The sequence below is a fragment of the Chionomys nivalis genome, chromosome 20 (assembly GCF_950005125.1).
Source record: "Chionomys nivalis chromosome 20, mChiNiv1.1, whole genome shotgun sequence".
Classification (NCBI taxonomy): Eukaryota; Metazoa; Chordata; class Mammalia; order Rodentia; family Cricetidae; genus Chionomys; species Chionomys nivalis.
Genome location: NC_080105.1, coordinates 7,103,484 through 7,247,662, shown reverse-complemented (window position 1 = coordinate 7,247,662; position 144,179 = coordinate 7,103,484). Strand labels below are relative to the sequence as shown.

Here is a 144,179-nt window from a genome sequence, read left to right as displayed (position 1 = left end):
CCTTAATTCTTGCTTAATACCTATTTTGTTATATGTAATTTTACTATGTTAAAGTTAAAACCTTCCTTTTTTAATTAAACAGAAAAGGGGAGGTGATGTGGGATTTTCTTCTGTGTGCTGTGATTACCATTGATAAATAAAGGAACTGCTTTGGGCCTATAACAGAGCTAGGTGGGGAAAACTAAGCCGAATTCTGGGAGAAAGGAGGTGGAGTCAGAGAGAAGCCATGGAGCCACCAGAGGTAGATGCTGGGAACCTTACCTGGAAAGTCACAGCCCCATGGCAATATACAGATTAATAAAAATGGGTTAAATTAATATAAGAGTTATCCAATAAGAAGCTAGAGCTAGAGGACCAAACAGTGATTTAATTAATACAATTTCTGTGTGATTATTTCAGGTCTAAACTAGTCGGGCGACTGAAAACCAACAAGCAGCTTTCTCCAACAGCTGGGGACACAGGTTCTGATCTTACCTCCAGTAACATGACAAACTTGGGGATGAACATCTGGTATCTTTGTATGGCTCCCTTCCTCTTCCAGTTGGGGTGGGGTTGTTTGGCTTACATTTCCAAGTTATAGAGAAATCAGTCCAGGGATACCAGAGTAGGGATTCAAGCAGCTAGTCTTACCACATCCATAGTCAAGATCAAAGAGATAATTTGTATCTTTATTGCTCAGGTATTTGTTTATCTCTTACAGATTGGAATCTTCTGCCTTGGGGTTAGTGTTGCCCACAATGGGCTGATCTCTATATATCAGTTAACATTTAAGACAATTCCCTGTAGACATCCACACAGGCCAACCTGTTCTACAGAATTCCTCATTAGGACTCTTACTTGGGCAGCACAAATTGGACTTGGTGGGCTTTAAATAAAAAGAAAGGACACATGAAGAGCAACTAGTGAAGTAGCGTGAATCTGGGAGGATCCTGGAGAGAGATGAATAAAATAAAAGTGTGTTTTATGAAAGTTTTTATTGTTCTCTTTTTTTCCTTTTTATTTATTTATTAAAGATTTCTGCCTCCTCCCCACCACCACCTCCCATTTCCCTCCCCCTCCCCCAATAAAGTTCCCCTCCCTCGTCTGCCCTAAGAGCAATCAGGGTTCCCTGCCCTGTGGGAAGTCCAAAGACCATCCACCTCCATGGTGCATGATCAGCACACCACGGACTGCATCCTAAGAGAAAACCAACCTTTCCTCTCCCAGAAACTAGCAATTACAAACAACTCTCTAGCTAGGGTAGGATTTTGTGCCTACCTCTCTGGAGTACCATGACAGAATTTCATCTGGCTTGGGCTTATGTAGGGCTTGTTCATGTGATCTCAGATACTACGAATCCGTGCATGCAACTGGTGTGTCCAGTAAAGACTTTCATTGCCACAGATGAATGGATAATAAAAATATGGATATTTATGCAATGGAATTTTCTTTATTCAATTACTGAGAATTACCTTTTGGAATTGTTGGACAGTGAAACCTGACAGACCCTCAAATATTACAAGCTATTAATATTGCTCTTGATTAACCTCCTGTACTTGATTTTTTGATTAATTATTATGTGGGGAGGCTCAGCTCTCTGTGATCTGTGCCACCACTGTACAAGGGGTCCTAAGAGAAAGGAGCAGACTGAGAAAGTCATGAAGAACAAACCAATAAGCAACATTCCTCCATGGCCTCTGCATTCTCCTGCCTCCAGCTTCCTGCCCTGTTTGAGTTCCTGCCCTAACCTGCCTCAGGAATGAACTGTGGGAACTCTACAGAACTATAATGTAAACTATGCAGAATGATGAGCTGTAAGAAATCCCTTCCTTCCTCAGTGACTTTTGGCTATAGTGTGTTATCACAGACATAGAAAACCTAACTGAAGGAGAGAGTTTGGAAAGCCAGTTTTATTTGTGTGAAGCCCAAGATAAGTTGACCATGCTCTAGTTGTAGGCTATACATCCAGAAATATATAGGTAGCAAAAATTGAAATTGACACATGTAAAAATGAAACAACAACAAAAAAAGGAGAACACAAAGTTGTGTGACTAAGGAAGAGGGTAGATCTGGGAGATGTTGGGAGCAGGGGTGAACATTATCAAGGAGGCTTATACGAAATTCTCCAGGGTTGATAGGATGCTTTGTGGAATATGTAGTCGGTGCTACTCTTCAGAATGCTTCTTCTTTTGCCTTCTCCTTCTTCACTATGGCATTAAAGTTGCTCAAAATTCTGTCTTAAGCAAAAAAAAAAAAAAAAAAAAAAAAAAAAAAAAAAAAAAGGACTCTTACTAAGTGATTCTAGGTTGTGTCCAGCTGACCATTTAAAGCTATCAGTACAATACTGAATGGGCATCTAGGATCAAGGCAAAGAACCCACATGTATTCAAAGTCAGAAGGCATACAAGATAAACCCTGTATGTTCTAACTATGTCTCTAATTGTCTGAGCATTCCTTTGTATTCCCTTCCAGGAACCATGACCATGCTTGTCCACCCAGAATCCAGAAACGCACTCTGAGCAGAATCAGTTCAGACCATCATCCTAAGTCCTTCCTGTTTCTGGCTCTCTTGGTGCCTCCTTCACTTCTGGCTGCCAACCTCCCTTTTTCTTTCCTCTTCAGTTCTTTATCACACATCACTTCTCTTTCCCATAATCCGTTGCACCTAGATTCTGAACCTCCACTTGTGTCTTCATTTTGCCAACTCACAGTCACCCAAACAAACCTCCTTTCCTCTCATGGCCACGATGCTCAGTCACCAAGACTAACCCGATTGCAGTGTTTTTTAGTCTCTCAGGCTGACCCACATCTGTTTCCAAAGAGGAAGAAGCCTATGTCCTTTTCTATGGCTGCACAGACACCCTCTGGAAAGCCACCATGAGCATTTAGAGATCTGGGGCACAGGCTGGACAGAAGCCCTGGTTTCAGAGGCAGTTTAAGTGTGGCAGCCTCTCTCTTCTACTTATGTAAGTCCCTTTCTACTGATATTTGCAAAGTTTTTAAACTAGAAATTCAACAAATAATTGCATGGAATCCTCATGTTTCCTTAGGCCCCTTCAAGCATGGACCCTTTAGAGTCCCAAAGACCTCCCCTAGGGTTGCTATACTGTGAGTTTTAGTTCCTTCTCTTTGGGGACAAAGGGTGCCCTGAAAGAAGTCAAGGAAGTTCCCTCACTTCCCTATCTCAGGGAAATGAAAACTTCCAGATGGGGAAGGGCAGAAATAATATCCCTTGATGCTGCAAGAATTCTTCCTGTGACTCTAGAACTATCACAGCCACAGAAGTATACCATGCACTCCTGAACCCTGGCAGCCTGCATGTGTTCCCCTCTCCTATCCTGTCCTCACTGTGCCTAAGGTACTAGGCTGGCATTTTATCTACATTCCAAAACATTCCCGGCCTTTGCTACTTGTTGCATGAATTTAGTTTCCTTAGGAACAAGCATGGCATAATACAAGATCATATGGTTTCAAATTATTTTTCCTAATTATTTATAAACGTACATTGTTTTTCATGGTTACTCATCTTGAAAGAGAATAGTGACATTTATTGTTGTTAGCAACTGATCCACATAGAGACTGGATACTTGATATGCCTAGTAAGAAGTTTCCTTCTGGTATCTATAAACTGCAGCAATTTCACATTTAGATATTTCTCCATTGATAGGACGGGGGCAAAGGACATGAAAAAGCCAGGTTGGTGAGTCTGACTATAAAACTATAAAGAGATTTAAAAATAACGAAAAGGTTCTTTGTGGCTTTTTGTCACTTGTAATTCTGTTTTTTGACATTTAGATACCCAGCTTAAAAATACATATGGTGCCTTAGTCTAATGTTTCTATCACTTATAATTATTTTTATAATTGGCTTGTCACCAACTCAACACTTTTTAGTTGATTTTATCTCTTTAACACTAGCACTATTGTCAAACAAAGGGCATAAAAGGAAAATTTCTACTCTATGTAGTTTATTAGTGTGTCTAAATTTCTTCACAAAAGGATAGACTTAAATTTCAAATAAAAAATGTCATTTTTCAAGGCTGAAGAGATAGTTAAATCCATGGAATGCTTGCTTTACAGGCTTGTGGACCTGAGTTTGATCCCCAAGACCCATATAAAAAAGCCAAGCGTGGTGCTATCTGCTAGCCCTGGGGAGGTAGAGACAGACAGAACCCTGGGGCTAGCTGGCCAACCTGCCTAGTCTACTGTGCAAGTTCCTGTCTCAAAAAAAAATAAGATGGACAGCTCCCAAAGAATGACATATAAGGTTGTCTTCTGGCCTCCATACACATGTATGCATGCACTTCCATATACACAGACACACATGAACACGTGAACAAGGCTGTCCCTCAGCACATGTCCATGAAAATTCTATGTACCAAGAGTCAATATCTAGGAACATATTGAAAGAAAGGCAAATTTTGCATATTATTAACCTCCTTCATCTTTCCACACCGCTGACAATTTGGTTTTTATGCCAGGGTAAGGATGAGGTTGGTAAAATTGATATTTTTCCGATTCTTTGAAGAAAAATGTGCACCAAAACAGTCTTGTTATAAGGTCCCCACGCTCCTCTCCCACCATGGGAGAATTCTTAGTTCTGTAAAACCTTGGATAGAGAGAAAACAGAATTTCTCAGGACTCAAACATCCCCCCTAAACTGCATCCTTGCTAGTGGCTTGCCACAGAGTGCCAGTCTTAAGCAGTGACTTACCAAGCTGGAGTCTGCTAGCTCCTCACAGAAGTTCCTCTCTGGGTTTCAGCTTGTGCCTGGAATTTAAAATGCAAAATGTTCGTGAACGGTTGTTTATCCTGGCAGACTCCACAACACAGTGAAAGCCCAGTCCATTCTGTCTCTGAAATCTTCACGTTCTTTTCTTCTCTGTCTTCCTCCTCTTCTGCACACCTAGTCATGGGTGAAAAAAACACAGTCCTGGTGCGCTTGTCAAGCAAACTGCAGGAAACATAATCAAGCAAGCAGAAATCACCATCCACGAAAGGATTCAGAACTCCCTTTCTTTCTTTCTCCAGATAGATGGAGCTGACTCTATTTACTCTCTGCTCATATAAATTTATCAATAGAGTAAGTTTTTCAAGCCAGAAGTTTTAAGTGCAGAAAGAGACATCTCTACAGAAAGAGAAAGAGGATTCCCAAGCTAGCCAGAGGGTAATAGGACCCTTTGGCTCCGACAGCTAAAGCACACTACAGGAAGTGCTCGGGTTAGCTAAAGTTAGACAAACAGTGGCCTCTTATGGAGTTCCCGATGTCACACTGATTGCAAACGGTGTGGTAAATTGCAATTTATTTTGACAGTCATTCTGGTTATAATGCACGGTGTGAGAGCTGCAGTCGAAAAACCCTCCTTAACTATTTCATTTCTACAAATCAGGTCAAGTGATCCTCCCAGCTCTCATCCCCCTCCTCCTCTTTGATACTTTGAAGATGCAAGCATGGTCTAAGGTTCATCTATTAAGACTTTACAACCAGCGTGGGTGGTTTTGTTTTCCAAATGCTGTTCGCTTCCTGTGTGGAGAGATAAGCAGGTAATGTCACTGTGTTTGCCTTGACAGTCTCAGCGCGGGGGACAATATCTCCTGACTGGGGGAAATCCTCCATCTCTATATAGAGCAGTTGTGCTTATTCAGTACCTGAGAGATCCGGCAGGTATCTCAGAGAGTCATGGACACTGGCTAGCAAGAAATTTGGGCACTGCCTCCGACAGAAGGACACTGGCTAGCAAGGCATTTGGGCACTGCCTCTGACAGGAGCCATGGACACTGGCTAGCAAGGAATTTGGGCACTGCCTCCAACAGGAGCCATGGACACTGGCTAGCAAGGAATTTGGGCACTGCCTCTGTTACCTGTGCTCATGATTTCCTTTCATATGTGACCGTCGCCAGGGAGACAGGCACCGTGAGGCATAGAGAAGGTCTCCTAGCAACAGTCCCCCAAAGAAAAGCAAAGAGCTGCTTCTTCACTCTGTCTAGATTTGGTTATTTCAGGGGTTTCCTGGAGGTGCTGCATTGGGAAGGAGGGCACTGAAAACAGAGAACAAGGTTAATCTGGGTGGGGAGAAGAATAAAAATTTGAGGAAAATCTCCTGAAGTTTCGCTAAAGCGAAAGGAAAGCTGCCTGGAAAGGAAGGCTCCACTCGGCGGGGGCTCATCTGTCAGCGACAGTTACCGTGGTGTGTACTTCACGCAAGGCCACACGAGTCCAGCTCCGTAGTTCCTCAGATGAGGGCTGGCTTTGTGTTCTGTTAGTGGCTCACCCACCAGGAAAAATTGTCATGAATGAATATCAATATTCTAAGATAGTCACGATTTTGACCTTCACCTATTATTTTTCCCAAGGCACACATGTGAGTTTATTTCTTAGAAACATTATGTTCCATTAAATATAAACTCACTAAATTCATTTCCCAGAGATATTTTGTAGTGGCCCTGGATGGATGATTTTGGTTTTATTCAGTAATGCATCTGCCTTAGAGTGTTTTGCAGTCCTGAAGGCAATGAGAGGAATTCTAGCAGAGTTCTCCCAGAGGTTAGCACCCCCTGAAGTATTTTGTGAGGTATTGTTTGCAACTAGGACATAACTGTCTTCTTATCTGCTTCCGGAGTTGATTCTGTGTTTATCTGAGCTGTAGACAGCTCCCAAAGGTCAGCCTGCCTCTGATGAGGACTCTGGTCCTGGGCTGGTTAGGACTGTGGCTCCCTCTGCTCTCGCTGCAATTGTCTTCAGTAGCTGTGTTCCCTTCTCCTATGAAGGCCTCCTCTCCTTTGCATTTCTCAGAAACCAGTCCATCCTACTTCGGCTTCTTAAGGCCAGTGCAGAATCAATGCACACTCTTTGCTCATCATGCATGTTAGCTTTGAAACATTGCACACCTAAAGACTTCGAACACTAACAATTTTATATATTATAAAAATATAGCAGTTATATTTTCTCATTACAAAAGCTATATGAAGACTCATCATGAGAAGTTTGGAGTTTTCTTAAATGTACAAAATAATGTAAATGAGTCATATAAAGCTCCTTCTAACCAGATTTTGCTTCATTCACATAACTATTATGAATAGTTATTTATTTTTATTAGTTCTTTAAGAACTCCATACATTGTACTTTGATCATATTTACATCTTCCTCAACCCTTCGCAGATCCATCCCACTTTCCTGCTCACCTGACTTTATGTCATTAAAAAATAAACTAAGAAATAAAAAGCCATGGAGTTCAATTTAGGCTGCCTATATACTCTTGGATGTTTGGTTTCCTACTGGAGCATGGTAGACTTCCCCCAGGACACATCCTTAAAGAAAAACTGGTCCTTCCTTTTCCTGTAGCTACCGGATGCCAATAGTGCCTCACTGGGAGGGGGGACTTGATGTCCACCCTCTTTCCATGATATTAGGTAGTTTTACACCATTATACTATGAGCATTTACACTTCATAGTTTTCAAACACGGTTTTTAGTTCAATCTAATATTCCTAATTTGTTAAACTCTTCCCCCATTATACAGTATTCAGATATTTCCCAATTTCTGGCAAGTATAGATAATGTTATTGAAAATATCATCTTTCTTGCCATTTTAAAATTGCTTTTTTTAAATTATGAGTGATGGGTTTATGCAATAGTCCTGTGCATGCACCAGGTTTCTATACCCTCTGCATGGGAGTGATCTCATCTCCACAGTCTTCTTCCTGAGAGACCCAGAAAGAGTACATAATTTACCTGCATCCACCTACTTATTAAAAATGTGGAATTCTTTCTTTTTACCACTTCCTTCATGTTGAAGGAGCTGAGGGCTGCATTCATGCCGCCCCGGCTCCCAGCCGCCTGGCTAGCTTATGCCCCTAAATAACAACACACAAGTTGTATTTTTTAAAACACTGTTTGGCCCATTATATCTAGCCTCTTTTAGGCTAATTTCCATGTACTAATTTAGCCCATTTTTAATAATCTGTGTAGCACCCCAAGGTGCGCTTACCGGGAAGATTCTAGCCTACGTCCATACTGGGTCGGAGCGTCTGTCCTGGGGAGCAGCTGTATTGGCATCTAAGCTCACTTTCTCTTTCTCCCAGCATTCTGTTCTGTTTACTCCACCCACCTATGTTTTAACCTATGAGGGCCAAGCAGTTTATTAATTAACCAATGACCGAGACACAATCACTCCTGACAACACCACTCTACTCCCGAGAGAACGTTAAGCACCAAAAACACTGCACTGGGAGCTTGTCTTCTTGTCAAAACTGGCCTTTGGGTTAAAAATGCCCATACCTCAACTACTGACAAAGATACAAAATATCCAAAAGTAAATAAAACAAAATTGTCTTATCTTGCCAAGACAGGGTAGGATAGTTCTTAAAAAGTTTCTTGCCTTTAATAATGGTATGTCAGTTATGTTAGGCCTTAGCCAAAGTTGGTTGACTCAACATTACAAACGAGACTTTGGGTGATTGCCCAGGTAGTCAGTTGTCTCTGTCAATTGTTACACATTTTAGCCATCTCTCGTTTGTTAAGTAATATTAATTCCTTTCTCAGATCTTTGACGGAGTTAAAGATTAGATAATTGTAGTTACTCTCTACATTATTTATACTCTTTAAAATAAAATGTTTAGTATATTTATTATTTGTTCCTATTGTATATAGTTGTATTTGGTTTGGCTCTGTCTTAGTTAGACAAAAGGGGGAGATGTAGGGGAGACCCAGCCAATCACCTTGCTTGTAGGGCGGGGTCCCCCGAGGATATTTTTACTTATAAAGATTGTGGGTGTGCTTCCCCCCTTCCCTTCTGCTTCCTGTTTTCCACTGGAACTTCGGTTTGTGAGTCTTTCCATAATTAAAGCTAAATATTTTATTATATTTTCCATCTGCCATTCATTTACGCCACTACACCTTCACCCCTTCTTAAATGTTGTTCTCTAATTCCCTTAATTCAGTTTTATACTAAATTCTACTACTACATTCCAGACTCTTCCTTGATGTCACACCAGAAAGTCACCCAGCTGGCCTCTAGGACTTGCTTTCTCGTCTTCCCTGATCACCGCAACAGATCCATCTGGGATTGGTTCACTCCATGTTTCAAAACACTGGTGACTTCTCTGTGCGGTTTTCCATGAAGCATCATCGCCTGCGCTGGCACTGGGAGTGCTGCATCTCCCAGTGTTTCTAATTTGTGTCTCTGCGGTCCATCTGCCTGAACTCCCATCCTATGTTTCTGCCTTGCTCTTATCCCCTTCGTATTCCAAAGTGATTTCCTTGCTTGATCTTCTAAACTTTGCTCGATCCTCGGGGGCATAGTTCATGCCTATCTATTCTGTGAAACAGAGGAGCTTCTGTGACATTCAAAATTGTGCAACTTGAGTGCAGATCTCTACCATTCTTGCTGGGGAATCAGGGGGTAAAGAAGAAGTTCCACCAAGCTTACTTATGCATATGCAAATAATAATGCCCTATGCACACTCGTAAGAGCCTGTGAATAGCTAAATGGATGTTACAACGTTTTGATAAGTTTCTAATGTTATGGAGATGAGACAGATATTGTCTACTACATTCATTAATGTCTGTAACTCTGAGCCATTTCAATATCCCGGTCTATGTCACACACTGTAGCCCTTAAGAGCACTGGTGTTCTCGTGATCTTCACAATATGAATTTTGTCTGTCTCATCATATTCTCTGATGTCGTACGTGTGTTCATCATTTTTCTTCCTCAGTGTGAGTTTCTAGGTGCAGTACAGCGTGGTACCTTATTTTATGCTTATAAACCCCAGAGCCCCATGCCATACATCACCCTAGTGATTACCAGACTAATCTAGATATGTTCTAGGTGGGGTCACATTGGGATTTAAATATAAATAGAGAAGCTTGTGATCCCAGCTCTCTGGAAAGCTCTAGGAATAGAAAACCCTTGCTCTTTGGGGATTTTTTAAAGATTAGCTTCCTCCACTTTGTGAAAGTTACATACCAAAGTATTTTCTCCACTGAAATCTATCTCTTAGAAATATTTCCTAAATTTTATAGCAATTCTTTCTAGACTACACTTACTGAAGTCAGAGGGAAGAATCAAGTGTGTCCTGTAGATATTTAGGAATAAAACTATACCTTTGCTTGTCTCCATCAGAAACAACAGGAGAGCCAGTGATATCTTGTTAAAGACTGTGTTGTGAAAACCTGTCTTGAAATTATTTATTTAATCTTAAAGTCAACTTTTAGTTTTATCTAGTTAGTAGAGTCCCAAAGAACATTCCCACCTATTAGGTTAATCCCCAAAATGTCAGTTATAAGGTTAAGGTTAGATTTAGTGAACAACCAAGGGGCTAAGGCTAGAGTTAGACTTCATGCTCCTTTTAGGTTCAAAGTAGGACTATGCTTAGATTTGTCATTAGTGTTGGGTGTCAGAATTCACTTTACGATGAAAGTGAATTTTAGTATTAGATTTAAAGCTAGGATTCGTGATAAAGTTGCCATTGATGTTATGGCTAGGTTTATCCTGTGGCTGAGTTAGGCTATCTTTATATTCCCAAACACAAAGGATAATCTCACTAAAAGATATCCTGAAATTTTTCATTATTCTGTATGGTAAAGACTTATATTTTCCTCCAATTTTTTAGGGCGACTGATAGAAGCATTACTGGAGGAGCAGCTTCATTGTGTAGTGTTCCTCAGATTAGCTGCAACTGTCAGCCTTAAAGCTCCCTCACAGTGGAAGACAAGCAATGCTTTCGTGTAGGCATTCGCAGTCTAAAGGTCAGCTGCTGGATCATGTTAAGTCTGAATTTCTCCCCCCTAACATCTCCAAGCACCCAGCATAGAATCTGACACCATTAGAAGTGCTATGATCTGGAGGGCACCAACCTTGTAAAATACTTCCAAAATACAAAATATGTACATCTTTGAAGCCCTAGTTAGTCATGAAGTTCCATAGAGAAAAAAAAATTTCCAAGTTGGCAGATGTTTCTCTTTTATGTATTTCTAGTCTGTACTTCTTTTTCAAACTGTGAACTACAGCGTCCAGTGGCTGAATGATGTCCTTGCCCAATCTAGATGGCCCCGAATAATGTACTCACAGTTTAGGTGGCACATAAACATCAACAGTCCCCTATGGACCCTACAGACATCCCCTAATACACTCTTTCTCTTTTCCATTCTACTTGAATACAGCACCATCCCCGAGAATTCTAAGCCAGCACCCTGATTCAGCTCCTGTTTCACTGCCTACTATGATGTCTCTTAATGAAAATCCCTCAGGTCTCCCTTCCACTTCCTCCCTTTTGCTCTCAAGTTGCCCTTTAGGGCCTCTTGCCTAAACCATTTGCAAGAAACTCTTAGCATAGCTGTCAAGCCATTGCCCTACCGTCCAGCTCTTCCTTGCCTACTCCACGGTCACCAAACCAAGACGTTTTATTATGATAAACGCTAGCTGAAAGTCTCTCTCAGTCTCCCTTTTAGAGGCTTCTATGGTACTCACCCTTCCATTTCTCTAGAGTTTTCCAGTTCTCTTGGTTCCCAGTGGACACTGAATGTCAAGATTGTACTTACCACATGTTAGGACCTTCAAGCCCTGGCGTGCATGGTCATGTACTCGAAGTTGAGGAGAGTGCATTCATCCATACACTACCACTTCACTGACCAGCACTTGGGTGTGCCCAGGAGTGATCACAAAACTTCTACTGAGAGAAAAGCCCATGAAGAACTCTGAAACTCTCAGAGATCCTCTTTGTGTATTAGTGTGTCCGGTCCCAAAATAAAACTTGTGCTGTGTAAGGTTTCTTTAAAAAGAACACCCTGCCTCTCAGCAGGAAGTTACAGATTAATAAACAGCTGACAGAAGAAACTAAATGAATCACCAGAATGCCATCACTTACTCTTCACCAGACTGGGGAGATGGAGCATGAGGCTAGAAGGCTCATTTCTCATTGACAGATTTGCAAAAGATGTTCCAAAGCTTGGGGGTATCAGGACAACCACTAACTTCCCACATCATGGTGCAACAGAACCAAACACACACAAAAAAAGAGAAACAACTATAACAAAAGTGAATCTGGGCGGATGCGCGAATACAGAAGGACCACATCAGCTTTCGTAACTCCCGCCCATGAAGAAGCTGATGATCCAGGCACCATCTTCAAATGGCCAGAGCGTCCTCACCTGACAACGACGAAACTTTAGGTTGTCAGCATCTTGCCATCTGGGGAGCAGAGAAAGGAAGGCCCTGGGAGATGCTGCTAACTTCCTTTAGCTTTAACTCCTATGTGGCCTCATTGTGTCTTTGCTTCTTCCTGGAACAGAGAGCAGAGAGGGTTTAAAGAAAACAGATTTTCAAAGGAAGAATAAGAATGAAACAGCCCATGAGGAGTGTGCATGATGCCAAAGGCTTTCAGTTCAAACCACACGAGCACCAGGCGGCCAGTTACACAGACAACTTACTGTTACCTTGTTGGTTGGCAAGGCAAGCACACTTGTCTGGTGACTACCCTCATTTTGTCTCTTTGATGACAAACTGTGTAGTAGGGATTTCCAGGAAAAAGACCACAAATGAGCCATTACACTGCATTCTGTGCAGAACCTGTTGTTCAGTTTTTCGTTACTGGACTGAGTCTTGGTGCAGCTGAGCCAGAAAGCATCCATTAGCTCCCCTTCCTCTGCTGACTCTGTAAAAATCGTGCTGGAAGAAAGCAATTCAGTGAGTGACCTATGTGGAAACCTGGGAAGCTTTCGCTCAGATGAAATTGAAATAAGATGTGCCAATAGCTCAGGGCTGTATTGATGTGATGTCGTGGAACTACTCCTCCATGTGAGTCTGTTCTCAGCTTGTTTTGGAATGCCTTCCTGACAGGTAGGAAGATTTGACTGTCATTTTTCCCCCAGAGACCGAGTTTCTCTGTAGCTTAGAAGCCTGTCCTGGAACTAGCTCTTGTAGACCAGGCTGGACTTGAACTCACAGAGATCCACCTGCCTCTGCCTCCTGAGTGCTGGGATTAAAGTGGTGTACCACCATGGCCTGTCATGACTGTTATTCTTATGATTCTGACATGAATTCTGAGGATGGGGAAGATCTGCCACAACAGAGTGACAATGAGACACAATATACCTGTCCTACAATAGAGTGACAAGGAGACACAATGTACCTGTCCTACAATAGAGTGACAAGGAGACACAATGTACCTGTCCCACAACAGAGTGACAATGAGACACAATGTACCTGTCCTATGACAGAGTGACAAGGAGACACAATGTACCCATCCTATGACAGAGTGACAAGGAGACAAAATGTACCTGTCCCACAACAAAGGGACAATGAGACACAATGTACCCATCCTATGACAGAGTGACAAGGAGACACAATGTATCTGTCCCACAACAAAGGGACAATGAGACACAATGTACCTGTCCTACAACAGAGAGACAATGAGACACAATGTACCTGTCCTACAACAGAGTGACAATGAGACACAATGCACCTGTCCCACAACTGAGTGACAATGAGACACAATGCACCTGTCCCACAACAGAGTGACAATGAGACACAATGTACCTGTCCTTCTTAGCACTGTGACAGAGCTCAGAGACCACTGAGAGGAAAGAGTCTTCTGAGGACTGTCCTTTATTGGATCGGGCAGTGGACATGTCTTTGGGGTACCAGCATACTGGGGGCAACACCATACCTGGGCAGGTGCTGCTGGGCTGTTTAAGAAATCATGAGCCTGAGAGAGCTGGAGAACAAGCCAGCAAATAATCAAGGTGCCTGCCTCGTGTTCCCACCCCGACCTTCCTGTGAGAGGCTGGGACCTGAAAGTGTAAAGAACTCCCCTCCCCCATCCAGGTTGCTTCTGGCCATAGTGTTTCATCACAGAAATAGAAGAAAACTCAAATAGTACCTCAGTGCATTTCTTCTGCCATTGAAAACATCTTAGTGGGAGATGCAGAGATGTGCCAGGAGTGGAGCACTTGCTTGCTCTGGTAGAGAACGTGGCTTTGATTCCTAGCACCCGATGATGGTCCACCACCTGGAACTTCAGTTTGAGGGCATCCGACACTCTTGTCTCCTCGGTCGCTGCTGTGCAGTGCTCATACAGATGGGTAGGTACATACACAAGAACACAAAAGTTAAAAAAAAACACATTTTGGTTGGACATAATGTTTTATATCTGTAATTTCAGCACTTTGGAGAGAAAGGCAGGAGGATTGCTACAACTTGAGGCCGGTCCAATCTGTATAGCAAGATCCAGGCCAGACAGAGCTAAATTTAAAGAAATATTTCTTGAGTGATTTATACTTAGAAATATATATTTATGGATCAGGAAATATATTTAGGGATGTGTATATATATATTCAGGGAAGGATAGATGATAGATAGATAGATAGATAGATAGATAGATAGATAGATAGATAGATAGATAGATAGATAGATAGATATGTGTGTGTGTGTGTGTGTGTGTATGATGTACCTCTGATCTCTCTGAGAATTTTATCATGAATGGGTGTTGGATTTTGTTGAATTTTTTCCAACATCTAACAAGATAATCATATATGTTATTTTTCAGTTTATTTATAAGGTGTATTACATTAATAGATTTTTTTGTATGTTGAACCATCCCTTCATCTCTGAGATGAAACTTTCTTGGTCACAGTGGATGATTTTTTTGATGTGTTCTTGGTTTTAGTTTACCAGTATTTTATTGAGAATTTTTGCATCATTGTTCATGAGTAAGACTGGTCTGTAATTCTTTTTCTTGATTGAGTCTCTGAGTCCTCCATACAGGGCAAAACCCTGGGCCATTTCCCCATATGCCCCCACTTCTCTAGCCAGCAAGCAAGTGAGTTTCCTGTAAGTAAGCTTCTCCAATACTCCCATCCCATCTATTGGACCCTGAAAGCTACAAGTCTTATTCTACCCTCCTGGGTCTGGTCAATGGAACATCTTAGGGCAAGAAACTTTACAATGAGGTGATCTCAAGTAATCACACATGCACTGAATCTAACATGTCAGCATTTGCAAATTGCATTTGGTGTCCCAGATTTTTTGGGTTGAATTATGTCTCCAAAATATTATCCTATGTAAGTCCTAACTTCTGTAATATCTGAGTGTCACCTTATTTGGGAATAGCATGTCTGCAGACACTATCAAAGTGATGTTCTACTAAACTTGCCCTCATCCAAGGAGTTAGTGCCTTTTTAAAAAATGGACAACTATGAACAATTAAACAAAAGTTAGATGGGGACAGAGAGTAGAATGATGGGACTTCAAGCCAAAGAATGCCCAGGCATGCCTTGCCAGTAACCTACAGAAACCAGGAGACACACAAGAAGCAAGGTAAGTTTACTACCTAGAGCCTTCAGAGTCACCGTGCCTGCTGATTCCTTCATCCTGGGACTCTCAGCTCCAGAATCATGAGAGAAGAAAATTCCTTTATTTTAAGCTATTGTAAGACTATATTTTGTTTAGAAGCACCAAGTATATAGTATATTGTATCTCACAGGATTATCAGTGAGTTGAATGTCAATGTCTTTAATAATATCCTCTTCACTGGCCAGACAGGGTCTCTCTCTCACACACACACACAGACACACACACACACCTGCAATGTACCAATGCAATTTACATATGCTGGCATGTTAAACTGAGTGTGTATGGGCCAGCAGCCAATATCAAATTAAATGGAGAGAAACTCAAAGCAATTCCACTAAAATCAGAAACAAGACAAGGCTTTCCACTCTGTTCATATCTTTTCAACATAGTTCTTGAAGTTCTGGCTAGAGAAATAAGAAAACAAAAGGAGGTGACCAGTGGCGGCGGAAGCAGCCCTGGACAGGGAACTCTGAAGTTCCTCATCCCCTCCCTATACTCCCCGGGCTCCCTGCAGGGGCTATACCCCCCCATACTGCCTCTCTCTTCTTGTCCCACCCAGCTTGCATCCAGAACCCTTCTTCCTTCTGTCCCCTTTCCTCTTTGGACACATAACACCATCCAGCTCAGTCTGTCTGGCGCTGGGGGCAAACCCTCAGGGCAAGTAGGCAGGCGAGACCTCCTTTGTCTCACTGGCCCGCCTGCACCAACCAAGGTAGGCGCTTTGTTTACGAACTACCCAACCTGCACGGAGATCTGATCTCGGCACCAGGAGAGACAGCAGGGCGGTGAGTTTGTGACCAGTGGCGGCGGAAGCAGCCCTGGACAGGGAACTCTGAAGTTCCTCATCCCCCTCCCTATACTCCCCGGGCTCCCTGCAGAGGCTCTACCCCCCCACACTGCCTCTCTCTTCTTGTCCCACCCAGCTTGCATCCAGAACCCTTCTTCCTTCTGTCCCCTTTCCTCTTTGGGCACATAACACCATCCAGCTCAGTCTGTCTGGCGCTGGGGGCAAACCCTCAGGGCAAGTAGGCAGGCGAGACCTCCTTTGTCTCACTGGCCCGCCTGCACCAACCAAGGTAGGCGCTTTGTTTACGAACTACCCAACCTGCACGGAGATCTGATCTCGGCACCAGGAGAGACAGCGGGGCGGTGAGTTTGTGACCAGTGGCGGCGGAAGCAGCCCTGGACAGGGAACTCTGAAGTTCCTCATCCCCTCCCTATACTCCCCGGGCTCCCTGCAGAGGCTCTACCCCCCCACACTGCCTCTCTCTTCTTGTCCCACCCAGCTTGCATCCAGAACCCTTCTTCCTTCTGTCCCCTTTCCTCTTTGGGCACATAACACCATCCAGCTCAGTCTGTCTGGCGCTGGGGGCAAACCCTCAGGGCAAGTAGGCAGGCGAGACCTCCTTTGTCTCACTGGCCCGCCTGCACCAACCAAGGTAGGCGCTTTGTTTACGAACTACCCAACCTGCACGGAGATCTGATCTCGGCACCAGGAGAGACAGCGGGGCGGTGAGTTTGTGACCAGTGGCGGCGGAAGCAGCCCTGGACAGGGAACTCTGAAGTTCCTCATCCCCTCCCTATACTCCCCGGGCTCCCTGCAGGGGCTCTACCCCCCCATACTGCCTCTCTCTTCTTGTCCCACCCAGCTTGCATCCAGAACCCTTCTTCCTTCTGTCCCCTTTCCTCTTTGGACACATAACACCATCCAGCTCAGTCTGTCTGGCGCTGGGGGCAAACCCTCAGGGCAAGTAGGCAGGCGAGACCTCCTTTGTCTCACTGGCCCGCCTGCACCAACCAAGGTAGGCGCTTTGTTTACGAACTACCCAACCTGCACGGAGATCTGATCTCGGCACCAGGAGAGACAGCAGGGCGGTGAGTTTGTGACCAGTGGCGGCGGAAGCAGCCCTGGACAGGGAACTCTGAAGTTCCTCATCCCCTCCCTATACTCCCCGGGCTCCCTGCAGGGGCTCTACCCCCCCATACTGCCTCTCTCTTCTTGTCCCACCCAGCTTGCATCCAGAACCCTTCTTCCTTCTGTCCCCTTTCCTCTTTGGACACATAACACCATCCAGCTCAGTCTGTCTGTCGCTGGGGGCAAACCCTCAGGGCAAGTAGGCAGGCGAGACCTCCTTTGTCTCACTGGCCTGCCTGCAACAAGCAAGGAGAGACATCACTATAACACCAGGAGACTAGCACTGCAGAGAGCCATCACTTGGAAGGTACATCAGTAGGCAAGGAGACCTGATCCGGTAAAAGAAGATCCAGAGGGGAGCATTCAGAGAAAGAGATGGGCAGGCGCCAATGCAAGAATTCACCTAACAATCTGAAAAACTATATGAAACCACCAGAACCCAGCGACCTCCCAACAGGTGGACATGAACACCTTAATCATGAAGAAGTAGATAAAATTGACTTTATGAAAGTGATTGACGCCCTTAAACAACATGTAAAAAATGCCCTTATAGAAATGGATGAGAAGTATAACAGAAAGTTTGAAGAATTGAGTAAATCAGTGAATGATACCCTAGGAAACCAAGGAAAAACAATCAAACAGATAATGGAAACAGTTCAAGACTTAAAAACTGAAATGGAGGCAAAGAAGAAAACACAAACAGAAGGTCAGCTGGACAGGGAAAATCTAGGTAAACGAATAGAGACTACAGAAGCAAGCATAACCAACAGAATACAAGAGATAGAAGAAAGAATCTCAGATTCTAAAGATACCATAGAGAAAATAAACACGCTGATCAAAGAAAACAGCAAGGCCAACAAATTCTCATCACAAAACATTCAGGAAATATGGGACACAATAAAAAGACCAAACCTAAGAATAATAGGAATAGAAGAAGGAGAAGAAGCGCAGCTCAACGGTCCAGAAAATATATTTAATAAAATTATAGAAGAAAACTTTCCCAACCTAAAGAAAGATATACCTATGAAGATTCAAGAAGCATACAGAACACCGAATAGGCTGGATCAAAAAAAAACATCCTCTCGCCATATAATAATCAAAACACAAAGCATACAGAATAAAGAAAGAATACTAAGAGCAGCAAAGGAAAAAGGCCAAGTTACTTATAAAGGTAAACCTATCAGACTTACACCTGACTTCTCTATGGAAACCATGAAAGCCAGAAGGTCCTGGATAGATGTACTGCAGAAACTAAGAGACCATGGATGCAAGCCCAGACTACTATACCCAGCCAAGCTTTCGTTCACTATAAATGGAGAAAACAAAATTTTCCAGGATAAAAACAAATTTAAACAATACGTAGCCACAAATCCAGCCTTACAGAAAGTAATAGAAGGAAAATCACTAACCAAGGAGTCCAACAATGACCACAATATCTCAGACAACTAGAGACCCTTCACCAGCGCAACACAAAGAAGGGGAACACACAAAATTTCCAACTTAAAAAATGACCGGAGTTAACAACCACTGGTCATTAATATCACTTAATGTCAATGGACTCAACTCTCCTATAAAAAGGCACAGACTAAGAGATTGGATACGAAAACAGGATCCAACATTCTGCTGTTTACAAGAAACACACCTCAACCACAAAGACAGGCACCTACTCAGAATAAAGGGTTGGGATAAGGCTTATCAAGTAAATGGACCTAAGAAACAAGCAGGGGTGGCCATACTAATTTCTAACAAAGTTGACTTCAAACTTAAATCAATCAGGAGAGATGGAGAGGGACATTTTCTACTCATAACAGGAACAATTCATCAGGATGAAGTCTCAATCCTGAATATCTATGCCCCTAATATAAAAGCACCCACGTACGTAAAAGAAACATTGTTAAAACTCAAGGCAGCCATCAAACCGCACACATTAATAGTAGGAGACTTTAATACTCCTCTCTCACCAATGGACAGGTCAAGTAGACAGAAACCTAACAGAGAAATAAGAGAATTAATGGAGGTAATGAATCAAATGGACTTAACAGACATCTATAGAATATTCCACCCAAATAGGAAAGAATATACCTTCTTCTCTGCAGCTCATGGAACCTTCTCAAAAATCGACCACATACTCGGTAACAAAGCAAACATCCACAGTTACAAAAAAATATTAATAACCACCTGTATCTTATCAGATCACCATGGATTAAAGCTAGAATTCTGCAACAATGCTACCCCCAGAAAGCCTACAAACTCATGGAAACTGAATAGTCAACTACTGAACCATTCCTGGATTAAGGAAGAAATAAAGAAAGAAATTAAACTCTTCCTTGAAGACAATGAAAATAAAGAAACAACATACTCAAACCTATGGGACACTATGAAAGCAGTTCTGAGAGGAAAGTTCATAGCACTAACTGCCCACTTAAAGAAAACAGAGAAAGCACACATTGGAGACTTAACAGCCCACCTGAAAGCTCTAGAAAAAAAAGAAGCAGACTCACCTAGAAGGGGTAGAAGACTGGAAATAATCAAACTGAGGGCTGAAATCAACAAAATAGAGACACAGAAAACAATTGAAAGAATCAATGAATCAAAAAGCTGGTTCCTGGAGAAAATCAACAAGATTGATAAACCCCTATCCAAACTAATCAAACGGCAGAGAGAGAATTTGCAAATTAATAAGATCAGAAATGAAAAGGGGGACATAACCACAGACACAGAGGAAATTCAGAGAATCATTAGATCTTACTACAAAGGCCTGTATGCCACAAAACTGGAAAATGTAAAAGAAATGGACGCTTTTTTAGATAAATACCATTTACCAAAGTTAAACCAGGACCAGGTGAACAACCTAAATAGACCGGCTAGTCGTGAAGAATTAGAAGCTGTTATCAAAAACCTCCCTTCCAAAAAAAGTCCAGGACCAGATGGTTTCAATGCAGAATTCTACCAGAACTTCCAAGAAGACCTAATACCTATTCTCCTTAATGTATTTCACAATATAGAAACAGAAGAGTCATTGCCAAATTCCTTTTATGAAGCTACAGTAACTCTGATACCAAAACCACACAAAGACACAACCAAGAAAGAGAATTACAGGCCAATCTCACTCATGAACATCGACGCAAAAATCCTCAACAAAATTCTGGCAAACCGAATCCAAGAACACATTAGAAAAATTATCCATTATGATCAAGTAGGCTTCATACCAGAGATGCAGGGCTGGTTTAACATACGCAAATCTATCAATGTAATCCATCATATAAATAAACTGAAAGAAAAAAACCATATGATCGTTTCATTAGATGCTGAAAAAGCATTTGACAAAATTCAACATCCCTTTATGATAAAAGTCTTGGAGAGATTAGGGATACAAGGGTCATACCTAAATATAATTAAAGCTATATACAGCAAGCCGACAGCTAATATCAAATTAAATGGAGAGAAACTTAAAGCCATCCCACTAAAATCAGGAACACGCCAAGGCTGTCCACTCTCTCCATACCTCTTCAATATAGTTCTCGAAGTTTTAGCAATAGCAATAAGACAACATAAGGGGATAAAGGGGATTCAAATTGGAAAGGAAGAAGTTAAACTTGCATTATTTGCAGATGATATGATAGTGTACATGAGCGACCCCAAAAACTCCTCCAAAGAACTCCTACAGCTGATAAACGCCTTTAGTAATGTGGCAGGATACAAGATCAACTCCAAAAAATCAGTCGCCCTCTTATACACAAAGGATCTGGAAGCAGAGAGAGAAATAAGAGAATCATCACCTTTCACGATAGCCACAAACAGCATAAAATATCTTGGGGTAACTCTAACCAAGGAAGTGAAAGATCTATTTGACAAAAACTTTAAGGCATTGAAGAAAGAAATTGAAGAGGATACCAGAAAATGGAAGGATCTCCCTTGCTCTTGGATTGGGAGAATCAACATAGTAAAAATGGCAATTCTACCAAGGGCAATTTATAGATTCAATGCAATCCCCATTAAAATCCCATCAAAATTCTTCACAGATCTTGAAAGGACAATAATCAACTTTATATGGAGAAACAAAAAACCCAGGATAGCCAAAACAATCTTATACAATAAAGGAACTTCTGGAGGCATTACCATCCCTGACTTCAAACTCTATTACAGAGCTACAGTAATGAAAACAGCGTGGTACTGGCATAAAAACAGAGAAGTCGACCAATGGAATCGTATAGAAGACCCGGATTTTAACCCACAAACCTATGAACAACTGATATTTGATAAAGGAGCTAAAAGTATACAATGGAAGAAAGAAAGCATCTTCAACAAATGGTGCTGGCACAATTGGATGTCAACCTGTAGAAGAATGAAAATAGACCCATATCTATCACCATGCACAAAACTCAAGTCCAAATGGATCAAAGACCTCAATATCAATCTGAACACACTGAACCTGATAGAAGAGAAAATGGGAAGTACCCTACAACATATGGGCACTGGAGATCGCTTCCTATGTATAACCCCAGCAGCACAGACATTAAGGACAACATTGAATAAATGGGACCTCCTGAAACTGAGAAGCTTCTGTAAAGCAAAGGACACTGTCATTAAGACAAAAAGGCAGCCTACTGACTGGGAGAAGATCTTCACCAACCCCGCAACAGACAAAGGTCTGATCTCCAAAATATATAAAGAACTCAAGAAACTAGACTTTAAAAGGATAATTAACCCAATTAAAAAATGGGGCACTGAACTGAACAGAGAATTCTCAACAGAAGAAGTTAAAATGGCCAAAAGATACTTAAGGTCATGCTCAACCTCCTTAGCGATCAGAGAAATGCAAATCAAAACAACTTTGAGATATCATCTTACACCTGTCAGAATGGCTAAAATCAAAAACACCAAGGATAGCCTTTGCTGGAGAGGTTGTGGAGAAAGGGGTACCCTCATCCATTGCTGGTGGGACTGCAAACTTGTGCAACCACTTTGGAAATCAGTGTGGCGGTTTCTCAGAAAAATTGGGATCAACCTACCCCTGGACCCAGCAATACCACTCTTGGGAATATACCCAAGAGATGCCCTATCATATGACAAAAGCATTTGTCCAACTATGTTCATAGCAGCATTATTTGTAATAGCCAGAACCTGGAAGCAACCTAGATGCCCTTCAATGGAAGAATGGATGAAGAAAGTGTGGAATATATACACATTAGAGTACTACTCTGCGGTAAAAAACAATGACTTCTCGAATTTTGCATGCAAATGGATGGAAATAGAAAATACGATCCTTAGTGAGGTAACCCAGACCCAAAAAGAAGAACATGGGATGTACTCACTCATAATTGGTTTCTAGCCATGGATAGGGGCCACTGAGTCTATAATTTGTGATCCTAAAGAAGCTAAACAAGAGGGTAAACCCAAGGGAAAACATATAGATATCCTCCCAGCTATGGGAAATAGTCATGACTGATGGGCAAAAAATTGGAATCTTGGGGGTGGGGTGGGATGGGGATGAGGGGTGATGGGGAGAGAAAAGTGTGAAGGAGAGGATGAGGGGAACTGGGGGAATCGGGGTGAATGGGGATAAAGAAAGGTTGGATGGGGGAGCAGGGAAACTCATACCTTAGGTAAGGGAGCCACCTAAGGGGTGACAAGAGACTTGAACTTGGAATGGCTACCAGATGCCCAGGGCAATGTCCCCAGTTAGTTCATTGGGGCACCTGAAGATAGGGAACCTGAAATGAACCTATCCTATAATCTTACTGATGAATATCTTGCATATCGCCATAGAACCTTCATCTAGCGATGGATGGAGATAGAGCCAGAGACCCACACTGGAGCACCGGACTGAGCTCCCAAGGTTATAATGAGGAGCAGAAGGAGAGAGAACATGAACAAGGAAGTCAGGACCATGAGGGGTGCACCCACCCACTGAGACAGTGGGGCCGATCTATTGGGAGCTCACCAAGGTCAGCTGGCCTGCTACTGAAAAAAACATGGGATAAAACCGGACTCTCGGAATGTGGCGGACAATGAGAGCTGACGAGAGGCCAAGGAGAATGGCATAGGAACTTTCATCTGGCGATGGATCGAGAGAGAGACAGAGACCCAATTTGGATCAACCATCTGAGCTCTTAAGGTCCAAATGAAGAGCAGAAGGAGGGAGAACATGAGCAAGGAAATCAGGACCACGAGGCGTGCACCCACCCACAGTGACAGTGTAACTGATCTATTGGGAGCTCTCCAAGGCCAGCTGGACTGGGACTGAATAAGCATGGGTTGAAACTGGACTCTCTGAACATGGCGGACAATGAAGGCTGATGAGAAGCCAAGGACAATGGCACTAGGTTTCGATCCTAATACATGAACTGGCTTTGTGGGAGCTTAGCCTGTTTTGATGCTCACCTTCCTGGGCCTGGATGGAAGTGGGAGGACCTTGGTCTTCCTGTAGGGCAGGGAATTTGGACTGCTCTTCAGTAGCGAGAGGGAGGGGGAATGGACTGGGGGGAGGAGAAGAGGAGTGGGGATAGGGGAGGGGAGAGGGGGGAGGGGGCAATGTGTGGGAGGAGGGGAGGGAAATGGGAAACGGGGAGCAGTTGGAAATTTTAATTAAAAAAGAATAAAAAAAATATATAATAAAAAAAAAAAAAAAAAAGAAAACAAAAGGAAATAAAGGGGATTCAAATTGTAAAGGAAGAAGTCAAACTTAGCTATTTGCAGATGATATGATAGTATACATAAGTGACCCAAAAACTCTACTAGAGAACTCCTACAGCTAATAAATACCTTCAACAATGCCACAAGATACAAGATCAACTAAAAAAAAATCAGTAACCTTCCTATGTACGAATGATAAAGAAGTTGAGAAAGAAATCAGAGAAACATCACCATCACAAAACACAAATAACATAAAATATCTTGGGGTAACACTAACCAAAGAAGTGAAAGACCTGTTTGACAAGAACGGTAAGTCTTTGAATAAACAAATTGAAGAAGATACCAGAACATGAAAAGATCGCCAATGCTCTTGGATAGGTAGGATCAACAAAATAAAAATGGCAATCCTACCAAAAGCAATCTATAGATTCAATGCAATCCCATCAAAATCCCAACACAATTCTTCACAGACCTTGAAAAAATAATACCGAACTTTATATGAAAAACACGGGATAGCCAAAAACAATCTGTGCAATAAAGAAACTTCCAAAGTCATCACCATCCTGACATCAAGCTCTGTTATAGAGCTACAGTAATGAATACAGCATGGTATTGGCATAAATAGACAGGTTGACCAATGGAATTATATTGAAGAACCAGATATTAATCCACACACCTATGAACACCTGACTTTTGACAATCTAAAATTATACAATGGAAAAAAGAAAGCATCTTCAACAAGTGGTGCTGACATTACTAGAAATAAACATGTAGAAGAATGCAAATAGACCCATATCTATCCCCTTGTACAAAACTCAAGTCCAAATGGATAAAAGACCTCAGTGTAAATCTAACCACACTGAACCTGATAGAAGAGAAAGTGGAAATAGCCTTCAATGCATGGGCACAGGAGACCACCGCCTATATATAACACCAGTTGACCAGGCACTGAGAGCAGCAATAAATAAATGGGGCCTTCTGAAATTGAGAAGCTTCTGTAAAGCAAAGGACACAGTCAATAAGACAAAAAGGCAGCCAACTGAGTGGGAAAAAAATCTTCACCAACCCTACATCAGACAGAAGACTGATGTCCAAAATATATAAGGCACTAAAAAAATTAGACATTAAAATTCCAAATAATCCAATTAAAAATGGGGTACGAAACTAAACAGAGCATTTTAAACAGAAGTATCTCAAATGACCGAAAGACACTTAATAAAATGTTCAATAGTCTTAGTCATCAAAGAAATGCAAATCAAAACAACTCTGAGATATCATCTCACACCAGTCAGAATGGCTAAGATCAAAACCACCAATGATTAGCTTATTCTGGGGAGGGTGTGGAGTAAGGGAAAAACTCCTCCATTACTGGTGAAAGTGCAAACTTATACTACCACTTTGGAAATTAGTTTGGCAGTTTCTAGAAAACTGGGGATCAACCTACCTCAGGACACAGCAATACTATTCGGGCATATACTCTAAAGATGCTCAAGCATACCACAAGGACATTTGTTCAACTCTCTTCATAGCAGCATTATTTGTCATAGCCAGGACGTGAAAAGAGATTAAATGTTCCTCAAAAGTAGAATGTATATAAAAAAATGTGGCACATTTACACATTAGAGTACTACTTAGCAGTTAAAAAAAATGACATCTTGAAATTTACATGCAAATGGGTGAACTAGAAAAAACTGTTCTGAGTGAGGTAACCAAGATACAAAAAGATGAACATGGTATGTCCTTACTCATGAGTGGATCCAAGCTGTAAAGCAAAGGATATTGAGCCCATAGTTCATGCTCCTAGAGAAGCTAAGTAACAAGGTGAACCCTAAGAAAAGCATACATAGATCCACCTGGAAAGGGGAAATAGACAAGATCACCTGACTAAATTGGGAGCATAGGGATGTGGGGGGGAAGAGAGGACAGAAGGCGAAGAGGAGGAGAGAAGGGGAGGGGGAGGAGACCTTGAGGGAATGGAATAGTCGAGATGGAGGAAGGACAGAGATGAGAGCAAAGAAAGAGATATTTCAATTGAGGGAGCCATTATGGGACTAACAAGAAAACATGACACTAGAGAAATTCCCAGGAATCCACAAGGATGACCCCAGGTAAGACCCTAAGCAATAGAGCGAACTGGCATGGCCCTGTAATCACACTGATGAATATCTTAAATATCACCTCAGAACCTTCATCCAGCAACGGATGGAAACAGAGGCAGAGACCTGCAGTGGAGCACTGGGCTGAGCTGCCAAAGTCCAGTTGAAGACTGGGAGGAGTGAGAATATTAGCGAAGAGGTCAAAACCATGATGGGAACACCCACTGAAACAGTTTATCTGAGCTAATGAGAGCTCACCAACTCTAGGCAGACAGGGAAAGAACCAGCTTATGTTCAAACTAATCCCACTGAATGTGGGTGACAGTCGTATGGCTAGGGAAGACTGTGGGGCCACTGGACGTAGCACCAGGATTTATCCATACTGCTTATACTGGCTTTCTGGGTGCCCATTCTCTTTAGATGGATACCTTGCTCAGCCTAGATATAGTAGGGAGGGGCTTGGACCTTCCCCAAAGCATTGTGCTTACCCTCTCTGAAGAGTTGATGGGGGGCAGTGGGAGAGAGTTGGAGGGAATGGGAGGAGGGAAGGGAGTGGGAACAAGATTTGGTATGTAAAATGAAAAAAAGATTGTTTCTTTTAACAAGAAAAGAAAAAATAAACCGAATATTCACAAAAATGTTGAGCTCAGCAGCGTTTAGATGTTAGTCAGAAAATAATGATGTTTACCCACAACTGTTATCTGTGTTGGTAAGTTCGGGCTGGTTGTAGTCATTGGCTTACTTCCTTGAAAGACTCTGTGAATGATTCTGTAAAGTATCCCACTCCTTTCCTCTGTGTTGCTTTCTATGTCTATCAATGAGAGAGAAGAGAGAGAGAGAGAGAGACAGAGAGAGAGACAGAGAGAGAGACAGAGAGAGACAGAGACAGAGACAGAGAGAGAGAGAGGCAGGGAGAGCAGTAAGAGGGACAGTCACACACAGGGACAGACACACACACAGGGGCAGACTCATGAGACAGACTTCTCTAGACAGGCACAGATTCAGATTCATGCAACAGAGGGCAGAGGACACAGTGAGCATTGAGCAGAGAATCCAAATCTAGATGTGCTCTTGGTTAAATGATTCTAAGGGAACGGGCTCCTATTTCTTTCCTTATGTAACACTGATGCACTGATAGTGACTCAGAGTTAGTTGTTGGTGTGTTTAATCCACTCAATGGACCCTAGGAGAGAACCTCTATTGTTTGGTTTTAATGACATAGTACCAACTTGCCTTCTAAATACTTAACATTTATAACTGTATATTGGAGCATCTATCCTCCCTCATCAGAGACACATATCTATGCAGTGAGCTGTGGTGAATGCAGACTCACAGCTGGTCAAGATACAGAGGATACATATGTCTAGTGTTCAGACCTCAACACAATAGCTATATCACACCCTCCAAGATTCAGGGACTACTTTTGAACACGGAGGCAGAGGTTGTAGATAAATACTGCGAAATGGTGTACACTACACAATGACTGCATTCATGTGATTATCTTCACAAGACCTCCATAAACCTGGACCATCATTTCATCATGCAGTGAGTTACTATGGCCAATTAATAGGTTATGGGAGAAGGAGTGTCGTAAAATTAAAAGAAAAGAAATTGCAAGTAAGTACCACACTTTAACTCTATTACTGAAGGACAACATCGTTGCTTGGCTGGCATTTTTATACATGTTTGAGTATGTAATCCTCAACAAGGTTGGTTTTTGACTTGCAAATCCGTGAAATTTATTGATGCCTGTTATGTTCAAAGGAACCTCCAAGTCTCAAAGCTCTAAAAGCAGTCCACAGATCCAGAATTGAGTTCAGCCTGGACTACTGGAGGATTTCTGCAGGGTATATAAAAAGCCAGCATTCCCCAGGAAGTTGTGAAGCTGTCTCCCCCTCTACCACAAGGAGTCACTTTCACTTGTGACCAGCTGGAAGGACAAGTGGCTCCCTGTGCTCCCCATTAGCACAGCACAGCTCACACTGGCCTCCAGGCTCCCATAGTATCACAGGTACCTGCTACACAATTCAGAATGTAAAAGCCATTCTCACTTTCTATCCTATTAAACTACTTCCTGTTCACAGACTTCATTCCCCTTATAACCCTGCTCTCTCTCTCTCTCTCTCTCTCTCTCTCTCTCTCTCTTCTTCTTCTTCTTCTTCTTCTTCTTCTTCTTCTTCTTTCTCCTCCTCCTCCTCCTCCTCCTCCTCTTCTTCTTCTTCTTCTTCCTCTTCCTCTCCCTTCTTCTTCTCCTCTCCCTCCTGCATCCCTCTCTCAGTGTGTCTTTCACCCTCCATATTTCCACCTCCATCCATGTCTCTCCCACCTGTCTTCTCTCTCTCTCTCTCTCTCTCTCTCTCTCTCTCTCTCTCTCTCTCTCTCTCTCTCTCCTCTGATCTCTCACAGTCAGTTCCAATCTACTGACCATGTTCAGTCTACTACTTTTTCTGCTCTGAGCTCTTCCTGATGCCTCAAGTTGATCTCTCTCTGTCTCTCTCTGTCTCTCTGTCTCTCTGTCTCTCTCTCTCTTTCTCTCTCTCTGTCTCTTTCTCTCTCTCAATAAAACTTTCCCATTACCTTACCATGGAGTAGTCACAGTTTCAGTTTATCTAATGCCAAGAAACAGTTTAAAACTTTTGCATAGTATATTTTAATTGAAAACTATTAACAATTGTCTGCAGAGTTTAATAAGTACAGTGTCCTCTTTTAAAAATATATTTTCCTTTAAAATTTCTATATGTTTTTTATTTCTTTCTAATACAGATATTGAGGGAGAGATCTGGTAATCCATTCTCATCATCTTAGTCCATGTAACCCAATATGGTCAGAACTGCCATATCTGGGCTGCCCATGCATGTCAGCATTGCCCATTTCAGTTTCAATATACGTATTAACTTGATTGCTTCAAGTTACTGTTGATCAACTGCAGCAGCAACTAGAAAGAAAAGCAAGAATATTAGCAGTGTCACCAGGAACGTTGGTGGCATCATCAGGATGGTGATGGGCAGCATCGTCAGTGTCATCATTGGAGGCATCTTATATAGGATCATCAAATCCTTGTGTCTAAGTAGGTGTGTGAACTGGAAGTTCTTTTTGTTGTTTGTTTCCTCGTGTGCTGCTTGTGTTAGAGTGACTGTTTCCAAGATGTTGTTATCCTCACAAGTCAGTGTATGACCACAGAAAGGCAGACACTGACTAGTATTTAACAATTGTGTATCTGTGTAGATGCTTAGCCACTCAGAAACACAAAGTTATCACTGGGAGAGAAAACAATTCTCATTCTAGAATAGGAGGCAACCATGAGCCAACTATCATGACTTAGTCAGTTTTGGTGGACTTAACTGACTTTATGTGCTATGTTTTCAATATATATGGGAATAAAAGAATTAGTTGTTTTCTGGTACCAGGTAAAGCCTATACAGCCCTATACGAAGCATGAAGTTTATTAATCATAAGTATTAGCACCAAAGAGAATTAGTTTTCGAGGACAAAATCTATTTTAAACCACTGTTTGAGGGCTGACTTACCCTGATCATCATTCTTTCTACTGAAAGCTTCTTGGTAATATTCTGCAGACCACCAATGTAGAATTTAGTGTCTCAACATGTCATCAGTCAACAACAATGGGAAGGGCAGAAACCTCAGTATCAAGTGGGAGAGTCAGTTAAGCCTTGAGAGTCTTGTCCATGCCACTGTTAACTGCATACTCAGCGTAGCGTTCAGTAGCCTTCAGTGCAGCAATTCTATGCTCAAACGAGCTAAAATGGGGTATATATATATACCCTGACTCCATTACTTCAACCTTTAAAGAAATATTGAGAAATTACTTCTCATTAAATTGCTTACAATTTTATTCATTTTAACACTTGTCTGTTAATGTCGCAGTTTTGATTTCAGTCCCCAAATCTTTATTGCTCAGTCTAATTTTAACATTACAGCCACTGATATCCTGTGACCTCTACTTCCTCTCTTTGAGTAAAAGGCCCCGGATTTTCAGAAACCCCAAAAGGGGACCTGCTCAACTTTTGCCTTTCTTCCTCTGCTTTTTGCTACCCAACATCACCATCCTCTGTATAACAGGAAGACATAAAAAGAAGAGGACAGAAGGTGTCCTCTCCAAATGTTGTGACCTGGATTTTAGATCCCAGCTGCTTAATGGAATATGACAATGAGGAGCATCAGCAACGAAAGGAAACTCTCCCTTCTGCACTGCAATAGTCTTTTTCCAGAGCCTTTCCCAGTTGTTCATTGGGACCCTGGGGAAAATCAGTGAAGGTGACCTGAACATGCATGAACAAAGGTGAATGAACAAAGCATGCCTCTACCACGGCAGAGGGGAGTTGCTGAGCTGCAAGCAAGGATTCTGGAGACACCTGCCCTCCTCTCACTCCTTAATCAAGACCTGTTGCCTGTGTGAGCAGTGGCCTATTCCAGCACCACTATGGTGATTTGAATGAAACAAAATCCAATACATTTAAACATTTGAATGCTTGGTCCCCATTGAATGGAAGTATTTTGAAAAGATTAGAAGGTGTAAATTTATTGGAAGACGTGTGTCAATGGGGGTGGGCATGCATGCGTGCATGTGCGCACGTGCGTGTTTGTGTGTGCTATTCTGTTGTGTGTGTGAAGAGCAGAGAACAACTTTCAGGCACTGGCTCCCCCTTCCCTGGATGAAGCAGGGTCTCTCACTGTTTTGCTGCTCAGTGTGTTCCAGTGTGACTGGCTTGTGGGTTTCAGAGCTGTTCTATGCTCTCAGCCTCCAACTGGATTTGGGGGTGCTGGAATTACATATGTCAGACACTTTCAACTTATAGTGCTTCCTGGGATGCACCTTGGGTCATTAGGTTTACAAGGCAAGTTTTCTAATTTTCTGAGCTGTGTTGCTGACCCATATATGTATTTGGGTTTATTTATTAACAGTTCAGAATGAAAATTATAAAGAGAAAACCATAATCAACATCCCCTCCTTGGCATGTAAACTTTCTTTTTCTCCAAAGCCAAGCATCATCTGGTAACATGTCTGTCATTGTAAACCTTGTTTGACTGTACCTCTTTACGCAGACTTCTGTTTGGTAATTTGTTAGCATGTGGTGGAGGACTGATTTTATACCTCAGGTCTGCGACTTTATACTGCAATTATAGGGGAAGTCCTGTGCTAGCTGGTTTTCAGTGCATTTAGCAGAAAAGTGATATCTCTTTCATTTCAGACACATGAATTGTTTCTTTGAAGAATGGAAGCTACAGCCCTTTGGCTTAGAAACTCTGGCATGTCTAATATTCTTTTGCAACTAGTGATATTGGAGTTTATATTCTAATCATTTGCTTATCAAAGATATTGTTTCCTTTCACGTGCTTCTCCATCATCATAGTTAACTACTCCATAGTCATTATACTGAAAACCTTTATCATTTTCTTTCTGTATCACCATGAAAAATCCATATTAGTTTAAAATTCTCCTTCTGGTATAAAGTGTGTTAACTTCCTGGGCTGTTGCTCTTACAGTCCAGTCACTTTCACTTGAATCTCAGAAGATGACTGGCCAGTGGATTTCTGTGATGAAGAATATAAGAAAGATGCAAGAACATTTTCAAGGCTAGGTCTTTTTGTTGGAACAATCCACAGTCTTGAAAAGATAGCCATCTAGAGCATCTCCTATCTCACAGTAAAATACTGTGCTTTCCAACATGGTGGGAATCACCTGCATGGATACTGCTCTCCTCAGGATGATAATAAATTCAGACTTTCCAAACTGTTCACAAAGCATCTCCTTTAAGTGTTTTCTGATGTACTTTTTAGGGTGCTTACACTGCCGTGCACTCTGCTCACCTATTGTCACCTCATCTGCGTTCACAGAAGGCCCTGATCGCAGAGAAGCACACTCAACATTGGAGTTCTTCTCCACTTCTCGTTTCTGAGTTGTTTTCCACAGCTGAGAAAATGGAGGGTTACTCTGATTCACACTCATGGGCTCTGTGTTTTGCTGCACTTGTTTTCAAAATGCTTTTTTTTTCTTTACATTTTACAAGATATGGGCACATAAAAAATAAGAAACTACATAATATTTAACAGAATTTTTTTATATATTTAGCTACTCAAAAAATCACTGACTATCAGTAGTAAATGTAAATAATTTAAAGCTTAGCATAGACTGAGAGAGAAACTTGATCCAACCAACCTAACCTACTCAGTGTTGACTTGAATGAACATCTTATTTCATTTGTATTTTGTTAACATATTTGTTAATTCTTTCAAAAGTGAATGACATGGTTTTAACCCTGACAAAGTACTCCTCGTGTAAAACATACTACCTCATTCAATCTAAAAATCTTAAGCCTTGACAGTGAATGCAAGCCTTTTGTGTGAAATTCCATAATTGGCAACAGACAAACTTTAGTAAAAATAATAAAGAATAAAACACCAATTAAACTAAAAGCAAAACAAATGGACACACTATAGATTATATATGTTGCAGGGTTATATATAAACCTGTTGGGTCTATCTGCATAGAGTGCAGGCTTTCATGGTCTAGTTCCAGTGAACACATTGCATACAACTTTCATGATAATACTGACCTGACATGTGGAAATGAACAATTCTGGTCTGATGGGAATGGGTCCTACAGGGTCAGATTTTTGAAAGCCTGCTCCACGGTTGTCGGCATACTTTTGGTAAAGTATTCAGAGGGGTGGCCTTGTTGGAGGAGGCGTGTCACTTGACATGAGGGACATGTACAAAGTTGGGTCCTGTTGTCTAAACACTCTGCAGCAGTGCAGACATGGGCTTACGGATGTGTGTTTGTCCTTAAACAAAATATACTGATTTTTTAAATTAGATTTACCTCACATCTTGTTTTTTTCTTAGAGACATGGGGTAGAGCGTCTTCCTTGGGGCAAACATTAGTTTTATATTTTTCAAGAACTTCACGAGTTCCCACTTTTAAATCTTTTTTCATGACTTCCGTAAGATGTACATACTGCAGTGCACCATGTTCATGTTCTACTTTTTTCACTGTCTTGGTAGCAGGTTGCTCTGAGTATAGGGACTTGCTGTCATATTTCTTCTTTAGTTTTTGTTCTGTAGATATTTTCTGAATAAGAGGAGGTGGATTGTTTTCAAAATGACTCTGACATTACATATTACAGTGTTTGGATGAAGAAAAAGTTAAATATATTCATGCATGTTTTGCTACTTACGGCATCACTAGCTATCCCCTGTGACCTCAGAGGATCCCTAAGGCACAGAATGTACCAAAAGTTTAGTGAACTGCTTCCCGGCTGGACAGCCCAGTCCCGAGGCCCTAGGATGCTCCCCCATCTGCCACAACTTCACTAGCAGGCCAACAGGAAAGTTTCCTGCAGGTAGGCTGCTCCAAATCCCCCATCAATCAGACAGACCCTGCCATCTAAACATCCCACTGGACACCCAAACCCATCCATCTCCTGTGAACTCAGAGGATCTCTGAGGCACAGAATGCAGCTGCACAGAGCAGACCAAGAGGTGAATGACCAGCTCCCTGCTGGTCAGTCAGTCTCTAGGTCCTAGAACCCAGGGCTAAACCCTGGACCCCTCTTCCACCTACCTCAACTTCCCTAGGAGGCCAGCAGGCAAGTCACCTGCAGGCATGCTGGTCCAACAGCCACCATTCATCAGACCCTGTACTCTTCAAGTCCCACTCCACTGCCAAACTCACCCATTCCCAGAGAACTCAGCTGCATCCTGAGATACAGAAAGCAACTGCATGGAGCCAGTCAAAAGCAGCTCCCTAAGACACAGAGAGCAACTTCAATGATCAGTCAAGAAAGGATCCCTGAGACACAGACACCAACTGTAAGGACTGGAGCAAGAGGCAAGCACACTGCCAGCACCAACTGGAAGGAGAAATGGGTAGACACCAATACAAGAATACATTCAACAACCTAAAACACAACATGGTAACACCAGATCGCAGTGGTCGCATGATAGGAAGACCTGAACATCCTAGCTCAGAAAAGGCAGAAGAAAACGACATTAAATATAACTTTATGAAGATGATAGAAACCCTTAAAGAGGGGAGCATAGAAAAATGTAGAGCTTAATAACAATCAATAAGAAAAGTAAAATAAAATTCAAGGTGATTACCCTTAGCTGTTTTCTTCCTTTAAAGATATGAGGTAGTTCTTTCTTCATACATGTATTGTATTTATATTTTTCAAGAATTTCACGAAAATTTTCTTTTAAATCTTCTTTGATGAGATCCTTTAGAGGCATGCAGTGGGAATCATTCTGGCCATCCACACTTTCCTCATCTGTTTCCACCAAGGGCTTTCCTGAACGTGAAGGGGCACTGTCATGGGCTCCTTTATAGGTTTTCTTTTTTTTGTGTTCTGGAGCAGTTCTCTGCAGGAGGGAAGGTGAAGGGTTCATTTGCTTGGTTTCCTAGCAGAATTTTTCTTATCTCTAGGTGCTTATTTTTAAAATTATCTTTACAAGTCACAAGTTGTAAACCCTGAGAAAGTAAAAAGTGTTCAATACTTAACAGTTAAACTTCCTCACATATGCCCATTTTGTGTCAAATCACTAGGAACTGAAAATGAATTACTTTCTCCTAGAACTGACTATAAATCATGAAGCCATGATTTTTGTCATTGTTGATTGAAATATTTATGTCATGATGTGTCACATATCCACAAACACGAATTAGATAAGATGTAACATGTAAAAACAAGTCTCACAACTAAAGGTTTGACCTTGCGTGAATATTTCCTCAGAGAACTTGCAATACTACTACCCAAGAGTGTTTAATAAACAATAATTCTCTTCCTCAAATTAATAATTAATATATTTCAAATTAATGATTTTCTATCTTAAACTATACATGTAAATGGAAGAAAATGATTCTTTTTAAAAAATATTTATTTGTTTATCATGTATACAATATTCTGTCTGTGTGTATGCTTGCAGGCCAGAAGAGAGCACCAGACCCCATTATAGATGGTTGGGAGCCACAATGTGGTTGCTGGGAATTGATCTCCAGACCTTTGGAAGAGCCAGCAATGCTCTTAACCACTAAGCCATCTCTCTAGCCCCAAGACAATGATTCTTAAAGTATTACATAGTATTTTTACTTCATTTTAATAACTGTAATTGAAATTTTTTAATTTTAGCATGCTTACAGGATTTTTTTTCTTAAAAATAGGCATATGTGAAGAGTTTTAGTTGTTAAGTATTGAACACTTTTTACTATCTCAAGGTATTTAGGGGTAAAGTCATATATGATTTCTAATTGTACATATTAGATTTGACTTGAGATCACAGACAGTAGGAGCAGAGATATTAAGAGTGTCAACAACAAGAGACACACAATTATATGAATACAGCTGCTTCTAAGGAAAAGGAGAAGCAGATGCTATAAAGCTTTGGGGACAATAATTAGTGAATAAAGTTAAACACATCTATTGCACAGAGGCAGAAACCAACCAACAACAGAAATGGATGTGTAAGAAATATCAGATGTGTTCTTCAAAAGTAGTCTAGTATCAGTGTGAAACATTTTTAAAAGGCAAGGAAAGAGGGTCAAGCAAATTGAGCCCTCTGTCCAAAGGAGAGCAAACAGAAACAATGGAGATTTTTTATTTCAAACTACACATTGTGAACGTGTTGCGCACGTACATGGCCTAGCTGTGCTACAACAAGTTCTAATGCAGTCTACTGTCCTCTGTGAGAGGGAAATCAATGATAGAATAAAACCCTAATTGCAAAGGTTCCATTCTGGTTAATGGTTCTCTTTCTAAGCTTTGGGGTTGATACAGGAACCTGTTCTCTCTGTCAGTAGAGAAAGATTAAAATCATACAGCTTAGTTCCCAGCTGGTACTTTAAGGGTTGGCTGGAGATTTTTACAGTTCCTCTAATGCATTTAGGATGACTGTCTCAAAGTAACCTGCAGCTTTCCTGACAACTCCTCACTCTCTCTCTCCTGCTAAGAAATGTAGCCCTTTTCTGCTGTTTTTGAAAACCTTCTGCTACCATATCCACCACATCCACCACCTGATCCATAGCCACCACCATAAGGACTGTCTAAGCTTCTTCCACAAAAACTGCCCCCTTTCATGGGTCCATAATTTGATTGCTGTTGTCCACCATAATTTCCAAAGTCATTATAGTTCCCACCACCATAGTTACCTCCACCAAAATTTCCTCCTTCATAGTAACTGTCATGTCCTCCTCCTGCACCACCACCATATCCACCACCTTGGTTTCCATAGCCTGGTCCACCACCACCACCACCACAGCTTCCTCTACTGCTGTAACCAGGACCACCACCATAGGTGCCACCATCACCTCCAAATCCATTATATCCACCATCACCACCTCCATAACTACCTCTGCGCCACCACCTCCACCACCGTAGCCTCCTCTTCCACCAAAGTTTCCACCACGACCAAAATTACCTCCACCACCTCCAAAGTTGCCTCCACGACCCATAAAATTGCCAGATCCACCACTCTGGGATCCAGAAGACTGAATCTCTTGTTTAGAAAGGACCTTTTTCACTTCACAATTTTGCCCCTTAATAGTGTGGTATTTCTGAACAACAATTTTATCAACTGTGTCATGGTCATCAAAAGTCACAAAAGCAAATCCTCTCTTTTTCCCCACTCTGCCTGTCTTCGTAACTTCTATGGTTTCAATCTTGCCATACTTTTCAAAGTAGTCTCTCAGGTTATACTCTTCTGTATCCCCTTTAATACCACCAACAAAGATTTTCTTCACTGTTAAATGGGCACCAGAATTTACAGAATCCTCTCTAGAAATGGCTCTCTTTGGTTCCACCACACGCCCATCAACTTTGTGTGGCCAAGCACACACTGCAGCATCCACCTCTTCAATGCAAGAGTAGGTCACAAAACCAAAAGACACTTAAGGTCATGCTCAACCTCCTTAGCGATCAGGGAAATGCAAATCAAAACAACTTTGAGATACCATCTTACACCATTCAGAATGGCTAAAATCAAAAACACCAACGATAGCCTTTGCTGGAGAGGATGTGGAGTAAGGGGTACACTCATCCATTGCTGGTGGGAATGCAAACTTGTGCAACCACTATGGAAAGCAGTGTGGCAGTTTCTCAGGAAATTTGGGATCAACCTACCCCAGGACCCAGCAATACCACTCTTGGGAATATACCCAAGAGATGCCCTATCATACAACAAAAGTATATGATCAACTATGTTCATAGCAGCATTGTTTGTAATAGCCAGAACCTGGAAACAACCTAGATGCCCTTCAATGGAAGAATCGATGCAGAAAGTATGGGATATATACATATTAGAGTACTACTCAGCAGTAAAAAACAATGACTTATTGAATTTTGCATGCAAATGGATGGAAATAGAAAACATTATCCTGAGTGAGGTAAGCCAGACCACAAAAGAGGAACATGGCATGTACTCACTCATAATGGCTTTCTAGCCATAAACAGGGGACATTGAGCCTATAATTCGTGATCCTAGAGAAGCTAAATAAGGTGAACCCAAAGAAAAACATATAGGCATCCTTCTGGATATTAACCTTCATCAGGAAATGAAAGGAGACACAGACAGAGACCCACATTGGAGCACCGGACTGAAATCCCAAGGCCCTAAATGAGGAGCAGAAGGAGAGAGAGCACGAGCAAAGAACTCAGGACTGCGAGGGGTGCACCCACACACTGAGACAATGGGGATGGTCTATCAGGAACTCACCAAGGCCAGCTGGACTGGGTCTAAAAAAAGCATGAGATAAAACCGGACTCGCTGAACATAGCAGACAATGAGAAGTCAAAAACAATGGCACTGGGTTTTGATCCTACTGCACCTACTGGCTTTGTGGGAGCCTAGGCTGTTTGGATGCTCACCTTACTAGACCTAGAAGGAGGTGGGAGATCCTTGGACTTCCCACAAGACAGAGAACCCTGACTGCTCTTTGGGCTGCTGAGGGAGGAGGAGTTGGTTGGGGGAGGGGGAGGGAAATGGGGGGCGGTGGTGGGGAGGAGGCAGAAATCTATAATAACTAACTAACTAACTAACTAAATAAATAAATAAATAAGTTTTTAATCTCTTCACAAACCATCTCTTTTAGGTCCCTTCTGAAGAGGTCCTTCAGCCATAAGTACTGCTCCTGTTGTATCTCCTTTGCCTGCTCCTTCAGCAGAGCTACCTGCTCCATACACATTCGGCTTAATTCATTCCTGACTTGTCCCATAATTTCCTCTACATCCTTTCTGAAAAGTTTCCTCATCCTTGCATGCTCTACAGCCAATTCCTCCCTCAGTATTTCTTTTATGTCATTTCTGAGGAGTTCCTTCCATCGTGTGCAACGGCAATCAGCTTGCTCCTTTATGTCCTCCTTCCTCTTGACCGAAGGAAGTCTTGAATGCACTTGTGCATCTTTTCTATCGGTCATTTTCTGCTGATGAGAAAAAGGAGATTAGTTTGCTTGGCTTTCTTCACAAATTTATTGTTGTTGGTGGTGGTGTTGGTGTTGGTGGTGGTGCTGGTGCTGGTGGTGGTGGTGGTGTTTGGGAATGCTTTTTCAAAGTGGCTTTGTCCTTGCACGTATAGGAAACAGATTGGGAAAGTAGAGAGCTCATTTTTAACACTTTTGTTTCTTCATATGTTTGGCTATTCAAATCACTAGGCTATAGTCAGTCACTGAAAATGATTTACCTTAGCCTGGAGTAGAAGTATAACCATGATCCAACAAACTTACTCAGTATTAACTGAAAAAATATATTTTATTGTATATTAAATTTGCCTAAAATAGTAAATTGCATGATTTTTAACATTACAAATTTATTCTTGAACAATGGACTTTGTATTTTTCACCTTTGATATCTAGTTGGGTCATTGTTGCCCTGTTATAAATAACTCCATTTAACAATTTTTATGTCTGTATATGTATATGTATATAAGGAGGTGTGTTTCCTTAGATCTCTTTCTGCAGAGATCCCTGGCTAAGTGTTGATTTTATCTCTCATTACAGGCACTAGAGACAATTAGAAACTGGGGCAGAACTAAATCTATAAACTTGGCATGAGTGTGAATGGTAATAGCACTACAATGGCATCCTGGAGAATGACCTCTTTTTAACTTATCCTAACGTGCTGGTTACTACAGACACATTGTTCATAATGCCAATCACATACTCAGGAGGCCTAAACTTATCATACATACATCATTAGGGGACATTATACAAGTGAGACAAAGTAAATTTTTCAGGATAAAGTTTACCTCAAATGTAAAGACAGTTTAAGATAAGATTTCATGAAAAATTACTAGATTCTGAGAGTGTATGTTTAGTTTAATTTGTTTATGTACATGTGTGCCCAATAATTTGAACATGCATCATGTGTGTGCTGATCTCTTAGAGACCTGTATCAGGCATTAGATCCCTTGGAATTGTAAATGCAGGTGGTTGTATGTTGCTGTATGAGTTCTGGGAACTAAATTCAAGTCCTCTTGATGGAATAGTAAGGGATTTACATTCTGTGCTATCTCTTCCAACATTTTTATTTAAAAAATTAGATAGTTTATTGTAAAGATTTTATGCCTTACAAAATATTTCTAGATAAATATTAGCAAAATATTAGAGATGAACAAACATACAATGCTTTATGAAGGAAAATTCAGATATGGCTGATAGGAATTGCATGTAGAGTGATAAATTGACCAGGTCACGTGCACATTTCATTTAGTTACTTTTACAGAGAGAGTAGATGACATTTGCTTGAGATTGTGTCTCCTAGGAAGACCAAAGTAGCTACAATCATCTAGTCTTATCAACATGGCCACCTAAACATGACCTGAACAGAGATGGCACCAATAGACACACTAAGTCATGGAGCCTCACCTGTATATAAAGAACTGTGGAAAATGGGGACTACTGAGGGATGGAGAGATGGTCTTCCCCAGAGACATGCCTCCCACAATGAATTATCTAATACTGGAGGTCCATCCTGAGATCATATGATACATGTAATATTATACTGGTTGAAGAGGGTGTACTCATACATTTAGGAGTGTGTATCTGTGTGTGTGTGCTTAACATCATAAAGAAAAAAGTCATAAGTTTGAGAGCAAGGGGAGTGTATGGTAGGAGTTGGGGGAAATGAAGTAATAATGTATTTATATTTTTATTTGAAAAAATATTAATTAAGAATAAATCAAAAATTGGATCTTTAGCAATCCAATGAACAGGTGTGACTCAGATAGAAGGGAAACCTTCTGCATGGATCAGTTTACTGACATGGCTCAAAACACACTGGATTCAATTCTATCTTTTTTGTTTTTTTTTTTTTTGGTTTTTCGAGACAGGGTTTCTCTGTGGTTTTGGAGCCTGTCCTGGAACTATGGATTCAGTTCCTTACAAGGAACTATAATCCAGCTTTTTGAAGAAATCTGGAATTTTGATGGCTAATTCAGGGTATATAAGTAACTACATATATCCCCTTGGGGCCACATGTCTCTTTTGGTGACTTGATTTTGAACAGTGTGTAGAAAGCAAATATGTGTATGTGAAATATTTTCATTTTTAATATCCAGTTTTCTCAAAAAAAAGCTGCAAGATGAGACTCGGGTCATGGCTCAATGGATGTCTCAGTTTTCTTTCTGTTGCTGTGATAAAAACCATGATCAAAAGCAACATGGGAGGAAATGAATTATTTCACTTCTATATCCCAGGCCACAATCCACTGAGAGAAGTCAGGACAGAAACTCCAGTAGGAACTCAAGGAGGAGCCATGGAGCATTAGCTGCTTACTGGTTAGGTCCTAATGACTTTCTCAGTCTGTTTTCAGATACAATCCAGGTCTGTATGTCCAGAGGTATCACTGTCCATCCTGAACTGGGCCCCCACAAACCAATCATTAAGCAAGAAAATGTCCCACACACTTGCCCACAGGAAATTTGATGGAGAAACTTTCCCAAATAAAGTTACTCTTCAATGTCATAGTGTCATTTACTTGGATGGAGACAACAGCTAACAGAACAGAGTGATGGGCAGGTAAGAATCAGGAAGTAGTAAAAGTCAGCATCTTCAGTTTGGTACTTGAAATCTGAGGCACAACTGAGTCAATATACACATAGTGAAAGGAACTTGTTTGTAAAAGTGCATACATATGGATTGAAGAAGGTAAATGTTTGTAAAAATCAATAAACTTATACTTTTAAGATGCAAGCTTCTACAAATTCTGAAATATTTAATGTAAAAGCAAGGGAGAAACAAGCCAAAGTATTCAACTATTCAAGTAGGTAAGTCAACAGTAAAGAAAAAAAAAACTATGGTGCCATTTTCATGTCAGTCACATGACCATGGAAGCCTGGGTGCTTTTGGTTTACTAGACTTTGTCAAGTGTCTCCTGGCTAATCACTGATTCCTTACCATGTGCTTTTTCTATTATCTCTTGCAGAGACACCATGTTGGTTCTTTCCATGTCAACTGTAATGACTCCTGGGCCTTTGTGTTTACTATTATTTACTTTCAGTATTATTGCATGAATTTTTCATATAGTATTAAAAGCATGTTTGACTTTTAGTTTGTGATTTACAGAGTCTAGTTATTTTCATGATTTGGGTTTTACTATTGTTTGGAAAACCTCTATCCTACTGCAGAGATGGTCAATTCAGATGTTTCGTTTCTTACACACTCAAATATGCAAATTTTCAGATCAGAGGGAACAGAATTACCTTTAAGTGTGTTCTCACTTTAGGTTTATCAGGAATTGGCACTTTGTTAGAACAGATGGTACTTTCAGGCGTTTCGAACATTTTCTTGATTTTCTTATTAAAATCTATGTCGATGAGTTTGCAACTGATGGCGTATAGAACTGAACTCAAATGGGCCCACTCCTCTTCCTCACTCCTTTTTGCAAAGATATGTTCTGATGGGGAGTATTCTCTCCCATATTCATTCCTTATTTCTGGTTTTGGGAACATGTTCTGCGGATGAGAAGACGGAAGATAAATCTGATTTGCTTTTTCTTAGTTTAGGGTTTTTCTTTATTTAAGGTGCTTGTGTTTTAAAATGACTATAACTTTTCAAGATAAAAGTTATTGACATAGAGAAAGAAGAAAGCAATTGGTAATTAATAGTAAAATGTATCTGTATCTATGCTCAGCTACCCACAAATCATTCGGCTATCATTAAGAGCTGAGATAATTTGGCTTAGGTGAGAGCCTATAAAACATTCAGTGTTTCAGTGATATTTACCAGACACTATTTACTATCATGGAGAAAAATGATAACAGAACAGAATATTAGGCAGACAAGCATTAGGGAGCAGTAAAGGGCAATGTCTTCATGTTCTTCCGTGAACTCTGAGGCACCCAAATAACTTGTAAGACACAACTCAATCACGACATGAGAGAATGATAGCTTTAATTGCAAAACGCATATGGTCTCCAGAAGGTATATTTGCAAGATACACTGAAGACAACTAAAAATGTGTGTGTGTTTGTGTGTGTGTATACATAACTTACACTTACACAGCTACCTGGTTTTTGACAAAGAGAACAACAACACACCTTATAAAGACAGTATCTTCAACAAATGGTACTGGTCAAATAGGGAAGATACATGTAGAAGAATAAAACTCGATTCTATCATTTCACTGTGAACAGAACTCAAACTTATACCTAAGAAGGACCTTAATATAAGTTCTGGTCCAGGAAGTGGTGGTACACTCCTTTAATACCAGCACTTGGGAGGTTGAGGCAGGAGGATCTCATTGAGTCTGAGACAGCCTGGTCTACAAAGGGAGCTACAGAATAGCCAGGAATGTTACACAAAAATAAACATAAAAAATAAACATAAAAAATTAAGTAGAACATCTGGTATCCTGAATTTGGTAGAAAAAAAATAGGGAATAAACTTGCATTTATGGGCACTGGAAAGGATTTTTTTTGAACAAGACCCTGATAATACAAGCATTAAGACCAATGACTGAGAAATGGGAACACATGAAAGAGAAAAGTTTCTGTATAGCAAAAGAAACCATAATTGGTAAAAAGAGGCAACCTACAGAACGTTTACCAGAAGGCTGCTGTCTAGAATATAAAAAGAACTAACAGAAGTCTAAGACCTTTAAGGGAGTAAGCCTGAGCCAGGTCCTCTGCAGTTCTGGGCTCACCCGGGCCTGGGAACTCCAAGGCAGTAGACCGGAACCAGAGACCTTACAGAAACAGGTCAAAGTCAGTAACCTAGGCCAAAGTAGGCCTGAGACAAGGATCTCCACCTTGGGCCTGAGCAGGATTGAGGAAACAAATTCCACAGGAGTAGGACTGAACTGGCTACCTAGGATGGAGTGGGCCTGAGGAAGCAAGCTTTGTGGGAGCAGAAGCCAGAAGCCAACCCAGTCCTGGGACACTGGCAGGCTAGGTAGGATTGAGCTAGCAACCTGGTCCAGAGACAGTGAACTCCACTAGAACAGGTACAGGAGCATAACCGCTGAGCGAGTGAGCCAGAGCCAGAGACTGCTGAGGATCCAGACATGAATCTTGGACTTTCAAGGGAGTAGACCTAAGCCAAGACCCCTGTGGGTCTAAAATGAGTCTAGGACCTCCTAGAAACTAGGTCTGAGCCAGGACCTCTGCCAGTCTGGGTGTGAATCTGAGAACTCTGAGAGAGTAGGCAGGAAACTACTCTGTGGGGCCAGGTGTGAGTCTGGGACCTCAGGAGGAGTAGGCCTGAGCCAGGACCTCTGTGGGTCCAGGCATTAGTCTGGGACATCAAAGGGAATAGGCAGGAGCCTAGAATCTTTGTGGGTCCAAGTATGAGTCTGAGTCCTCTGAGGGAGTAAGCCAGAGCCAGGCAAACCCAAGCCTGGGAACTCCGAGTCAGTAGACTGGAACCAGAGACCATTGCTGGATCAATTCCAAGCCAGGGATTTCTGCAGGAGGTGATCCAGACCAGGATTTACAGGAACAGGTCAAAGCCGGTAACCTAGGCTAAAGTAGTCCTGAGACAGCAAACTCCAAGGGAGCAGGGCAAAGCACAGTAGTGCTGAGCTATCTCCAGGAACACAGAGTAACCAATGGGGTAATTAGAACTGTGGCACTGACTGTACCACAAGAAAAAAACATCTGAGCTTTGGATTCACTGGCCTCTAGAAAATTAATCAACAGAATCTCAGATAGCCCCAACCACATGCAACACCACAAAGAGCAACACAACACCAGTAAAACCTAAAAACTCTACAACAGTGAAACCTGAACAACCTAATATAGACGAAGCAGAAGAAATTGACCTAAAAAGAACTTCAAGAGAATGTCTGAAACTCTTAGAGAGGAAATAAGAAATTCCCTTAAAGAAATGGAGGGAAAAACACACACACACACACAAAAAGACATAAGCAAATCCCTTAAAGAAAATCAAGAAAAAGAAATAAAACATATGAAAGAAATTATTCAAGACTTGAAAACTGAAATTGAGGAATTGAGGCAATAAAGTAAACACAAGCCAAGGGAACTATAAAAACAGAAGTCATGAGAAACGATCAGGAACCACAAATGTAAGCATGAACAGCAGAATACAAGAGATAGAAGAGAGAATCTCAAGTACTGAAAATACAATAGAGGAAATAGATTGATCAGTTAAAGAAAGCATTAAATTTAACAAAAGCTTAACCCAAAAATATCCAGGAAATATGCAAAATATCCAGGAAATATGGGACACCGTGAAAAGGTCAAATCTAAGAATAATAGGTATAGAAGAGGGAGAATAAGTTCAATTCAAAAGCACAGAAAATATATTTAACAAAATTATAGAAGAAAATTTCCCAACCTACTGCTGAGTAGTACTCTAATGTGTATATATTCCACACTTTCTTCATCCATTCCTCCATTGAAGGGCATCTAGGTTGTTTCCAGGTTTTGGCTATTACAAACAATGCTGCTATGAACATAGTTGAACAGATACTTTTGTCATTTGATGTGGCATCTCTTGGGTATATTCCCAATAGTGGTATTACTGGATCTTGGGGTAGGTTGATCCCAAATTTCCTGAGAAATCGCCACACTGATTTCCAAAGTGGTTGCACAAGTTTGCATTCCCACCAGCAATGAATGAGTGTGCCTCTTTCTCCACAACCTCTCCAGCAAAGGCTATCATTGGTGTTCTTGATTTTAGCCATTCTGACAGGTGTAAGATGGTATCTCAAAGTTGTTTTAATTTGCATTTCCCTTATCGCTAAGGAGGTTGAGCATGACCTTAGGTGTCTTTTGGCCATTTGAATTTCTTCTGTTGAGAATTCTCGAATTTTGCGTGCAAATGGATGGAAATAGAAAACACTATCCTGAGTGAGGTATCCCAGACTCAAAAAGAGGAACATGGGATGTACTCACTCATAATCGGTTTCTAGCCATAAAATAAAAGACATTAAGCATATAATGTGTGATCCTATAGAAGCTAAATAAGAAAGTGAACCCAAAGAAAATCATATAGTCATCCGCATGGAGAGGGGGAAGTAGACAAGATTCCAGGGCAAAAACTGGGAACTTGCGGGTGAGGTGGCATGGGGCAAAGGGGAAATGGGATGAGAAATATGAGAAGGGGAGGATGGGAGGAGCTCGGAGGATTGGGATGGTTGGGATATAGGAAGGATGGATACGGGAGCAGCGAAGTATATATCCTATCTAAGGGAGCCATCTTAGGGTTGGCAAGAGACTTGACTCTTGAGGGGTTCGCAGGTGTCCAGGAATATGTCCCCAGCTGGTACCTTGGGCAACTAAGGAGAGGGAACCTGAAATGACCCTATCCTATACTGATGAATATCTTGCATATCACCTTAGAACCTTCATCTGGCGATGGATCGAGGTAGAGACAGAGTCTCAATTTGGAGCAACGGTCTGAGCTCTTAAGGTCCAAATGAGGAGCAGAAGGAGGGAGAACATGAGCAAAAAATCAGGACCACGAGGGATGCACCCACCCACTGTGACAGTGGAACTGAGTTATTGGGAGCCCACCAAGGCCAGCTGGTCTGGGACTGAATAAGCATGGGTTGATTCCGGACTCTCTGAGCATGGCGGTCAATGAAGACCGATGAGAAGCCAAGGACAATGGCACTAGGTTTCGATCCTAATACATGAACTGGCTTTGTGGGAGCTTAGCCTGTTTGGACGCTCACCTTTCTGGACGTAGATAGAAGGACCTTGGTCTTCCCGCAGGGCAGGGAATTTGGACTGCTCTTCAGTATCGAGAGGGAGGGGGAATGGAGTGGGGGGAGGAGAAGAGGAGTGGGGATAGGGGGAGGGAAGTGGGGGGAGGGCAATATTTGGGAGGAGGGGAGGGAAATGGGAAATGGGGAGCAGGTGGAAATTTTAATTAAAAAAGAATAAAAATAAATAAATAAGTAAAAAAAATAAAAAAATAAAAAAAATAAAAAAAAATAAAAATAGAAACTGGAAAAAAAATAATAAAATAAAATAATAGGACAACTAAAAAAAAAAAAATTTCGCAACCTAAAGAAAGATATGCCTATGAAGATCCAAGAAGCTTATAGAACAACAAATAGACTAGATAAAAAAAAGCCCTCTTGCCACATAATAATCAAAACACAAAATATACAGATTAAAGAAAGAATATTAAGAGATGCAAAGTAAAAGGCCAAGTAACATATAAAGGCAGACTTATCAGAATTACACCTGACTTCTCATTGGAGACAATGAAGGTCAGAAGATTGTAGTCAATCATTATGCAGACATTAAGAGACCATGGATGCCAGCCCAGTACAATACCGAAAAAACTTTCAATCCCAATAGAAAGACTAAACAAGATACTTTATGACAAAACTAAATTTCACCAGTAACTATCCACAAACCTAGCCCTACACAAAATACCAGAAGGAAAACTCCAACCCCCGGAAGTTGACCATACCAACAAAACAAAGACAATTGATGGTCTAAGAACTGCAAATCCCAAGGAAAGGAGGGAAAAACACACAAATTAACATCATCAACAATGAAAACTAAATTAACAGGAGATAACGATCACTGGTCATTAATATCCCCCAATGTAAATAACTCACCTCACCTATAAAAAGGCACAGGCTAACAGTTTGGATATGAAAACAAAATCCATCCTACTTCTGCATATATAAAAACATCTCAACCACAAAGACAGACATTGTCTCAGAGTAAAGGGTTGGGAAAAATATACCAATCAAATGAACCTAAGAAACAAGTGGGTGTAACTATCCTAATATCTAACAAAATAAACTTCAAGCTAAAATCAATCTAAAGACACATAGAAGGTCATTTCATATTACTAACAGGAAAAATCGATTAAGAGGAAATCTCAATACTGAACATCTATGCCCCCAAAATAAAGACACCTTCATATGTAAAAGAAAAATTTCTAAAGCTTAAATCATACATTAAACCCCACACACTAATAGTGGGAGACCTCAACACTCTCCTCTCACTACTGGACGTGTCAGTCAAAAAAAAAATGAACAGAGCCGGGCGATGGTGGCGCACGCCTTTAATCCCAGCACTCGGGAGGCAGAGGCAGGCGGATCTCTGTGAGTTCGAGACCAGCCTGGTCCACAGAGCTAGCTCCAGGACAGGCTCCAAAGCCACAGAGAAACCCTGTCTCGAAAAACCAAAAAAAAAAAAAAAAATGAACAGAGAAATAAGAGAACTAATTTATTTCTTATGTTAGGACTCAAATGGACTAATAGACATGTATAGAATATTCCATCCAAACACAAAAGAATATACCTTCTTCTCAGTACCTCATGGAACCTTCTCAAAAATTGACTACATACTTGGAAACAAAACAAACCTCAACAAATACAAAACAATGGAATAACCCAATGTACCGTATCAGATCACCATGGTTTAATACTAGAAGTCAACAGCAGTACTAATTCCAGAAAACCCACAAACACATGGAAATTAAACAATGCTCACCAGAATCATCAATGGGTCAAGGGAGAAGTAAAAGGAGAAATTAAAGACTTCCTAAAATTCAATGAAAATGACCACACAACATACCCAAATTTATAGGACAAAATAAAGCAGTGTTAAGAGAAAAGTTCATAGCAATAAATGCCTACGTAAAGAAGCTGAAAAAAATCCTACACTAAGAGAACATTTTAAAACTTTAGGACAAAAAGAAGCAAAACTCACCTAAGAGAACTTGATGGCAGGAAATGATCAAATTGAGAGCTGAAATCAACAAAATAAAAATAAAGAAAGCAATACAAAGAATCAATGAGACAAAGAGTTGGTTCTTCGAGAAAATCAACAAAATAGACAAACCTTTATCCAAACTAACCAAAAGTTAGAGAGAGAATATCCAAATTAACAATATCAGAAATGAAAAGGGATAGTTAGCAAAAGACACTGAGGAAATACAGAGTATCATCAGGTCATATTTCTAAAACCTGCACTCCACAAAATTGGAAAACTTACAGGAAATGGACAACTTTATGGATAAATATCACTTACCAAAATTAAATAAAGACCAGATAAGCAAATTAAATAGACCTATAAGTGCTGAAGAAAAAGAAACAGTCATCAAAAATCTCCCAACCAAAAAAAGCCCAGGATCAGATGGTTTCAGCTCAGAATTCTACAAGACTTTCAAAGAAGAACTAATACCAATACTCCTCAAATTATTCCACAAATAGAAACAGAAAGAACACTGATGAACTCTTTTTATGAGGCTACAATTACCCTGATACCCAAACCAAAGAAAGGCATTACAAGAAAGAGAATTACAGACCAATCTCACGCATGAACATTGATACAAAAATACTAAACAAAATATTGGCAAATCAAATCCAAGAACACATCAGAACCATCATCCACCATGATCAAGTCAACTTCATCCCAGAGATGCAGGGATGGTTCAACATATGAAAATCTGTCAACATAATCCACCATATAAACAATCTGAATAAATAAAAACCACATGATCATCTCATTTGATGCCACAGAAGCTTTTGACAAAATGCAACATCCCTTCATGATAAAGGTCTTGGAGAGAGCAGGGATACAAGGAACATACCTAAACATAATAAAGGCAATACACAGCAAGCCAACAGCCAACACCAAACTAAATGAAGAGAAACTCCCAGCGATTCCGCTGAAATCAGGAACAAGACAAGGTTGTCCACTCTCTCCATATCTATTCAATATAGTTCTAAAGGTCCTAGCTAGAGCAATAAGACACATAAAGGAAATCAAGGGGATACAAATCGGAAAAGAAGAAGTCAAACTCTCACTGTTTGCTGATGATATGATAGTTTACATAGGTGATCTCAAAAAATCTACCAAGGACTTCTACAACTCAAAAACACTTTCTGTAACATAGCAGGATACAAGATTAATTTAAAAAAAATCAGTAGCCCTCCTGTACACAGATGATAAACGAGCTGGGGAAGAAGTCAGAGAAACAACACCCTTCACAGTAGCCACAAATAGCATAAAATATTCAGAGTAACTCTAACCAAACAAGTGGAGGACTTGTATGACAAGAATTTGAAATCTTTGAAGAAAGAAATTGGAGAAGACACCAGAAAGTGGAAAGACCTCCCATGCTCTTGAGTGGGGAGAATTAACATAGTAAAAATACCAATTTTACTAAAAGTAATCTACAGATTCAATGCAATGCCCATCAAAATCCCAGCAAAATTCTTCACAAACCTCGAAAGAGCAGTACTCAACTTCATATGGAAAAGCAAAAAACCCAGAATAGCCAAAACAATCCTTTACAACAAAAGAACTTCTGGAGGCATCACAATCTCTGACTTCAAACTCTACTACAGAGCTACAGTACTAAAAACAGCCTAGTATTGGTGGACAGGTGGACCAATGGAACTGAATAGAAGACTTGGATATTAATCCACACTCCTTCAAATATCTGTTTTTGACAAAGAATCAAAAAGTATCACATAGAAAAAAGAAAGCATATATAACAAATGGTGCTGCCAAAACTGGATATCAATATGTAGGAGAATGAAAATAGACCCGTATTTATCACCATGCACAAAACTCAAGTCCAAATGGATCAAAGACCTCAACATAAAGCCAGCCACACTCAATCTTATAGAATAGAGAGTGGGAAGTACACTCGAACACATTATTACAAGAGAGCACTTCCTAAATATAACCTGAGCAGCACAGACACTGAGAGAAACAATTGATAAATGGGACCTCCTGAAACTGAAAATCTTCTGTAAAGCAAAGGACAAGGTCAACAAGACAAAACTACAGCCTACAGAATGGGAAAAATCTTCACTAACCCCATATCAGACAGAAGCCTGATCTCTGAAATACAGAAAGAACTTAAGAGATTGGTCATCAGAAGAACACATAATCCAATAAAAAAAAAATGAAGTACAGACCTGAACAGAGAACTCTCAAAAAATGAATCTAAAATGGCTAAAAGATACTTAAGGAAATGTTCAACATCATCAGTTATCAGATAACTGAAAATCAAAACAACTCTGAGATTCTATGTTACACCTGTAAGAATGGCCAAGATCTTCATCAGTATGGCTATAGAATAGGGTCATTTCAGGTTCCCTCTCCTCAGTTGCCCAAGGTACTAGCTGGGGACATCTCCCTGGACACCTGTGAGCCCCTCTAGAGTCAAGTCTCTTGCCAACCCTAAGATGGCTCCCTTAATTAGGATATATACTTCCCTGCTCCCATATCCACCCTTCCTTTATCCCAACCATACCATTCCCCCAAGCTCCCCCCATCTTCTCCTTCTCACTCTTCTCACCCCATTTCCCCTTACCCCCATCCCACCTCACTCCCAAGTTCCCAGTTTTTGCCCGGCAATCTTGTCTACTTCCTATCCAGGCGGATGACTATATGTTTTTCTTTGGGTTCACCTTCTTATTTAGCTTCTCTAGGACCACAAATTATAAGCTCAATGTCCTTTATTTATGGCTAGAAACCAATTATGAATGAGTACATCCCATGTTCATCTTTTTGGGTCTGGGTTACCTCACTCAAGATAGTGTTTTTTATTTCCATCCATTTGCATGCAAAATTCACGATGTCATTGTTTTTTACCGCTGAGTAGTACTCTAATATGTATATATTCCACACTTTCTTCATTCATTCTTCCATTGAAGGGCATCTAGGTTGTTTCCAGGTTCTGGCTATTACAAATAATGCTGCTATGAACACAGCTGAACAAATGCTTTTGTCATATGATAGGGCATATAGCCATACTGATGAATATCTTGAATATCACCTTATAACCTTCATCGGACGATGGATGGAGATAGAGACAGAGACCCACATTGGAACACCGGACTGAGTTCCCAAGGTCCAAATGAGGAGCAGAAGGAAGGAGAACATGAGCAAGGAAGTCAGGAACGCGAGGGGTGCACCGACCCACTGTGACAGTGAGTCTGATCTATTGGGAGCTCACCAAGGCCAGCTGGACTGGGACTGAATAAGCATGAGATAAAACCGGACTCTCTGAACATGGTGGACAATGAAGGCTGAAGAGAAGCCAAGGACAATGGCACTAGGTTTCGATCCTACTGCATGAACTGGCTTTGTGGGAGCCTAGCCTGTTTGGATGCTCACCTTCCTGGACCTGGATGGAGGGGGGAGGACCCTGGACTTCCCACAGGGCAGGGAATCCAGACTGCTCTTCAGAAGCTAGAGGGGAGAGAATGGAATAGGGGGAGGGGAAGAGGAGTGGGGAGAGGGGGAGAGGAGTGGGGGGAGGGGGAGAGAAGTGGGGGGAGGGGGAGGGAAGTGGGGGGAGGGGGAGGGAAATGGAAGGCGGGGAGGAGGCAGAAATGTTTTCAACAAAAAAATTTTTAAAAAGCAAAAAATAAAATAAAATTCTACTTTTTAAATAAAAAAATGGCCAAGGTCAACAATACTGATGACAAATTATGCAGGAGAGGTTGTAGGGAAAAGGGAACATGTCTACATTGCTGGTGGGAATGCAAGCTGGGACAACCCCTTTGTATGTTAGTGTGACGATTTCTAAGAAAATTAGGAAACAACCTTCCTCAAGAACTGTATATATATATATCCAAAGGATGCTCAATTGTGCCACAAGGATATGTGCTCAACTATGTTTATATCAGCTTTGTTTGTCATAGCCAGAACCTTTAAACAACCTAAATGACCCTCAACCAAAGAATGGATAAGGAAAATGTGGTACATTTACACAGTGGAGTACTACAGAGCAGAAAAAATAATGACATCTTGAATTTTGCAGGAAAATGGATGGAGCTAGAAAACATTACTTTAAGTGAGGTAACCCAGTCACAGAAAGACAATTATCACATGTACTCACTCATAGGTGGTTTTTAAACATAAAGCAAAGAAAATCAGCCTGCAACAAACAATCCCAGAGAACTTAGACAACAATGAGGACACTAAGAAGGACTTACATAGATCTAATCTACATGGGAAGTAGAAAAAGACAAGATCTCCTGAGTAAATTGGGATCATGGGGACCTTAGGGAAGGGTTGAAGGTGAAGAGGAGAGGTAGGGCGGGGACCAGAGGAAAATGTAAAACTCAATAAGAATCAATAAAAAGAGTGAAAAAGAAAAAAAAAACAACAAATAAATACATAAGCACCAAGGAAACAAGCAAACCAATTTGTAAAAAAGTGAAGCATGGAACTAAACAAATAGATTCCAAGAGAGGAAAACCAAAAGTCCAATAATTTTTTTTAAATGTTCAGCATCCTTAGCCAGCAGAAAAATATAAATTAAAACTACTTTGAGATTTCATCTTATCCCAGTCAGAATGGATAAGGTTCCTAAAATGACAAAAATTGCTGGCTTGGATGTTGGGAAAAAGGAATAGGTGTTCACTCCTGGTGAGAGTGCGAAAAGGTGTAGCCAACTATGGAAATTAGTCAGATGTTCCTCGTGAATCTACGAATAAATCAACCACATGATCCTGCCATTCCAGGCCTTAGGCATCTACCCAACGAGTCTGCGAGATCCTTCTACAGTGATACTTGCTCATCCATGTTCATTCCTGTCTTATTCCCAATTGTCAGAAAAATGAAAAGAACCTGGATGTTCACCAACTCATGAATAGAGAAAGAAAATGTGGTGGATTTACACAACGGAATTTTATCCAGTCGATAAGAAAATTGGGTCATAAAATCCACAGGTAAATGGTTGAAGCTTGAGACAGTCATTTCAAGTGAGGTAACCCAGACCCAAAAGACAATATTGTAAGTTTTCTTTCATTTGTAGATATATTTGTATATCTTTCATTTGTAGATAGATGTGCATATTTCATTTGGAATACCCATAGAGGTCAGTGTTAAACTGGCTCCTATCTATTTTATTAAGCCCATAGGTAACTGCCCCTATTAACTCTTATCAGAGAAGCTTCCTTTTGCAGTAGATGGTGATTGACAGAGACCTACAGCTGGTCTCCGCAGAATGCTTGGGCCAAATGAAACACCTATCTCATACTGTCTCCTAAAGCTCAGGCATCATTGCAGAAGAGGTGCCAGAAAGACTTTCAGAGCCATATAATGTAGATGACTACAAGAAAGCAGTGTTTTCTGGGCAAACAGGGCAGTTGAATGAAGAACTCCACAGCAGCCACAGCAGCATGTGCAAGGCCTGTGTGATCACAAGTCAGAGAAAGGCCCAGCACGAAGAGGTGAGGTGGGCCTGAAGTCCCGCCCCTGCTGAGGAGCTACTGGCAATCACTGCTGCAAGGAGAGGGAGAAGTAGTTTTCTGTAAGGGTCTTTGTAGTCCCTGGTGGGTGGACCACGTTCCAGTAGGTGGCAACACAAATCTGACTCGATGGGATTTTGAGAAAAACCGGAAGACACAGAATTAGGTGGGTAGGGCAGGGGATGTAATCTGTGAGGAGCTGGGGGTGAATGTGATCAAATGCATTCTGTGACATTCTCAATGACCTAAAGCAGAAATGAAACCTACACAAATTTCTGAAACATTTAAAGTAAAAACAAGTTAGAGAAATAAATGAGATTTCAACTATTCTATGCATGTATCTTTACAGAGATAAGGTGTCTTTTATTGCAATTAAATAAAAAGTTCCTTGGAAGTGCATAAATGACTGGACTTTGGATTTAGTACTTTAGGTCTATGTCTAATATCAAGTTTCCGATTTCTTATGCTTTGGTTTACTTACATCAAATATTATTGCAACTGTAATGACTCCCAGTTCCCACCCTCCTTGCCTTGTGGATATTACCATTTATTTTTGTATCAGTGAATCAGAATCCTCTTTTGTGTTTAAACCGTGATAATCTGAAGGTTTGCTATTTTCATGGCTTAAATTACTTGCATGGGAAGTTGAGGAGATGTCTAACAAGCACATTCCTGGAACTAAGAGAACAGGAGGTGCAAGGACGCATTCCAAGCTGCGTTCTTTCATCTTGACATCTCTGCAGCACCACAGAGAGACCTTCTACATTCATCTTTCCCCTCATCATGAAATACTGAATGTTTTAAATTAGCGGGAACTCCTTACCGCTGAGCGTGTTCTTCCTCCAGAGGTACTATGTACTGGTTCTTCATCAGATGTATTGGATTCAGAGGATTCAATACCTTCTCTCATCTTCTCTAGTTTTTCCTTTAGATATGAACACTGTGCTGCAACCATCTTGGCCCATTTTTCTACTTCTGGGTTCTCAGACTTAGGCCAGGAATAGGCAGGTGTGTATTTACTGTCACAGTTAGTTTCTTCTTCACCCTGAGTTATTTTCTGCAGATAGGAAAGGTGGAATACACATTTGCTTCATTATATACTCATTTTTTTTTTAAATTTAGGGTGCTCATCTTCAAACAACTCCTTTTTCTCTTAGGAGTCACCAGATATTGATACAGAAAAATACGCACTAATAATCATTTACTAATTACATGTCCGCATAAAGGTTTAGCTGCTCACAATTACTTGCCTAACTTTAAGAAGTGGAACTAGCCGTGCCCATGCCCACAGTTGCCATCTCAGCATCCAAAGACCAACACTAAAACCTCCGGCTCTGACTTTAACTTGTGAGTCCTCCCTTACTCCCATCTCCCTCATCTGGCATATCCAAACCATAGCCATATCTCCAAACCATGACTCTCATTGGCTTTGCCTGGTGAAGGTCCTGTCAAACAGCTCATGCACCATCTTTCCCTGGCCTAGCTCTGGCCTCACAGCTCTGCCATTGGCCCTATCTAAGGCATGCTAGAATCTGACATGAGACACAACCCAAGAAAGAAGCCCACCAGCCCAGAGCGTAATGAAACATAAACAAATAAAATGATAAGAAGAAGCAATGAATCTAAGAGCTCGTTCTTTTAGAAGATAAATCCACAGACCTATACCCACAAACTAAAAGAAGGAAAGAAGTGACCATTACAATAGACACACACACACACACACACACACACAAAAAAAAAAAAAAAAACCATAACAGAAGAATGCTTTCAAAGCTTTTGCTCTGGAGAGGGTGAGATGACTCAGAAGGTTAGAGTACTGGATGCTCTTCCAGCAGATCTGGGGTTCAATATCCAGCACCTGCATGCTGGCTCACAGCAGCAGTCTGTGACTACCCTCCTAGGGGATTCAGTGTCCTCTTTTGGCCTCCATGGGTACTGTATGGGCATGATGCACAGACGCACATACAAGCGAAGACCAATACACATAAAAATAACGATGAAATTAGGTGCTCAAAATTATTTTTTGAAGTCTGCCCTCTATTTAGTCAAAAAACCTAAAAGAAATGAACCAATTTCCAGTTTCATACAAACTACCAAAAACTTAATTCAAAATGAGATCAACAACCTAAACAGACACATAACTCCTGAGAAAATTGAAAGCCTAATAAAAATCATTCTGACCATAAAAAGGCCAGGCCCAGAGTCCCACCACACGCTCAAAGATTTACCATCAGTCCTTAAGTTATTAAAACAACAAAAACCAGGTCCAGCAGAAGCCTTTCCAAATTCCTTCTGTGAAGCCAGTAGTACTCAATATTAAAATCACAGAAAAGATGGAGAAAAGATAAACTACAGTAATATAAAAATGATACTTATACAATAAATAATGAAATAGAAAAGGAGTATCATTTTATGTACCAATGACAAGTGTGCTGAGAAAGATTTCATGAGAACATTCCCATTCAAAATAGTTTTAAAAACTTATCTAGAAAAATATGTCAAATGTTTATGAAAGTGTAATACAACTAAGGAAAAAAATCGAGGAATATACCAGAATTTGCAAACACCTCTCATGGACATGGATTGGGAAAATTCAATATTGTGAGAAATAGTTTTTTGTTTGTTTGTTTGTTTGTTTTTGTTGTTGCTCAGAAGCAATCTAGAGATTCAATGTGATTCCCATTGGAATTGCAGTTGCATTCCTCTTAGAAATGGAGGAGAGAATTTTAACATCCCCATAGAAGCACACAAGACTTTGCAAAGTCAAACTAATCCCAAGTACAAAGACCAATCCTGGGGGTGTCACCATATGTGACTTCAAGTTACACTCAGAGCCATAGTAATTAAACCAGCAGCTACTGCCCAAGAAGCAAAATCAGAGAACAGTGAAGCTGGTTCTAAGGTCGTGCAACTAAAGCCACATGCTGTTCAACCAAGACACCAAAACCACACATTGGTATGAATGTGGCCCAAAGGTGAAGGGTGCATGTAACCAACCAGTTTTCAACTGGGTCTGAGGCCTGTTTCATAGGTGAGAATTCATGCCTGGTACTGTAAACCAGGCCCAAAACCCATGACTTGGGGAGTCACAGGCCCTAGGGAACAAGTTAATAGTGTTGTCTTCCTAAACGGACATGATCGCAAATGTGTTCTAATTATTTACGTTTATTTACATAGATCAGCACTTTTCAAAGTAGTGGGGATTACCGTGTAGTGTGTTTTTCCTTTGGAGGTACTAGGCAGGGACTCTTCCACAAGGACAACATTAACTTTGTTTTTCTTAGAAAGCCCACTGTCTCTCTTTGTTGTTTCTTTTTTGATGGGGCTGACACGCTGTGTAGATTCTTTCTCCTTCAGCACATGCTCACTCTTTTCCTCAGGAGGAAGTCCTGAAAGTACAGATTCTATATCATGTACTTTTGTTGCTGTGTCTGGAGATACATTCTGCCGAGGAGACGGTGGATGATTAGTTTTTTTTTTTTTTATTTCATTGACAAACATTCTGTTGTTGTTTTTAGTTAGGAGTGCTTGTCTTCGAAATGATTTAATCCTTCTAAATTATGAGGTATGATCAAAGTCAAAATAGAAACAAATTGCTGTTGAACAGTTAAATATCTCTGCATATGCTTTGTTATTCACATGTGGTTCTCAGTTAGAAGTCAGAATAATTCATACTGGCCTGGAATAGGAGCAAAACCCAAGCCAACAAACAAAACCTACTGGAATTGCATCAAACACGTCTAAGTAGACATTCAGTGTGAAAAAAATGACTTAAATGATTTTTTTTATTATGGCCAAGCAATCCTTGCATTAAGAGATTTTACCCTAATCTATCTGAAATGTTGAAAACTGACTTAAAACAATTAAGACAATTAGAAGTACAAATTATAAGTAGCTCTGTGAACTTAGTAGGAGTTCTCACAGCATAAACTAGAGATGTAAGGACCAGGAAGGAACTCCTCTTCCTCAACTCTAACCCACTGGACATCAGATCACATTGCTCATAACTTCAATTATCATGAGTTATCTGTCTCAAAGTTGACACAGCTTCATCTTTTCAGATTGGACACATGACTGCAGAAAGTCTATTCAGGAAAAGATATTGACCTTGAAACTAAAGATGTTTCTGAAAATAAAATTTACATTGAAGTTACCCGAAATTATATTAGTTTATGCTTATCAAATGTTGCTATGCTATAGAACTTTTTTGCCTAAAATAAAAAAATCTTTAATTTAAATATTTGGAATTTTGAGATAAATGTCAAATTTGGTTGTAAAGGTGAAAATTAAGTAAAATATGTCTTCAATATTCACTTGCATTTTTAAGATTGATTTTAAAATAATGTGTATGGTATGTGCAGATGAGTAAATGTGTCTAGATGGAGGCCTGAGTGGTTGAATTCTCTGCACCTGGATTTCCGGGCAGTTATGAGTCACCTGACATGGGTGACAGAAACAGAACGTGGGTCCTCTCCATGAGCAGTAAGTGCTCTGACCCATTAAGGTATCACTCCAGCTTCACGGTAGAGTCTTCAAACAACCTACATCTGTTCTAAACTTTCCTTCTTCATTCATCAGAAACTGAGGACAGCATGCCTGCCAAAGACAGATCCTCCATTCTGTCTTATCTGAGATATCCTTGGCTCAGATGCTGTTTCTGGTTTCCTTTCTTATCAATAGAACTTGAGATCTATCTCCCCGCTAAGTCCTCCCTTGAACAATATTACTGAATTTGGATGCAGATTCTCTTGGTTAGGGTTTTAGTGTTGTGATGAGACACCATGGTCATGGTAGCTTTTATAAAGGAAAATATTTAATTGGGGCTGTCTAAGAGGTTCAGAGATTTAGTACATTATTGTCACGGCAGGAAGCATGGGATCACGCAGTCAGACATGCTCCTGAAGAAGGGGCTGAGACTTCTACATCTGGATTTGCAGGCAGCAGGAAGAGAAAAAGACACTGGTCCTGACTGGAGCTTCCTAAGCCTCAAAACCCACAGCCAGTGACACACTTCCTCTAACACGATCACAACTATTCCAACACACCTCCTAATAGTGTCCCTCCCTATGAGTCTATCAGGCCCATTTTCATTCAGACAACCACACATAAAATAGCTAATGTCAGTTTGGAAACCAAATTGAATTGGGCTTAAAAGAAAGAGCATTTGGGTGTGATTTCTGACCATATTAGAGTCGCAGTGAATAATGGTTTCATTAGGTGTAATTATGCCATCTAATTTTACCCTTTTCTTTCCTAATATTGATGTTAGACTCTTCAAAGCAATTACCTAGTTGCAGTGGAGATGAGTATTTGGAATAAGTGAGGTCTGCAAAATAGCTGTCTCTTGTCTTGATTTTGATTTTGTGTGGGGTATTAAAAAAGAAAAGGACTGTTACTTATCTAGTTCTCTGGATTTCAATAAGTAAAACTGTCAGGTTGATAATGCCTGGGTCCCATGAAGTTAGCAAACATCTCAAGACTGACTTTATTTCCACTTACGATATCTTGGCTTATACTCTACTCATTTGCATATCAAACATGTTTGTTCTGGATGCTGGAGAGGTGTATCAGCAGTTTAGAATACTTTTTGCTCTTGCAGAAGACTAGCTTCAATTCACAGCATCCACACAGTAGCTAACAACCAATTGTCATTCAGATTTCAGGCATCAAATGCCATCTATGTCCTCCATGGGCAGCACACACATGGTGCACATACAGAATGCAGGAAAACATTCATATACACAAAATGAATAAATCTAAAGCATGCAAACATGTTGATTATTTTCATGTTGATTGTAAATTCATCCTGGATTCTTTATTATTTATTCTCTGTATTTTGATGAGTTCTCCTGACTTATAAGTATGTTCACTTTCTGACTTTTTATTTCCATAGTCTAACTTAGAAGGTGACTGGCAAGGTATTACTGGGAGTGAGTGGGTGAAGGTGGTTCAGGATCTGTTTGAGGCTGGACCCCTCTCTTCTAAAACCATCTTCAGACATAAGCACATAGATGCATTTTTCCCCTGACAAGCAAGTATTTTAGTTTTGGAATTCATGGGAATTACCTTCATAGGTATTTGTCCTTTAGAGCTAATTTGTAGTGGCTCGCTCCAAGGACAAGCAGATTCATCATATCTTCTTAAAAAGTTTTTAAAGCTCCTCTTTGTCCTTCTTCTCTCTTGCTTGTTCCAAAGTTGTGAAATCGGAGGTGAAATTTTTTCATGGATATATTTGGGGCTGTGTTTTAACATTTCTGCCCTTTGACGCATTTTCTGCAATGGAAAGGTAGAGAATTAACTTTCTTGGTTTGGTTCTGAAATTAACTATTTTTGTTGTAAGGGGAATATCTTCAAAACCACTTCATTCTTTAGTATTCACAGGGTACTGACACATAAATAGTTGTATCTAATTATAGCAATGAAATATTTTCAAATACATTTACCTATTCACAAATTACTAGGACATCATTAAGAAGTAAAAATATTTATGCTGGCCTAAATATGAGACAATCATGAACTAAGAATCTTGGACATGCCATTGTGGTTTGGGTTAAAGTTAATTATGTTTTAAAGCATCTAAATCCTGTGTAAGATGATTGATTATTAATGTTAATAGTCCCACTTTCATCAATCTTTCTCTTCTTCCATGGTTGGGAAGTAAAAATGCACATTAATTTCCATTCACATTCTTCTTTTAAAAATAAGCACTTCTTTAATTACCAGTGTCGTCCATATCATAGTACTGTGAAACTGCCTTAGAAACACATTTGTTCACAGTCAAAATCATTAAAACGCAGCTTATGACTCACAAAAACCCTAGTGCTCCAGGTTACACACACCTCTAGGAGCTCATGGTTATGAAAAAGTTTTAATATGAATGTTAGGTATTTCAATATAAACCTTCTATTTCAAATCTTAGAATGTAAGTGTATACTATTTTTAAATGAAAAACAAAAAATAAAAATTTAAAATGTTACTGTATGGTACGAATCATCTGTTCCAAGATTGGTAGCTGATGGGGAAATCACATTCTTTAGCTAGATGAGGAGTTGTGAACACGTCCTCAGTCGAGTCAGACAGGAACAGAATGCAAACTGAGATGAATAGTTTGCATGTGTCTAAATTTCCACACCTCTGGTTTGTCTAAATACAGAACAAACTCAGAAGTAGAGGAGATGCTCTCATATATGATCAGAGAATAGGAGCATCCAAGGGAACATAAAACCTACCTGCATTTATGCTAAAAGTAAAGGCAACAGGGAGGTTCCTGGCTCGCTGAAATTACTACCTGGAACCACTCAAGAGTATGTAGGTGGATTGTCGGAGTGATGCTTTAAAATCACTCTAATGTGCACCGGTTTCTGCCAACAATCCTTGATCAAACATCAAGCATCTTCCATTGTGAGAGAACTCACAATATGTTTCGGGGCCATTCTCTTAATCGGTCACCACTACCTGCTTACTTGAACGTTAGTGAAAGGAAGTTTCAGACCTACAGAATGGTGTCCTCTGGCCAGTATCCCTAGGAAACATGGATAGGGGGATGCTACTGCATTTTAACACAATTCATAAGAGAATGAATTTCACAAAGAAGCATATTACCATAATAACACTGTCGTCTCTCATAGACCAAGGAACATCAGGCTTGTCTGAGAACCTTTAGGATAAAAACATGCAACAACGGGTGGATTTGGTCATTTGAACAGCTTGGAGAGAGATCCGTTACTTATATAATTAAGTGACATTTCTGCATTCATGTAATTTAAAGTCAACCTATGTTTTAAAGCTTTCAGTTGTCTATGTGGACTTAACTTAATCTCAATCTATCAAACATTCAACCAAGACTCACTCATGTTCCAGTTTAAAAGGAAAAAGTCAGTAGCTTAGGAGATGGGTCAGGAAATCAGAGTGCTTGCTGCCCACCCACAGTGACCAGACTGTGAATCTACATCACACACACACAAAACTGGGCATGAACTTGCAGCCCAAGTACTGTAGGTGGCAGAGACAGGGGCATCATGGGGGCTTGTTGGCTGCAAACCTAGGCCCACATTAGTGAGAGACCTTATATTAAGTGGATAAGATAGAGAATGATAGCACAAGAAACCTATAACCTCCTTTTACTTCCAAGCCTGCACACAGACATATGTCACACACACACACACACACACACACACACACACAGCAAGACCCAGAGAGATTAACTGCCATTGTATTGACTTTTGCCTGTACAAACTGCCTGTCTTAAAGTTGGAACTGATAAGTGCCTTAATTTGCTACCTGAACTGAAAGAAATCTTTTGCCTAAAACAAGACAGAAGATTATTTATCTTCTGGGTCTTCTGCAATGTCTAACTCCACTGAAGACTGGGCACTTCATGCCCTATACATTGTAAATACCTTGGTAAATATTAATTACTTTATTTATGTAAATTAATGAATAATAACAGGTACCAAAAACATACCTGCTATAGAGATCCCTTTAAGGGATTCAAATTACCTTCACATCTCTGTGTGTGTCTGTGTGTGTGTGTGTTTGTGTCTGAGTGTGTGTGCGCGCGCGTTTGCCCATGTGTGTGCATGGAGGACAGTGGACATCAGTGTGTTTCCTCCTTTGGTGCCATCCACCATAAAAAGGTGTCTCATTGTATCAGGGAACAATTCAATTCTTCTAGGTCTGTTTTTCAGCAAGTGCTAGGGATAACCACAAGTCTGCCTCCCAGTAACGGATAAACAAGCATGTGCATTCTTGCCTGGGCTTTTATTTGTCTCCTGGTATCAAACTTAGTGTCTCGTGTTTACAGAAACTGCACTTCATTAATAGAATGATCTCCCCAGCCCCAAAGTGGTACCTTCAACAGACACGTTGACATTTTTAGGTCCTCCAATTAGGCAGTCTAAACTGCAACAGCATTTTCACAACTCTCTTCAATTCCTGGTTTTAATGTGCTTTTGTGATAATTTTAATATCTCTAAACTTGAATTTTCCTATTATCATTGTCAAATTTGTCAAAGTCCATTATTTTCATCACTATTCTCAAACCCTCACTGTCATCCAAACTAATGTTCTTCATGCTCCACTTTTTAGTGTGAACACATTCCTATCCTTCTTTACAGGATTGACCAGGTACATCCACAATTGCCCTCTTCTATGGGTCTTCTTTCCTGTGCTCTCTCATTTATTGCTAAACACCCACCTGCCTGTGGATAAATAAGAAGACTCCCAGCTTTACAACTAAGGAACTACAGTACTATTCTCGTGGGTGACACGTGTTGTGTCAACATAAACTGTCTTCATGGGTTTGGACTTCAGGGCTCTCCAACAGAACAATCATAGTGGAAAGATATTAAATACAAGAAATATTAACACATATTTTGCTACATATCTAAGAGTCTTTATAATCCTGAAATTCTGGGTGTTTTTAATCATCCACTGAAAAATGAATATTTAATTCTCAAAAATGAAAAAAATAGAAGAAAGGGGGAATGTTTTTTAAAAAACCAAGAAACTATGTATGGGAAATCTTTTTAAAAAAACAAGAAACTTACCAGTTATTTCATGTATTTTTAATTTATATATTCTTACCTGGATAAAAACTTCTGTTGAATATTGTTGTCCACTTCTAAACATAAATGAAAAATATATTTTATAATGATCAGGTAAGCCACCTGCAGATCTTTTCTGCTCCCTCTGTTCTCTCAGACCAAATCGTTCAGTCTTATTCTCGGTGCTACAAGAGAACTAGCTCCAGTCTCTCTCCCACTGCACTGTCAACATCTTCGGTGGATCCCATAGACCATCCACTCCCAACATCCCTCCCCCATTCATTGTTCACCAGCCTCCAACTTTAGCAGCGACCTCCTGTGCAGACATAGCCATACCTGCCAGAAAACCAGGTAGGCTGCCCACAGTTCTTCTCAGCACTCTCTGTGTGTTCCTCTAGACCCAGTCCCTCAGTCTCTTCCCTAGAGCATCAACACATCACCAGCTACAACCTCACTTCCTCCCTGCGCATGTCTCTTATGGCACCCACCGAATGTCTCTTCCTAACCTTCCTCCCAACAAGTCATAATTGCATCCCAGCCTCCAACACCTGTAGCCATTTCCTGTGAACACAGTAGGTGAGTAGGCCAGTCAAACAGGCAATGTGCAATGTGCAACTATCACACCTTAGCAAAATCCAGAGAAGTAACAAAACAAAAACCAAAACCCTCCATAATACCCACTTAACTAAGGCAAACCCAGAAGTCAGTACCTAGACTTATAATTATCCCAAACCCAGATACCTAGACACTAGCTAGCATAAGAACATAATCAATAACAGCCAGAACAATACATCCCCACTAGAACACAGTTATCCTACCATATCAGGTACTTACTATTCCAGCATAAATGAAGCACAAGATAAAGACCTTACAAGAAATAGAGGTTCTTAAAGAGGAAATAAATGACCTGAGTTAGTGGGAGTTCACTGACTCTGGACTGAAAGCAGGGAATCTGCATAGGACCAAACTAGGCCCTCTGAACGTGGGTGACAGTTGTGTGGCTTGGGCAATCTGTGCAGCCACTGGCAGTGGGACAAGGATTTATTACTAGTGCTTGAATTGGCTACTTGGAGCCCATTCTTTTAAGAGTGATACCTTGCTCAGTCTAGATATAGTGGGGAGGGGCCTTAGTCCTGCTTCAAACTGATGTGTCAGATTTTGTTGATTCCCCATGGAAAGCTTTATCATCTCTCAGGAGTGGATGGGGGTAGGGTGGAGGATGGTGGGGGAGAGTGGAAGAAGGAGAGGGAATGGAGACTGGGACAGGTGTGTAAAATTAGAAAAGACTGCTCAAATAAAAAGTTATTTCCTACAAAATAAAGAAAAAGAAATCCATGAAAATACAAGCAAACAATTGGAAGACAAGAATAAATCCCCTAAATAAAGTGAGGAAGAAATACAAAAAGCCAAATAGTTGAAGGGAAAAATAAAACTGTTCAAGACCTAAAATGGAAATAGAAGCCACACAAACGTAATGATACAATACATCATGAAAATTTTAGGAACTCGAACAGAAACTTTCAACAGAATACTAGAGATAAAAGAGAGAAGCTCAGGCATTAAAGACACAATGTAAGAAATGGATAGATTAGTCACGGACAATATTAAACCTAATATATTTAAACTATGCATCTGAGAAATATGGGACACTAAGCCTTAGAACAACAGCAATTAAGGAAGGAGAAGAATCCCAGAAAATATGTTCAAAAATCATAAAAGAAAATTTCCTAATAATAAGGATAGGCTTATAAAAGTACAAAAAGCATACAGAACACCATATAAATTGCCATATAATAATCAAAACACTAAACATACAGAACAAAGAAAGAACATTACAAACTGCAGGGGAAGAAACCAAGTAAGACATAAGGGTAGAAACCTGAATTCTTAAAGGAGTCTCTAAAATCCAGAAGGCCTAGACAGATGCCCTGCACCTTAAGAGACAACAGATACTAGTCCAGACTAATATCATCGGCAAAAAATTTCATTAGATGGAAAAAATAAGATTTTTATAAAAAAGACAATATCTATTTATAAATCCAGTCCTACATAAAGTGCTAAGAGGAAAACCCCAAACTAAAGAGGTTAACTACACCCACGAAAACACAGAGAATAAATAATCTCATACAGGAAAACCAAAAGAAGGAAAGCATACCCACACATACACATTCACACTCAAAGACACACATCACCACCACCACCAACAAATGACAGCAATCACCATCTCCCAATATCAATGTTCTCAATTGCATGATAAAAAAACAGATTAACAGAATGAGTTTAAAGACACGATCCATTGTTCTGTTGCATCTAGGAAACGCACTCCAACATTAAGGATAGACGTTGCCTCAGCGTAAAAGGTTGGAAAAAGGTATTTAAATCAAATGAACCTAAGAAGGCAGCTAGTGTAACCATTTTAATATCTAACAAAATAGCTTTCAAACCAAAATAAATTAAAGAATATGGATATGGACACTACACACTCATAAAAGGGAAAATCCACCAAGAAGACATTTCAATTCTTAATATCTATGCCCAAAACGTGAGGCCTTCAACTTTGTAAAAGAAGCATTGCTACAGCTTAAATTGCATATTAACCCACAAACACTGATAGTGAGTAAATACTTCAATATCACCAATGGACAGGTCATCCAAACAAAAAAGTAAACAGAGAAACATTGAAGATAACAGACCCAACAAACCAATGGATCTAAGAGATATTTATGGAACACTACACCAAACACAAAAGAATATACTTTTTAATAAGCATTCATGTATCTTTCTCCAAAGTGGATCACAATCATGGACACAAAGCAAATCTCAGCAGATTGAAGCAAATTGAAATCACCCTATCACACCACCATGGATTAAACCTGGATATCAAAAATAAGGGAAAGAACAAAAAGCTTTAAAAATCATGGAAACTTAGCAACTCTGTAATGAATGAAAAATGGGTCAAAGCAGAAATAATTGAAATATATTAAAACTTTGTAGAACACAATGAAATGAATGTGCAGCATACACAAACTTATAGGACACAGTAAAGTGGTGCTGAGAGGAAAGTACACAGTACTGTGTGCGTGCCTACACTTGGGGAAATCTCATAACTGAACAGCACACCAGAAAGCTCTGGAACAAAAAGAAGACTACAAGAAATTGTAAACTGGGGCCTGGAATCAATGAAACATATACAAAGTGAACAATACAAAAAGAATCAATGAAACAAAGAATTTATTCTTTGAGAAAATCAACAAGATAGCTAGACACAAACTTACCCAAACTGACTAAATGATGGAGAGAAAATATTTGCATGAACAAAATGAGAAGCAAAAAGGAGGACATAACACTAGATATCAAAGAAATCCAGAGAATCATCAGGAGACATGCTTTAGGAACATGTGTGCCAAGAAATCAGAAAAATCAGAAGGAAAGATAGTTTGTTGATAAGTACCACTTATCAAAGTTAAATAAAGATCAGATAAACAATTTAAACAGACCTCTAACCCCTAGTAAAATCGTAGCAGACATCAGAAGTCTCCCAACCAGAGAAAATCAGGGCAGACAGTTTCAGTGCAGAATTACATCAGACTTTAAAGAATTAACGCCAATGGTCCTTAAATTATTCCACAAAATAGAAACAAAAGGAACATTGTCAAATTTATTTCATGAGGCCATAATTACCCTGATACACAGATCCCACAACGATTATGGATGTCGGCATTTAGAGAGAAAGAAAAACATATTTTACACCAGGCATAGAAAACTATAGCAGTAAAATTACAAGACTGGTGATTTCTTGATATGAATTGCGGGAAGCCCTCCCTATAGCGTATTCCTCAAAGAATATTCACGAATAGACAATTAGTAAAGAAACAAGCTTCTCCAAATACTGAGTTAAACTTATTCAGTTAACACAATCCCAGAGAACCTAGACAACAATAGGTTGTCTAGGATCCTAAGAGCAGGATACATGGATCTAATCTACATGGGAAGTAGAAAAAGACAAGATCTCCTGAGTAAAATGGGAGCATGGGGACCATGGGAAAGGGTTGAATGGGAGGGGAAATAAAGGAAGGGGAGCAGAGAAAAATGTATAGCTCAATAAAATCAATCAATAAAAAAATAAGAAAAATTGTTCAGTTAAATCAAAACCTGTCTAGGATAAGGCAGATAGGCTGTTCACATCTGGGGAAGATACTAATAAACTCTTTGGATCTAACTCTGGTCCCTGTCTGACATGTAGTATAAAGGATGATCGTGATTAGCTTTCACTGCTCATCATGAACAGAACAATGGGAAAGATCCCTCCCACAATAGTTATGCACCCTGAAGTGCATCTCTTAGTGGGAGAGAAGCAGAGCAGGAGCAGGACAACAGTTTTGTGAGAGTATTATCTGACTTGGATAAATTTATGTGGTTACATGTATAAATTACGGTCTCACTAACTCTTTCCTCATACTGATGCTCTGCACAAAAAAGACACCAACAATTCCTGTATATTTCATTCAAATGATTTAATCATTTTATTAGGCATAAAAAATAAAAATGATTAAATATTGCACCTTGGGGTTGTAACATAATAGTATTTTAGAGATGGTATCTGATTAATGTTATGCATACACAATACAGTGTGTTTATTGTTAAAAGCTAAAAGAAATATCTGTTTTTTATAAAAAGTCAACTTGTTACTGTGTGACTATAAGGAACCAATATTGTGTAATAGGGTTTTTTCCTTATTTTTACCAAGATAACAGTTACTAAAATGAAAAACACCAATATGTTTTAGATAGTATCTTTTCAGATCTGAAATTTTTCTTAAGTGATTCTGCCTTCAAAAATGCAGGCTTACTGCATTCAAAAAGACAAAGAATCAATTTAACTGCAATTTTCACGTGGTTTCCTTAACTCCCTATTTGAACTGTTTACATTTTTATTTTTATTTAGTGCTGAGACCACTTAGCATTTGTCATTTTCAAACTTTTATCTGGGACTGGAGAGATGGCTCAGCAGTTAAGAGCACAGCTTGTCTTAAAGAGAATCCAGGCCCAGTTTGCAGCCACCACACAGTGGCTCACAATCACCAGTTGCAAGCGTCCAACCCCATCTTCTGACCTCCACAGGCACCAAGCCCACATGTGGCGATGCATACACATGTGCAGAAAATACACAATCTTTAAAAGGTTTAGTCTTACCATTTCTGATCTGTACAGACGCAGATGGTTGAAATACAGATTTCTCCTGCTCCAGAGGTACAACTTCACTGTGGAATATTTTTAGAGTAATAATTAAAATTCACATGAAAACCATTTACCAAATGTTCTTAATTCTTTTTATTTGATTTCCTAATATATCTTACATTAGGCATTTACAAAAAAATTAATTTGTGCTTCAATGGTTAACTATGATTAGTGAATGGTTTCCTTACAACTTTTTCTCATGTCGAAGACAGGGAAATAATTTACACCCTGATTAAAACAACACATATACTAGTGTGTTTTTCAGTCTCCATAAGTTTGTGTATATTCCAGGCATTGCTAAGAAGAATGTATATTCTGAAGTATTTGGAGAGGATGTTCTATAGATGTCAATTAGGTCCATTTGATGGTATGTCATTTAACTCAGATTTCTCTGTCTTTGAGAAATAAATTATCTATCACAAGATTTAAAAAAAATATATAAAATTCTCTAAAATTGATGAATGCAAAAATGCTTGATCTTGGTATACAGTTAGCATCATATTCAAAAAGCAATCAATAGCTATTAGTACCTATATTAAAAACAATAAGAAACATCTCAAATAACTTAATGATGCACATTAGAGCCACAGAGAAACAGGAACAGAGCAGAGCCAAATTAGTAGGTAGAACTGAACATGAAGGCAGGAATTAATGAACACACACAAACACACACATACACACACAAGAAGGATTATGGAGGTTCTTCCACACACTTTGTTCTGAGGACTGAAGTAACTGAAAGCTTTGGGTTTATGTGTTCAATGCACTCAATGCTCCTAACTCATTCTTCTTCCCATAGCCCTAGAGCATTATGGTCCCTTCAGTATTAAGAAACATTTTAGGGGCCATGGAACTCTGAAACTCAGCTTGCTTCCATACTGAGGGGACCTAAGAGGTGAAAGAATAGACACAGGCCGGATGCCCTACTCTTTTCGACCTTCCCCGTGGGACAAAACCCAGGGGCCCTTCCCCAACTCTCTCGGCTTTTCTAGCCAGCCAGCAGTGAGTTTCCAGTGGCTAGGTTCCCCCCAAACCCAAATGCATCCACTGGACCTCCCAAGCTACTAACCACACCCCGCCTAAGAGCTGAGGGCTTGCTATAATACTGAGCAGATCAAGAGCATGCTACAATACCTGGAGGATTAAGAGAGAACATCAAGAGAGCAAACCAGCAGAGAAGACCAAGAGAGCAGAGGCATCAGAGGCTTTCTGAGAGACATTGACAGTACAGAGCAGACCAAGAAAAACCCCCAAATACCCAGGCAGCCACAGTAAGTGTTGGACCAAGAAGCAAAGACATTGCTGGCCTCCTTTGAAGGAAGAGATGGGTAGGTGCCAATGCAACAATTCCTCAACAATGTAAAATTCAACAAGGTAACACCAGAACCCAGCGGACACACAATAGGAAGACTTAACAGCCTAACCCAGAAGAAGTAGAAGAAAACGACTTTAAACTTAACTTTATGAAAATGATGGTGGCCTTTAAAGAGGAAGTAAAAAAGACCCTTAAAGAAATGGAGGAGAAGACAAACAAAAAATTGAAAGAAATTAACAAATCCCTTAAAGAAACCCAAGAAACATTTTAGGCATTTCATTGAGTGTCATGTTCTCTCCCGATGGGTAGTTTGGTAGAACATGAAACCGATCTCTACCTCTAAGCACTGAAGAGGCAACACTCTCAGAGTCCCCATCTTTTAGTGCTTTAAAGCTGCTTTTGATTCACAGGTTTGTGATGAAACTGTCGCATGACTATTCTAATGCTCAGCAAACACTTCTGCATGGTGCCGAGTCTTTACAGAACACTGACTGGGGAGCAACACTGCCCCCTCAACTCCACTCCATCTGAACTACAGCTCACAGCTCCAGAGGGCAGGGCTTGAAGTTGGTAAGCTCTGGAAGAACCAATTCATTTTCCAACGTTCCACCTACCTTGATTTTCACCACTGTTGTGGATCTCTTTGCGAGAGCTGTTTACCTATGTGCAGAATCATGTCCATAAGCCCATTCTCAAGGAAACTTCAGCAAAGCCTGGGAGGGTTTTAAACCCGGCCTTGTAATTCACACCCTCGCCCGCAGATAACTTGACCTAGACATATTACTGACCTGAATTAATGACCTGAAAGCTAATATTTTAAATAAATGTGTATGATGTATGCAGTGCACTTGCATGCATGTGTGATTTCAAGTACATACATGCATTCCAGGGTGCAAGTGTGGCTGGGTCTCTTGTTTTGAAAACAAATGCTCAACTAACTATTCAGTAAACTTCTGGGGATTCTCTGTGTCTTTCCCATCTCACTGGAAGCTCCCAAGATGACAGATGCACACAAGACCATCAGGCCTCATGTGAATTCTGGGCATCCAAACTCCCATTATCACTCATGCATGGCGAGCACTTTACCTACTGAACCATCTCTGTAGCCATGGATTCATTACAGTCTTTCATACTATAACTGGGTGTAATCAGTAATTTCAAAATTGTGTGCTCTACAAGTAATTACTCAGCTTGTGATTAAAGAAGAAATAAGGATGACGATATTGACTTACACAGAGGAAAGCACAGTGCCAGTTTCCAAAGTTTATATTCTCCAGACACACAGTGTATTTTCAAACCCATACACTCTTACCTGATTGAAATTTTCCGTTTAGTTCTTCCCTTCAGTACTAAAGAGAAAGACAAAATGTGCTATAAACAACTGTAGAAAATATGACTATTAAATGCCAAGGCTAAAGTGTTTTTTACCCCATATACTTTGACACCAATTCTAGATAGTCTTCATGTGAATATTGATTTATATACAACAAATATATGAAGCACTCTCCATGTCCATTCCCTTTATATTTCAAAGGCCAAGAGAAGTTACTAGTTTTAATAAATTGTTGTACAAATACCTATAACCTGAATACTATCAGACAAAGAAGGTGGCATCTTAACCTGAATCAGTATTCCAAACCGATAAGTTACAGAGATACATATTGTGGCTGATTTGAATTTTGTCTTTGTTCTAAGCGATGCTTACTGGATCTTCTTAGCATCCCCCACGACTCAGGAAGGGGATTTGGACCACTACCAAGTGGGATTGTGGCTCAGTGGTAAAGCTTAAGTAACTCATGTGGGAGCTCTCAGCCAGTCCTCATCACTATCAGTGCAAAGAATAATAAAATTCACAATAACATGATACAAGAACCTTACATATATCACCATAATACCAACTCTTAAGGGAAGAGGGTCATTTGGATTCACTACCTAGTGTGGTTGCCCATGGCAAGTTAGGTACAAAAACCTCTGTGATGACAGTTGCTCAAAGAACAAACTCTGCAGTGTTCCTTCCACTGTCACAGAGTCTCTCTAGACTCTGTAGAGATGCAGCTAATACTTTGGAATACAGAATGATGCCATTTGTCCAACTCTCCTCTTCATGCACAAAATTTTCTAAAGATTGTGCTTTGTAGTGTGTCAGCCATGTTTTATCAGACCCCGATGTCCTTAACAAATGCTAAAGGGAAAACCTTCTAAGGGCAGAGTTCATAGGAAGGATGCATGCCAGAATGTGCACAAACCCCTAGGTTCAATGCCCAGAACTTCAAAAGTCCAAAACCAAAAGGAAACAAAGAAAATAAGAACATATAGGGGCTGAATAGTCTTCCTCATAAAGTCTATCACACTTACTAAGACATGGCATTGTCATTCAACAATTGGAGATAATTAAAAATAACCTTTCCTTTCCATCTTTTTATAAAAAAAACTACCTTTACTCAATTTACATACAAGTCCCACTTCCCACTCCCTCCCCTCCTCCTGCTCCCTCCATCTCCCCCTTATTCCTATTCCTGCATGAACTCCTGCATCATAAGTAAGCCTTCCCACCTGGAGTCAGCAAAGTCTAGTACATTGCTGTGAGGTAGGATCAAGGCCCTCCCTACTATATCTAGGCTGAAGAAGCTATCCCCCCAAAAAAATGTCTTTTGATTTTTTGTTTGCTTGCTTGTTTTTTTGCTGAGAGTAAATTTCATTGTAGATCAAATTCAGTGGCATGAGATAAAGAGAGCCTGTGTTCCTGTGTTCACTTCTCAGGGTTAGTTATACACCCATATTGTTCTTTATCATCATGATCTGATTTTTTTTTTAAAGAAAAAGATTATCCTACATCCATGTTAACTTGCAATTTTAGCAGAGAGGCAAATTCTCATTGATGGGTCACTTAGAGAGCAGTCGGCAGGATGGCATCAAGGCACGCATTTCTCACACATGACAATTTACAGTTGCTGGAAATCAGCAGGAAGTGTAAAATAAAAATAAATAAATAAAATTTTAAAAATGGGTTATAAAACTCCAGTACAAGCTGTAGGGTAAATTCTGGTTAATTCCAGTGGCCCAACAGTCTGACCCAACCATACAACTGTCACCCACATTCACAGGGCTTAGTTTGGACCTATGCTGTTTCCCTCCCTGTCATGCCAGAGTTGATGAGCTCCCATTAGCTCAGGTAGCTGTTTCAGTTGGTGTCCTCAACATGGTCCTGACCGCTTTTCTCACTGTAAACAGTGCCTCCTTTTTGGTTTACTGCTCACCAAAACTGGAATAATCACACAGAAACTATATTAATTCCAACTGTGTTTGGCCTTTTTTATTCTGACTTTTTTTTTTATCTATAGCATTTGTATTAAAGAAAAAAAAATACTTGAGTCCAAAAACTGAGTTTTCATCACCCATGGTGATTCCAGAGAAAAACCAAACCAAGTCAGTGTCTAAGACGGGTGTCCCACGGAGTCTAGTGAGGTAGCTAGTGACAGGTCTAACAGTTGGTCCATGGTCCAGTACAGCTACTCGATCGTCGTCTGTCGTGAGCAGATGATTCCTTGGCAGCTCTGTTCTTTCAAGTCCTCTTCAAGTGGGAGTGTAGGCAGAGTGAACTAGATCCTTCTTGTCCAGTCAGAGCCCCCAGAGGCCAAGGAGCAGGGCACGGAGGAAACTCTCATCCGTGCCTGACCCGGCGCCCTGCACACGTCCTGTACCTCCTCCACGGCAAGGAAGCTCTCCCTGGGTGTGAAAGTCGGCCTCTGTCAAGACCTCGTGGTTTCTGTTCGGTCCCATAAGGTCAGGCTCTAAGTGGGCCAGGTTCTCCATGCTGGTAGCCATCCCCAAGGATGTAGAGTTCAGGACCGGGCCAGGATGTAGCGGCTGGCTGCTGACAGGTCCCACTGATGATGCTCCAGGATGCGCCGACAGTCTGCTCTGGATCTGTTACTGAGGTGGAAGAGCTGGTCTACCTTGAGGTTCGGGATAGCAGACGCCACATCTCCCCCAGAGGTTCTCAGTGCCACTTGACACTGCTGGTGGGTGACTCCATGTACACTTAGCTCCACCTCTATAATCTTTCTCTGCCACTCGGGGTCTGACGACAGGCCTCCAGAAGGGACAGTGGCTTTGCTGGCTCCAGGTACTCCGGTGCGATGATTGTGTGATTTGGGCCAGGGAGGTCGTGATTTGTGAGGCTGGATGGGCTGAGAAGAGCTGGAGATAAAAGGTGGGCGTGGAGGCAGGTCCGGTGGACGCGGAGGCAGGTCTGGGAGCCCCTGGGGCATAGCTCTAGTATGTCGAAGTTCCAGAGGGCTTGAACCACCTCCTGTGGGTCGGGGACCCAGGGACAGCACTGACTCCAGACTCTTGGATATTCCTTTCATCCTCTGCAGGGGCACCTTCCTTCTCTGGCCCCGTGCTGATGCTACATCCTGGAACTTTGTCTTCTCTCTGTCCCCGTCCATGCTTCCTCGGCATTTCTCTCCCCGGGCAAGGAAGGCTCTGAGGGCTGGATGGGTAACTGGCGAACCCCCCACGTCTGGCAGTATCACCGCTGACACCGGGAAGTTGCCCACTTTGAACGTGCGGCCCTTCTGACCCTTCCAGGTTGTGGTGTCCGGGCTGCCCTCGATGATAGTGATGGGGTCACCCGGCTCCATCCGCAAAGCACCTGGTTCTGTAACTTCCCTAACGCAACGTCCTTCAGAAAACCAAGCCTCTTGAAGCAGCCCTTCCAGGTTGGAAAAGCTAGGCCGGTCTGCAGGGTGAGGGGCCCAGCAACGCAAGGCGAGTGAGTAGAGGGCCCTGGAGCAGAGAGGAGGCCTTGGCAGCCTGGCTCGGTCCTTCTCCAGCCGGTGTAAGATGAGATATGGTGGAACACCCGCCCAGGGCTCCTCGCCTCCAGAAAACATTTCCCACAGTGTCACGCCAAACATCCACACATCGGGGGCAGAGCAGAAGGCTCCCTGGGGGAGGCTCTCTGGGGCACACCAGGCATAGGGGATGGGACGGGGTCCGCCCATCACGTAGCGACCTCGGGCGCCGCCCAGCGGTCTCACAAATCCAAACTCTGCCACCTTGATGGTGCGCGGTGAGGCCAGGAGCAGGTTGCAGGTAGCGAGATCCAGGTGCACTAACCCACGGGACCCCAAGTACGTCATGGCTCCTGCCAACTGACGCAAGAAAAGGCACAGTAGGGCCACAGGCAGTGGGGGTGGAGCTCCCCTCTGCACACGGCACCCTCTGGAATCAGACTCTTGAGTCTCCCCTCTGGCTTGTGGAGACACAGAAGACTGTCTGAGCGTGGAGCCATCTCCTTCTGTTCAGGTGCAACCCCCCCACCCCAAGGATCTTGTAGACCCAGTTCTTAGACTTGACACCGGAGCGGTACCTCTTCAGGGCTTCAGCAAGCCTGCGCTGGGCAGGCCTGCCCATGCCAATGTTGTCCAGGTCCTCAGGCCTCACAAAGTCAAAATGTTCTGGCCCAGTGACGTTAAGCTCCTCAAGGATTGGCCGGTAAAACTGGGCCAGTTGGATGTCCCGGAGCAGCTGAAGTAGCCACAGGGAACTGGCTTTGGGGAGCATGTCTGGAGTCGACTTCTAAGGCGAATGGCAGTCTGCTTTAAACGTGTGACCTGGCAGAGCCGGAAGATTGTTCTGACTTCTTAACTAACTCTTATATCTTAGGTTTACCCATTTTTAACTGTTTTTTATTGAGCTATATATTTTTCTTCACTCCTCTCCCTTTCTCCTCCCTCTGCTTTTACCCTATCCTGTGATCCCCATGCTCTCAATTTACTCAGGAGATCTTGACCTTTTCTACTTTCCATGTAGATTAGACCCATGTGTCTCTCTTAGGGTCCTCTTTGTTGTCTAGATTCTGGGATTGGGTTTTTATTTGCTTGATGTCTAAAAGACACTTATGAGGGAACACATATTATGTTTGTCTTTCTGAGTCTGGGTTACCTCACTCAGGATGGATTTTTCTACTTCCAAACATTTGCATGCAAATTTCAAGATCTCTTAGTTTTTTTACTGCTGAGTAGTATTCCATTGTATACATGTACCACATCTTATTTATCTACTCTTTGATCGAGGGGCATTTAAGTTGTTTCCAGGTTCTGGCTATGATGAATAATGTTGCTATGAACATACTTGAGCACATGTCCCTGTGAGGTGATTGAGCATTCTTTGGGTATATACCCAAAAGTGGTATTGTGGGGTCTTGAGGAAGGTTGTTTCCTAATTTTTTTGAGAAATCACCATACTGATATCAAAAGGGGCTGTACAAGTTTGCACTCCCACCAACAATGCAGGAGTTTTCCCTTTCCCCCACATCCTCTCCAGCATAAGCTGTCACCAGTGTTTTTGATCTTGTTCACTCTTACAGGTGTAAGATGAAATCTCAGAGTTGTTTTGATTTGCATTTCTCTGATGACTAATGATGTTAAACATTTCCTCAAGTGTCTTTCAGCCATTGTAGATTCATCTGTTGAGAGTTCTGTGTTTATGTCCCCATTTTTTTCATTGGATTATTTGGTTTTTGATGACCAATTTCTTGAGTTCTTTGTATATTTTGGAAATCAGACCTCTGTCTGATGTGGGGTTGGTGAAGATCTTTTCCCATTCTGTAGGCTGTCGTTTGGTCTTGCTGACCATGTCCTTTGCTTTACAGAAGCTTTTCAGTTTCAGGAGGTCCAATTAATAATTGTTTCTCTCAGTGTCTGTGCTACTGGAGTTATATTTAGGAAGTGGTTCCTTGTGCCAATGTGCTCAAGGGTACTTCCCACTTTCTCTTCTATAAGGTTCCGTGTGGCTGACTTTAAGTTGAGGTCTTTGATCCATTTGGAGTTAAGTTTTGTGCATGGTGATAGATGTGAGTCTATTTTCATTCTTCTACATGGTATGTAGATTGCTTTTGGTAAGGTTGCCATTTTTACTATGTTAATTCTACCTACCCAAAAGTATGGAAGATCTTTCCACTTTCTGGTGTCCTCTTCAATTTCTTCAAAGATTTAAGGTTTGTTCCTTGTATCCCTGCTCTCTCCAAGAATGAATGCTGTATTTTGTCAAAGGTCTTTTCAGCATCTAATGAGATGATCATGTTTTATTTTTCAGTTTGTTTATGTGGTGAATTAATCTTTGGGATGAATCCTACTTGGTCATAAGGAATGATTTTTCTTATGTGTTCTTGGATTCAGTTTGCCGGTATTTTATTGAGCATTTTTGTATCAGTGTTCATAAGTGAGATTGATCTGTATCTCTCTTTATTAGTAATGTTTTTGCGTGGTTTGGGTACCAGGGTAATTGTAGTCTTCTAAAAACAATTTGGCAATGTTACTTCTGTTTCTGTTGCGTGGAACAATTCGAAGACTATTAGTATTAGTTTTTTGAAAATTCTAGAATTGTGTAGAATTTGTGCAGAAACCATCTAGTCATGGGCTTATTTTGGTTAGAAGACTTTTGATGACTGTTTCTATTTCTTTAGTGGTTATAGGTCTATTTAATTTGCTTACCTGGTCTTGATTTAGTTTTGGTAAGTGATATTTATACAGAAAATGGTCTATATCCTTTAAGTTTTCCAATTTTGTGGAGTACACGTTTTCAAAGTATGACCTGACAATTCCCTGGCTTTCCTCCATGTCTGTTGTTATGTTCCTTTTTTCATTTATGATTTTGTTAATTTGTATATTCTCTGTTTGCCTTTTGCTTAGTTTGTCTATTTTGTTGATTCTTCTCAAAGAACCAACTCTTTGTCTCATTTATTCTTTGTAGTGTTTTCTTTCATTTTATTTTATTGATTTCAGCTCTCAATTTGATTATTTCCTGCTGTCTAGTCCTCATGAGTGAGTTGTTTCTTTTTTGTTCCAGAGTTTTCAGGTGTTGTTAACTGGTTAGTGTGGAATTTTTCAGGTTCTTTTTTTCTTTCTTTTGCCGTGGAGGGCAAAGTGTCCCATATATATATATACAACATTGTAAGCATACACAGTCTATATTACATTTGCTTCTGTCTGCTGTTTGCATGTCTGTCAGTCAGTCTAGGGGACGGACAGATCTCAGGAGCCTTGTCCAGCTACTCCCTATCCCTACCTTTCTGCCCCACACTGGAAACAGAGACAAAAGAGGCATTGTCCCCAAGTTCAGAAGGAACAAGCAGGAAGGGCTGCTCCACTTTGGCTCCAGAGTCCTATATGTGTGTTTGGGTGTGTATATGCATGTATTTACACCGGGAACCTGTGTGCAATTATGTACAAAGGGAAAGGGGTTCATTGTCACAGAGGCTGGGGCAGGTGGGATTGCTCCAGGCAAGGCCTGCTGGGATGGCTAGCTTACAAGTAGATTCTGCTGCAGGTTCCCAGGCGCTGTGATGGTATTGCTCTGAGGGCAGAGCTTCTTGGTACCCAGAGTCCACAGCCAGCGTTCACAGTGCACATGCCAAAACTGGATCGACATTAGGGGCATGAAGTACAAATCCATGCAGGTGAGACATTTGTATTCCCCCCACCCCCCGTGATAGCGGCTTTTCAAGCTCCCTGACATGAGCCTTTAGGGCCTCAGAAATAGCTACAGCTGAATCACCGATGATTTTCTCAGTGCCACTGTCCTTGCAGGTCTTCTGCACGGCCTCCTGCTTTCTGCTTTCACCATTGCTGGTGGATGCATCTCGTCACTGTCCCATTTAGTGAACTCAAGCTTGATGGGGGTGCCGGGGGGATCACCATTTAGGACTGCACACCGGAGTGCCTCTCTCTCCTTGGCTTCACCATGCTCTTTTCCTGTGCAAGGGATGACATCAGCCTCTGTGAATTGTGGTTTCCCTTACTCCAGAGTGTCATCTCCATCCACATCCAGGTCAGCATCACTGTCTGGGTTCTCTTTGCCACTGCACATGACAAAGCGGGAGCCTCGGAAGCCATCTTCCAGGAGTGTGGTGGCCTGTATCCACTTCTGCCCACACCAGCCATACTCCTCAAAGCAGTTGCTGCTCTCATGCTCTATGTCCACAGCATCATCCTCGGCCATGCAGGAGCCTTCCCTCTGCCCTTCGTCTTGCTTCCTCCGTTCATTTTCCCAATCTGAGTGTTCAGTTGGGTTGCCTGTTGGCTTGCACTCACAGGAAGGTCTGTCTACTTCTTCCCTCTCGCTGGGCTCCTTGCTCCCCTGGCGGCTCAGGACCCTTGGCATAGCTGCCAGGGCTGCTCTAAAGGGACCCCTGGCTGAGGCTAGGTGCAGCTCCAGCCCCAGCCTCTGATGCTCTGCCACCCACTCAGTTCCAGAAGCCGCAGCGGCCATGTTGGTTCTCTCAGGTCTCAGGTTCTTTTTTTTTTTTTATTTTTATTGAGCTTTACAATTTTCTCTGGTCCCCTCTGTGCCTCTCCTCTCCCCCCCTTCAGACCTCCCCCCCAAGGTCCCCATGCTCCCAATTTACTCAGGAGATCTTGTCTTTTTCTACTTCCCATATAGATTAGATCTATGTAAGTCTCTCTTAGTGTCCGCATTGTTTTCTAAGTTCTCTGGGATTTTGGTTTCTATGGTTCGTTTTCTTTGTTTTATGTTTAAAAACTACATATGAGGGAATACATACGGTAATTGTCTTTCTGTATCTGGGTTACCTCACTCAAAATAATGTTTTTATGTAGGCATTTAGTGTTATGAACTTTCCTTTTAACAATGCTTTCATTGTGTCCCATAAATTTGTGTATGTTGTATGGTCATTTTAGTTGAATTTTAGGAAGTCTTTAATTTCTTCCTTTATTTCTTCCTTGAGCCATTGGTGATTCAGGTGAGTATTGTTTAATTTCCATGTGTTTCTGGGCTTTCTGAAATTAGTGTTGCCATTGAATTATAATTTTAAATCATGGTGATCTTTTAAGATTCATGGGGTTATTTCAAATTTTTTTGTATCTGCGGAGGTTTGCTTTGTTACCTAGCATGTGTTCAATTTTTGAGACAGTTCCATGAGGTTCTGAGAAGAAGGTATATTCTTTTATGTTTGAATGGAATGTTCTATAGATGTCTGTTAAGCCCATTTGAATTATAGCATCTGCTAGTTCCCTTATTTCTTTGCTAAGTTTGTGTCTTGCAGACCTGTCCAGTGGTGACAGTGGGTTGTTCAAGTATTCCACTATTATTGTGTGGGGTTTGGTGTGTCATTTAAGCAATAATAGGGGGCCCCTGAATATAGGACATAGATGTTCAGTATTGAGGTTTCCTCTTGATGGATTTTTTCTGTGACTAATATGAAATGTTCTTCTTTGTCTCTTTTGATTGATTTTAGTTTGAAGTCCATTTTGTTAGATATTAGAATAGTTTGTTTCTTGGGTTCATTTAATTGGAGAAATTTTTCCCAACACTTTACTCTGAGGCAATGTTTGTCTTTGAGGTTGACCTGTGTTTCTTGAATGTTGCAGAAGGGGATGGATTCTGTTTTTATATCTAATCTGTTAGCCGGTGTCTTTTTATAGGTGAGTGGAGTCCATTTATATTAAGGGTTATTAATGACCAGTGATTGCTAGTTCCTGTTATTTAGTTTAGGTTGTTGGTGATATTATTGTGTCTGTTCTTTCCTTCTTTGGACTTTGATGTTGTGAGATCTCCTATTGCCTGTGTTTTTATGGATGTAGCTACTTGCTTGGGTTGGTGTTTTCCTTCTCATACTTTGTGTAGAGGTAGGTTTGTGGCTAGGTATTGGTTAAATCTGGTTCTGTCATGGAATATCTTGTTTGGTTCATATATAATGATGTAAAGTTTTCCTGAGTATAGTGCTCTGGGCTAGCATCCATGGTCTGTTAATGTCTGCATAGCGCTTGACCAGGACCTTCAGACTTTCCTTGTTTCCATTGACATCAGGCACAATTCTGATCAGTCTGCCTTTATATGTTACTTGACCTTTTTTCTTGGCAGCCCTTAATATTCTTTCTTTATTCTGTATATGTAGTGTTTTGATTATTATGTGGAAAGTGGACTTTTTATTGTTCAGTCTTCTTGGTATTCTGTAAGCTTTTTGCATCTTCTTAAGCATGGCTTTCTTTAGGTTGGGAAAGTTTTCTTCTATGATTTTGTTGAATTACTTTCTGTGCTTTTTAGTTGGACTTTACATTCTTCTATCCCTATTATTTTTAGATTTGGTCTTTTCATGGTGTTCCATATTTCCTTGACATTTTGTATTAAACTTTTGTTAGATTTAACATTTTATTTGACCGACGAATATTTTCTCTCTCATATTTTCAGCGCTTGAGATTCTCCATTCTATCTCTTGTGTTCTGCTGTTAATGCTTGCATTTGTGGTTCCTGATCGTTTTCTCATAATTTCCATTTTTATAATTCCCCCAGTTTGTGCTTTCTTTATTGTATCTATTTCAGTTTTTAAGTCTTTAATTGTTTCTTTCACCTGTCGGATTGCTTTTTCTTGGTTTTCTTTAAGGGATTTGTTGATTTCTTCCAAATTTTGTTTGTCTTTTGCTCCACCTTTCATATCCTTTTAAAAAGCCTCAAACATTCTCCTAAAATTATTTTTTGGTCACTTTCTTCTGCTTCATCTGTATTGGGTGTTCAAAACTTGCTGTTTTAAAGTCACTAGTTTTTGTTGGTGTTGTATTATTCTTTATGGTGTTGTGTGTGTTCTTATCTTGTCTACCCATTTTTTCCCTCTAATTGGTGTAGTTGAGGCTGTGTCCCTGGTGATCACTCTTCCGGGTGCCAGTGTATCCAAGACTCCAATAGTTGTTCCTCATGGTGGAGTCAGGTTCACAGTTCCAGTCACCACAGAGGTCACTTGACCTTCCCAGAGGCTGCTTGGCACTCCCAGAAGTTGCTCTGCAATCCCAGAGGTCATTTGGGCCTGCACCCAGGGAGTTTGCCCACTTAGGCCATCGCCATGGAGGTTGCTGGCTCAGGCATGGTTGCTTGGAGGTGGTTGTCTCAAGCCAGCTCCCATGGAAATCCCTGGCTTGGGCCTGCTCTGGCAGAAATCATTGACTCAAGCCTGCGCCCATGGAGGTCACTCACTCAGACCTGCTCCAGAGGAGGTCAAGGGCTCAGGCCTGTTCTAGCAGAGGTTACTGGCTTGGGCCTGGTCTTACACAGTTCGCTGGCATGGACCTGGTCCCACGAGGTTGCCTGATAGGATCTTCTCTTGGAGTTCGCTGACTCTGGACTGTTCAGGCAGAGGATGCGCACTCCAAATTAACCCTTTTTCTATTAATCTATATGTCACCACCTACTGGTAAGATTCCAGCATCTCTCTTCTTTGGCACCAACATGGTGTCTCTCTTCTTTGGTAGCTAAGTTGCATCTTCTTGACTCTGCCAATTCTCTCTCTACATCTCTATTCAGATTTCCTTCCTGGCTTTATTCTGCCTTCCATAGACCAATGAAGTTTCTTTATTAGCCAATGGTAATAGAATATACAGACAGAACACAGAGGGAAATCCCACATCAGCTCATATCCTCACTCCTCCCACTCTTCAACTAGACTTTGGGAGCTCAGACCAGTATTCCAATATGGATCTCTGACTCTCCTTGCATCAGTTGCTGAATAAAGTTTGTATGATGTCTTTTGAAATAGTCATCAATCTGACTACAGGGCAGGGTCATTTCAGGCACCCTCTCAACTATTGCTTAGGGTCTTAGCTGGGGTCATCCTTGTGAATTCCTGGGAATTTCTCTGGTTCTCGGTTTCTTTTTAGCCCCATAATGGCTCCCTCGATCAAGATATCTCTTTTCTTGCTCTCTGTCTCTGTCCTTCCCCCATATATATCATCCTTTTCCCACAAGTTCTCCTCCCCTTTCCTTCTCCCCTCCTCCTCCCATTCTACTCTTTCATCTCCCTCCAGCCCCATGCTCCCAATTTTCTCAGGAGATCTTGTCTATTTCCCTTCCCAGGAGTAACTATATATGTTTTTCTTAAGGTTCACCTTGTTATTTATGTTCTCTGGGGTAGTGGGCTATAGGCTCATTATCCTTTGCTTTAGAGCTTTTGCTCACTTATGAGTGAGTACATACCATGCTCATCTTTCTGGGTCTGGGTTACCTCACTCTGGATGTTTTTTTCTAGTTCCAACCATTTGCATGCAAATTTCAAGATTTCTTTTTTTTTTACTGCTAAGTAGTATTCCATTGAGTAGATGTACCACATTTTTTTATCCATTATTCATTCGAGGGGCAATCTGAATTATTTCTAAATTCTGACTATTACAAATAATGCCACCATGCACATAGCTGAACAAATGTCCTTATAGTATGATTCATCATCCTTTGAGTATATATATGCCCAAGAGTGGTATTGCTGGGTCTTGAGGTAGATTGATTCCTAGTTTTCTGAGAAACTGCCAAACTGATTTCCAAAGTAGTGACACAAGTTTGCATTCCCAATACCAATGGAGGAGTGTTCCCCTTACTCTGCATCCTCTCCAACATAAGCTTTTATTGGTGTTTTTGAGCTTAGTCATTCTTACTGGTGTAAGAAGTTATCTCAGAGTCCTTTTCATTTGCATTTTCCTGATGGCTGAGGATACTGAACATTTCTTTAAATATCTTTTGGCCATTTGAGATTCTTCTGTTGTGAATTCTCTGTTTAGATCTGTACTCCATTTTTAGTTGGATTATTTGGAATTTTGATATCTAGTTTCTTGAGTTCCTCATATATTTTGTATATCATTCCTCTTTCTGATGTGGGATTGGTGAAGATGTTTTCCCATTCAGTAGGCTGCCTTAAACTTTTGCTACTTGCAGATGATATGATAGTATATATAAGTGACGCCAAAAACTCTACCAGGGACCTCCTACAGCTGATCAATACCTTCAGTAATGTGGCAAAATACAAGATCAACTCAAAAAATCAATAGCCCTCCTATATACAAATGATAAAGAAGCTGAGAAAGAAATCAGAGACACATCACTATTCATAATAGACACAAATGACATAAAATATCCTGGGGTAAACATTAGCCAAAGAAATGAAAGACCTGTTTGACAAGAAGTTTAAGTCTTTGAAGAAAGAAGATGAGGAGGCTATCAGAAAATGGAAAGACCTCCCATGCTCTTGGATAGGAAGTATCAGCATAGTAAAAATGGCAATTCTACCAAAAACAATCTACAGATTCCATGCAATCCCCATCAAAATCCCAACACAATTCTTCGCAGACCTTGATAGAACAATACTGAATTTCATAGGGAAAAAAAGACAGATAGTCAAAACAATTCTGTACAATAAAGAAACTTCTGGAGGCATCATCATCCCTGACATCAAGCTCTACTATAGAGCTACAGTAAGGAAAACAGCTTGGTATTGGCATAAATACAGACAAGTAGACCAATGGAATAAAATCAAAGATCTGGATATTAATTCACACATCTATGAACACATGATTTTCGACAAAGAAGCTAAAATCATGCAGTAGGGAAGAGAAGACAGCTTCAATAAATGGTGCTGGCATAACTGGATGCCATCATGCAGAAGAATGCAAATAGATTCATATCTATCCCCAAGCATAAAACTCAAGTCCAAATGTTTTTAAAGACACCAGTATAAATCTGACCACACTGAACCTGAGAGAAGAGAAAGAGGGAAGTAGCCTTCAAAGCACAGGCCCAAGAGACCACTTCCTAAATATAATACCATTAGCATAGACACTAAGAGAAACAATAGATAAGTGGGACCTCCTGAAATGGGAAGTTTCTGTAAAGTTAAGGACATATCAATAAAGATAACCTTTATGGAGCTAGTGGAAACTGTCTCAAGTGAGAAAGTGCCAAGTAATTAAAAAACCCAGATGTTTTGCATTACCTCATTAGGTAAGAAATTAATGAAAGGAATTGGTTATTAAGTTTTGTTTGTGACATAATTACGTTCTAGAAACACCCAAATTTGTAATCATAGGCATTAGAAAGGACAAAGCATTTGTTATAAAAATTGAAAGAAATATCAATTTTTCTAGCATTTCAATTTGCTACAGTATGGTTATGTAGGTCTCCATAGTCTCACTTACATAAACACAACACATATATCAGTGTCAAAATCAAATATGCCACATATTTGACAGTGTATTTTCATAGTTGAAAGTGCTTAAAATAATTTTATTAATTCTGGCTTTCCTGAATATTAAGAAACAAATTTTAAAACAATGGAGCCAGATTTATACTTGATTTCCTTGACTCCTTAGAAGTGCTAAAATTTTTATCCTTATTTATTTTATTTAGGGTAGAAAGGAACAGATAGAGTAGTTTACTATAAAAAATCTTACCTTTATTAAACGTGATAGGCTTCTTCCTTCTCTGTTCTGGTTCTTGGAAAGATGTTCTTCTGCTGTGACAAAAGTTATCACTGATTTACTATTCATATGGAAAACATTTGTTAAGTGTTCTAAATCCTCTGTTTTTGAATCCCTATCTGATACAGGATCTCACTGTGTAGCTCAACCGTCCTGAAACCTAGTATGTTGACCATGTAAGTCTTTTCCTCCTGAGTTCTGGGACTAAAGTCATGTGCAGACACCTGGCACAAACAACTTTGAATTCATTCTTCAGCAGATGATTATGATTGATAACTGCTGTCCATACCATATTTCTTCATGTAGAAGAAATGACAAAAATTTGAATCTTTACCTCTTCACTATAACATACATACGCACACAGAAACAGCAAAAAAAAAAAAAAAAAAAAAACAAAAAAAAACACACACATTTTTTATTTAGGTCTTTGTGCTTATTTTACACAACTGCCAACTGACTTAGGATAGCAACATAAATGAATGAACAAAACAGCAAATGGAATTGTTTTTAATGCTGAACTCACTTAGAATACCAAGTAAGCCCAACATGTGATTTTGTAAGATGTAGCCTTGAAATATTACAAATATCAAAAAATTATGAATCCCCACCTTGGGTATTAGTTGTTTTATGTTTGGGGATCATTTAATTTGCAGTATATTGGGAATTTCATAAATTGTAACAAATTTATATTGATACATAGCCCCATTTAATTAGGTAACATGATTGTCCTTGACTTTGGAAGTAATAAATGGGGACTGAAAACTAATTTGAACATCATGAAGAGGAATGGCCCTTCACTTCTACAAGTTTTTCTAGTTGACATAAAAGATAAAACCTTCTTTAAACACAGATGATGAAGAGTCATCACATGGTTTGACTCTTAAATCCAAAGAATATACCAGGTTTCAAAGAATTCACTACTGTGCAAAACAGACCACTTGTAGGTGCAAAAGGAAGTAGGCCCTTATCTGCAAAGGAATGAGGTCTACCACCACAACAGCAAAGATGCTGAATAAAATCTAAAGAGCCTGCTCATAAATTTCTGGTATGAGAGAAAGAAATTCTGGTGTCTTTCTATGTTTTGATGTGGTAATTAAGAATGGTACCATCTCAAGTCGTCTGCCAGATAAGAGAAGCAAATGACTGAGGTTGTCAACTCCCTGTGAATATCAAGATCATGTGGACTTCACAGAAGGGTTTGAATATGATGCTAGAGCCACGGCTCAGTAGGGAAGACAGCTTGCTGCTCTTGTAGAGGACTTCGGTTCATTTTAAGATCAAAGCACAGCGCCCAAGTGGGACAACTCATTAACTTCTGTAACTCGACAAGATATGATGCCCTCTACTGTACACCTCAGTTACCACATTCTTGGGTACAGAATAATACACACAAAGTTTTTAAATAAATTAAGGTTTTGAATAAGTAGGGAGAGTTAGTTAGACAGCAATGAGAATAACAAACAATAGACTTTCATCTTCATACAGAGAGCTATTACTTTGGAAATAATGGCTAAACACATTACATGTAGATGGATACTGAAAAGAACTTTTCAGCCTTAAGAATGTATTCCATTGTCTGTGACATATGACTCTGTAAGTACAACCTGCTTCATAGCTAAACATTAACAGAATTCAGCACAAGTTTTGAAATGCAAAAAGAACAAAACTGCTTGTATATCCACTTTGAAAGCTCCAGCTAAAATGTGGAAGAAAATTATCTGTCATGGACTGCACAAACACCAAAGATTCTGGATAATTCTAGGATGACGGTGTCAAAGACACATCTCAGTTGGACATTTCAAGAGTCAAACAGATAGTTAGGAAGACCTATTTGTTGCCTATATATATGGACCATATATTTCAAAAGAAATGGCTAATGCTGTGGTCCTTAGAGACAGAGGTTATAAAATTTCTTACATAGTGGCTGTGACTGTACCCCCATGATTCAACACACATGTCGAGGACATCCGATGCCCTGAATTTAGTGACACACCCTGTCAAAAACAAAGAATACTGCAGTACAGCATACAGCTACATTGACCTTGCTTATCCTTCTGCTTGGTTGAAGATTCATAGCATCCACTATGTGCCATAGCAAAACTGTCTAAACCACACTCAACTCATGTAAGTGGGTCTAAATGACACGTGTGCTCACCCACTGAGTTACTCACTGGTCCCACATGGTTTTCTACACAATGTTGTTCATTAAACTCAGCGCTTACTCATTGGAAAGACTGCTGCCTGAAGAGCTCAAGAGTGTCTCCTGTGTCCTCCTTCCACGGTACAGGGATTATAGATACAGTTAGCAACAGCCATCTTTGGGGCATTCTATGGATTTGAACTTGTTTGGTAGAACTCTACCTACAAAACTCTAGCTCTAACCTAGATTTCTGAGATAATTTTTCTTTTCTTTTTTCTTTATTTTTTTTGTTTGTTTTTGTTTTTCAAGACAGGATTTCTCTGTAACTTTGGAGCCTGTCCTGGAACTAGCTCTTGTAGACCAGGCTGGCTTCGAACTCACAGAGATCTGTCTATCTCTGCCTTTCGAATGCTGGGATTAAATGCATGTACCACCACCACCTGACTGCTAATTTTAATATCTTTACATGCACATTTTAATATTTTCTTTGTCAAAATTATCATACACTGTAGTCATATTATCATCATTTTTCTAAAATGCTCACTTCTTCATAAACCACTCTTGCTCCTCTTCAAGCTCCACCTTGAACTGGTTACTCATGCCCATCTTCCTCTATGTGAACAAAATGCTAATTCTACACTTATGCCATTCCATAGCTCCACTATACACACTATAATCTCCTAATTAGACTCTTGCATTCTAGTGAATAAGTAAGGTGACCTGCAGCTTTATAATTAAGAGTTTAAGTGAAAAAACCTCATTTCTGCCTTTTCCTGTATCCATATAAGTTACTGTTGTTTGTTTGAGCTTCACATCTAAGACTCTAAGGGTCTTAAAATCCTGAAATTCAAGATTCTTTTACCTGTCTTCAGAAGAAAATGAACACTTTGCTCTCAGAAATGGAAAAAAATCACAGGAAAAATATAAGCAAGAAAAAGGTAAAATTCTAAATAGAATAGAATTGTTAAATGAGAGAGCAAGTGAGAAAGGACAAAAACCCTGGAGAATCATAGGAAGTAGAGAAGTCAATGAAAAATGTCATCTAAGTAGATGCTAGCAACTATTCTTCACTTACCATAGAAACTCCTGGACAGAATTTGACTGATGTTTCTCAAATAAAATCGATCTCAGAAGTATAAGCTAACTTATCTCTGTATTCCCCAAACATTTCATTTTATTTTATTTTATTTTAAAATATGAAATCTTACCTAAATGGTGATATGTAATCAGTACTGCCATCCACTTCTAAAGAAAAGGGGAAATGTATTTAATAACAACTGTAGAAAAATATACCTTCATAATGGCAAAAATTACATTCGTTATACATTTTACTTGGGCAAAATTTGTGGTAAGGAGAATATTCGATAGTAGACATTGTTTTATTGGTAACCAATGCATTGAGAACTCTTGTTAATATTTTGTTGAATCAATAAAATGCAAGAGAAGAAAACTCTATCAAAATTTATAGCTAAAAATAAACATCTGTGATATCTGATCCCAACTGAGTTGTGATTGGCAGAAAGTGGTATTTACTGGTATAAACTGACAGTGTCAGCAATAGGTGTTTTGTCATAGTTATTGTGGTGGTGGAGGTGGTGGAGGTGGTGGTGGATGTGGTGGTGGTGGTGATGGATGTGGAGATGGTGGAGGTAGAGATGGTAGTGATGGTGGTGGTGGTGATGGTGGAGGTGGTATTGACCAGTGGTGCTAGGAAGAGTTTTAAAAGATATTTATTTTTTAATATTCCAATAATTTTCCTTCTTGGTTAACTGAAATTATTCTTTTAGGACAGAGAGTCTGTCTACAAGATAGATAGATTTATGGTGACTCTTCTTCACAGCATGGCATGATACATGGTACAGAAAGAGACCAGAGACAAAGACCTTTGCAAAAGATTCCCATTTGTGAGCACAGCAAAGCTCAGGGTTCTCACACACCCCTAGCTACACACACATCTGGGAAAGATACTAAGAGGCTCCTGAGCTCTAGTTCTGCTCTCTCTGTTCTGCGTAGTGTAAGGAAGTTTAGGATCAGCTTCCATCACCTTCCATGACCAGAAATATTGGAAAGACATCTTAGTTCACAGCTGTGTTCCCTGTGCTACATGTACAGTGAAAGACAAGAAAAGCAACAACTCTGGGGACAGAGCAGCAAGCTCCTGGATGACTACTGTGTGGTACAAAAGTATCTTTATGTGCTTAAAACTATTCATTTACTCAAGTTATCACTAAATACCTCCATTGACTCTCCATAGAGGATACAAAAGAATTCTTTATTTCACCTCATTTAAGGTGTGTGAAAACCAAGTGAGAACTTCTCAGCATATCCCATGACCAAGATAAAGTACTTGAACCCTTCAAACGAATGTACTGGGACTGTGGTTTAGGGACAAAGCACATGCTGGGCACGCACGTGGGACTTCTTGATTCAATCCTCATGCATACAAATAAAATCCAACAGTTTTCATACAGAAATCATGCAAAAGAAACTCCCCGTGGTGTCGCAATTCTGACGCTGCTCATCTCTTTGCTCCCTGGTGTGGTTTCCAAGATCAGACTGTGATGACAGCTGCTTGAAGCACAACTCATAGTTGCATTTTTAACAGAAGCAACAGAGACTCAGTAGGTGAGGACAGGGCCTTTGGAGCTGGGTGTCACAGAGCAGGGTCAGTAGAGAAGGACAGGGCCTTTGGAGCTGGGTGTCACAGAGGAGGGATCAGTGGAGGAGGACAGGGCAGTCGGTGCTGTGTGTACAAAGCAGGGCCATTTGTTCATTTTCCTCCTGCTGTAAGGAATTTCTGGGGAAATCATGTTTTGGAACATGGAAATGATGGGTAAGCATGTTCTATGATATTCATAAACAACATGAAATGAGGGGCTAGAAGTATGGTTAGCATGAGGACTGCTTGACTAGAATGCTCACAGAGCCCCATGTTCGACTCTTAGTACTGCCAAACACAAAAAGAGAGAAAAAGAAAATGCAAAGATTGTCTTTAACCATCTTTAGAGAATCTATTGTGATATATTATGACAACACAATCGCCTTTAAATGAGGGATGCATAAAGATAGCCATGAGAAGGTATGGAAAGCTATCTAAATAGACATTGTAGAAAGATGATCTAGTTAGATATTAGGCAACAGATTAATGAAAATGATTGAATATTATATATTATCTTGGGATGTATGCAAATTTTAGTAAACTATGCAATAATCTATAGACACAAAATATGAAGTATTTGTTATATAGACTGTAAGAGAATGGGCTGGAAAGATTTCATTACAAGCCAAATTTGCTGTAATGTATAGAGGATACGTACAATGGGCTAGCTTAGAACCCTTCTTGTGCATTGATAGCTTATATGTTAGTGCCCCAACATAAGTAAACCTAAAGTTTTCAGACAATATGTCTGGTATCTTAAATTTCTTAGAAATGATCTCTTCATTTATACTGTATTTACATACTTCATTCTGGGGGAGTTAAACTTTTACTCTTCTTTACAATGTATTTACTTAGGGTAAACCACTTACAGCGACAGTTCTCGACCTTCCCAGTGCTGCCACCTTTTAATATAGTTCTTCATGCTGCACTGACCCCAGCACTAACATTCTTTTGTTGCTACTTTAGAACTGTAATTTTACTACCGGTCTGAATTGTAATGTAAATTTCAATATGCAGGATGGTCTTTGGTGACCAAGAAAGGGGCATTTGACCTCCAAAAAGGTCACAACCCACAGTTTGAGAACCAGTGACTTAGAGGAATGTAGTATCAAAAGTCTTACCTGCGTTACTCTGTGCAGATGTTCGAAGCACTGATTTTGACTCTTTCCCAAGTGAAACTTCTCTGTGATGTAGTTAGAAAGTGATAATTATTTTAATATTCATATAAAAACATTTATAAAATTCTCTGAGTTCCCTATTCTTGCATTCCTATTATAACTTATATTAGACATTTATTTAAGAATAACTTTAAACTGTGTTTCGACACTTAACTATGAGTTCGATGCTCCCTCCCAAGAGATGCACTTGGTGGGACAGGAACCAACCGTGGCCTTTAAGCATCCATCACAGTGCCAGCACTCCCACAGGCCACCATATTTTTGACACCATACATGCGTTACTGATTTTGTAACTTACCTGTTTTCTAGCAGATGCCAAACCATCAGAAATGTTGCTCTGTGACATTGAGTCACAGCCCATTCCAAAACTCACAGGAGGGGAATGCAGTTGCTCAATCCTCACTCTTTTGCAGCTGTGGCTAAGCTCAAGATTCCTGAAGTGTAATCTCCAGGTTTTCCCTGCTTCCATGTTGGACTTCACCCCTGTTGTGTGGACCTGGTCTACAGAACCATGTCCAATGGCCACCGCTGACGGATCCCAGCAAAGCTGTGGAACTTGAGTATTGGTTCTTTGTTCTCACCCTGGATAATTGTTCCTAACCATATCAGCTGTTCCAGGAGTTTGGGTACATGGTACACTAACACAACATCAAAACAATTCAGATAGGATTGGAACAAAAGTATCCCACGTGATTATAGCATTTAATTGTTATGATAGATAATCTAATGTATTTGACTATTCAAAAGCCACTTTGCAACAATGTGTGATCAAAGAGATAAGATGACTGCTTAAATGCACTTATGTTAAATAAAGCATTTTAAAAGAAAATAGATAAAAAGAGAGTGGAAGTACTACAAGTGATTATATATTTCATTGATAATAAAAATTAAACCAAGTCAATAGTTTTCAAAATAGTAAATATTAATGTGAAGTTGCCTATATTAACATAAAACCACTAGTAAAATCAGATTATTAACAAACTCAGTCCTGGTACAGTATACTGTTCTTTCTTTGTGGTCTGAACGGATCTTTATCCAGCCAATGCTTCACATGTGCTGGGCCATCTAACCATGTGGCTTCAAGCTTAAGCCAACCTTCCTATCATTTCGTATTCCTGACTTCAGCAGTTGTTGCCCTCAAACAGCACTGAAATTGTAGGTAGAAAGAACCGTACCTGTTGGGCTCAGCCACTGGGTCCACAGTTGCTCTCCTCTGTTTTAAAAACTTTGCCATCTGCAATGAAGTCCTATAAATTGAAAGAATATTTTAGGAAATCACAGAATACTATGCCAGAGTACATTATATTGTAAAAACTAGATAGTATGTAATTCATTTCCTTCCCAAATAAGAGCAGCACCTGGGATTTCCTTCTTTCTTTCTCTACTCAAGTGTTCATTTGCAGGACTAGGGACATAGTGCGTGGCTACTCCATTCAAGCAAGTGCTCTATCAGGAGCTGCATGCTTGAGCAGAGTGGCCTGTCTGAGCAAGAAGACAACAGTCAGTAGGTTCAACTCAGCTTGGATTCACATCCTACTCTAATTGCTAATTCTTTGGCTTTCTATGAGCTCCATTACTCAATTTTCTCATCCCTGTGAGGAGGATGGAACAGTAGCTGTCTTACACAGTGCTACTGTGAGTCTTCAGTCTGCACAAAGCATGTGCAAGTGTTCCTAGCCCTGGCAGCTCAGTGGTTCATGGATAATGATGATGATTACTCTTCCTGCTGCTATCAAAGATAGAATTTCAATGAAGAGAAAGAGCAGAGTTCTACCTACTGCACACGTGCAAATTTTCATTCAAATCAGCTTACATTTTAAGAATTATATTGCCCACGGTAGCCTTGAATTTTGTAATTCCCCAATTCATCCTCACTGTAAGTAGGGCTGTAGGCCAGTGTTACATTATTCACATTTCAGCATCTCTGACCTGGGGATGTCACTTACAACTCATGATATCATAGGCTGGAAAGTTACTTCAGTGGGAGTTCAGGTTCCAAAGAGGAAATGTGGAGTCAGTGTTAGGTAGGACGTGGAGGGAGACAGATAAGCTCTGAGCGGGAGTTTGAATAGCTGCCAGTGTGCTGACAGAAAAAGAATACATCTTTTAAACTCTATAGTTGCACACAGAATTAAATGGGAGAAAGGAGGCATGTGAGTGAAGAGTCCAAGAATAAGAATATAGAAATGTAGATTCCAGAAATAAGAACGTAGAAAGAAAGAAACACAAAGTTGTAAGCTTAGGAGAATGAGAGCAAACTGTCAGCAGCTTTCTGAGCAGCTTACAGATTAACAGTGGGGTTACTTTGCTTTACAACCAATATCTCTGTCTGCAAGGCTGAAGGTCAGCTTTTTGATAACTGCCCCGCCCAGCCACTCATGACCAGCAACTGATGTGAACTGAGTTAACCTTTAAATGATGGGGTATACCTGACTCTTTGGTTGTGAATTTTCCCATACCCTTCCCTGCTATATGAAACTGGCACTTTGATAACCACCATCAGGGAGCACCGGGGAAACAATGGACTAAATACAAACACTAGTGTAACTCAAAAACTCTGTTAATAGAAATTGTAAAAAACAAACAAGCAAGCAAACAAACAAACAAAACCCAAAAGCTAATTTGTATCTGAGTTTTACCTTGAGATTATAAAAATTCCTTTCTTATTCCTAATGATTGTTGCTTCTTGCTATAAAAAGGGGTATTTCCTACATTGCTGGTGGGAATGCAGGCTGGTAAAGCCCCTTTGGATGTCAGTGTAGCGATTTCTCAGAAAATTAGGAAACGACCTTCCTCAAGATTCAGTAATACCACTTTTGGGTATATATCAAAGGATGCTCAATCCTGTCACAAGGACATGTGCTCAGCTATGTTCACAGCAACATTGTTTGTCATAGCCATAATCTGGAAACAACCTAAATGCCCCTCGACTGAAGAATGGATAAGGAAAATGTGGTACATTTACACAATGGAGTACTACAGAGCAGAAAAAATAACGACATCTTGAATTTTGCAGGAAAATGGATGGAGCTATAAAACATCATTTTCAGTGAGATAACACAAACCCAGACCCAGAAAGACAATTATCACATGTACTATCTCATAAGTGGATTTAAACATTAAAAAAAAGAAAAGCAGCTCACAATCACAATCTCAGAGAACCTAGACAACAATGATGACTGTAGGAGAGACATACATAGATATAATCTACCTGGGAAGTTGAAAAAGACAAGATCTTCTGAGTAAATTGGGAGCATGGGGGCCTTGAGAGAGGGTTGAAGGGGGGGGGAGAGCAGGGAGGGGAGCAGAGGAAAATGTAGAGCTCAATAAAATTCAATAAAAATGGGTGGAGTTCAGAAACCGTCCTTGATCACAGCCTTACAAGTTCAACTTTGGCTATAGTCTCTGTTAGATGATAAGCTTTTTTAAAAAATTATTTATTCATTCATTTATTTTTTATTTTTCCATTCAAAAATTTCCACTTCCCCCCTTCTCCCATTCCCCCACTCATCCTCTTCCCTCACCCTCCAGTCTTAAGAGAGGGCAGGGAACCTTGCCCTGTGGGAAGTCCAAGGCCCTCCTCTCTACATTCAGGCCTAGGAAACTGTACATCCAGACTAGGGTCCCAAAAAGCCAGTACATGCAGTAGAAACAAGTCCCAGTGCCTTTATCAATGGCTTCTCAGTCAGCCCCCATTGTCAGCCACATTCAGAGAGTCCAGTTTGATCACATGCTCGTTCAGTCCCAGTCCAGCTGAATTTGGTGAGCTCCCATTAGATCAGGCACACTGTCTCAGTGGGTGGACCAACCCCACATGGTCCTGACTTCTTTGGTCATTTTCTTCTTCCTTCTTCTGCTCTTCAACTGGACCTTGGGAGCTCACACCAGTGCTCTATCTCGATCTCCATCCATCACTGGATGAAGATTCTATGGTGATATTTGAAATTTGTGATAGTGGGGCAAGGCCAGTTCAGACACCCTCTCCTCTGCTGCTCAAAGTCCTAGCTGGGGACATCCCTGTGGACATCTGGGATCCCCTCTAGAGCCAAATCTATGGCAACCTTAAAATGGCTCCCTTAATGTAGATATTTTCTTCCCTGCTCCTGTATCTGCCCTTCCTCCATCTCAGCCCTCTCACTCCCACAAGCTCTCCCCAATCCTTCTTTTCTGCCTTCTCTCTCCCCCTCTCCCCTTCCCCCAACCTCACTCCCACATCTATTACTACCCCCATGCTCCCAACTTTTGCCTAGCATTCTTGTCTCCTTCCAATTTCCAGGAGTATTTATATAATTATTTTCCTTTGGGTTCACCTTGTTATTTGGCTTCTCTACACTTGTGAACTATAGCCTCAATGTCCTTTGTTTATGGCTAGAGTCCACTAATGAGTGAGTACATACCATATTCATATTTTGGGTCTGGGTTATCTCACTCAGGATAGTGTTTTCTATTTCCATCCATTTTCATGCAAAGTTCAAGATGACATTGTTTTTTACCACTGAGTAGTACTCTAATGTGTATATATTCCACACTTTCTTTATCCATTTTTCCATTGAGGGGTATCTAGGTTGTTTAAAGGTTCTGGCTATTACAAATAATGCTGCTATGAACATAGTTGAACAAATGCTTTTGTAATATGATAGGGCATTTCTTGGGTATATTCCCAAGAGTGGTATCGCTGGATCCTGAGGTAGGTTGATTCCCAGTTTCCTGAGAAACTGCCACAGTGATTTCCAAAGTGGTTGCACAAGTTTACATTCCCACCAAAAATGGATGAGTGTTCCCCTTACTCCACAATCTCTCCAGCATAGGATAATATTGGTGTTTTTGATTTTAGCTATTCTGACAGATGTAAGATGCTATCTCAAAGTTGTTTTGATTTGCATTTCCCTTATCACTAAAGAAGTTGAACATGACTTTAAGTATCTTTTGGCCATTTGAACTTCTATTGAGAATTCTCTGTTCAGTTCAGTACCCCATTCTTTAATTGGGTTACTTAGAATTTTAATGTCTAGTTTCTTGAGTTCTTTATATATTTGGAGATCATGCCTTTGTCTGATGCAGGGTTGGTGAAGATCTTCTCCCATTCATTAGAATGCCTTTTTGTCTTAATGACTGTGTCCTTTGCTTTAAGAAGCTTCTCAATTTCAGAAGGTCCCATTTATTTATTGTTGCTCTCATTGTCTGTGCTACCGGGGTTATACGTAGGAAGTGGTCTCCTGTGCCCATGTGTTGCAGACTACTTCCCCCTTTCTCTTCTATCAGGTTCAGTGTGGTTAGATTTATATTGAGGTCTTTAATCAATTTGGACTTGAGTTTTGTGCATGGTGATAGATATGGATTTATTTTCTTTCTTCTCCAGGTTGAGATCAGGTTATGCCAGCACCATTTGTTAAAAATGCTTTCTTTTAATGAAGATGATAAGCTTTTTACCCCATGAAGATTTATTTTTTTTCAATCCCCCCCCCGAATTCTATTCTGGTAAAATTTAAAATTCTTTCTGAGAATAAAGTTTGCTTCTGTTTTAATAGACTTTGGTGGCATGTCCCCCAATTTTGCATGGCCCCCATGGACACAACATGAGCTGGGGTTGAGAAAACACTGACCTTGACAATAAGCACCAGTCATATGTTAAAGAGAGGGCCCCAAGTTCTCCTGATAGATATAGTCCCCCTTTTTAGCAAACAGGAACTTTCTTCAAGTCCCTGGGGAAAAGATATTTTACCCAAATTGACGTATGAAGCAAGTTGGTGTAGCTATCCTGATATCTAACAAAACAAACTTCAAAGTAAAATTAGTCAAAAAAGATGGAGAAGGACATTTCACATTCATCACAGGAAGAAAATCTATCAAGATGAAGTCTCAATTCTGAACATTTATACCCAAATACAAGTGCACCCACATTTGTAAAAGAATATTACTGACGTTTACATCACACATCAAACCATAAACATTGATAGGGCAGACTTCAGCACCCCACTCTCACCAGTGGACAGATCTGCCAGACACCAACTTAATGGAAGATTAAGGGAAGTAACAGATGTTATCACTCAAATGGGCTTAACAGTTATCTACAGAATCTTTTTTTAGCCTTAATGTTGATGTCGTATGGTAAAATCTATCTCATGATACAATTTTTTGCAATATATAATTTAGTACTAAATACATGTATAGTAAGGGTTAGAGATGGCTTGATGGTAGGAACACCAACTTTTCTTACAGAGGATTTGGGTTTGATTCTTACCACCCACTTGGCAGTCCACATCCGTTCATAACTCCAGCGGATCCAATGCCCCTCTCTGACACACATGGTGCAAAAAAAATTGCACACAAGCACAACACTCATATACAGAAGTCTAAAAAGTCTTTATATACTTAATAAATTAAATTAAATGTATATGGTCTTACTAGCTAAATCACTTTTAAAATGCTCTAAAAGAGGCAATGTAAAAGGTTTCAAGATCCCACTGTTTGGCTTCCCATAGAGAAAGGCCAAAAGCAAGACCCTTCCAAGGTGTGTGGACTCCAGATGCTTAAGGAGCTAAGGCAGGTAGAAAATGACTCAGTGAAAGCAGAAGCAAAGCCTTTCTTCTTCCCTCCCTTAGGAAGGCACCCTGGAAGGTGGAGCTTCTCCCTGACTGGCCTGCCTGGCCCCACCCCTCCTGCCCATCTCCCAGCACAGGCTCTCTCACCTTCTCCTCCTGCCTTGATTATCCACGGGGTATATACTGGGCATGATAAAGCGCTCCACTGTAGACAAGTCACCCGTGGCGGCCGCCCTTTGGAGCTGTTCCTCAGGTATATACGGGATGAAGGATTTAGGACATGGCTGGATATTGTCCTCAAGGCACCCAGAGCCCAGGCAGAAGGCCCTCATGCGGGCATACCAGTGCCTGCCCTGAAGGTTTTTGTGTCTGCGCATCATGATCAGTGTCTTCCTGAATGGTTCAGACCCAGGGCCGCCAAGGCCCTCCCTACCCTCCCTATCCCCCTGCCTTTGCCACCCACTTCCCTCCAAACCCCACACTGAAACTTAGAAACGCAAACAAGTTATCGCAACCGCGCCACAGGAGCGTCCTGCCAGGGCAGATCCGTGGTTCAGTTTGAATGGAATCCCTGTCTCCTAGCGACGAGGATGCATGCATGCTAACGAGTGCAGACACTCACAACGGAATGGAATGCACGTGTCTGGCTCAGACTCCAGAAACAGGAAACTGGCCTGCCTTGCACAGCTCACCTGCAAACCCCTGCCAATTGCAGCTCTGAAACTGACCTACCTGTCTGACCTGCAAAGGCCAAACACTGACGGGAACTGTGTGTTGGTTCAGATCTTTCTCGGCCCTGCTGTGCTCATTCATGCGAGATTCCCTCTCCTCAGGCCCTGTGCCTGGAACCTGTGAGAGGTCCTGATGGATGGACCCATTATTCAGACCACTTGTTTTCTATTCTTGGAATCTTTTTAGCATTTTGTAGGCATTGCTCCCCAGTCTTTCATTTCATTCCGCTCATACCCAAAAGCTAAAATGCGTCTGGGCCACTTTTTTGTTGTATTTGCTTGGATTCATAGAAAGACAAAGAAAACAAGAACGTGTTTTTGCTCTTTGTAATCTTTTCTAGTGCTTAGTTAAAAATTCCTTTTCCTCATCTCTTGGCTGTATCCACAATTTTTAAAATTCTGCAAGCACAGACCATTAGGAAGGCTGTGACACTTCTGCCCTAAGATTCGCCCTCAATGTTTTCCTTCTTTGGGGATGATATTTAGAATGATGTTTCAAAATTAAATAGTGTCTAAAAGTGACTTATGAGAGAGTACATATGGTATTTGTCTTTCTGGGTCTAGGTTACCTCACTCAATATAAAGAAAACCACCCTACAATTCACAATCCCAGAGAACCGAGACAAAAATGAGGACCCTAAGAGAGACATGCGTGAATCTAATCTACATGGGAAGTAGAAAAAGACAAGATCTCCTGAGTAAATTGGGAACATGGGGATCATGTGTGAGGTTTGAAGGGGTGGGGAGAGGCAGGAAGGAGAGTAGAGAAAAACGTATAACACAAAAAAATCAATAAGAACTAGACAGTGTACAGAAACACAATTGATATATCTGCCTTGATTTCGTATCCTACAGCACTGCTGAATAAGGTTCTTAAGAGCAGGTTCAAAGTCCAATCTCCCAGATCCTCTGCAGGGGTGGCCCAAAGTGGAAGAGAGGGAAATGATCCTGTTGTCTTGGAGTTTACTAAGCACAACTCCTGGAAACTGCAGCTCTTAGCTTTAACTCTGTCCCACAAGAGTGGGGCTTGGGGACATTGATGTTCTGCATCTAACTTTGAAAAGGAACTTTCCATTAAACAAGGGGGTTGTTCTTATTTTTAGGGGTTTCTCAGGGGATAGGTGCTCTAAGGTAATAGATGGATGTTCTGTGAGAGATCGGTGATTTGGAGTCCCTGATGTTGGGACAGAGTAGATAAGGGTGAGGCCACAACTCAAGTCCCCTAGACCTGGCCACCTGGTCTGTGTGTACTGTGGAGAGAGATGGAGGCAGCCTCATCAGCACTCTGCTCTTCACAGCTGAAGAGATCTGGGCTGCAGGGAAGCAAGGCAGGGTTAAATAGATGCCACATCTGCTATCTTTAAACAGCTGTGTCTCTAAGCATCAGCACCATGATCAGCAGCCTGACTAATAAGATTTTTACCTTGTTGAGGGGCAAAGCCTGTGAGAGCTTCCCTGACCCCAATATTATTAATGTCTGCCCAAAGTCTGTTGTTTAAGGGCGTCAATCACTTTCATAAAGTCAATTTATCTACTTCTTCATGATTAAGGTGTTCATGTCCTCCTGTTGGGAGGCCGCTGGGTTCTGGTGGTTTCATATAGTTTTTCAGATTGTTGGGTGAATTCTTGCATTGGCGCCTGCTCATCTCTTTCTCCAAATGCTCCCCTATGGATCTTCTTTTACCGGATCAGGTCTCCTTGCCTACTGATGTACCTTCCCAGTGATGGCACTCTTCAGTGATAGCTCTCCTGGTGCTCCAGTGATGTCTCTCCTGGTACCAATATCAGATCTCCGTGCCCAAAGACGGCTCTCCTGGTACCCAGATTAGCTCTCCCACTGATGGCTCTCCTGGTGCCAAGATCAAATCTCCCTGCAGGTTGGGTAGTTCGTAAACAAAGCGCCTACCTTGCTTGGTCCAGTCAGGCCAGTGAAACAAAGGAAGTCTCGCCTGCCTTCTTGCCCTGAGGATTTGCCCCCAGTGCCAGACAGACTGAGCTGGATGGTGTTATGTGCCCAAAGAGGAAAGGGAGCAGAAGGGAGAAGGGTTCAGGATGCAAGCTGGGTAGGACAAGAAGAGAGAGGCAGTATGCGGGGTGTAAAGCCCCTGCAGAGAGCCCAGGGAGTATAGGGTGGGGGATGAGGAACTTCAGAGATCCCTGTCCAGGGCTGCTTCCGCCGCCAGTCACAAACTCACCCCACTGATGTCTCTCCTGGTGCCGAGATCAGATCTCCGTGCAGGTTGGGTAGTTCATAAACAAAGCGCCTACCTTGCTTGGTGCAGTCAGGCCAGTGAAACAAAGGAAGTCTCTCCTGCCTACTTGCCCTGAGGATTTGCCCCCAGCGCCAGACAGACTGAGCTGGATGGTGTTATGTGCCCAAAGAAGAAAGGGGGCAGAAGGAAGAAGGGTTCTGGATGCAAGCTGGGTGGGACAAGAAGAGAGAGGCAGTATGAGGGGTGTAGAGCCCCTGCAGGGAGCCCAGGGAGTATAGGGTGGGGGATGAGGAACTTCAGAGTTCCCTGTCCAGGGCTGCTTCCGCCGCCGCCAGTCACAAACTCACCCCACTGCTGTCTCTCCTGGTGCCGAGATCAGATCTCCGTGCAGGTTGGGTAGTTCGTAGACAAAGCACCTACCTTGCTTGATGCAGGCAGGCCAGTGAAACAAAGGAAGTCTCGCCTGCCTACTTGCCCTGAGGATTTGCCCCCAGCGCCAGACAGACTGAGCTGGATGGTGTTATGTGCCCAAAGAGGAAAGGGGGCAGAAGGGAGAAGGGTTCTGGATGCAAGCTGGGTGGGACAAGAAGAGAGAGGCAGTATGCAGGGTGTGGAGCCCCTGCAGGGAGCCCAGGGCGTATAGGGTGGGGGATGAGGAACTTCAGAGTTCCCTGACCAGGGCTGCTTCCGCCGCCGGTCACAAACTCACCCTACTGCTGTCTCTCCCTGGTGCCGAGATCAGATCTCCGTGCAGGTTGGGTATTTTGTAAACAAAACGCCTACCTTGCTTGGTGCAGTCAGGCCAGTGAAACAAAGGAAGTCTCGCCTGCCTACTTGCCCTGAGGATTTGCCCCCAGCGCCAGACAGACTGAGCTGGATGGTGTTATGTGCCCAAAGAGGAAAGGGGGCAGAAGGGAGAAGGGTTCTGGATGCAAGCTGGGTGGGACAAGAAGAGAGAGGCAGTATGCGGGGTGTAGAGCCCCTGCAGGGAGCCCAGGGAGTATAGGGTGGGGGATGAGGAACTTCAGAGTTCCCTGTCCAGGGCTGCTTCCGCCGCCACCGGTCACAAACTCACCCCACTGCTGTCTCTCCCTGGTGCCGAGATCAGATCTCCGTGCAGGTTGGATATTTCGTAAACAAAGCGCCTACCTTGCTTGGTGCAGTCAGGCCAGTGAAACAAAGGAAGTCTCGCCTGCCTACTTGCCCTGAGGATTTGCCCCCAGCGCCAGACAGACTGAGCTGGATGGTGTTATGTGCCCAAAGAGGAAAGGGGGCAGAAGGGAGAAGGGTTCTGGATGCAAGCTGGGTGGGACAAGAAGAGAGAGGCAGTATGCAAGGTGTAGAGCCCCTGCAGGGAGCCCAGGGAGTATAGGGTGGGGGATGAGGAACTTCAGAGTTCCCTGTCCAGGGCTGCTTCCGCCGCCGCCTGTCACAAACTCGCCCCACTGCTGTCTCTCCTGGTGCCGAGATCAGATCTCCGTGCAGGTTGGGTAGTTCGTAAACCTGGAGCTTGTTTTCTTCTGGCAAAACTGGCCTTTGGGAAAGGAATTTCCCATGCCTCAACCACTAACAAAATGCATGATGTCTGGACAGGACAAGCAGGATACAAGAAAAAGTGCTGTCAAACCTGGTCCAGAACGGGTAAGAGAGTTTGGAAAAGTTTCTGCCTCTTAAAATGGTCTGTAAGTTACTCTAAGGCCTTACCAAAGTTGGTTGCTTCAACATTGCAAATGAGACTTTGGGTGATTGCCCAGGTAGCTAGTTGTCTCTGTCATTTGTTGCACATTTTGAAAGTTGCTTGATTGCACTTTCTGTTTCCTCAAGTAATGTTATTTCCCTTTTCAAGTCTTCAATGGGGTTGAAGACTAGATAGTCATAGTTACTTTTTTCTCATGACTTGGCTAAGCTATTTATAATACAAGACTTAGACTCCTTAAGATAAGATAATTATTGAAACTTTTAGCATATGTTTCTTGTTTGATATTGTTATGCTGGTTGCAGTTCTAATTTTTATACTTGATATTTGTTCTTATTGTGTACAGTTTTTTATTAGGCTTCGAACTCTCTTATTTAGACAAAAGGGGAATGTGCTGTAGAAACTCCTTTAGCCAATAGCCTTTAAGAAACCAACCCACGCAGGGACTCTATTCCCCGCATACTGCCTCTCTCTTCCTATCCCACCCAGCTTGCATCCAGAACCCTCCTCCCTTCTGCCCCCTTCCCTCTTTGGGCACATAACACAACCATGCCCAGCCTGTCTGGGCGCTGGGGGCGAATCCTCAGGGCAAGCAGGCGGCGGGAGTTCCTTTGTTTCACTGGCCTGCCTGCACCAAGCAAGGTAGGTGCTTTGTTTACGAACTACCCAACCAGCACGGAGATCTGATCTCGGCACCAGGAGAGCCATCACTGGGGTGAGTTTGTGACCTGAGGCAGCAGCCCAGGACAGGAAACTCAGAAGTTCCTCATCCCCCCCCCATACTTCTTGGGCTCCCTGCAGGGACTCTGCTCCCTGCATACTGCCTCTCTCTTCCTATCCCACCCAGCTTGCATCCAGAACCCTCCTCCCTTCTGCCCCCTTCCCTCTTTAGGCACAACACCACCCTGCTCAGCCTGTCTGGGTGCTGGGGGCGAATCCTCAGTGCAAGCAGGCGGGCAGGAGTCCCTTTGTTACTCTGGCCTGCCTACACCAAGCAAGGTAGGTGCTTTGCTTATGAACTACCCAACCAACACGGAGAGCTAATCTCGGCACCAGGAGAGCCATCATTGGGCACAGAGATCTGATATTGGCACCAGGAGAGACATCTCTGGAGCACCAGGAGAGCCATCACTGGGGAGTGCCATCACTGGGAAGGTACATCAGTAGGCAAGGAGACCTGATCCTGTAAAAGAAGATCCATAGGAGAGCATTCGGAGGAAGAGATGGGCAGGCGCCAATGCAAGAATTCACCCAACAATCTGAAAAACAATATGAAACCACCAGAACCCAGCGACCTCACAACAGGAGGACATGAACACCTTAATCATGAAGAAGTAGAAAAAAATTGACTTTATGAAAGTGATTGACGCCCTTAAACAGCATGTAAAAAATGCCCTTATAGAAATGGATGAGAAGTATAACAGAAAGTTTGAAGAATTGAGTAATTCAGTGAATGATACCCTAGGAAACCAAGGAAAAACAATCAAACACATAATGGAAACAGTTCAAGACTTGAAAATTGAAATGGAGGCAAAGAAGAAAACACAAACAGAAGGCCAGTTGGACATGGAAAATCTTGGTAAACAAATAGAGACTACAGAAACAAGCATTACCAACAGAAGACAAGAGATAGAAGAAAGAATCTCAGATTCTGAAGATACCATAGAGAAAATAAACACGCTGATCAAAGAAAACAGCAAGGCCAGCAAACTCTCATCACAAAATATTCAGGAAATATGGGACACAAAAAAAGACCAAACCTAAGAATAATAGGAGTAGAAGAAGGAGAAGCGCAGCTCAACGGTCCAGAAAATATATTTAATAAAATTATAGAAGAAAACTTTCCCAACCTAAAGAAAGATATACCTAGGAAGATTCAAGAAGCATACAGAAAACCGAATAGGCTGGATCAAAAAAAATCCCCTCGCCATATAATAATCAAAACACAAAGCATACAGAATAAAGAAAGAATATTAAGATCTGCAAAGGAAAAAGGCCAAGTTACTTATAAAGGTAAACCTATCAGACTTAACACCTGACTTCTCTATGGAAACCATGAAAGCCAGAAGGTCCTGGATAGATGTACTGCAGAAACTAAGAGACCGTGGATGCAAGCCCAGACTACTATACCCAGCCAAACTTTCGTTCACTATAAATGGAGAAAACAAAATTTTCCAGGATAAAAACAAATTTAAACAATACGTAGCCACAAATTCAGCCTTACAGAAAGTAATAGAAGGAAAATCACTAACCAAGGAGTCCAACAATTACCACAATAACTCAGACATCTAGAGACCCTTCACTAGCGCAACTCAAAAAAGGGAAACACACAAAATCTACTACTAAAAAAGTGACCGGAGTTAACAACCACTGGTCATTAGTATCACTTAATGTCAATGGACTCAACTCACCTATAAAAAGGCACAGACTAAGAGAATGGATACGAAAACAGGATCCAACATTCTGCTGTTTACAAGAAACACACCTCAACCACAAAGACAGGCACCTACTCAGAGTAAAGGGTTGGGATAAGGCTTATCAAGTAAATGGACCTAAGAAACAAGCAGGTGTGGCCATACTAATTTCTAACAAAGTCGACTTCAAACTTAAATCAATCAGAAGAGATGGAGAGGGACATTTTCTACTCATAACAGGAACAATTCAACAGGATGAAGTCTCAATCCTGAATATCTATGCCCCTAATATAAAAGCACCCACGTACGTAAAAGAAACATTGCTAAAACTCAAGGCAGTCATAAAACTGCACACATTAATAGTAGGAGACTTTAACACTCCTCTCTCACCAATGGACAGGTCAATTAGACAGTAACCTAACAGAGAAATAAGAGAATTAATAGAGGTAATAAATCAAATGGACTTAACAGACATCTATAGAATATTCCACCCAAATAGGAAAGAATATACCTTCTTCTCTGCAGCTCATGGAATCTTCTTGAAAATTGACCACATACTCGGTAACAAAGCAAACATCCACAGTTACAAAAAATATTAGTAACCACCTGTATCTTATCAGATCACCATGGATTAAAGCTAGAATACAGCAACAATGCTACCCCCAGAAAGCCTACAAACTCATGGAAACTGAACAGTCAACTACTGAACCATACCTGGATTAAGGAAGAAATAAGGAAAGAAATTAAAGTCTTCCTTGAATTCAATGAAAATAAAGAAACAACATACTCAAACCTATGGGACACTATGAAAGCAGTCCTGAGAGGAAAGTTCATAGCACTAAGTGCCCACTTAGAGAAAACAGAGAAAGCACACATTGGAGACTTAACAGCCCACCTCAAAGCTCTAGAAAAAAAGAAGCAGACTCACCTAGGAGGAGTAGAAGAATGGAAATAATCAAACTGAGGACTGAAATCAACAAAATAGAAACACAGAAAACAATTAAAAGAATCAATGAAACAAAAAGCTGGTTCCTGGAGAAAATCAACAAGATTGATAAACCCCTATCCAAACTAATCAAAAGGCAGAGAGAGAATTTGCAAATTAATAAGATCAGAAATGAAAAGGGGGACATAACCCCAAGGGTTCTCCACAGCAGCAGATGATTTATCAAAGTCAAATGTCTAGTTGACGCTTTTCTCACAATGTGTAGAGAAGTAATGAGTCCCAATGATGAAACGTACATGCATTTGAGAATACACTACTTCATTAAAATTCCTTCAGAGAAAAGGAAAAAGGAAAAATTCATGCTGTTGTTCATTTGGTAAGAGTTGGTTCATAACACTAAAGACTATGAAGTGAGCTTAGACTTTACAGTGTTTTGCAGCAGTACAGCTTCATCTCAAAAGATAATAAGTGAAGATTGAGATGCACAGCAGACAACACCATTGTAAGAACCAAACTCCAAACTTCACACATCTTCTAAATTTGTAAGTCTTAACCAAATTGCAGGGTATTTGTGGGAAAGCAATACTCAAATTTATCTAATGCAATATGATTAAGGAAATTAGTTTCAGGAAAAAGAGAAAAAATAACAACAAATGAAGAGAAATATGGAATAAATAATGACAGAAATGAATCTTATAAAGGTAAGGAGGCAGACTCTGTTTCCCCAGGTATCTAAGGCATCATTTTGTGGCTCTGATGAAAACAGACTAGATAAGAATACTCATGTGCCTATTCTACCAGGCAGGATGCTGGGAGTACCAACTGCTGTGTTGCTCTCAGATAAAAAATTAAAACCAAAATTTCACTTAATAAAAAATTCTATTTTGGGGGATTTAAGACAGAGTTTCTCTTTGTAGCTCTGGCTGTCCTAGAAGTGGCACTGTAGACTAGGTTGATCTTAAATTGATAGAGACACTTAAAAATGGCCTGATACAAGAGATCATGATAGAGAGTGTTTTGTCAAGCGCTTAAATTATTACTTTTATTTATTACCTTTATTTTATTATGAGTGTTTTGCATGCACACACTTCATACATGCCTAGTACCCACGGAGGTGAAAGAGGGTATCAGATTCCCTGGAGCTGAGGTTAGAGATGATTGTAAAGTACCACGTGGGCTGTGGGAACTGAACCCTGGGTGTACACAAGTACAACAAGTGCTCTTAACCACTGGTAAAGACTTTTAAAGAAACAGTAAAAGAACTGGTCACAACAGTTTCATGAAACTGGGATATGGGGACAGATGAGATACTCCTGAGTGTTGTGGAGGTAAAGAAACAGTAATGCAACCACTTATAAACTGGAGGAACTATGGGAGAAATCTGCCCCTGTTGAGCTGGTTCTTATGGTCATTAGGGACATGTGGCTATCCCCAGCTGAGGCCCCAATGAATATTAGAATCTGGACAGAGGACAGATAGGAATTTATCTAAGAGGCTTAGGACGGAGAGACACAGTGCTCACTGGACCTGATGAAGCTGTGATTCCAGAGGAATTAAAAGATTGATGCAGCAGGGACCTCAGGGAAGGTATAGGGTTCTAGTGTTTAGCTGAAGCCCATGGTCAGACAAGACCTTTATGATGTTGAAGGCTGGGCAGTCTTAATGATAAACACCAGCATGGAAGTGGTGTTAGTGAAATGTAAGAGCAGGCAGCAGGAAAGGTCAACATGAAGGAGCTGTGGGCATGACTCCAAGGTTGATGTGACAAGGCTCTGTCAAGACAGTTCCTGGGGAAACACAGGAAGCCCGGTGATGCTCAAATGAGCTTGAGAAAAACTTTAAAGCCATAGCAATAACTCAGAAAAGGAAAACACGACAAATTAAAAAGATAGAGCTTGACGTAGGTGTGAGCAGTTATTCCCCAGAGTACACGACATGAAGTGTGCTCGAGTGGATGTGGTTCACCCAGCCCAGGGCTGCTGAAAGACACTGGGCACAGTTCTAGCTTGCAGCCTGCCAAAATCGGGGAGTCTAGTCCCGTGGCAGGCCTGGGATGAAGTAACACAAACCCTGCCCTGCACAGACTGTCAGAGATTGGGAGACACCTTCTACAGTATGAGACGACCATGACATTCTGGGGCTGGAATGTCCTGGTTCAGAGGAAAATGTTCTCTTAGGTTCCGATGCTTCGTACTTGTTCTTCATATGGGAGCAGACACGGAGGGGAAGCCAAGCTGGATGATCAATTGTACCAAGGGCAGAGTTTAGGTATCTGTACCTACTCTGGGTTTGCGTCCTGTCTGTGCTCCCTGCTGTGGTCAGTGTGGCCAGTTGTATCATAATGCTTCAATGATAGCCTAGAGCCATTAAACTGAGCCAAATGGGCCCTTTTCCCTTAAGTGTTTGTGGGTCTTTGTCACAGAAATGAGTGAAGAGAGAGAAAAACTATTCTTTGCACATTTGCAAATGCCTATCACCTTTTCTCACCAATTATCTTTATTTGTAAATTTACTGTTTTTGTTAATTTTCCATTTGTTCATTTTACATTCCAAGCTCAGTTCTTCCTCCCTCTTGCCCCTCTTAAGCCCACGTCCCATTCACTCCTCCCAATAGATAAGAACTCCCATGGGGAATCAACAAAGTCTGATACATTAAATTGGGGCAGGACCAAGCCCCTCCCCTTGGCATTAAGGCTGAGCATGGCATCTCACCATAGGGAATGGGCTCCAACAAGCTAGCTCATGCACCAGGGATAGATTCTGGTCCTATTGCAAGGGGCCCCTCAGTTCAAGCTTCACCATAGAGGCTCCACAGCTGTCAGTCTATAGGTGATGAGTTTTCACGAGCTTGGTTCAGCTGTCTCAGTAGGTTTCTCCATCATCATCTTGACCTCCCTTGTTCATATGATCCCTCCTTCCTCTATTCAGCTGCATTCCCTGAGTTTGAGCTGGTGCGTGGTTGTAGATCTCTGCATTTGTTCTGTGAGTTACTGGATGAAGGCTCTTGGATGATAGTTGGGGTATTCACCAGTCTGATTACAGGGGAAGGTCAGTTCTGCACCCTCTCCACTATTGCTAGGAGCCTTAACTACAGTCATCCTTGTGGATTCCTGGGAATATCCCTAGAGGCTGTCTCTATCAAGATATCTCTTTTATTGCCCTTCCACTGTCCTCCCTCCCATCATCCCATTCCCTCATGTTCTCATCCACCGTCCCCTCCCCTTACCAACCCTCCTAGCCCTCAGTTTACCCAGGAGATCTATCTGATTCCCCTTCCCAGGGCGTTCCATGTGTCCTCCTTGTTCCCTTCTCTGGAGTAATACTGGAGGAAGGCTTCCAGTTAAGGAAGGCTCACTCCAACCCATCTGGGGGAGCATCAGCAGCCACAGTACCATCAGGACCAGCATTCCTCTGTTCCACTCACCAGACCACGTGCCCAGATAGCTGTAGAACTTCATTTTCTTCCTGTGAAAAAACACAAACATGCCCTCGACTCCATATCAAAACAGGATCAGGGACCTTCGATAATCCAGCACAAGGATACTTCCATTTCACCTGAGCAAAAGTTGCTTGAGTGCAATTCATGCTAAAATCTATCTGTGACAGACTGTTCCAGGGCATCCACATTAAAAAAAACTTACATTTAAAAGGGGCATAATTTAATGCATTACGTGGTGACTGAGGCTAGAACTGTCCCCTTTTCTAATCTTAAGTTGTATCTTGAGACTGCCATGGAGAGGTAAGGTGGCCATGGTTTCGCTCCGTCTCTCTAATCTCTCAGCATTTTCCCCAATATCTGACTCCAGGCTTATATTACTAAGACCTATTAGAACTCATGCTACACCGAATCTGTGAATTGTAGTCTGGTGATCCTTTGCTTTACATCTAATGTCCATTTGTGAGTGAGTACATTCTGTTTGTCTTTCTGAGTATGAGTTGTCTTACTCAGGGTGCTTTTTTCTAGTTTCACACATTTGCCTGCAAATTTCATGATGTCATTGTTTTTTACAGCTGAGTAATACTCCATTGTGTAAAGGTACCACATTTTCTTTATCCTTTCTTCAATTGAGTGGCATCTAGGTTGTTTCCAGGTTCAGGCTGTTAGAACATTGTTGAGTGTTGGGGACTGTGGACCCCCAGACCCTGAATTTCCTGTAAACAACTTGTTATGCTTGCAGCTGCTCTAAGCAAAACTACTTGTTTTCCTGTGTTTGTAGCTGCACTGAGCACGAGACTCTCCGGAGTTCCTGATGGCAGGGGAGTGGTTTCTGGTGGGTTGTCTGGGGCGTGGCTATCAGTTAAGGATCCCTATATAAGCTGCCCTAGAACACAATATAGGGCATTCTTGGTTCAAGGAGGACCCGTGTCCCCATGTCTCTGTGTATGTATATGTTTCAATCTCCAGCCCCTTGGCCAGCTTGCAAATGGTCCCATAGTACAGACACTGCAGGACCATAGTACACATAGTACTGCAAACCATACCTTAGCATGTAGCACATAGAACAGGGCATAGTGTCCTTGTTATGTGACTGAGTATCCTTTGGGTATTTGACCAAAAGTGGTATTGCTGGGTCTTGAGGTAGACTGATGCCCAGTTTTCTGAGAAACCACTATACTGATTTCCAAAGTGGCTGTACAAGTTTGCACTCCCACCAGCAGTGGAGGAGTGTTCCTCTTACTCCACATCCTCTCCAACATAAGTCATCAGTGTTTTTTGTCTTAGTCATTCTGGGTTTTTTGTTTGTTTGTTTGTTTTTCAATAAAGGGTTTCTCTGTAACTTTGGAGCCTGTTCTGGAACTAGCTCTTGTAGACCAGGTTGGTCTTGAACTCACAGAGATCCGCCTGCCTCTGCCTCCCAAGTGCTGGAATTAAAGGTGTATGCCACCACCACCTGGCCAGTCTTAGTCATTCTGACAGGTGTAAGATGGTATCTCAGAGTTGTATTGATTTGCATTTCCCTGAGACTAAGGATGTTGAGCAATTTCCTTAAATGTCTTTAATGTTTAGCTTTGTACCCCACTTTTAACTGGATTATTTGGTATTTCAATGTCTAGTTTCTTGAGTTTTTTATATATTTTGAAGATCAGCCCTCTGTCAGATGTGGAATTTGTGAAACTTCCCGTTCTGAAGGCTGTCATTTTGTCTTATGTCCTTTGCTAGTGTCCTTTGCCTTACAGAAGCTTCTTGTTCTCAGGGTCTGTGATACTGCTTTTATATTTAGGAAGTGGTCTTCATTGCCAATAAGTTCAAGGTTACTTCCAATTTTCTCTCCTATCAGGTTCAGTGTAACTGGATTTATGTTGAGTTCTTGATCCACGTGGACTTGAGATTTGTACATGGTAATAGATATGGATCTATTTGCATTATTCTACATGTTGACATCCAGTTATGCCAGCAATGTTTGTTGAAGGTGCTTTGTTTTTTCCATTGTATAATTTTGGCTTCTTTGTCAAAAATCAGATGTTCATAGGTGTATGGATTAATATCAGAATCTTCCATTAGTCCACATGTCTGTTCTCTCTCTCTCTCTCTCTCTCTCTCTCTCTCTCTCTCTCTCTCTCTCTCTCTCTCTGTCAATACCAAGTTGTTTTTATTACTATAGGTTTATAGTAGAGTTTGAAATCAGGAATGGTGATGCCTCCAGAAGTTCTTTTATTGTACAAGATTGTTTTAGCTATTCTGTATTTGTTTTGGTTGTCCATATGAAGTTGAGTATTGTTCTTTCAAGGTCTATGAAATGTTGAGATTTGATTGGGATTGCATTGAAGTTATAGATTGTTTTTGATAAGACTGTCATTTTTACTATGTTGATCCTACCTATCCAGGAGCATGGTAGATCTTTCCATTTTCTGGTATCTTCTTCAATTTCTTTCTTTAGTGACTTAAAGTTCTTGTCATTCAGGTCTTTCACTTATTTGATTAGCATTACCCCAAGATATTTTGCTATTTGTGGTTATTTTAAGGGTGTTGTTTCTCTGATTTCTTTCAGTCCATTTATCATTTGTATATAGAAAAGCTATTGATTTATTTTGAGTTAATCTTGTATCCTGTCGCATTACTGAATGTGCTATATGAACTCCTACAGCCAGTAGCCTTTTAGTTACCAGCCACTTGGATGTGGCCTCTTATACTATATATGCCAATGTAAAGTGCAGGTCGTGCCTCTGGACAATAAAAAGAAATCCCACACTAGCTCAGAATTGAGTATGATAAAGAGTTATTTATTTAGGGATAGACTCACAGATTACAGTCCTCTGCACGAACAGGTAACAGGAACCAAATCATACCTCCGGAGGAGAGGACGGACCCAAGCTTTACATCAGCATATATAGTATAAGAGGCCACGTCCAAGTGGGTGGGTAACTCAAAGGCGACTGGCGGTAGGAATTCCTACAGCATGAATGTATTTATCAGCTTAGGAGTTCTGTAGAAGAATTCCTAGAGTTACTTAGATATACTATCATACCATCTGCAACTAGCAGTCGTTTGACTCTTCCTTTCCAATTGGTATCCTGTATGCAGAGGCTGCTCGTTCATTCCCAGACATCCAGACTTGAAATAGTCACACAGAACTTGTATTAATTAAATCACAGTTTGGCCTATTATCTCTAGCTTCTTATTGGCTAGCTCTTACATCCTAAACTAACACATTTCCATTATTTTCTATTTTACCATGAGGCTTTGTTTTGTTCCTGATTTTAGTGGAGTTGCTTTGAGTTTCTCTCCATTTAATTTGATGTTGGCTGTTGGATTGCTGTAAATTGTTTTCATTATGTTTAGGTGTGTTCCTTGTATCACTGATCTCTCCAAGACCTTTATCATGAAGGGCTGTTGGATTTTGTTGAAGGGTTTTTCAGCATCTAGTGAGATGATCATGTAGTTTTTTTCTTTCAGTTTGTTTATATGGTGGATTGCATTGACAGATTTCCATATGTTGAACCATCCCTGTGTCTGTGGAATGAAATCTACTTGGTCATGGTAGATGATTTTTTTTTATTTTCTTGGATTAAGTTTACCAGAATTTTATTGAGTATTTTTGCATCAATGGTCATGTGGGAGATTGGTCTGTAGTTCTCTTTCTTGGTTGCATCTCTCTGATTTGGGTATCAGGGTAACTATAGTCTCATAAAAGAAGTTTGAAAATGTTCCTTCTGTTTCTATTGTGTGTCTCACCAATTTTCTAATCATGTTCCTTCCAACTCCCCAACTAGCAAGCCCAACACACACTGCTCAGCAGCAGCCTCATCTATGTCAGCCTTGCTGAGTGGGGTCCATATTACTGAGCTCAACCATAACATTACTCCCTGCCACCATGGTCCATCTGTTCATGGGGCCTTCGAGTTATAACAGAGACCAATATTAACATCAATATATGATCATACAAGTGGCCATTAGTCCTAATAAAAATATAAGATGAGGTACACTCGCCAAATTTCTACCCACTGTAAAAATGTCCCTTCATTATTGTCCTTCAGGGTTGTTCCCCAGAAAGCAGATGGAATGCTGCCACTGTCCATTTCTGGGTGACACTTTGGGAGACAGAGCCTTCTGCAAGTAGCTCTTGATCTCCTCTTCCTCCATGAGCTGGAACTGTCTTCACTGGGAATCCAAAGGAACTGGAGTCTGAAGAACCAGACAGCCATTGCAGAAGATGGAATGACTGGAATAAGGCTGAGCAGATTTTACCGAGACTGTTAAGCTGCTGCTTTCTTAAGTGGCTAGTCTCCTGTTTCTGCCCTGTTCTCTTCTGTGGTAGCAGGCAGCACTGCTTCTAGTATTCTTTCCATGTCCTGGAGTCCTTGAAGGTACAGCTTCTGAACTATTCAGTAAGCTTTTGAGATAGGAAGGAGCTGCATGGACAGAGGCTCCCCAGTGTGAGACTGGGGCACTCCCTAGCTGTGGTCAGGTATTTTCATGTGGGGATCTACCCTCTGCAGCTCAGGGCACTGAAGGAGGCTCCCTGTCTCCTTACGCTTAACAAGTAGCAATGTGGCATGCGGCTTTAGTCTCAGCATTCAGGGGGCGAGACAGGGATAGGAGAGTTTTTTTTCAATTTCTAGAGGAAATGTATGAAAATCCTCTAAAGGGGACCCATTCTGTCCCAGTAACCATTTTGGTAGGGATGGAGATATGCTCCCTTCTACTATTAGAAACAGTCCTTCCCAGAAGATAATGTCCCAAGAATCTCATCTTTGGGAAAGGGAAAAGGCTGTATCAACAGAGGAGGCCTTGTCCCTGGGAAAGATGTTTCAGACAGTTCTACTTGTAACAGGCTCCCAGACCTTAGCACACCTGACTTCCTGATGGAAACACCACTCAGGCCAAAAAACCTCAGCACATAGACAGTACCACCTGCCATAACTGTTGAGATAAGGGCCGCGGCGGGGCTGCATCTCGCCACCTGGCTAGCTTTACCCGAAATAATTACATGGAAACTGCATTCTTTTAAACACTGCCTGGCCCATTAGTTCCAGCTTCTTACTGGCTAGCTCTTACATATTGATCTAACCCATTTCTAATATCTGTGTAGCCCCACAAGGTGTGGCTTACCAGGAAAGATCTTAAGCTGCGTCTGTCTGGAGTGAGAGAATCATGGCGACTGCCTGACTCAGCTTCTTTCTCCCAGCATTCTGTTCTGTTTACTCCGCCCACTTAAGGGTTGGCCTATCAAATGGGCCTAGGCAGTTTCTTTATTAATTAACCAATGAAAGCAACAGATAAATACAAGACCCACCTCCATCATTTCCCCTTTTTCTGTTTAAACAAAAAAGAAGGCTTTCATTTTAACATAGTACAATTACATATAGCAAAACAGTTATAGAGCAAGAATTACAGTTACAATATTTCTATCTATTTTATCTTTATCATAATAATGGAAAACTATAACTATCTATCCATTCTTCAACTCTATCAAAAACTCCAGAAGGATATAATATTACCTAAGTAAACAAGAAATCCAAAACTCTAGAAATGACAGAGACATCTCGCTGCCTGTACAGTCACCCAAAGTTCCTCTGTACCATTGGGGCATCCATCTTCGGCCTACAGGCCCATAGTATCCAGCAGACATTTCCATGAAGCAGGAAATTTCAAAGACAGTTCAGTCACTATCTGCTGTGTCCTGCAGAATGTCTCGCAGACTCTTTCATGAATCAGGAACCCTGAAAGACCATCTCACCTTTAGGCAAGTTCAGCAGTCCTCTCTCTGTTGGGTTCTTTGTGTCCAATTTATGTGTCAGTCAAGGCAAGAGAAGTTTCTTGCCCAAATGGCTATCAAACTCCATAAGAAGCCTCTTCAGTGCCCATCATCCTCTTGAAGTAGCCGATGCTGCCAGGAGCAGACGTGTCTCATTGTCATGAAAAGCCCTAAGTTATTAGAACATTTAAATGCCATATTCTGCAGTCTTTGAAAGATATGAAGAATGCCTATCTGAAATATATCTATGTACATCTAGAAAATCTAACTAAGATGACTACAAGCTTGACCATTATTGATGATTATCCATTAGCAACCTATATTTCCTAATTATACATTACATTTTAAATGAACTACACAATTACAATACCTTAATCAAGATTAGAAATATGCATATATATGTAACAAAACTGACCTTAAAATCCATACCAATGCAAATTATTCATACCTATATCATATCCCCCTTTAAATGTAAAAGAACATTTATAAACAATATTTGGGAATATGGGCGCAGTTATTTCTCTCCAAACTGCTTCCTGCTGAATGGGGGCGCTGTTATTCAGGTCTTTCATGGTATAACCTGTGTGCTAGATTCATCTCAGTCGGCAGTTGAGTGAAGTGAATTTTTGAAGGTATTCACAGCAACCCTTCATGAGGGTGTGGTCTATCATACCATTTTGGCATAGAAGAAATCCGCAGAGTCTCATCCTCTGTGAAAACAAAAGAAGACCCTCTCCAAAGCATCATATCCTTAGACCCAAATTCTGAAGTCATAATACCTTTAGAACATATGTGCAGGTTCAGCTTAGCAGCCCATATAATGAAATGTCTCTCTGTACTTAGCTCCTTCACAGTCAAAAATTTTAAAGAAAACACAATAATACAAAGAATCCAGACTCTCTGTGAATTTTCCATTTTTATGTGGCTTATTTTTACTCTATCACTTTACTTTATTCTGTCTCTTTAAAGACTTTATCCTTTTTTTAAAACCATTAACTTTATTCTCTATATTCTTTTTCTTCTCTCTCTCAAGCCTACATACATTCATTCAACCACTGTGATCCATTTATAGATCTTCTATGTCTGAAATCTGTTCTATTGTGAATCTGTAATTTTTTTACTATTCAGGAGCATTTCTTAAAATGTTAAGCACTTCTTAAAAACTTAAGTTGCACCATGTACAGGTAATAAGGTACCACCTATGTCCTGCCCAGTCTAAACCTTAACTGCACTGTTATTATGGTAATTACGATAGTTCCTGCCTGAGACCAGCACAGTTCAGCATGGCGGAGCTGAGCCACTCCTGCCTCAGAGCCATTTGTGCCGCACACAGTTCCAGGCACACAGCAATCCACATTGCCATCAAGCAAGCCATAGCACTTTACTTCAAATGCTCCATTCAAAAGCTCTGTCTCCCACAGGAGCCAGACAGAGATCGCAATGGTGGCACAGCCCAGAAAGCCAGCATTTTAAAACAGCCAGTTTTTTCCTGCTGCTGAGTCAGGACAATTTCTGTGGCACGCAACCCACAAACAGCAAAAGGCTGTCTTAAATTCTCTCTCTCTCCTTTTTAAGCCCTCTCAGGTTTTACGTGGCATTAGTTAATCACGTTGAGCGCCACTCTGTTGTAATGGGAGCGGCGGGGCTGCATCCCCGGCACCTGGCCGCCCGCATGGCTAGCTTAAACAGAAAAAGGGGAAATGATGGAGGTGGATCTTGTATTTATCTGTTGCTTTCATTGGTTAATTAATAAAGAAAACTGTCTAGGCCCATTTGATAGACCAACCCTTAGGTAGGTGGAGTAGACAGAACAGAATGCTGGGAGAAAGAAGCCGAGTCAGGCAGTCGCCATGATTCTCCCACTCCAGACAGATGCAGCTTAAGATCTTTCCTGGTAAGCCAGCTCGTGGTGCTACACCGAATATTAGAAATGGATTAGATCAAAATATAAGAGCTAGCCAATAAGAGGCTGGAACTAATGGGCCAGGCAGTGTTTAAAAGAATACAGTTTCCGTGTAATTATTTTGGGTAAAGCTAACCGGGTGGCGGGACACAGCCCCGCCGCTCCTATCACAACACATAGCAAAACAAAAGCCTGAAGTCTAGAGTTCTAGGAAAGTCTCTAAATGACTAACCTTATTTTTTTTTTTTTTGGCTTCTGTAGTTCTGCTTCTGTCTGACTGTTCCTCTTAACTGAAGTATGTAAACCCAGGATATGTTTTTGTGCTTAAAAGCTCACCCTGATAAAGGCCTAGGCACTAGGATGATGAACGCCCAGTGGGGTCACCGGCCAGCTAATAAAAACTTTTTGTTGGCTTAAACCTGTGTCTAAGCAGCCTTTTATGGTGGACACCCCTCAATAGAGAGGCTCAGAAGAACACACTGTAGGAAGACTGCAGCTGAGGCAATAGTGGGTGGCACCATCCTTGACAGGGACTGTGTGGTGTGCATACATTTTGCCCTCTATTTAAAACTAAAGTTCTCACTTGGGAGGCAGAGGCAGGCGGATCTCTGTGAGTTTGAGGCCAGCCTGGTCTACAAAGGGAGTTCCAGGACAGGCTCCAAAGCTACAGAGAAACCCTGTCTCAAATAAATAAATAAATAAATAAATAAATAAATAAATAAATAAATAAAACTAAAGTTCTTGTGGGGACCCAGAACAAGGACTTGGAGAGGGCCACTGGGTCTCTCTGCTTCTCCTCTTGAAGTAGACCCTGCCATTCATAGGGGAAAAAACATTTTCTCCATGTTCACTAGAGACAATGAGCCAGCTTCAGGTAAAAGATAAATCAATGCTGTCCCTGAGTGCAGTGGAGTGGGCTGAATCCAGCTCTGGTTATAAACCTGTGGAGCTGCCAACTAAATAAAGGGAGGGAGTTTCTTACTTTCAGCATTTCCTCTATGGAGTCAGTGTTTAGGGTAATATATGGATGTACTGTGAGGGATCGGTAACTTGAGGTCCCTAAGGTTGGGATGAGTAGATCAGGGGTAAGATCATAATTCAAATCCTCCTTGAGGTCCGTAGTCAGGCTGTGCTTGCTGTAGAGCAAGGTGGAAATGAACCAACATCAGCCTTTTGTTTCTAATACCTGAAGCAGCTGGAACCAGGGCTTGAGTGAGGCATGGCTGGATCCCTCCTGTGCTGCCATACCTGGCTGGATTAGAGTTCCTGCATCCTTTTTCTTTTGCAAACTGGGTAGTTCTGGCTGGCCTGAAGCTCACTTTATGTACCATGCTGGTCTCAAATTCTCAGAGATTACCTCCTTCTGTCTCCCCAGTGCTGACATTAGTGGCCTGTACCATCACACGGGCTCATTTCCTTTTCCTGAGACAAGGGCTCATTTAGCCCAACTGGCCTCAACACACTGTTAGAAAATGGAACTGTTCCTTAACAGGATAGTAATTGATTACTTGATGTCCTTGTGCTGTGACCTGGAGGCTCTTAACTATGGCACCTGGCTCTTCTATGCTCTTTGTCAAGTACACTATTGAAAAGAATCTATGTGACGCTTCCCACCAGCTTCCCAAAACTTACAAAAGCCCAATATGTTTCAAGCTATGGATTCCCAGCACAGACAGCTTCTTCACTCTGTGTCCCAGAGACAACTGCAGGAATGTGTGGCCTGAGCATTGCAATCTGGCCTTTAAAACCGACTGCTGTCCTTTAGGGGCAGGCCTGTGGTTTTTTAAATTTATTTATTATGTATATAGTGTTCTGGGCACAGATCCTGATTATAGATCGGTGTGAGCCATTGTGTGGTTGCTGGGAATTGAACTCAGGACCTCCAGAATAGCAGTCAGTTCTCTTAACCTCTGAGCCATCTCTCCAGCCCTAGGCCTGTGTTTTAACAGTGGAGTACCTTAGCAAAAATTCTCCATCCCTGGAGAGAATTGGCCCACATGTCCTGCTCCTCGTCAAGACACAGTGAGCTGAAGATCTACCCGTCTGTGATGGAGACTTGCACACAGGAGGCATATTGTGAGCTCCTCTAGGTCCTTAGCAATTCTGTAAACAAAGCAGCTGTTAAGAGGCTGTCAGGTTTCTTGTGTAGAGAGCACTGTGTGCACAGTGCATGGAGGTCAGACTCTCAGGCTTCCCAGTGATTTATAAGGAGGGTCATGTACACAGTTCAAATCAAGTATGTTCCCAAATTGGTAAACTATTTTCTATGCATGCTTGCCTCACTTGTGCAGCACACCATGAATTTGAATAAAATTTATTCTTTTTTATATAAAATATATTTTTTCACTGTTCTTGAAGTATTTATATTTATCCTTAGAGATATTTCTTTAAACCATGTGACTTAAACTCTGTAGTTTAATTTCTAGTTATTTGCGGTTGTTCCCATTTCTTATTTGACTAGGATCTTAGACCAAACTTTAGTGTGTATACCACTCTTTTATATCTGTGATGCAGAAGGAGACTTATCTTGGTGATTATTCCATGTAACTCATTTGAAGTACAGATCTAAAGTAAATGCAGGTAAATGATCACGTCTTTGATTTAAACTATACTCTATTTCATTATTCACTGATTGACAGGAATTCTGTTGGCTTTCTATTTTGATCTTTTTAATTCCCCCCACACACACCTCATTTTATGAGACAGGATCTTATACTGTACTACAGCAGTTGTACCACAACTCAGTGTACCCCAGGCTGGTCTTAAGCTTGAGTCTGATGTGGGAGTGTCATATATCAATCTGTTGATTTCATTGGTTAAGTAATAAAGAAACTGCTTGGCCCTCATAGGTTCAAACATAGGTGGGTGGAGTAAACAGAATAGAATGCTGGGAGGAAGAGGAAGTGAGCTCAGATGCAGGGCAGCTCCTCTCAGAGACAGACGCCATGCTCTCCTCTCCAAAGCAGACATGATGAAACTCCAACCCAGGATGGACGTAGGCTAGAATCTTCCCGGTAAGCACACCTTGGGGTGCTACACAAATGAATAGAAATGGGCCAAGCAGTGTTTAAAAGAATAGAGTTTGTGTGTCGTTATTTTGGGGCATAAGCTAGCCAGGCAGCCATGAGCCGGGCTGTGGGAAGAGGCCCGCAGCTCCCACTACATGAGTCTGCGATCTAATGTATCCCGTCTGTATGCTATGAATATGTTTTATCACTATTGGTTATTAAAGAAGCTGTTTCGGCCGATGGCTTAGAGTAAAGCCAGGCAGGAAATCCAAACAGAGATATAGAGATGCCATGTAGCTGCCAAAGGAGTAACATGCTGGCACTGTAAGCCACAGCCTCGTGGCAATACACATATTAATAGAAATGGGTTAATTTAAGATATAAGAGTTAGCTAAAAATATGCCTAAGCTATTGGCCAAAAAGTATTGTAATTAATATAATTTCTGTGTTATTATTTGGGTCTAGGCGGCCAGTAAACAAATGAGCTGTCTCCATTTACAATGATTTTGCCTCAACATTCTGAATGCTGGCATCACAAGTGTGAGCCTATTGTCTATCTACAGAAAACATTTGAGTGAGGCAGGGTATGTTCAAATAGGGTGTCATGAAACCTAGGCTGTTGAACTCCTCTTGTACCTCAAATGTCCTTGAACTTCCAATCCTCCTGACTTCATTTTCCAAATGTTGGTATTACAAGAGTTTGGTGTAGGAGGTCCTTCTTTCTATGTGTTGCTTTCATTAGTTAATCAATAAAGAAACTGCTTGGCCTGATAGGGCAGAACTTAGGTAGGCGGAGAAGATAGAACTGAATTCTGGGAGGAAGAAAGCAGAGTAAGAGAGAGCTGCCTTGGAGACGCCAGGTCAGACATGCTAAATCTTTCCTGGTAAGCCACGACCTCATGGTTATATACTGATTAATAGAAATGGGTTAAATCAAGATGTGAGAGTTAGCTAATAGGAGGCTAGAGCTAATGGCCAAGCAGTGTTTTAATTAATACAATTTTTGTGTGGTTATTTCGGGTGTAAGCTAGCCAGGCAGCTGGGACAAAAAGCAGGCCCTCTCCTCCTCCTGTTACAGGAGTTCACTGCCATGATGACTCTATTTCCTTAAGGCTAGATTTTCTCCCCTCTAGTAGTGAGGATCCAATCCAGTACTTTTCACTTGCTGCCAAGTACTCTACCACTAAGCCTTTGGCTCCAAGCCACACACTGTTTTCCCCATAATTATATTTGTGTGTTGTGTTTGGAGCCACCTTATTGGGGTCTGAATGGTGGACTGGACTGACCTGAAGATGAGGGCCACCAAAATACTAGTTGTGGATTGGTTACATTGAGATGTCTTCTGGGGAAGTGAAGACCAGTCCTCCCATGATTCAGAAATCTACATCTGGTATACTGTGTGAACTTCATGCAATTTTCTGTTGAGATATAAATTGGAAAGCTTTTTCTTCTTTAGGGTGTCTACTGCAGGGCACCATTAATCTTTAGTAATCATTATGTACAGGCCATCTAACTGTCTACAGTGGGTATTTCCTAAAAGCACAGGTCATTCTTTATACTTACTGTATTCTGATTTCATATTATTCACGTAAAGTCCAAAAGTTTTCAGGTCTTAAAATACAGATCAAGTGTCATAATTGCTATTACATTTGGACTTGAGTAAAGTACTTACAGGCAAGGGTTAACTGACATTTTTCCTGTTAGCTCATTTCCCCTTTAACAAACTGGCACATGTGAGTAGTACCTACCAGTGCAGCTCATTGATCCAATGCCCACTATTATTTGTTGGTGATGGAGGGGAGCAAGGATGATCTAGCTATGTCTGTGAACCCACCAACAGCCCTGCTCAATAAAACAGTACTTCAGGAGCAGAAATGTCTTCATTGCTCCTCTAGCAGAGAGTAACAGTTCAGAATGACTTTCCCACCCAACATCAAGATTTCTGATAGGTATCTGTTGAATGACCAGAAAGGAAGTTTCCTGAGAAGGGGATGTATTACCACACTAACCCAAGATTGACTCAGCAATGTACATCCAGGAAAGCAGTGAAGATAGTCTCTAGTGGTCTCACTCCATGGGACCAGGACTACCAAGAGGGTGAGGATCAGGGAAAGGAGTAGAGGAACATCAAATGGAAGGTGGTGTCTTAGGTCACTGCTTTATTGCTGCGAAGATACACTACAACCACGGCAGCTCTTACAAAAGAAAGCATTTAGTTCAGGGATGGCTTATGGTTTCAGAGGCTTAGTCCATTACCATGGTGGGAGCAAGGTGGCACACATGCCTTCAGAGCAGTAGCTGAGAGGTACATCCTGACCCACAGGAGGCAACAGGCAAAGGTTGCGCCTGATACGGTCTTTTGAAACTCCAAAGTCTACCTCTAACGGCATGCTTCCTCCAACAAGGCCACACCTCTTAATCCTTCTAACCCTCTCAAAGAATCCTAGTCCCTGGTGACTAAGCATTCATATATATGAGCCTATAGGGCTATTTTCAGTCAATGCCATAAATGGAAAGACAAGGGAAAGAGCTACTTATAGTGCAGGCCTGTACTGAGGAGACAACACACACCTGAAAGGAGTCTGCAATGAGAAGCAATTACAGGGCAGGAGGGGCAGGGAAGGAGGGTGTTGCTTCCCTTGCAGGCTCACACAGTTGACTCCTGTGAGTAGTCAATGATGGTGGACAAACATTTCTCCTGGCTGGCCACTGCTGGGCGACACCTAGGGAAATGAAATCAACCATCTAGAAAAACTGAGTTGCTTTAGTACTAGGAACCAATTTACTACAGTTGTTATAGTGTACATACAATTTTTCCTTGTTTACCAGACTAGAAAAGAAACTCACTAAAGAGGTGTAACGTGTAAAAAAGGTTGAGACATTAAAAGATAATTTGGTAATGCAAATATGAATAAAAAATGAATTAGGTACAACTTTTGGACTCATCAAGATAGGATAGATATGGAGCATTTTCTCTGAATTTGTCAAACGCAAACGAACTAGACATTGTTGATATATTTATTGCCTGTATATAGTTATTGTACTTACTGTATATAGTTTTTCTCATACTACTTATTGATGTGGGATTCCCCTCTATATGTTATGAATATCACTGGTTAATAAAGCTGTTTTGGGCCTGTGATAGGGCAGATTAGAGATAGGCGGAGAAAACTGAACTGAATGCTGGGAGAAAGAAGACGGAGTCAGGGAGAAGCCATGGAGTTGCCACTAGAGACAGACATGCTGGAACCTTGCTAGTAGGCCACGAGCCTTGTGGTAAAATACAAAATAGAAATGGGTTAACCAAAGATATAAAGCTAACTAATAAGAAGCTAGAGCTACAGGCCAAGCAGTGATTTAATTAATACAATTTCTGTGTGATTATCTCAGGAGTCTGGGTGGCTGGGGAATGAATAATCTCCTGTAAGGCATAGCCTTTTTTACTTTAGACAAAAAAAGGGGGAAATGTTGTGGTATATGTTTTAATAAAGACTGTAACTATGTGAATTATCATTGTTCAACCAAAAGTGGAGGAATTATATAAATGGCTTGGCTCTGGCTAACAATAACCACCACAACCTAGTTAATATTAACTGTCTATAAATCCTTGGGAGGCAGGCAGGACCAGGTTACCATTTTCAAGAGAAAAATAGTAATGCCACGCTCAGAAACACTTGAGTTGTTCCTCCTTTTCTTCCACTGTTTCTATCCATACTACCAGTGCCCTGAACCAAGAGAAAGAGAGAGCAGTGTGTGTCCATGAACACTGTCTTACTTAGGGCTCAGCATGGAGCCACATATTCTGACACCCCAAACAGCCATCCTGCCCAACCGCTATAGTCACCCATGAAGCTCCCAGCTCAGTCTCAGCTTGAGTTCTCCAGTCACCAAGCACAGCATGCATGCAATATCTTCAGCAATGGAGCCTTACCATCTAGTTCTGGTGAGCAACTAACCGCACCGGCAATAGCATGTGCTGTGTGTTTGGGGGTGTTCTCCAGGGGTAACAACTCCAAGAAAGGCAGCCCACCTGTGGCACTGCATTTTCACCAACATATCTTCTGGGAACATTTTCCATGCATACAGGGTACTTTCATTTAAAGTCTTCAACCATTGTTTTAACATTTGAACAAAGAGGTTACTGAGGAATTTTTTTCTACTTACATATATGCACATCTCTTGTGTGGGGTTACGGTTATGTGAATGAGTGCAGGTGTCTATGGAGGCCAGAAGAGAGTGATAAGCCAATTGACTTAAGTGCTGGGAACCAAACTAGGGTCCTTAGCAAAAGTAATAGGTGCTCCTGACTGCTCAATCATTTCTCTAGTGCTGAGGATTCTTCTCATTGGTTGCATTACCTGTGAGTTTGAATAAGAATGGCCACCATAGGCTCATACACTCAAATGCTTAGGAATCAGGGTGTGGCTTGAGGATTAGAAGGATAAGGTCTGGCTTTGTTGGAGTATGTCATTGGGGTAGGCTTTAAGGTTTTAAAAGCGGACACCAGGCCTGCTGCCTGTGGATCAAGATGCAAAACTCTCAGCTACTTCTTCAGCATCATGTCTGCCTGAATGCTGCCCTGCCTCTGGTCATGAAAATGGACTAAATCTCTGAAGGTGTAAGCAAGCTCCGTTGTCATGGTCAGTCATGGAGTCTCTTCACAGCAACAGAACAGACTAAGATGTGTTTTACCAAAAGTTCCAAGAATTTCCCATGTGCCTGCTCTGTGCACATGTCCATCTGCCTGTCACCGCTTCAGCTTGCGCGGATGCTTTTCTAACTTTGTGGAACACTCACAGGATAGCATTAGCTCAGTGACCAAGTAAAAGAATCCTTTTTACACAGGGGTCTCAGGGTCGCTGAAGGCCCATAAGCCAACAGCCCAAACAAGTGCCAGCTGGACTGGGAGTCAGGAGTTAAGAGGACAATAAACAAAATGTTAACAATATCCAAAAGCATGAAGATTCTGTCACCTGTACCAAGTGTTTCTATTACTCATTCATACCATTTCTTCACATGATCGATGCTGAGCTGAGGATACAGTTCAATTGTTAGCTTGCTAATCATGAGTGAGGTCACAAGTTCCATCCCCAGCACAAAATGAAACCTACCTCAAGAAAAAGTATGTTGGTACCATGTCATATATAGGTTAGCACTACCTCAGTTAGGCCTGTTCCGCCCAATCATTCTCCACTGCCACCCAGGGTGCTGCCACAAGTCTGCTGTGTACCTTCTCGCCAGGCTTAGTAGGAAAGAGCTGGTTCTTGTCCTAACTGGTCAAGAGCTCAGACATTCTCCCATCTGCAACCCGACAGCTCCCTGGGCTCAACAGTCTCAGAAATCAAGCTGTACCACACTGCTGTTGCTTCATCTGCCGCCTCCAGCTGCCAACAGTGCTGGGCTAACAATCACACACACCTTCTAAGGACATAACTGGCCATGTCAGCTATACTTTCCCATTAAACATTTGCTCGAACTTAAAGCCTTCAGAGGCAGAACATATGTTATCAGTCTCCTGTATGAGGCTGCTGCTCAGGCCTCCACCTCCATGCTCTGTTAAGAGCTTTTTATTTCTAGTAAGTTCAGACCTTAGGGGTAATTTCTCTCACTGTGACCCCATTCTACCTCCTCGTTTCATTCTTTCCACGGGTTCCAGGTTTGGGATCTCAGGAAGAATTGGGTTGTTTGTTTGTTTTGGGAAGTACAGATTTAATCTGTAATCCCTCATCTCTTCCATCTCATTTCTCTACCTTTCCTCAATATGAGGCTAACCCAGGTACCTGATGTCTCTCCTTGCTGTAATAGTTGCATGTGTGGATAAGCTGCTGCTAAACTGCCACTTCAGCCTATTACATGTTCCAGTGCCTGCAACAAGGAGCATGATTCTGACGGCAGGGACTGTAAAATTCTCTAGCCTTGGATGCAGCACCTTCAGAAGGCACCCCTCCAGTGCTGTGAACACTAACGTCAGAGACAAGGCAAATGTTCCCGCTGTGCACAGGTCCAGGCACTCTTAGCTTCATTCCTGTGGCAGGAATAAAATACCTTGACTAAAGCAATTTAGGGGAGAGAGGGTTTATTTTAGTTCATGGTTCCAGGTTACAATCCATTACTGTGGGCCAATCACAGTGGCAGAAGTTGACACAGGTCACACTGTATCCACAGACCCAAGGCAAACAGCAAGGAATGCCTGTGCTCTGCTCCTTCTGTCCTTTCTGTTCTCCCTCACAGCTGGGCCCAAAAGCTATCCAAACCCAGACAATTCAGCACTGAGATTCTTTCCCAGGTGACTCGAGAGTGTATCAAGTTGACAACTGAAGTGAACCAAAATCCCACCCAACACAGAAACACAGACTTTAAGTTGGTCTCCCCTCCTTCTCGATGTTTCACACTGACACAGATACAACCCAACTTTAGAAGTCCCTAGAGAGTGAACTTTGTCTGTCCCAGACAGGGCACCAAAGACAGGGACAAAGAATGATTCTACCCAAGTGTGGCTAGAGGAATCACCAAGTTTAACTGGGGTTATTTACAAGGCCCCAGGCAGTCACTGTAAAGGAAATGTTCGTCTCCCAGAAACCATTAAGCTCCCACAATCCTCACACTTACAGAACTGCTCCCCATCTATCACTGTAAGTTTCTGAAAGAGCTGTGACCTCGAAAACTTCAGTTTTCATTTTTGCTTGGAAAACTATTCCCAATACAAGTCACTGGTGGAATGTGAGGGAGCAATGACATCTACAGGCGTCCACACACCTCGCACTCACACTTTCTCTGTCAGGAGTTCATCCACGTGCTGGAAGGACGTGAGAACATGTGGCTTTCACCACTATGAGTTTCATGATTTTAAGGCAAATGGGGAAATGAAAGACTAAACATATCCTGTACGTTCACAGGACATTTGCCCAGCAGAAATTAACTTACTTCTCTGAAAGAAGTGTGACAAGTGACACCACATTAGTAACAAATAAAAACTTTGTTCAAAGTGAATTCCTTCATGGAGCTGAAGGACACCTTGACCCCTGAAAAGCTATGCCACACAGTTTACATACAAAGGGCTCATCCCTGTCTTTAGTTCCCACAAGGGTTTTATGTCAATGGGGGAAACGCTTACATTCAAAGTTTGTTGCCATTATCTGTTCTTTCATTCATTTGAAGAAAATGGAGATAAAGGAAGTAGATATTGCTGACATTCATACGGGTTTTCCACTCCATGAACCGACTGATGCCTCTTAAAGGAACTATGCCGGCTGAAGGATCTGCCACACTGAACACACTGGTACGGTTTCTCTCCAGTGTGTCTTCTTTCATGTGACCGAAGGTAAGAGCGATGTGTGAAGGTTTTCCCACATTCTTTGCATTCATAGGGTTTCTCTCCAGTGTGGCTTCTTTCATGAAATCGAAGGTAATTGTAACTCGAAAAGGCTTTGTTACAATGTTTACACTCATAGGGTTTCTCTCCAGTGTGCGTTCTTTCGTGCAGCCGAAGCGAAGATTGACATCTAAAAGCTTTCCCACACAGCTTACACTCAAAGGGCTTTTCACCTGTGTGCGTTCTTTCATGCACTTGAAGTAAAGAGGGGTAAATGAAGGACTTACCACACTCTTTACACTCATACAACGTTTCTCCACCATGAGTTATTTTATGTCTATGATAGGAAGCCTGACACCTGAAGGCTTTCCCACACTCTGGGCACTCATAGGGTTTTTCTCCTGTGTGAATTTTTTCATGTAACTTCAGAGAAGTAAGCCACCTAAAAGCTTTCCCACATTCTTTACACTCATAGGGTTTTTCTCCAGTATGAATTCTTTTATGTAACTTAAGGGTCCTGTGACTTCTAAAGAATTTACCACATTGCTTACATTCATAGGGCTTTTCTCCAGTATGAATTCTTTCATGTAATTTGAGGGCCCTGGTATATCTAAAGGTTTTACCACATTGTTTACACTCACAGGGTCTTTCCTCAGTATGAATTCTTTCATGTAATTGAAGGGCACTGAGATACGTGAAGGCTCTACCACACTGTTTACATTCATAGGGTTTTTCTCCGGTATGAATTCTTTCATGCAAATGAAGGGCACTGAGACCTCTAAAAGCTTTCCCACAGTCTTTACATTCATAGGGCTTTTCTCCAGTATGAATTCTTTCATGTAATTGGAGGGCACTGGGATACCTAAAGGCTTTACCGCATTCTTGACACACATAGAGTTTTTTTCCAGTATGATTCTTCTCTTGTTTTTGAAGGGAACTGGAAGTTTTATCACACTGATCACCTTCATAATCATTTTCCTCAGTCTGGCTTCCTCCAGCTTCCTTGTAGTCATAGTTGTGATGTCCATTATAAGTTAGGTGATACAGTCCAAAGGTCTTTAAACACACCTCACACACAGAAGGCCCACTCGAAGTCTGAGTTTCCGTGTATCCTTCAATACTTGTAAGAAAATTGGAGTCCTGTGGCTTCTGTTCATAATCTTCATGTTCATACTGTGTATATTCAGAGTGAGATATGACGTGCCTACTAAAAGATAAATGACATGTGAAAATTTCTCCACCCACATTGCTGTTCATATTGAGACTGGTATATGGATAAGGTTGTCCCACCCTGACCACTTTCTTCAGTATCACAGAGTACCTGTAAATGTAACTAGTGTGAGAAATGGCAAGCACATTAGTCACAGTTGATTTATCACTGCTTGCTTATTAAATCATCTTGCTTGGATAACCTGCTACAAGCACAATGTGCCTTCACATGAAGGGTCTAAAAATAAATGAACTGCTGGCCTACAATATGGTTCCCATAGGCCTAGGATCAAAATGGTAGCATTCATTAACGCAGGGTCCCAGAACTGGTTCCAAAAGACTATGCAAAATTTGAAACTTACATGAAGAAATACATTTGAGGTAAAAACTTTCTACTGATGAATAAATTTAAAGTTGGGCTTATTTGTTTAGTTTAGTCTGCCCTTAAATCTTTACAGCACATAAAATTTCTTCCAGGAACATTTGCTTGTACTTGTGCATGCAGATTACCTTAGATTTATTTCAGGATCTTCATTATGTTCTTCAATTTTCTGGTCTTCCCATTCGTATCCTAAAATATTGGCACAGAATGTGTGATGAATTACTAGGATGTACATTGTCACTACACCTAATTCTTCACCACATTCTTCCCTCTCCACATCCGAATCACAGTGACCATCAATAACCAGAAACACTTGCTCTCTAGTTTACAAAGTGAAGGTAAGATGTTATCCTCACCGATGGCAGTGAAGTTCCTGCAGGTCTCCAGCATCACATCTCCATAGAGACTCTTCTGGGAAGGATCCAGCAAATCCCACTCTTCCTGGGTGAAGTTCACAGCCAGATCCTCAAAGCTCACCAGGTCCTAAAACATTCCATATTTGTATATAAAAGAGCGGGTGAGAACGACATCTGTCCACATCTGACAGCATGACAGCATAACTGTGGTCTTCACACACTCATTCCATGACGCACGAGTTCTAGCAAAACACCGAATGATGTTCAGGGACGGCAGACAGATCACTCTCCTCATTAGTGCACTCAAGAGATGAGCTGCTCCCCACCCCTTCCCTTTCTTCAGTTTATCTCTACTTCTTGTCCCAAGAACACCCTATCATCTGATACAGCGACATTAAATTAGGGCTCAGGAGGCTGTTTGTCCTTGGGATTCAGGCTCAGAGTTTAGCTTCTTCTGATCTAAGGAAATAATATTCTGTCTAAGACCACACATGAACATAAATAAGGATAAATGACTTGGCATGAATGAGATATACAGCATGGCAATTCTGAACACTCCTATTTTCTTTCTGACAGTTTATTAACCACTTCCAAACTCTAGATCAGACACAGTCTCCCAAAAGGGACTATGGGCTGTATAATGACAGCTTCTCTACTTAGGCCCTCCAACGTTAAGCTTCTATATAGAAATTATGCCTGCTCCTGGTGGGTTGGAGTCTATCCACTGCTCAAACTATTCCAACGTCACTTTTACTGGTCATACTCAGTCTTAATCCTTCACTTCTTTTTCAAAGTTCCAGCAAAGGACTTCTTTTCCTTAATACACCTGGTTGCCACACAAATTTAACCATGAATGCTGATGTGAGGTTCCCAAAAGAGGCCCAAGAAGGAATACACCAACTGCTATACCTACTTTAGACAACCACCAGCCACCCAGAACCAAAATAACCACACAGAAACTGTATTAATTAAATCACTGCTTGGCCTATTAGCCCTAACTTCTTATTGGCTAACTCTTACATTTTAATTTAACCCATTTCCATTAATCTGTGCATCACCACAAGGTCGTGGCCTACCAGCCAAGTTCCAGCACATCTATCTTCAGTAGTGGATTCATGGTGTCCCCGACTCTGCCTCCTCTCTCCCAGCATGTCATTTAGTTTTCCCCACCTACCTAAGTTCTACCCTATCAAGAGGCCAAGGCAGTTTATTTGTTCATTAATGGTATTCAAGCATATAGAGGGAAATCCCACATCAAACTTCAAAGAAGCAAATAAACTATTGTCCCTGTAATCATTGTTCTGTCTCTTTAAGTGACAAGCCACACCCACTCCCTCCCCCATCTGCTGAGAGAGGCTGATCTTCAGCTTCCATCCTGAGTTCTCTTTTCCTCTCGAAGAGGCAGCTTCCGTCTCTCCCTTCTCTATCCCTCCCTCCCTCCTTCTTTCTCTCTCCCTCCCCCTCTCCCCTCCTTTTCATAACCACTAAATAAATATCCAACCTCACTCTGCATGGCGTGCCTATCCATGTCTCTGTCTCTTAACTGCCACCGCATGTCTCCCTGCCCTGGTATACTACCTGGCCAAGGGACCAACTCCAGGGAAGGCTGATTAGCTTAAATAAAGCTAAGCTAAACAGATGGGATTCAGGAATAATTATCTCATTCATGAGATAATGCTCATTTTCTTCTCAAAAGCTTCTCTATGTCACAAAGCAACTGGAATTCCCTTCTCTTGGGTCTGCCTGCCTTTCTGAATACGCAAAATAAAACTTGTCCTTTTTTTGAACTCTTTGTTCCTTTTCTTTCGGACTCAAGCCAGAGTATAAAAGAATGCTTCTGCTGTTGCTCTGGGCTGCTTCTATTGTTCTGTGAAGGCCCCATCCCTGCCATGTGGGGCTTGTCTACCCTGTGATTAACATCTGTGTTGGCTTAACTCAAATAGCACAAGTTTTTCTCTTCATCACCCTTCTCCATGCAGATTTCAAGATTTAAGCCTAATTGTATTGGGGTTTTTTCTTTAAACTCTTAATAAAAATTCCCTCAAGCTTTCCTTTAGGTTCATTCTTAAGTTTTTCTATTAATGTAACTAAAAACCCTGTGAGGACTAAAGTTATGTTTCAGTTTAAATTGTTGTGCTTAAGAGAGTTATAAAACAATGCCCAGTGGTAGAAGGCAGAGACAGGTAGAGCTCTGTGAGTTAAAGGCCAGCCAGGTCTACAGAATGAGTCCTAGCACAGCAATGGCTGTAATGGTTTAAATAAAAAAAAAAAAAAAAGATGCTGCAGGATCCCTGGATCCCTGACAGCTGCAGGGGCTGAAACTCTGCAGGTCTCCAAGTGGGGGCAGGCACCGCGCCCCAGAGCAGCCAGTCCCAGGCAGGGATGGCGCACGAGACCACACTGCAGGACTCCAAAGGTGGCTGGTCCCCGGGGGCAGGCGAGAGACGACGGACAGACACGCCATGCAGAGTGAAGTTGGATGGCTGCAGCAGGCCACAAGGAAAGACAGACAGATGGGCACACCACGAGACTACCCTGCAGGTCCCAGGCAGGGAGACACATGGCAGCTGGCCAGAGACATGGATGGGCACGCCATGCAGACTGAGGGTGGACATTTATTAAGTGGGTTATGGAAGGGAAGGAGAAGGGCAGAGAGAGAGAGAGAGAGAGAGAGAGAGAGAGAGAGAGAGAGACAGAAGCTGCCTCTTCAAGAGGGAGATGGAAAAAGGAAAAGACTCAGGCTGCAAGCAGGAAAGAAGATCTGCCTTCCTCAGCCAATGGAGGGGAGGGAGTGGGCATGGCTTCTCTCTCTCTCTCTCTCTCTCTCTCTCTCTCTCTCTCTCTCTCTCTCTCTCTCTCTCTCTCTCTTGGAGCCTGTCCTGGAACTAGCTCTTGTAGACCAGGCTGGCCTTGAACTCACAGAGACGTGCCTGCCTCTGCTGGGATTAAAGTGTGGCTTGTCTCTTAAAGAGACAGAACAGACCATTACAATGGCTATACAGATAAACCATCTCAAAAAACCAAGAGAGACCTATAAAACAAACCATGGTGTAAGAGGCCCTTTTTTTTTTTTTTTTTTTTTTGGTTTTTCGAGACAGGGTTTCTCTGTGGTTTTGGAGCCTGTCCTGGGTTTTGGAGCCTGTCCTGGAACTAGCTCTTGTAGACCAGGCTGGTCTCGAACTCAAAGAGATCCGCCTGCCTCTGCCTCCCAAGTGCTGGGATTAAAGGCGTGCGCCACCACCGCCCGGTGTAAGAGGCCCTTCTGTCTGTTGTTTTCATTGGTTGAATAAAGAAACTGCCTTGGCCTTTTGATAGGGCAGAACTTAGATAGGCAGGAAAGACAGAACAGGATGCTGGGAAGAAGGGCAGTGTGGCAGACGCCATGAAGCTTCTGCTTGAGACTGATGCTGGTTAGAATCGACCTCATGGTGTTACAGATTGGTAGAAATGGGTTAGATCAGGATGTGAGACTTGGCCAAGAAGAGGCTAGATACAATGAGCCAGGCAGTAATTTAATTAATACAATTTCTGTGTGATTATTTCGGGTATAAGCTAGCTGGGAAGCGGGATACAGCCTGCCATTCCTCCTATTACAGAGTGGCGCCCAACATAGGGCTAAATCCACTTAAAAACCTGAGAGGGCTTAAAAAGGAGAGAGAGGGAGGGAGGGAGAGAGAGAGAGAGTTTAACACGGCTTTTTGCTGTTTGTTGGCAGCGTGCCACAGAGAGATTTTCCTGATTCAGCAATAGCAGCAAAAAACAAGGCTTCCTGGGCCCTGCCGCCACTGCAAACTCCAGCTATGGAGCATTTGTGGGTCCAGATGTTTCTGTGCCTACTCAGAGCTGGGAGGAAAATATCTGAGATCATGCCCTTGGCTCAGCATTTCCTGCCTGGGCAGACAACAGGATCAGGCTTGAGCAGGCCAGAGAGCATGGCGGATTCCTGCTGCTATACACAGAGATGTTTCCAGGCTGTGCAGTGCTCTGCGTGGCAGATTAGGCTGTAACTCAAAAAGAAGGAGTTTATGTGTTGCATGCTCATTCCCCAGGTTGCACTGTTGAGTGCAGCTCCAGCCTGGCAGCCCCAGAGCTAGCAAAAATGGTATGCCCACCATTTAAAAATTGGAGAGAGGTGGAGCCAACATCCAGAGCAGCTGCAACCAAGCTGCTTAGCATTCTAAAAGCTCTTCAAGAGAGTAGAGAATTAAAGACAATAGGACAGATTCAGACATAAAAGACCTCTAAATGGATCACAGTGTTAGATAAAGTACGTAGGCTTGGGAGAAAAAAGAAAAAGAGTATAGAAAGACATAAAATAAAGTTAATGCTTTAAAAAAAAGGATAAAGTCTTTAAAGAGACAGAGTACAGATAGTTATAGATTAAAAGAAATAAAGAAAAATAAGCCACGTAAAAATAAAAAATTCACAGAGTTTGGATTCTGTATATTGTGGTTTTTTTCATTTTATTTATTTTAAATAAAATTTCCGCCTCCTCCCCGTTTCCCATTTCCCTCCCCCTCCTCCCACACATCTCCCCCTCTCCCCACTCCATTCCCCCTCTCTCTAGGTACTGAAGAGCAGTCCAAATTCCCTGCCCTGCAGGAAGTCCAAGGTCCTCCCACTTCTATCTAGGTCCAGGAAGGTGAGCATCCAAACAGGCTAGGCTCCCACAAAGCCAGTTCATTTTTTGACTGTAAAGGAGCTAAGTGCAGAGAGACATCTCATTATATGGTCTGTCAAGCTAAACCAGAATGGATATCATAAGGGTATCTTGACTTCAAGATTTGGGTCTAAGGATATGATGCTTTAAAAAAAAGAGGTTCTTCTTTTATTTTCACAGAGGATGAGACCCTGTGGATTGCCTCCACGCCAATATGGTAATGATAGACCATGCCCTCCTGAAACGTCGCCATAAACACCCTCAAAAAATTACTTTGCCCAACTGCTGACTGAGATAAACCTAATACACAGGATACACAACAAAAGACTGATTAACAGCACCCCCATACAGCACAAAGCAGTTTGGAGAAAAAATAAACTGTGCCCATATTCCCAAATATTGTTTAGAAATGTTATTTTACATTTAAAGGGGGATATGATATAGATATGGATAATTTGCATCGGTATGGATTTTGCTTTAGTGATATAAATTTAAGGTCAATCTTGTTATATGTATATGTATTTCTGATCGTGATTAAGGTATTGTGATTGTGTAGTTCATTTAAAAATGTAATGTATAATTAAAAAATATAGATTGTTAATGGATAATCATCAATAATAGTCAAGCTTGTAGTCATGTTAGATTTTCTAGATATACAGAGATATATTTCAGTTAGATAGGCATTCTTCATATCTTTCAAAGACTACAGAATATGGCATTTAAAATGCTTTAATAACTTAGGGCTTTTCATGACAATGAGACACATCTGCTCTTGGCAGCACCAGCTACTTCAAGAGGAAGATGGGCACTGAAGAGGCTTCTTATGGAGTTTGATAGCCATTTAGGCAAGAAACTGTTCTTGCCTGGACTGTTGCATAAACTGGACACAAAGAACACGCAGAGAGAGGACTGCTGAACTTGCCTGAAGGTGAGATGATCCTTCGGGGTTCCTGTTTCATAAAAGAGTCTGCAAGACATTCTACAGGGCACAAAAGAAAGTGACTGAACTGTCTTTAAAATTTCCTGCTTCATGGAAAAGTCTGCTGGATACTATGGGCCTGAAAGCCAAAGATGGATGCCCCAACGGTACAGAAAAACTTTGGGTGACTGTCCAGGTAGCGATGTCATTTCTAGAGTTTTGGAAGTTGCTTACTTCTTGTTTACTTAGGTAATATTATATCCTTCTGGAGTCTTTTGATAGAGCAGATAGATAGATAGATAGATAGATAGATAGATAGATAGATAGATAGATAGATAGATAGATAGATATAGTTTTCCTTAGTTATGATAAAAGATAAAGTAGATATGGTAAACTTAGTTCTTGCTTGATACCTGTTATATGTAATTTTACCACATTAAAGTGAAAGCCTTTCTTTTTTGTTTAAACAGAAAAGGGGAAATGGTGTAGGAGGGTCTTCTTTCTATACGTTGCTTTCACTGGTTGAATAAAGAAACTGCCTTGACCTTTTGATAGGGCAGAACTTAGATAGGCGAGGAAGACAGAACAGGATGCTGGGAAGAACGGCAGTGTAGCAGACACCATGAAGCTCCTGCCTGAGACTGACGCTGGTTAGAATCTTTCGCTAGTTAGAATCTTTCCCAGTAAGCCACAACCTCGTGGTGTTACACAGATTGGTAGAAATGGGTTAGATCAGGATGTGAGAGTTGGCCAAGAAGAGGCTAGATATAATGGTCCAGGCAGTAATTTAATTAATACAGTTTCTGTGTGATTATTTCAGGTATAAAGCTAGCTGGGCGGCAGGACACAGCCCGCCACTCCTCCTACTACAAACCAAAATAATAATAATAATAATGCCTCTAACCTGTAAGCCCACTTGCCCAAAGACAGATAACTTCCTGGAATGCTGGGGGCTGTTTGTTCATGTAAGATAAAAATCCATGTATTTTTACTTCTATAAATAAGGTTGGTTGTCCTCAACTGCAAAGGATGTGCTTGCTCACACACAGAAGAAAGGTATGTAGGCAGGAAGTACATCAGGATGTATGCTTGCTCCCAACTGGACAAAGGCAGGAAGTATGTAACCTTGTGGGTTTTGCCTTTATAAGCCCGTCTAATGTAATTCAGTGCCCATTCTCTGGGAATCCTGGGTATGGACCTGGCCAGTATTTAATGAAGTCTGCTTCAAACATGGCTCAAAAAATTGTGGTAGTGATAATTTTCTTGCTCAGTGAGGATTAACATCCCCAAGAGAAGGCCCCAATTTCCCTGGTAACATCTAGCAACTATGGCAAGACTCCCCAAATTCTGATAGCATTAGAATAAATACAACATTAGAACAAAGCAACACAAATACAAAAGGACATCCCACATCAATGGCGATTTCAGGTAAACTCATAAGAAAAAGAGAACATAGGAGGCCATTGAACAAATAGGGTTCTCTAGTAGAATAAAACAGTAAGAATAGATACCACAAAGGGTATATATCAGATGGGCTTACCTGATCCGGTCTAGAGAGTCCAACAATGGCAGTCTCCATGATGGAGAGGCTCCACCCACAAGCCTAGAACCCTTCAATCTGGCGCCTACGGCCCAGAGCACACCTGGACAGCTTCTGGTCTTCAGCCCACACCGGAAAGTACAAAAAGCTGGGTTCCAATGTCAGTGAAGGAAGGTGGCAGTGGCGGCAGCAACAGCAGCAGCGGCAAAGGGACAGATGCACTCACTAGCAAGAAGTGAAGGCAGGCAGGACAGCAACACTGCTTCTTCTTTGGACTTCTCTGTATACAACAGGGTCTTCTCGGCTCAGTTAGGACTTCCTGAAGTTTCCTGGCAGTCCTGCACAGAGACAGGTCTCTTAGTTGATTACTTACGGTAAAAGTTTCCAATCTAAGGTTTTAAGTGGTTAGCTCTGGTTTTATTGGTCTCAGCTTTTCCAGCAATATTCATTGTGTGTGTTATCGGGAATGTGCACCTTCCGAAGAGCACCTCTGAAGGCCAGTGACTAGCCGCTTTATTTTTCTGTCATCTTTATCTTCCTGTTGTCCACATTTTCACACCCTGATTCAATTACCAGGACTCTAAAAGAAAAACTTTGGAATCGATGTAATATATCAATAAGTGAGCTTGAGAAAAAAAATTTCCATACAGAAAATCCACAAAAACCTAAGAACTGCTAAAGGATACTGAAAACCTTATGATATATCAATATACAAAAGACCATCATCTTCCTTTAACAGCAGTGGACAACTGGGTGTACAAATACCAATTCTACATCATGTGTATAGCACCTCACATTTAAAAAAAAAAAAAGGTAGCTAAGAGAAAAGCCTTAGACAAAAACCAAACATTTCTAATGAAGGAAAAACAAAAACAAAAGTTACCATCACAGAGGGTCTCACCATTTTAAGACATCTTCCATCTGTACCATGAATTTCAACATACTCCTCATAACATTTAAAGCCAGATTATAACCAAAACTGAATCTAAGGGTTACATGGAAAGGGTGAGAAGAAAGAATGCTACTACAACTCTGAGGAAAGGAGCACACACTGACACTACCTGACTTTCAGATTTCCTGTAAAACTACCACAGTCATTTGGTAAGCAGTAAACAGATCACTGGAGCAGAAAACCTAGAAACAATCCCACAAAAGCAGACCCACTTTTAGACAAAGGAACAAAAGACCCTCATGGAAGAACTGGGCTATTCTCAAAACAAAACCAACAGCCAGTAAGTTTTTCTAGATTTGATATCGATAGCTATTGGGGGAATGTTAAGCTACTTTGAGACTCCATCTCACACCAGCCAAAATGGGTGTGATCAATGAAATAAATGACAACAAATACTGGTCAGGATGCAGACAGGGAAAGGGGCCTTATTCACTGCTGGTCAAAATGGACGTTCCTCAAACATTAAAAATAGAACTATCACATATTTGGGGAGGATCTTGCCCTACTACTAGGACTATATGCCAACTCTTTTAAAAGATTGATGGTTAGTTTGTGTCAACTTGACACAAACTTGAGCCGCTTCAAGCGTTAACCTCAACTGAGGAACTGCCTCCATCAGACTGGACTGTTGGCATATCTGTGAAAATTGTCTCGGTCAGTGATTAATGTGAGTTTCCAAGCTGCTGTGGCCCTGGGCATGCTGAGCAGGTCAGGAAAGGAACGCAGTATGGAGTAACTCCTCAGGGCCTCTGCTTCACTGCCTCCCTCCTGGTTCCTGCCTTGGCTTCCCTCTATGAGCACGCTGAGTTAGATCCCTTGTCAGGGGCCAACAGAAAAGCAAACTAAGACAGTAATTGTTATCATATTGTTTGGTGAGCTTGATAATACTGTTTTGGAGGAGCACTGTAGATGGATTTTAAAATTTGGGGCTAAAAAAAAATGGCCATTTAGTGCTCAGAGCTAAAATGGCTGTTCTTATCCAGGAGGAGGTGGTGGGAAACACCTTTAATCCCAGCATTTCAGAGACAGAGTGGGTCTCTGAGTTCAAGGCCAGCCTGATTTACAGAGTGAATTCCAGACCAACCAGGGCAACACTGTGACACTCAATCTATAGTTAACAAATCTATAAAAACAAACAAAAAAAAAGCTGGAAAATAAACATAAAAATGGCCGGAGTCCTGAGGCCTTTACCAATTTTTATCAAAATATCTGGAGCACAGAACTATAGCACTATTGTTTAGTCAAGTTGTCCAAGCACCCAGTTACCTTCTAAATACTGTTTATAACCCAGTTGCCTTCTAAATACTGTTTATAACAATATACAAAAGCTACTCCCAGTCAGGCGGTGGTGGCGCACGCCTTTAATCCCAGCACTGAGGGGCAGGGGCAGGCAGAGCTCTGTGAGTTAGAGGCCAGCCTGGTCTACAAGAGCTAGTTCCAGGACAGGCTCCAAAGCTACAGAGAAACCCTGTCTTAAAAAACAACAAAAAGCTACTCCCAGTCTAAATCAGAGAAGCATCTCTCTGCAGACCGCAGAGATACACAGTCACTCAAGGTGCTGAGAGTAAACGGATACCTGAGTGCTTGGCCACAAACAGGACATTTATACCACCACTTTTAAGGCTCAGAGATCACTGTAGAAGGGGCATAAAGAATGAAAGGTCCAACAGGGCAGTGGTGGCACTCGCCTTAAGCTCAGGAAGCAGTCAGGAGGCTCTCTGTGAGTTCAAGACCAGCCTGCTCTATGTGTGAGTTACAGGACTACAGAGAGAAAACCCTGTCTCGAAAAGCCAAAAAAAAAAAAAAAAAAAAAAAACCCAGAAGATAGCAAAAATGGGATGAGAAATGCTGATTTCTGGGCATAGCAGAGCTGATGCTAATGTTGTTATGACTTGACAACAGCAGTGGATTTCTGCAATGGGTCTGACAATCATGAATCAGTGATTACTCTTCCTTGAAGTATGGTTACTGAGGGATTGTTACAGAGGTGCCCACCAAACTACAACGGATAGGTTCACCCATGGTCACACAGATGATCCTGGTTAAAACACAGTGGATCTCAAAACAAAAATGGAGACAAAGGGAGTGGGGCAAGAGACATGGATATTTCAAAGGGAATCGTAAGCAGGAGTTGACTAAGGGTGAAGGGAAGTTAGAAAGTGGGACATTACAATAATGAAAAATAATGAGAACACTATACATATAAGAAACGGTTAAATTGTGTCGCGGTGCGTGCCTGTTATTCCAGCACCCAGAAAGAGGCTAGAGAATCAGGAGTTCAAGGTCATGCTTGCCTACACAAGATCCTAACTAAAAAAAAAAACACATGCTAATTAATGAAAAGTAAGGCTGGAGTGGTGGTTCAGTGGTTTAGAAGCCAGCTGCTCTTTCAGGGGACCTGGGTCCAATTCCCAGCACACAGGGCAGCACACAACCATCTGTAACTACAATTTCAGGAGATCTGATGTCCTCTGCTGGCCTCTGCAGGCACTAGGCATGCAAGTAGTACACAGACATATGCAAGCAAAACGTTCATACATATAAAATGAAAGTTGCTAGCAGTGGTGCTGTACACCTTTAATCTGCGTTGAGGCCATTTTGGTCTACAGTGCGGTTTCAGGACAGCCGCTATTACACAGCGAAACCCTGTCTCAAAAAAAAAAAAAAGAAAGAAAGACAAAGAAAAGAAATTCACAGTTAACATCTGCACTTCTTTGTTACATATATTTGTATACATCACTTTCTGTGTCTTTCTCCTTCATGGTATATATGCAGTTTAATGTTTTTATTTTCACATCCTGTTCCTTTTGTTTATTTCTGATATACATGAATATGGAATTTTGTATGCTGATCCTGAATCCTACAAGTTTGCTGTAGTATCTGATTAATTCCTTTTTTTTTTTTGTTAGGTCTTGGTATTATTTGTGGATAATGGTATTTTCCTCTGAATCTCCATAGCTTTCTGACCTTTTCTTGATTGATACATGACACAGTTTTGTCGTTCTCCCTACCAAATGTTGGTATAATTATATACTTCTTACCTGTGGATATGGTGGATTACATTGACTGTTAATTTGTCCTTTTGTGAGTGTGGGGATCAGCATGTACTCTACCAGTGAGATTCATTCATAGCCTCCGTCTTGAGGTTTTCGCTGGTCTTACATTTCCAGTTGACTGTGATATAGTAGTTTTGGGGTTGCTTTTTTATTTATAAATTTATTTTCAACAGTTTTTATTTCTTACTTTATTTGTTTTGAGTGTTTTGCCTGCCTATATGTCTGTGTATCTACCATTTGTGAGTCAGGTGTCCAAAGAGGCCAGGGAGTTGTAGATGTCTGTGATCCATCACCATGTGGGTGGTGGGAATTGAACTCATGACCTCGGAAGAGCAGCCAGTGCTCTTAACTGAGCCATCTCTCCAGCCCCACATTTTTATAATTTAAAAAATTATAAATTAATTTTTAACTTTATTTTTGGTTTTCTGTGGGTTTCTTTGTATAGCCCAGGCTGTACAGGTACTCATTCTGTAGTCCAGTCCGGCCTAGAACTCACAGAGATCTGCCTCCCTCTGTCTCCTGAGTGCTGGGATTAAAAGTGTGCGCCAACATTGCACAGCCCACTACAAATTTCAGCTGAAAACAATAAACCTGATAAAAGGAGCTACTTCAGAACTTCAGAGACGTGTGAGCTCGGGTTGTGCCTGTCACTCCACACCAGAAAACAGTTTTTCAGGCTGTCCTGCCCTGAAAGACACCGTTCTAACAAGCGCTTCTGACTCCACTTTGAGGGAAAAGAACAACTATAGCCCCTAGGTAGATAAAAAAAAAAACTTCGCCATCTGATTATCCATGCAGCACAGACTGCTTATTCCTGGAGAAAAGGAGCACTTTACAAATACATCAGGTTGAGCTGAGACTACAGGGAAGATGGGTATATTAAAAACTCTACCATTCTTTAATTCCAGTACTAGGGAGGCAGGGGCAAGAGGATCTCTATAAATTCAAGGTCAGCCTGGTCTACATTGAAAGTTCAAAGCAGTCAGGATCACAGTGAGACCCTATCTCAAAATGAAAAATAAAATTTAAAAAATCCTTAGGCAGGCTGGAGAGGTGGCTCAGAGGTTAAGAGCACTGGCTGCACTTCCGAGGTCATGAGTTCAATTCCCAGCAACCACATGGTGGCTCACAACCATCTGGAATGAGATCTTGTGCCCTCTTCTGGCTTGCAGGGATACATGGAGGCAGAATGTTGTATACATAATAAATAAATAAATCTAAAATAAAAAATAAAATCCTTAGGCATAATGGCACACCCCTTTTATCCCAACACTTGATAGAAGCAGGTGAATCTAAGTCAAGGCCAACCCGACCTACATAGGAAGTTCCAGGTCAGTGGTGTGTAATGAGACCCTGTCTGGCTGTCGTTTATCTACCTACCTACCTACCTACACACACACACACACACACACACGTATACATACACATAACTTATATATATATATTCATTTAAAATGTTTTAGATGAGGATGCAACTCCCTTGCCTGGCCTCAGAAAGTGATGGATGCCTGCCGGAAACCAACCTATCATCTGATACCTGATATGTGAGCCAAGGCAGCTTACCTCAGCTCAACCAGGTTGGTCTGTCCATGGACCAGGACCTCATCTCTGACCCCAGTCTGCCTTTCATCTCACACTATAGCTACACTTTCGAACTGACTGTTTCCCAAGCTTCACTCAAAGTTCCTTCTTTGTGGCTCACTGGTCTTGGGTTCTAATTTAGAGCATCAACTGAAACACTACTTGCACTTCTCTCAGCCAACCTGTAGAACCCTTTGAGCTCTGCTGCAGCCTCTTTAACTTACATGCATTCTCTAACAGCATATGAGCATATACATATATTTTTATTGTATGATATGAAGTAAATATTAGTCATTACAATTTGCAAAAAAATAAACTGCCTTAGCCTCAAACAGTTACCACTGGAAGCATAACACGTTTTAAATTTCTATTCAATAAATCCTGACACTGTGGAAAGATGCGAACACATTTGCCTGTTTCTGGGACAACATGACAGAAAGCCACAATCCTAAAATGTCAGTTCCCAGTTTCAATTATAGATTTAACATAATTCCCATCAAAATGTGAAAAAATCCGTATCAGTAACAGAAATTGATTACTAAAGATTATATACAAACATTTTTTTAAAAAATAAAAAAAGAGGGGCTGGAGAGATGGCTCAGTGGTCAAGAGCACTGCTTGTTCTTCCAAAAATCCTGAGTTCAATTCCCAGCAACGGCATGGTGGCTCACAACCATATGTAATGAGATCTGGAGCCCTCTTCTGGCCTGCAGGCAGACATGCAAACAGAATACTGAGAATACTGTATATATAATAAATAAATAAATTTAAAAATAAAAATAAAAAAAGAACCAAAACAGTCAGCACAAAACAGACGAACCCATAGCACACAGTTAACATCTCCAATCACATACACAAAACAACACACTATTTAGGAAGAATAAACATATCCACAAACAAACTAAAAAAATGAGACAAACTGACCTTTGATAAAGTAGCAAATGAAATCCACTGAGAAGTCTTTTCTAGAACTGTTTCTGAAACACCATTCTAAAGAAATACCCTAGACACTCAGAAAACTTCAAAAATTAACTCAGAATTGATCCTAGACCTAAATTTGAAATACAGAGTCCAGAACGTCTAGACCACAGTGCAGAGAACACAGCCTTCAGTGCGACAGACACCAAGAGCACAAACGGGGCGCCAGCACCGGTCGGTGACGTCACCAACCCGGAAGCTACCCCGCAAAGGGCGGAGCCTTCTGCTCCCCGCGCTCTGAGCAGCAATGGCGGGAAAGGCGGAAGTGACCAGAACCCTCCGAGACAGGGCCTGGCGAGTGATGAGGCTAAGGTCGCCGCATGAACCTTTTAGGGTGCCCGGTCCTCCGGCCGGCGCCACCCCTCCCCCAGCGCGGGGAGGACCCAGCACACAGGCTCCCGTGGCTCAACCGATCGCTCCTCCCCGTCTGGGGACCGCGGCCCCGCGCTCACCATGGCGCGGCTGCTGAGCTCGTCCGCGCTTTCCTCACAGCTCCCCGCAGTGGCGCTCACCGTTGTGAGCACAGGGGACTATGCGATGACTGCTTAAGAAAACGAGCAGAACCCGCAGCATGGCGGCGGGAAAGAACCCACCTCCCGCCTTCGTCTAGGGCTCTTGATTGGACATCCTGCTCCGAAGCCCTGATTGGCTAGAGCTGCACCACACGTCTGATTGACAGGAGTTCCCTAGACGCTACGGCATGGATGACCCGCCTCATTGCCTTAATTGGCTACTATGGCCTGCATGACGAAGCAGTTCCTTTCGGCATTCCTGAGTGAGTGGCCAGGCCCAGAGGTCAATTGGCTAGCTCTACCCCACGAGGGCTTGAGTGACAGGAGCAGCTTCCTTTGGTACTTGTGAATGAACGGCCTGCCCCAGGGCCTGATTGGCTGATGAGACCTGAATGTCAGGATCCGCGCTCATAGGTGGGCGAGCTGAAATTAAAAGACGTCCACCACACAGCCTTTCCTAGCCCGAGTTTACACCCAGGCAGGCTCATGCAAATCTGCTCCAGGGATGTTTGCCTTGAAGCAAAACTTTGGCCTCCTTGAACTCTGTCTTCTTGCACTCAGTAGGTACTTACCGTTCTTCCTTTGGACATAGGCTTGTTTGTGTGAACAATCCATTACACACAATTCCCCAGGCAGCGATCCCTTTACCTCACGAATAGCGCCCAACTCTTCCCCCCCTCAAACTGGAAGAGGACTTGACGTCCTCCAGGGATCAGAAATTTCACTAAGGCACGCCAAAGGTTGCTCGAACTTTAATTTTCTTTTTAACCAGAAAAAAGAAAAATCCAAGCCCGATGTGGTGTTGCTTTTCCTGCTATCCCAACACCAGGGGATGGAAGCAGAGGTCAGGAATTCCGCATATACTTCGTGAATAAAAGAGAAAAACTTCTCATAACAAACACAAACTGAACGAATTTCAGACCACTATGCCAGAACAACAGAAGGTATTTGAGGGAGCCTTACACACTGAAAATACATTCATGAGGCCACACTAGAACAGTGAGGAAGACAGGAAATAGTTCATTCTTAAATAGGTACATAGCGAAGGAGAGTGGTCCTGGAGCAAATCAAACTGACTCGAGTGCTTGCACTCTGGATCCAAGGGCATAC

General features: G+C 41.4%; 1 protein-coding gene and 3 pseudogenes across 3 annotated transcripts; all 4 read right to left on the bottom strand.

Moving 5' to 3' along the window:
* Positions 1-35,935: 35,935 nt before the first annotated feature.
* On the bottom strand, positions 35,936-73,542 carry LOC130863135 (heterogeneous nuclear ribonucleoprotein A3-like; annotated as a pseudogene).
* Positions 73,543-73,571: 29 nt separating this feature from the next.
* On the bottom strand, positions 73,572-75,300 carry LOC130863070 (non-receptor tyrosine-protein kinase TNK1-like; annotated as a pseudogene).
* A 2,739-nt stretch (positions 75,301-78,039) lies between these two features.
* Positions 78,040-97,837, bottom strand: LOC130863134 (E3 ubiquitin-protein ligase RNF220-like; annotated as a pseudogene).
* An 18,819-nt stretch (positions 97,838-116,656) lies between these two features.
* LOC130862774 (zinc finger protein 709-like) lies at positions 116,657-143,140 on the bottom strand. Of its 3 annotated transcripts, none has more exons than XM_057752579.1 (5): positions 143,010-143,140; positions 135,991-136,328; positions 128,872-128,998; positions 128,644-128,704; positions 116,657-128,131 (listed from the first exon to the last, which is right to left on the bottom strand). In XM_057752579.1, the coding sequence occupies exons 2-5, from the start codon at positions 136,027-136,029 to the stop codon at positions 126,757-126,759; spliced, it is 1,602 nt and encodes a 533-aa protein (XP_057608562.1). In that variant the 5' UTR covers positions 136,030-136,328; positions 143,010-143,140; the 3' UTR covers positions 116,657-126,756. The 3 variants fall into 3 exon arrangements, with proteins under 3 accessions (XP_057608562.1, XP_057608564.1, XP_057608563.1); XM_057752581.1 differs by having other exon boundaries at positions 116,657-128,128; XM_057752580.1 differs by lacking the exon at positions 143,010-143,140 and adding an exon at positions 142,504-142,641.
* Between the last annotated feature and the right edge of the window lie 1,039 nt (positions 143,141-144,179).

Excerpts from the sequence above, each read along its gene's own strand:
- LOC130862774 (XM_057752579.1), bottom strand. The coding sequence starts at position 136,029 with ATGGAGACTGCCATTGTTGGACTCTCTAGACCGGATCAG. Across the intron at positions 128,705-128,871 it reads CAGGAACTTCACTGCCATCG|GATACGAATGGGAAGACCAG; the intron begins GTGAGGATAACA and ends CCAATATTTTAG. Across the intron at positions 128,132-128,643 it reads GATCCTGAAATAAATCTAAG|TAGGCACGTCATATCTCACT; the intron begins GTAATCTGCATG and ends TTTATCTTTTAG.